Source organism: Melozone crissalis, unplaced genomic scaffold (genome assembly GCF_028551555.1).
Source record: "Melozone crissalis strain CALT ecotype California unplaced genomic scaffold, PUWL_Pcris_2 ptg000014l_1, whole genome shotgun sequence".
NCBI lineage: Eukaryota > Metazoa > Chordata > Aves > Passeriformes > Passerellidae > Melozone > Melozone crissalis.
Genome location: NW_026535792.1, coordinates 17,828,830 through 17,940,694, shown reverse-complemented (window position 1 = coordinate 17,940,694; position 111,865 = coordinate 17,828,830). Strand labels below are relative to the sequence as shown.

General features: G+C 46.6%; 3 protein-coding genes across 7 annotated transcripts; 2 read left to right on the top strand and 1 right to left on the bottom strand.

Moving 5' to 3' along the window:
• Nucleotides 1-8,321: 8,321 nt before the first annotated feature.
• Nucleotides 8,322-60,129, top strand: ARIH1 (ariadne RBR E3 ubiquitin protein ligase 1). Its single transcript, XM_054272723.1, has 14 exons — nt 8,322-8,740; nt 30,081-30,148; nt 35,435-35,579; nt 40,106-40,198; nt 40,522-40,577; nt 43,470-43,536; nt 44,230-44,336; nt 45,219-45,261; nt 46,347-46,418; nt 52,798-52,928; nt 53,028-53,085; nt 53,832-54,092; nt 54,534-54,646; nt 58,503-60,129. The coding sequence occupies exons 1-14, from the start codon at nt 8,378-8,380 to the stop codon at nt 58,585-58,587; spliced, it is 1,662 nt and encodes a 553-aa protein (XP_054128698.1). The 5' UTR covers nt 8,322-8,377; the 3' UTR covers nt 58,588-60,129.
• A 994-nt stretch (nt 60,130-61,123) lies between these two features.
• On the top strand, nt 61,124-96,888 carry BBS4 (Bardet-Biedl syndrome 4). 2 transcript variants are annotated; one of them, XM_054272523.1, is made up of 16 exons: nt 61,124-61,197; nt 63,002-63,053; nt 77,649-77,728; nt 80,302-80,365; nt 81,132-81,243; nt 81,798-81,870; nt 83,350-83,403; nt 84,784-84,911; nt 86,378-86,432; nt 87,822-87,890; nt 89,220-89,372; nt 90,129-90,300; nt 90,910-90,979; nt 94,258-94,399; nt 94,769-94,976; nt 96,501-96,888. In XM_054272523.1, the coding sequence occupies exons 1-16, from the start codon at nt 61,174-61,176 to the stop codon at nt 96,656-96,658; spliced, it is 1,614 nt and encodes a 537-aa protein (XP_054128498.1). In that variant the 5' UTR covers nt 61,124-61,173; the 3' UTR covers nt 96,659-96,888. The 2 variants fall into 2 exon arrangements, with proteins under 2 accessions (XP_054128498.1, XP_054128497.1); XM_054272522.1 differs by lacking the exon at nt 61,124-61,197 and having other exon boundaries at nt 62,894-63,053.
• A 5,141-nt stretch (nt 96,889-102,029) lies between these two features.
• On the bottom strand, nt 102,030-110,155 carry ADPGK (ADP dependent glucokinase). Of its 4 annotated transcripts, none has more exons than XM_054272520.1 (7): nt 109,941-110,155; nt 107,126-107,351; nt 105,786-105,848; nt 105,414-105,534; nt 104,895-105,091; nt 104,039-104,137; nt 102,030-103,610 (listed from the first exon to the last, which is right to left on the bottom strand). In XM_054272520.1, the coding sequence occupies exons 1-7, from the start codon at nt 110,153-110,155 to the stop codon at nt 103,059-103,061; spliced, it is 1,473 nt and encodes a 490-aa protein (XP_054128495.1). In that variant the 3' UTR covers nt 102,030-103,058. The 4 variants fall into 4 exon arrangements, with proteins under 4 accessions (XP_054128495.1, XP_054128496.1, XP_054128493.1 ...); XM_054272521.1 differs by having other exon boundaries at nt 102,030-103,607; XM_054272518.1 differs by lacking the exon at nt 109,941-110,155 and having other exon boundaries at nt 107,126-107,993.
• Between the last annotated feature and the right edge of the window lie 1,710 nt (nt 110,156-111,865).

Sequence of the window (111,865 nt, the reverse complement as noted above, 5' to 3'; positions counted from 1 at the left end):
CAGGCTTTACAGCTCCCCCACCCCAGCCATGATTTCTGCCGTCAGGGAGCCTCAGCAGCCTGCCTCGGGGTTTGAGGAGATTGAGGGTTTAAATCACGTATTTCACCCGTGCTGCTTTTGTGGAATCATGTAGTGTTTGGGCTGAAAGGGATCTTAAAGACTATTTAATTCCAGCCCCAGCCATGAGCAGGGACATCTTCCTCTGTCCCACCTTGCTCCAATCCCTGTGTCCAACCTGGCTTTGGACATTTCCAGGGATGGAGCAGCCACAGCTTTTCTGGGCAACCTACACCAGGGCCTCACCACCCTCATTGTAAATAAATTCTTCCTTGTATCTAACCTAACTAGACCTGTCTCAGTTTAAAACCAGCACCCCTTGCCCATGCTTTGGACCCACCTTTGGTTTAAGCATCTTCTGTTGGTGCTGTGTATTTTCATGAGCAATATATAAATCATCCTTTGCACAGATTTCCAAGGATATTTTATATGTGGCCAGTCAAATATTGATTGGGTTGTACAAATAAAAGGGGCTTTATCCCATGGTGGATCCTCACAGTGAAGTGGTGCAGGGATGCTTTCTATGCAGGGCTTGGCTTTTCCAAGGAAAGCCTTAACCTCAGATGAACTCTATTTAATTTTGCTTCTTCCCTCCAGCTCTGCTTGCCTTAGCAATCCCCAACTCAAATAAGGGCCTTAAGTCCAGATCTTACCCATCTAATTGCCATCATAAACCTACAAGGGAACTCACTCCATCAAATTATTAAAAACCTGTTGTTCCAGAAATCTCCAAGGTTTCAGGTGTGCTGGGAGACAAGCCAGAGCAAGCAGGGAGCAAGCAGGAAATGAAACAAATGGCACAGGAGAAAGTGTGACAAGGGAGATGGCCCCATCACACAAGAGGAAAAACCCTTCTGTGTGAGCAGGATAGAACTATGGAAAGGTCTGGTGGGGAATGTAAGGGATTGTCCCTCATGGGAGCAGTGTAGAGAGAACAGGATCAACAGGAAAAAAGCTTTTTTGTAGAAAAAAAAACCCACAAGAAACTTGTTGGCAAAGGTTAGAATAGCACCAGCACAAAGCTGGGGACTGATGGAGAAAGAAAAAGAGCTAGGAAGACATGGAAGGGTTTCAGTGGGGCTGGGGAGAGATGGAGGGAGGTGCTCTCCAGTGCTGAAGGAGGCTGTGAGGTTCCAGTGAAGTTCTTGGGGGTGAAACAGTTGTGAGGAGATGAGGCACCAGGAGGAGATCACAGTCAGGTTTGGGTCTAAATGGGATTGTGGGAATTTAATGAGATTAGTGAAAATTTATAGGGAGCTCATGGGGAGATCCTATCTCTAGGACTAAGGGTCACCTAGAGATAGAGAAGGTAGGCTTCATCAGGAAGGGGGTCAAAGAGAGCCAAATGGTGTTGCCATGAGCTCAACACCTACACAGCACTGCATCTTTCTTTTCCAGCTGTGTAAAACAGCAAAGTTTTGGGAAGGTGAGCCAGGAGCCAAGGACAAGCACAGCCTTGCCAGGTGGGTATACCTTCACATCCAGGCTAACAGAGCACAGGGCTGGACCAACAGCCCAGGTATCAACTAGAGAATTAAAGGCACCAAGGGAAGTCCAACATCAATTTAGGAATACCTAGGAGCACTCATAGCAGAGATCAGAAGAATTGGTTGCCTGGATCTCAGATTGAATGGAGTTTATGGGGTTCATGGGTGGAGATCCTAGGAGAGGGACCAATTGAAGGGGCAATTAAAACCTGTTGGTTCCCTCAGGCTCCTGACAATCATCCCTTTTTTTCCCTACAGAGGTGGCAGGACCCAAATTCAACACAATGGCTCATGCCAGGCTTCTTCCTCACTATTCTTCCAGGATTTTGTGGCCCTTCTCTATCTCTGTCCTCATCACACAGCAGGAAAAGAGAACACCTATATTCCAGCTTGTGTCAGACCTCTGGGAAAGTGGTCCCTGTCATTCCTTATGTTCAAGTTTCCTGCTGCCAGTCTGCATAAAACCTCTGTGGTCTTGATCTGGATTTGTTGCTTTTCTCTGTGCAAACTTCTGGAGCACCAGCTGTTACCACCATTTTCTGACTGTATTTGGTTGATTTCAGTATCTCTGGACTTGTCCTCAAGTAGTTTCACTGAATTAAAATTTCAGTGGAAGGAAAACCACCCAAAACAAGCCAGTTTGTTGCTGTCTTGCATCAGGCAATGTCAGGACTGTGCTTCCCAGCACATGAGACAGAACTGTGGGAGTGCCCTGGCTTGAGGCGAATTCTCATTTCAGCCTGGGGAGGGTGGCATGTTTGCCAGCTTATGTAAAGCATTGTGATCAGAGCTTTCAGTCCAAATATTCCAGCCTTTCTACAGATTCAGTTGCTGATGCTATTTTAGGGGACCTGATGTCTCTGGGGGATGACTCATTGAAGTTCATCTGTAGCTGGCCAGCATTAATCCAGACTAACAGTCTGATTTTCGAGTGTTTCTTTACATAAAAAACCTGCTTAAGTGTGTCTCTAACTGTGGAGCTTGGCTGGAAGAACCTGGTTTGCACTCTGTCCTGTGGCAGGCTCTTCAGTAGCCCATCAATACCCAGGTCCTGGGCTCAGAGCAGATCTGCAGGCTGATATAACCTCCTGGGAGGCCTTTTCCAAGGTATTTCAGCAAGGAACATGCAGGGAGTGAACCCCAGGCAGGGTTGTACTGGCTTAGGTAACACTCTACAAACCTCTCTGATGCAAAAGTTGGGACTTGCTAGGGGACTGCAAAAAACTGCTGTGCCAGGACATTGCTGGATTACCTGCTTGCTACCAACAATGAATTTGGTAACAATCCAAATTAATTATTCTGATATAAATCATTATAAAACCTGGCTGGCGTCACATTTGAGTCTTTCTGGTTTGTTTGACTTCAGGGCATGAAGGTGGCCTTTGGGCTGTCAGTGCAGTTGCACCACAGCTTTTTAAAATATATAATTCCATTTATTATGCTGCCTAACTCCCCATAATGTTGGCTGCTTCTGCATTTAACCAGGAGGGTGTTTTGCACACTGATTCTTCCTCTGATGAGAAGCCATTTATGAACACCTTCACAGGGCATGAGTTTTCTATTTGCTTTCCTCTTTGAGCCAACACTGTCCAGGAAAATTGCTCCTGAATGAAACAACTCCCAGCTCAAGGGACCTGTTGATGGTGTGGCTGGAAGAGAGCTTTGGAAAACACAGATCATCTCCTGGAAATACCTCTAACTTGGATTTTGGCATCTCTTTCTGGGCAAAACTACTGTCTCCATTTGCTTGTTCACCTTCACTTTAATCCTTGGTAAAATTATGATGGGTTTTGGACTGGAAGCACAAGGGTTGCAGGGTTGAAGGGTCCTTACTTGTGGTGGTGATCTGGAGGGAGTGTGGTCAGCATGTGCCAGGTCTTTTCAGGTGTGGACCCTCCTGTTACACATCTTTGTATTTCAGGGATGATGTTGCTCGTCATCAAGCAGAGGGGTGCTCACATTTAAACACCCAGCAGGAGCCCCCAGAGACATTTGGTGGAGCTTTAGCATGTGCACAAAGAGGATCCTAAACATGAGATGCTAAATCCACATCCAGGGGGTTTTCATCCAGCTGTAACAACTCAGCCCATGTTTTGGGGGCCCAAAGCAGGCTGGTGTATGGCAGGATGCTTTTGGAGGCACAGGGATGCATCGCAGCACTTTTCAAGGCACAGGATAACTCATTTCCACATCCCTACCTTCCCAGCTAGACCACTACTTATCAATTCTGCTATTTCAACAGTTAGGAGCTTGAGAGTGGAGTTTAAATCAAAAAGTTTGAAGTGAGATGTGTTCATCAGTGTGGAGGATTTGGGGTCCTGACTCAAGCTCAGCCTGGTGGTGTTTCCCCTGTTGATGTTATCACAGAACTTCTTATCTTCTGGGTTATCTCCAGCTTGCACAGCTTTGGAGTGGTGATGTGAGGGGCTGCTCAACCCATGCTTATGGTTGAGGTTGTTAAGGAGTGTGCAGACACCCAAAATCAAACCCTAGGCATTGAGAAATCTTCTGGATTTCCTTTCTCCCACTGTGCGAGCCCTATGTGTCTCTGGTGATGGAGAAGAAAGGCTTTTTCCAGAGATCCTGTCTGCCTCAAGGAATGAGGCAGCAGGAAGAGGCTGGGTGGGATGGGAGGCTCACCCTGAATCTGCAGGCGGTTTGTGGTGTGGGGCACCAGCACTTTCACAGCATTTTGGCATCACGAATCAGGGCTTGTCACGAGGAGATGCTGCAAGTTCTTGTGGAGGCTGAGTACATGTGGCTGCTGTCCCTGGCTGCTCCCAGTCACGGCTGTGGGGCTGAGCTGGAATCAATCAGAGCCTGTGGATGCGCCGTGACAAACTCCCTGTGCCCAGAGGCGACGCTCCCATAAATCCTGTAAGCACGTGCTGAACTTTGGGGAGCAAGGTGATTGCAAGGCAATATTTTATTCTTGTCAGCTTCAGTGTTAACAGTTATTAGAATCACTTGGGTAATTAAACTCTTGCAAGAATAAAGTGAAAAAGCACCAGGTGTCTATGGAGATCTAAATCATTTTTCAGAGTGGGCAGAAGAGCAGTTTTTGGCTTTCCTCAAGTAGCTGGAGTCCTAAAATCCCCAGAGACAGTGCAGATCCCCTCCAAATGAGCTAAAGGCAGCAGCCCTGCTTTTCTCAGGTACCTTTTGCCAACCACCTACAAGGAAGTGGTGGGTGACCAGGGCTTCATACATGACTGTTGGTTGGAAATTTCAAAATAAAGAAAGGCCTTTTGCAAAAGGCACGGCTAAAACTTCATTCCAAAGAGTATTTTTGAGATGTGTTATTGTAACTGTTGCTGGAGTAACCAGCTGCAAAATGCTGATGCCTGTCTTGCAGTTGGAAAAGATAAGGCTGGAACTGTAGAAGGAGAACTGGTTTCTTTTATCTGTGGGATGTCATTGGGATGATCCCATCACTGTTTATAAATATTTAGTACTGGGATCATAAAACCATCATGGTTTGGGAAGGAAGGTAGGTCCCTACCCCTAAAGATCATTTTGTTTCACTCCCTGCCATGGACAGAGACACCTTCCTCTATCCCAGGGTGCTCCAAGCCCTGTCCAAACTGGCCTTGGACACTTCCACAGGCAGCCACAGCTGCTCTGGGCAACCTGTGCCAGGGCCTCCCCACCCTCAGAGGGAAGAATTTCTCCCCTATCTATCCCTGCCCTCTGGCAGTGGAAGCCATTCCCTGTGTCCTGTCCCTCCATCCCTTGTCCCCAGTCCCTCTCCAGCTCTCCTGGAGCCCCTTCAGGCCCTGGCAGGGGCTCTGAGCTCTCTCTGGAGCCTTCTCTTGTCCAAATGAACACCCCCAGCTCTCTCAGTCTGGCTCCAGAACCTCCTCTCTCTGGGCTCCGTGCAAGCTCTGGGCTGAGCTCTGCAGCCTTGGCCAGGGCTGTGGGGAGGTTCTTGGAGCACCCAGAGATGGCCAGTCCCTGCTCCCAGGAACAGCTCCTTCCCAAACACTCTCCTGGGTCTGTCCCTGAGGGGAAGGTCACCTCGGCCAAAGATTTTTGTGTCCAAAGCTGCCAAAATCCAATAAAGCCAAACCCCATTGTTTGGTTAGTGCCTTTCTTGGGGTCCCGTGGGCAGATGAGCAGCCCCAAAAAGGCTTGTGCCTTGTCATTGTTGGCCAGGAGCTGGACATGCCACCAGCTGGGCAGGACTAGCTCAGAGTCCCAGGGGGTGACACACAGTCCCCCTTGGGGATGAAGCATGGGGTGAGGACCTGGAGCAACCACCTGAGCCCACACATGACGTGGGACCAGCCTGGCAGATGTCCAGATGGTGCATCTGGAGCTGAACCAAGTCAGGGCTACTTACATTTATGTAGGGCAGGATGATTAAAGCTCTGGCCTTTGCAATTCCACATAAGTTGGGTAATTAGAGAACTGGCTTTATTGACTGGGTGGCATGGCATGAGGCAATGTGCATGCCCAGTCCACACCCCCTGTGTGTTCTTGACCTGAGCAGAGCAGAGCTCAGGGAGCTGCCTGTGTGTCTGAGGATGCAGCTGGGTACCCAGTGAGGGTTCTAGAGACATCTACCAGGCCATAGGACACTTAATCTGCCTGGATCCCTGAGGGCACCTGCATGTGTAAACCCCTGTCACTGCAGCCATCATTATGCTGTGTTCCAGCAGGAAATAAACACCCTTTGGGATGTGGCTTTTAATTTTCTTCCTGTTTCACAAGGGATTTGTATGTGACAGAAGCAGGAAGCAGGATCCTGCTGCAGCAGATGACTCCTGTCCCAAAGAGCTGATGAAATTTGTCACACCTACACCACATACTGCCCTGATGAATCTCATCTTCATCCGGGCAGAGTGGGTGAATAACATCACCACATCCGCATGGCCCCACTTCACCCCGGCAAGAAATGATTCCCCAGGGCATGAGGAAGTGGAAGGTGAGCACCAGCGGGAGAAGGTAACCCTGGAACCCTCCTGGGGCTGTGCCAGGCTCTCACATCCATGCTGAGCAGTGGTGGAGAGGGGGGAGCAGCTGGTTCTCCTCTGGGCCAGACTGCAGCCTTGTTTCCAAGCCAACCGGAGTTCTGTGAGCTCCCGAACGGCTGCAGACAATGAGCCCAGCAGCCTCCTCCATGTCAGGCTGAGCACAGCTGATGCTGGAGGCAGGGAAGGCTGAGACAAAGGGTGCTCAGCCCCTGCAGCACCTCAGTGTTCATCCTGCCCTTTGTAGCAGCTCAGTGTTCAGGTGAGAGGCTCTGGCAGGGATGAGACCACCTGGGAACGGCATTGCTGAACTGCCCAGGGCACTTGTCAACTCCAGGAGGTAAAAAGAGTCTATCCCTGGTCTGGGGATGAAACAACTCGTGTATTCTTCTCTCTGCAAAATGCCAAATTAACAGAGAATAAAGGGAATCAAGCCTGGCACCAGTGAAAACCCAGTAGTACCATCTTCATGGACTAGAAGGCAACAGTGGAGCTTGGAGATGCCACCTGGCACAGTAAGGTTCCCGCAGGGGCAGTGGGCTCATGCTTATCCCATGGAATGATTAGGAACTTCTGCTTGGAGGGTCTCAGTACAATTTTATTCTGATTTTGAGGCAGTCAGTGCAACCTATTTTCCTATACCATTTCCTCACATTCCCCTCACATTTGCATCACATTGTCCTCACAAGCTGCTTGCCAGAGACCACACAATTTAATGGTGGCACTGGGAGTTTTCTTCATGCTTGGCCCACAGCACACTTCATGAGGGCTCCATGCCCCAGCTCCACCTCATGTCCTATCACTGGGTGGGCAGAAGGAGAAGCTGGTGAGCCCCCAAAACTTCTGCTCCCCCACTGCCCCAGCTTCATCAGGAACTGTAGGGATAGGGCAGAGTAATGGGTACAAACTGAAAAAGGGAAAATTTAAGTTACATATTGGGGAGAAATTCCTCCCTGTGAGGCGGGTGAGGCCCTGGCACAGGGTGCCCAGAGCAGCTATGGCTGCCCCTGCATCCCTGGAAGTGCTCAAGGCCAGGTTGGATGGGGCTTCTAGCACCCTGGACTAGTGGAAAGTGTCTCTGCCCATGGCAGGGGGTGGAATGAGATGCGCTTTAAGGTCCTTTCCAGCCACTTAATATTGTGTAGCACCAGGAGCAGCTGAGGGAGCTTGGGGGGCTCAGTTTGGAGAAAAGGGGGCTCAGGAGGGACCTTCTGGCTCTGCACAACTCCCTGACAGGAGGGGACAGCTGGGGAGGTCGGGTTCTGCTTCCTGGGGGCAGGAAACGGGACAAGAGGAGATGTCCTCAAGCTGTGTCAGGGGAGGCTCAGCTTGGACATCAGGAGAAATCTCTCCATGGAACGGGTTGTCAGGCATTGGATGGGGACATAGTGGAGTCCCCATCCGTGGAGGTGTCAAAGAAGGACTGGACGTGGCACTCAGTGCCGGGGCCTGGCTGACAACATGGTGTTGGGTCTCAGGTTGGAGTCGATGCTTTCGGAGGTCTTTTCCACCCCGGTGGGTGCGGTGATTCCGCGCTGGTTCCCTGCCGCACCCACCCTGGCGCCGCGCCACACTCAACATGGCGGCGCGGGCATGAGGCGGGCGGGGGCTGGCTGGGGGCGTGTCGCGCACCCAAGATGGCGGCGGCGGCGGGCGGGGTGAGATGGCGGCGGGCGCGCAGGCGCGGGCGGGCGGCGGTGACGCGCGGGGCGCGCGGTGACGGAGCGCGGCGGCCGCGGCCCTTTGTTGGCGGCGGTTGAGGCGCGGCGGGGCCGGGCCGGGCCGGGGCCAACGGCGGCGGCGGCGGGGCCGGGCGCGGGGAGGCCGCGGGAGCCGCCGCCGCTCCCTCAGCGCCTCGCCATGGACTCGGACGAGGGGTACAACTACGAGTTCGACGAGGACGAGGAGTGCAGCGAGGACAGCGGCGCGGAGGAGGACGAGGAGGACGAGGAGGAAGACGAGCCCGACGATAATCTGGACCTGGGCGAAGTAGAGCTGGTGGAGCCCGGGCTGCGCGTCGGCGGGGAGCGCGACGGGCTGTTGGGCAGCGAGACGGGCGGGCTGGGCCCCGGCGGCGGCGGCGGCGGTGGCGGCCTGGGCGGCGGACCGGGCCCCGGCGGCGGCCCCGAGCAGGAGGAGGATTATCGCTACGAGGTGCTGACGGCCGAGCAGATCCTGCAGCACATGGTGGAGTGCATCCGCGAGGTCAACGAGGTTATCCAGGTGCGGCCCCCCGGCGCCGGGACTGGGGGGGACGCACCGGGGAAGGGGCGTGGGGGGTGGCGGGACGGGCCAGCGGCCTCCTGCGGGCACCGGGCCCGGCGCGTCCGCGGGCCGGGGCCTCACACACACTTATCGGTAACCCCGGGGCTGGAGGGGCTCCTGAGTACCCCCCGGGGCTGAAGGGGCTCAACTCGGTATCTCCGACGCTGGAGGGGCGGGGGGAGCGACTCCTCTCGGTGCACCCCGGGGGTGGAGAGGGCTCCTCGTCCCCCCGTGCTCCCGGGAGGCCCCTCGGGCCCGGCCAGGATCTCGCTTCCTGCTGTGGAAGCGTCGGGAACGAGGCCTTTGGCACTGAAAGGGCTCCTCTTTCTTTGTGTGGTTGCCAGCTGGGGGCCGTAATCTGTGTTTTTTTCTTGATTCCCCTCCGTCCTCACGGTGTTTGGCGGGGTGTAGTTCCTGCAGCTCCTTCGCTAACCCGCGGAGTCCATGGCCAGCCCTGGAATTCCAGGAGAGGCACCGCTCTGGTTTTGTTGCTGTCTCCCTTCCCTTCCCCCCGCCACACACAGAGGTTGAACCTTGTGTTTATTTCCAGCCCAGACCAGGAGGGGTACGAGCAATCCCTTCACAACCGTAACTTTTTTTGCCCTCAGTTTTTAAGCGTGTCTCTTAAAAATTGAAATAGAGTTTGAAATAACATCTACCTTTGACTCAAAGTATCTACGTCTTATCTCTTGGCTCCTGAGTTTTTGGGGGAAAAAAAATCAAGCCATTGAAGCGGTTTAGCATCCTTTTCTAAATGTTCGTGGCAGGGTTTGGCTCCAGCTCACCATCAAGTTCCCGATGCAGTTCACTTTTCTTCAGGTGATGGGATTTCTTTAGTTCCCGTTTATTTTACTATTACTTAGAGTCACTAGGAAGTTGCTACCATTTGTCCAGTATGCCATGGAGAATAACATGAGAAATCTGTGGATATTAAATATTGAGGGATCCAGTGCCCAGAAAGCACTGGATCCCTCAGAGTTTTTTGGCTGCTTGTGTGTGTGTTGGTAAATCTCTTTAAACACGAGATACCTTAGTGAATGTTTTTTCTCCAACTGTCCTGTGCTCTGCAGTGGCTGTAACAGCAACTTTAAAATGTTCCTTTATGTGCTATAAATCCCCTGTAGTTTATATGCAGCTTGATGCAAACAGCTGTAAAAATATTTGCGTGCTAAATTAGTAAATGGCATTCCTTGAGTCAAATTAAACTTTATAACTTTAATGATAGCATTGCCCATGTAAAGCTGAATAAAGGAGTCTGCCCGGATTAGCTGATTACCCTGCAGTTAAAGAAGATCTCATGGTTAAACAGGGATGTTTCTTTGCTCCCAGTTATTGATCCTGATGTAGGCAGGGAAACAGTTGGCAGGCAGACATGCAAACAATTGGGACCTTCAGCTTTTTACTCTTTCAAAGAGCCATTAAAATAGTGAGTCTGTGTTTAATGATTAAGATTGCAAAAGCCATGTCCCATTTTGTTTGTATTGAACAGACTCTGACATATTCCTTATTTTTGCATAAGACAAGTGGTGGAAAAGTTGCTGCCAGTGAGGAGCTGAGTGCTCCTGCATTTTCCAGACCTGGCTGGTGGACTCACCTGCATGTTCTTCATGAACTAATTTGTTAGAGAAGGTCCTGATTGCTGGTCTGAGTGGATTTGCCCCCCCCCCCTTACACCGCCCTGAAGCTGCTTGACTTGTGTGCTCCACCTGTGAGTTGCAAAATAGTGGAGAAGAATGGGTTGAGGTGACGAGCCCCTTGTTCTGCCCCATCCCCGGCCTGACCCTGTGCTGGGCTCTGCAGAACCACCCCCGACCTTCCGTGTCTGCTCTCCTGCTCCAGTGACTGCCTGGCTTTGCAGTGGTTCCTCCTGCTTTAAGTACAGCAGGGTGCACCAAGTCTGTCTGTTGAGAATATCGTGGGTAAACTCGGGGCCCAAAACCAGCTTAGGGCCTGGAATGCCTCAGGAGAGGGTAGGAAAGCTCTTAGGATGGCTGTTAAATGCCATTTCCTGCCATCACATTTCTGGGCTCTTCTGAGGTAAAGGGCCCGACTTTGGCTGATGCTTCAGGATTTGCTCATCCTCACTCCTGTGGCTGCTGCTGAAATCTTCCAGGGCTCTGTTCTGTTTATTTCCTTGTGTTTGGCACCCAACCAGGATTGCTGCTGCTGCTTTTCTGGTTCAGTAAACCTTTTCTGGAGTCACATTGGCTCGGGATCCTGCTGCGGATCCTCCTCGGTTGCTGAGCTGTGATTCACTTGTTCCAGTCAAGTACTGGTGGCTTTGGTCCCTGTGTGTCTGGGAGCAAACAGTGATGGTTGTGGTTACATTTTTGAGTGCTTTGAACTTATTTGTTCAAGGGAGATGTAATGTGCAGCCTGAAAACTTCAGCTGTGGGTCTTTTGCTCTCTAATGAGTGATTTTTTTTTTTGATGATCCAGTGTAAGGTATAAATGGGGTTTTGTTTTGCAGCTGTAGTGAAAGGAAAATGAAACAGGGAGCCACAGAGTATTTGCAAGGAGGTATCTGAGCCATGGCAGGTGTAACTCTGTATTAAAACACTCCATTTGAGCAGTTTTTAGCTGACAGGGCTATAGTTGAATGGTCTAAATTAAATTTTTTCTCCCATCCATGTGGTCATTTCCAAATAAAAGCTGTGTGAAAAAAACCCATGAACTTTTCAGGGTAGGGATTTGATCTGATGGAGACTTTGCAGAAGTGGGAGCTAACTTGTGGCTAAGCTGCTGCTCACAGAGCCTGTGATTCACCCCTTAGTGTGGAATGGACTTTAGGAGATATCTGCTCAGTGCCAAACTCTTATCACTTGGCCTCCCTAAGGCCACTGAACCTGCAGTGAACCAGCCAGGACTCAGAATGTCTCAGATATTCAGAATATTTTACACTTCTTTTTCTTGTCTGAGCAGAAGCAGGATTTCAGGTGTTTCATGGTGGTTTTGTACAGTATTTGGCACTTATGCTCATAATCTGATTTGTCTCCATGTGTCGCACAACAAGAATTCCCCTTGCTCTCCAAATGCAAAAATAGGGGTATGAATAACCCCTTAACCTTGTGCTGTGGGTTGGCTGAGACTTGAGTATCCCTCCCATCCTCTCCCTGTGGCTAGGTGGAGCAGAGAGCCATTTGCCATGGTATTTGGAATTTTAGTTGTCTGAATAAACAGGCGGGTTTCTGGTGGTTTTCCAGCTGCTGGCAGAATTGTTAGCAAGGGACTGTAAAAACCTAGACAGAGAGGTGCAGTGGAACAAAAGGCTTCTCCTCCCAAAGGTATTTTCCCACAGTTAAATGTCTTCTCCGTATTCTTCCTCTCTGAACTTTTGTCCAAATAATCCACTGCCACTTCTTTTTGTATTTTTTTTTATATCAGATTGCTATTTCCATTTTTGCTCTAGTTTTTTTTCTGAAAATAAACTTGAAAAATGTTTAGAATGGCACATTTATTTCTGCTCTGAGTAGAGCACATGATGTTTCTCTGTAGCCTGGCTTGGCCCAGTATTCTCCTTGCTTTGTTGTAACCTTGTGCAATTCCAGTATTACCAGGTGGGATTAATTTCCCCTTTTTGCCTGCCTTTTTCTGGAGCATTCCAATGACATTGTTGTGATGTCACTGACCATATTCATTCTTCCTGGACTTTGTAGTGTTGAGGTATTGAAAATACTGGGATGAAGCTGTGAGGTGGCAGAAAAAGGAGTTGAGCCTTTTGTTTTCTTTCCCCACCCCACAGCAGGGATCAGGATCCTGGATATAGCTGGGTGTTGTGCCTGGCCTGCATGATTGTGAGCATGTTGAGCTTCAGACCTGAGCTTTTTCTGGAAGGATGTGGCATTCTCAGATCCAACAAGGCTTAGTCTAGCTCAAAAATACCATTTCTTTTGATTAAAGGCTTAAAATTAGATTTTTTTTAGAGCAGACCAGGTCAGATGTAACGTCAGAGCATTTGTATCAAGTACAGGTTTCTCATATACACAGTGGAGCTGGATGACTTCTTTGGAAGCAAGGTGAGCTCCTTGCTGGTAGAAGCTTTGCCATTAAAATATGCCCAAACCCCAGACCACTCAGGAGTTAAAAACCCATCTTTTGTTGAGGAATGGCTTTTCCCAGAGGCCCCTGGAGTTCACAGCCCTGGTTAAACAGAGCTCTGTGATGACAAGTGCAAACCCATTGTTACAGGAGGGGTCTTGTTTAACAGTGGCTTCACTTGCTTGGACAAACTATCCTGATTTTCAGGCAGAACTTAGGAAATCTTCCCAACACTGGTGTAATTCAGCCTACTGTGGGCAGCACATTCCAAAGGTATTGCCCAAAACAAGGATGACTTGCCAGTGAGCAACAGGAATTGCTGCTTGTAGTACAGGGTCGTGCTCAAAGCTGTGTTTAATGCTACAGATGACATCTTGGAAATTGGGAGTGCTTGGAGCTGCCTGACAAGCATTAGGTGGGAGTCTGTGGGTGGAAGCACTGGAGGCTGGAGCTGCTTCCATCCGGGTCCTCCTCTCACAGCCCGAGGTGCTCCTTGTGTAGTTACTTATTTGATAATAGAATTCATGTCAGGGGCCTGAATGTTATGATGCTGGGAGGAAATGCTTTGTGAAACCCCATGTTTCTGTCACGTGGTGTTTATAAGGTGTTTCATTATGGTAGGAATGCATTTAATATTTCCAAGGAATGGAATAAACTGGATTGTGACAAAGCATTCCTGGAATCTTGTATAAGTAATCACTCCAAAGCTTTTGGAAATGACATGGTGTCTGTTCCTGACTGCCAAGACATGTAATTCTGAGCATAAGAGAAATTTTTTTTAATATTACTTTAAATTTCAGCATTACCACGTAGGAAAGTCTTGTAAAGTCTCCAGAGGAATTTCAGCTTAGTACTTAAATATGACCCATTTGCTTTGTGCTTTATGCTTCTGTTAGGCCAAATGCAAATCTTGTGGTTGGCCATGTGTGAAAACATTTGATGCTGGTTGCTTTTGTCTCAATGTAGTTTTCCCAAAATCACAGCAATGAGCCTTTTCCTTAGAGGCCTTGGGGTGTAGATGGGAATCAGTGTGCTCTGGGATGTTTCAAAGTGAAACTGAAAACACTAATTTTTTTTAACTACTTTTAAATGTTTATTTCCAGAAAGGTAAAACTAAATAGTAAATACAGTTGTTGCTATTCCCTGTGGGTTTAATTTCAGTGAGCAGGACCATCCCTGCTGTGCAAAGTAGAAGGGTTGTTTCTGCTATAAAGTGGAAGCTGTGAGACTGCAGTTGATGCAAAATGAGATATTTCTGGGTGTTAAAGCATCATTGAAAACAAAAACATGGATTCCCCTTTTATACTTTTCCCAAGCTCTGACCCCTTAGCTCTGACCTTGCACGAGTTCAAGTTTCTAACAGCAAATAAACCCCAAAGCTCCAGTGCCCTTTGGAAATGTAGGGCAGTCCTGTGTCTTTGGCACCTGTTGAATGGTTTTCAGTTTTCTATTTCTAAGCTAATTTCTCTTCCCCTTTACTCCATTAATGAAACAAATGAGAATGTGGTTCTGCTGTTGTTGTCAGGTGTGGTAGTTGAAGGAAGTGATGGTTGATCTCCACATTGTGCTTGTTTTAACAGCAAGTCAGTGTTTTCATCCACAATTTCTTTGCAGGAGCCTTTTTTTTTTCCTGGAGAAGGTAGCAACTCATTCCTCTGCTTAGGAAATCTGGTTAACTGGGAAAAGTACCTGAAATTTGTCTGTAACTGAGAAAGCTGGAAGTTCTTTCCACATATCTCCATCCCAAACTCCAGGGTCCTCCAGATTTCTGGTCCTTCTGTAATTATCAGGCTCTGAGTGTTGTAAGTGATGTTTTCTCTTTGTGGCTGGCTGTGCTGGATCCCTGACAGCCACAAAGGATGTTTGGAGGCTGTTGGGTGCACACAAGTGCTTAATGCTGCTGAATTCATCAAGTCATTTAGGAGCTGCAGCAACTGCAAGGAAATTGCAGCCTGGTTTATTGTAAAACACCTTCGGAGGGTTTGTAGCTGCTCAGTAATGCCAAATGGTGCATTTGAGCACAGCCCAGAATGCAGATGCCTCAGGTTTGGGAGAGGGCTGCTGGCTTTTCCTGGGGGGGATGTTGGTGCAGGAGGCTCTGAGGGGAGGAGGCATTCAGGTGGGGAAAAATCATTAGTAGTTTGATAATGGAAATGCTGATAATATTTAAGTATCTTCACCATCCCGAGTGTTTGGTGTTGGGAGTGTTGGAAACCCTGAGCTTGGCCTGTATGGAATTCCTTGCCTTGCTCTTAGCTTTTGATGTTGAGCTGTGATGGAAGCATTGTTTAAATAAAGCTTTGAAAACTGCCATCCAGGCCTTCCCTCAGTAGTTGTTTCAGGTGTAACTGAGTTTATACTTCACAGGTGTGTTCCTTTCCTGATTTTGGAATGCCCATGTAGGTGCAGAGGCTCTTGCAGGGGTGACCCCTTGTTTAGGGGGTGTAGCAGTGCCAGGTCACTATCTCTGCTACTCAGAGCAGCTCACTCTGGTGAGGGTTTGAACCACTGTACATACACAGCACTCAAACAGAACCATTGGCATTGAGTCTTTTCCTTGTTTTTAAAGACTGAGAACTTCTTCCAGATGTTGGGAATCATTTCAGATCCAAAACCTGACAGAGATAGCTTCTGACAGCAGCAAGGTCACTTGGAAGAAGTGAGTAAGCCCTTGTGAAAGCCTCTTGGGTGGTTGTGGTGCATTTTGGCATTGCCAGCAGTCTTGCCTTGAGTTTTGGGCAACTTTTGGCAGCTGGTGGAGCACAGAGCTGATAGGCATTGCCACTGCCCAGGAAAAAGGGAGAAACAAAGATTTGGCTTTGGAGGGGAGTGTTCCCCCTTGGTGTCCTCCCTCTGGAGAAGCATGGGGAGGAGAGCACAGCTTCTCCATGGCTGTGGTGTGGTGCCTGCCCTTATTGCCAGGCTTGTGGTTCTGTGTGGATGTGTTTGGGAGAGGAGGCAGATACAGCTGCTGGGGACAGGGAGCTGAGAGCCCTGACAGCAGGAGGCTTTTGGCTGTAATCTGGTAATAATTGAGTGTACAACCTACCTAAAGCTGGGCTTCTTGGTCTTCTCCTGGTGGTTTCCACTGGTGCCCACTTACTGGCACATGAAGGTGCTTCTGCCCAGTGTTTCTAAAACATTCCTGGTTTTGTGTGTTCCTTGGTTAAAAACTGATATGTTAGAGCACCATGTGGCACCTCTTGTTTCCAGGGACAAGCAGTGCAAGGGTGATGTCTTGGCCATCTGCTTCACAATTAGGTCTTGTGGGACAGTGCTTGTGTCTCAAGCATGGAGGTGTGAGAGGCTTCCTGGTCTGAGGGGAGGGACTCTCCATGTACTGTGACACCACAAATAGGCCTTGTTGTGCATTTTAATTCACAACAGATGAAGCTTTCATTGCTTTGTGATTTGAGGAATTTGAGAGCTGAAGGAAGATAATCCCAATGTTTGAAATTAAGAGCTTGGATATTTGCTTATTGCCTTCAGAAAAATTGTCTGCGATTGTTGCAGTGGTTTCACCAGATGAGGGATGCAGACTCTAAACTCTCTTTCCCAGCAGGAAATCAGGGTAGGATAGGAGTTCCTGCTTAAAAGGATTCTACTTATTCTAGTTGGGCACAGTTAAAGTCCTCTCAAAGTGGAGGAGACACAGTAAAAACTTAGTAGAACCAGAAGAATCTGTATAATTGGACCTAAAAGTAGTCAAATGCCAAAATAACTGACTTCTTTGAGTGTTAGTTCAAAGGTTTTCTTTTTAAACTAATATTTGCAATTCTTATTAAGGAGGCAGCCTGACAAGAGTTTCTTCCAAGGTAAAGAAATGAAAATTTGAAGTGGTTCTGAAGGTTTCCATTTCCTGCCTGCTGTTCGTGACTGGGTCAGCCTCTGAAGGAGTGTGTTGGGTGCTGCCCTGCACAGGGTGGTTTTTTTTGCTGTTTTCTTCAGCAAAACCCTTCCAGAGCCACAGAGGAAGGAGCTGGTATCTGAATCTGACAGTAAAAACAGCAGGACATGGCTGTTTTACTGTCCTGTGCTTGCTTTGATGGATGTGTGGACCTGCTGTGGTAGTGACAGTGCAGTGCTTCACTCCAGGTCACTTCTTTGGGGTTTGCCTTTGGGTTTTGGAGTTGGGGCACTTGGGATGGGTTTGGTTGGCTTGAAACACCAACTCACTGGAACCATTCTTGTGTTTGAGTGTCTGACACCCATCCCCAGTGGTGCTTTTGGGGATGTACAGACAGGTGCACCCACAGCAGAGCTGTGGTTACATGGATATTGGTCTTGGGCAGTTCCCATTCCCTGGCTGCCTGGGTGCAGCTCTTTGCAGGGCTGTAGAATGCAGGGGATCAGGGAACTGTGCAGTTAAAAGTGTCTCCTCTCTGCTCTTCTTGCACAGCCCTCTGACCCCATGCTTTGTTCCAGGTGTGATTGTGTTTGAATTGTTCAACTCTGTCAGCACAACAAATGGATGTGCATCCACACCTCCACGTTTCTGTGGTCTGTTTTGTGTGCACATCTAGTTAGAAGGGCATATTTAACTTTGGAAAGAGCTCTGGAGAGTTTTTCAAAATTTTGATGCCCTCTGCAGCTGGTAACTGTGGGCTTGGTGTGTTCTTGTGCAACAAAACACAAATGCAATCAGCATTCCTTTGTCTGGCAGACAGAAATGTGGAGAGGGATTAAGGGAAACCAGGAGGACTCACATGAATAAACAGTCTCCCTTGCAATGAGCTTTCCTGTGTGGGAAGAAAAACTTAAGACTGAGTTAACTCCTAGTTATCTTTATCCTACTCATGTAGCATTTGAGAAATAGGGAGTAAAAAGAATGGTGTGAAAAGAAGAGTGTGGGAGAGCCATGTCTTGAGGTTGGATTCCAGAGCAGGAGCTTGGAAGTGACAGAGCTTTGTTAAACAATGTGTATTAAAACCAGGCTGAACTGCAGCTTTTTAATAAAAAGGGAGGAAGAGCAGCATTCCAGCTCTTATTTAGCTGTGTAATTTTTCCTCTGGGAGCAACAATGTAAACTGGAAGGTCCTCAGAGTAAAATCTCACCTAGTGTGCATAGATGAAAATAACTATAATATAAAATAACAATTCAATAAAAAAAATTAACAATTTTTGTACAGTGTGAAGATCTGATGAAATAATGTGTCTAATGTCTTTGTTTTGATAGTTTGTAATACTTCTGCAGTGACTGAAAGGCCATCTGAGCAAATTAAGGTGATTTTAGATATGCATTAGGTTGTTCTGTAATAACCAGTCTCTTTATTTTACTTGATAATATGACATGCTTGAAATATCCTTATTTGTATTGTTAATAGAGCTGAAATTGATGCTTCAAAATGTGCACAAAACCATGTCTGGCTGGGATGATAACTTCTAGAAGGGGAGCAGTGCAAGACTTGCAGTTCTCTGCAGGGATGGTGGATACTGAAGCTCTTTGGAGGGAGAGTTTGGGCTCTGTGTCACTCTCGTGTGCCTGCTGTAATTCCCTCCTGTCCTTTGCCAGGGTGTTTGTGCAGGCAGCACTGGGATTTGGAGGAGGCTGGGTGCCAGCCTGTTCAGTGCACTCAATTATTCACCAGTCATTAGTGTAATTATTCCTCTTGCTGCCCTGCACAGCAGTTACAAGGCACGGCTGATTAGGTGGGGTTTTCCTCTTGCAGAAGCCCAGTGTCTTGATGACAGTAATATTTTAATGGGAGAGGAACAAGGGATATCCTTATCAGCTGGTGTGGAGTCCATCAAATACAAAATTGCATGTCCAGGTTTGTTCCCATTCCCTACCAAAAGAGAACCGGGAATCTGCACCTCCTTGCTGGTTTGACTCCACAGCTGTAGAAACACTTCTGATTAAATGAGTGCAAGTCTGTGTAGAGGCAAGTTTTTAAAGCCCTTAAACAAGAAAATGATGAAAACACTGGAGGTTTCCCATTCTCCCCCACTGCTGTATGACTTGTGTTCTGCTATTTCTGTATCAGATCCCACCAGACTATTTTCTCTGAACTCGAGGGAGCTCAGGTAGCTGGTTAAAAATACCTGCAGCAATTAGAGACTGCAGTTAGACTTCGAGGTATATCTTGTTGGGAGCAAGAGTGAACAAGTGATTACCAAACTCCTCATGCCTCCAGACTGTCTTCTCTTCAAAGGTAGCTTCTGCAGAACCCTTGGAGGAAAACATTTTGGGGTACAAAGAGGCAAAATTACTTCTTGTAGCGGAAATCCCGGCTTAGAAAGTAACGTGTTGCCAGGGCTGTGTTTTGTTGGCTGTAAAACTAAGTAAGAATAAATGAGCAGAGTGTGGTACATAAACTGCAAAGTCATCATTAAAAAATGATCCCAGCTAGAAGAGGCTTGTTGGGAAAAGGATGCTGGCAGGTTTTCCAAGTGCAGATGCAGGTTGTGCCAGCAGAACAAAGTGCTTTTGCAGGTAAAGCTGCTTTTTGCAGGGAAGTGGTACAAGCCACAACCACATCTGCGCTGGGGCTGCTGCCAGCGTCAAGATGCTGCCAAAGATTACATCCCCAAGCCACTGCTGCATTGGCAGTGGTTTCCTGGGCCTAAAGAGTTTCTTAAGATGGCTAAATTTTCTTTTTTTCTTGATTGAGAGTTGTAGACTAAGGCATAGGCATCACCAGAATGGATTTCCTGCCTGTTTGTCAGGGTGACATTGGGTGTTTAAAACATATTTTGCCTGTGATGGGCAGAGGAAATCATCCTGAGGAATGTGTTTTTTTCCTTTCCTAAAATACTGTGGTGATGCTTCTGTGCAATGGGAAGACTTCCTCTTTGCCCCAGTGAAGAGGGAATGGGCCATAAAAATGGGTGTTCCTTTGAAGAAGGGACAAAATCAGAAGCAATGAAGGACAGAGAACTGAAGGAAAGTACCAAGTGCTCACCTCACTAGGATCTGGAGGGGAAAGAGAAGCTAGAAAAATGTTAAGGATTTTTTTTGTGCTCCAAAAATACTCATGTAAATCGTCCCTGGCTAAAAATTCTTGTGCCAAGCCTATTTTTCTCAGTAGTCATGCTGTTGATGAAGGGGTTAACACTTGCATGCCACCAGTGACTATGTATCCAAATATTTTTGAGGTAGCCTGGCCATTGCCATGAGAGAAGTTATTCATTGGGATGGCTTTTGTTTACTTCCATTGGTAGATCTTTAACTTGCAGGAGTTTGTGGGTGCCACCTCATTGTGCTCGTGGAAGAAGTTATCATCCCTCACCATTTTCTTTTTCCTGTCTGTATATTTGTTGGAAAATGTTAATTATAATGTTCTGAACTGAAGTCAGGACTCAGGACAGGCTGCACAGGCATGTCACTGTGAGAGTTTTGCATGGTGAGTTATTTCCCCCAAATAGCTGTGAGTCTGGGGATACCTGGGGATTTCTCTGTTATCCTGTGATTTTTAGGAGTCACCAGTGGCTGTCTTGAGCTGATACAGAGTTTGGCTGCATTATACCTTCTGTGCTAAACAACTCATGTGTCTTTGTGCCCAAGCACCTGTGCTAGGTGTTCTCCAGCAGGGCCCAGTAACAAAAGCAGGTCAGATCACCCAAAACCTGAGACATAACCAGCAGTGTTTGAGAGACACATTGATGCTGGACATCCTTGGAGGCTGATCCTCTGCTTGCTCACTGTCTGAGCAGGGGACACCCTTAAATCATCATCTGGAAGGACAATTTGGGAGCCCTTTGCTGAGAACTTACAGAAGTTAACTGAGAAAATCAATTAGTTGTTTTCACGGCACACATTTGAGCCTACGGACAGATCAGCCATGGAAATAGGCTGTGGAAAAAAATCCACAAGTTTTTGGGAATTTACCCTTCCCAGTACAGCTGTGATCGGAAAAATACCTTCATCCTCCTAGAGTTTGTCTCAGTATTAGAAAAATACCTTCATCCTCCTAGAATTTGTCTGATTTCTTCTAAGCATTTCAAGTATACCATGGTATCATTATTTCTTCAAGTTGCTTCTAATACTTCCTCCACTCATCTGCTCATAGCAGCCTCTTAACACGGCCCTGGTCTGGGTGATGCCTCTGAATGTGCTTAAAGCAGCAAGAGCAAAGTTGTGTTGTGCTAAAGGTGTGCAGAATCCATGAAATGCTGGGTGCTGTGAACTGGGAAATCATTCACTGGCCAGAGCTGAGGTGCCTGTTCCTTGCTGGAGGCAGGAGCCAGCAGTTTTCCTCGCTGGTGTGGAGGAGCAGTGCCACTCTTGTACAGATTTATAAATCCAGGATGTGGGTTCAGCCCTTTGGGTGCCTCTGGCTCTGGGCCAGGCCCTGGCAGTGCACATGGTGGTGAAAGAGCTGAGTCAATGTACCAGTACATACTGGAGTGAGGGGAAAGAGCAGGGAAAGCTTTTCTGAGACTCCACAAGACTTGTACAAAATGATGCAAAGGAAGAAAGCAGATGTGCAGTTCATCTTTCAGCTTTATTCCTTTAACACCCATTTCTGCCTGCAAACAGGACAGTTTCTGGAGCTCACATCAGCAAACCTGTGCCTTCCCAGAAATGCACAGTTCATTCAGGAGTTGAGTCACTGAAGACAGCACATGAAAAATGTGCTTTGGGTTGTTTCCTTTTATCAGCTTGATGGGTAGCTGGCCTGACATATCCCACTTTCAGTCTTTCCAACATTGACTAATAAAGGACCTTTATAAAAAAGTGTATTTCTGTCAGGCTCACGTGGCTACATTGAGGACACTTGGTAGTAGATACAGGCAGTAATCCCACAGTTTACTATCAGGATCTGCTGTTTGGTAGGCCAGGTGAATACAGCCCCCAGACATTGGGGTGAAGAGGGTGAGGGCCTGCTCTTTATAGCTGGTGAGATAATGGAGAAAAAAATGGGACCTTTGACTGTACCTGGCATCAAAGTGTACCCCAATATGCTTTACAGTCTTTGGGACACGAAGATTTGGGGGTCTGTTGATATGGGAATACCCACCTTTAATGTGCCTGACACATGGCTTTTGGCAGACTGAGACAAACAGATTTCTTGGAAGCAAGTCCCTGTTGTCCAGGTTGTTCCAGCTCAGCTGTCTGGTGACACAGTGATCCTGTCTGTGTTAAAATAAACCTGCCACCCCCTTTAGCCAGTCAGTTCCTGTGTCTGGTCACTCTGCTTCCATCACTGACTCCAGTGGTGAGTCCAGGAGCCAGTGCTTGTGTGAGCTTGTGTTACTGCTGAATAAATATTTTCTGAACTGGTCTGGTCTTGCCCAGTTACTGCCCTATTTCAGATTAAAATCGTAATCCAAGTTGCTGTCACTTCATCTCCCAGGCAGAAATAGAGCTGGTGCATAGCTAAGCTGTTCTGGGTGTCCAGAGTCTTCCTTGGCCTCTCTGGAATCTTGTGCAGGGGGAGAGATTCCTGAACTGTGCTCTTAGTCCAAGCCTTGGTGTTTTGGTACTTAGTGTCAGTCACTGCCTTCATTCAGTAGAGTTCTTTTTCTGTGGCAAAATGTGCTTTTGCTTTCCACTTGAAGCAACACAGTGTGTTTTATTCAAGCCAGGCATTAGTGAGTTGTTATATTGGTCTGAGAGAAGAACTGAAACTGTCCCTGTGTGTAGCCTAGAGACTGTATAGAACTGAAAGTATCTAATGATGTTCTTTCTGCCTTAGGGATGCTTGTGATCTGGAGAAAACCCAAGTTTTGTGTCTGATAGTGCTGGAAACATTTGTGACCCATATATGAGATGAGTGCAGTAGCTATGTGGTGGGGTGAGAATTTCAGTAGGATTAGGATCATGTTGGATAGAGGAGGAAAAATGGAACCTGGAGGTCCGGAAGAGCAGTGGTGTCAGGAGGGAAGCAGGCTCAGATATGCTTTGTGGACTCTGGTTAGAATTTCAATAGGTTGGGCTCATGTTGGATAGAAGAGGAAAAATGGAACCTAGAGGTCTGGAAGAGCAGTGGTGTCAGGAGGGAAGTGGGCTCAGCTGTGTTTTGTGGTCCCTGGTTGTGGGAGTGGTGTTCTGTTGACCAGCAGGGAAGGTGACCGTGCACCATTCATCATTTGTGATGGGGACACAGAGGTCTGGTATTGATTCCTGAGTATCCATTTCTGTTCCGTGGGGTCTCATCCTGTCAGAGCAGCTCTGTGGCGCTGGATGCTGACTAAAGGTTTGACTTGAGGGGGAAGTTGGTGATTACCAGGGACTTGGAATGTACCTGGATGAACATAAAAGCTCTTTACATCCATGGTAGCCAAAACTTTGAGGGTTTTTGCTCTCCCCTCGTGCCCAGCCTGGCTGCAGCACTGGGGGCTGTTTGCTTCCTCCTCAGCGGATGGGGAGATATTACAGGGCTGCTGAAATAGTAAACTGGGAGAATTATCTGGAAATGATGCCATCACCTTCTCCTACTCTTTTAAGGCAAGTCTTTGCAAATCCTTGAGTGGGAGGCTCAGGATTGAATAAAGCCGTTGTGCAGCGTACGCTGACACCCATGTGCTCCCACCCGGCGCTCAGCACAGACTGCAGAAACCAGAGCTGGGGCTTGTGTTGTGTATCCAGCTCTGCTGAGCTTTTGTTCATATGTTGGGATTTCTTGTGCTGGGAGACACCAGTAAGAAAGCAATCCTTTGCGTGTTACTGCTGTTGTGGGCAGTAGAACATCAGCTCAGGATTTGTGGGTCCTTCCTCTTTAAGGATGGACTTTATTCTCCAGAACTGTAGCAAAAGGAAGTAGAAACCAAAGTGTTCTTCAGATTAAATGTATAGAATAAGGGTTAATCTCTGTGTCCTGTCATCAACCCTAGCTCTCCTGCTATGGAAGTGAGCATAGCTGAAATGCTGGAAGAAACCTTCCCTGGTCGTTTTTGTGTTGAGTTGGTCGTGGAGCTTCTGCAGTCGTCTGAGACCATCAGGGTGAATCCATGCCATCTTCTTTTATTTAGAAGTATTACAGTGCAAATTCAGTTTTTGCATTTCCAAATTTGCTAATTCATCCTGGAATTGTTGCTTTAGTATTTTTTTCTGCTTTTAAAAGCTCTATTAGACAATGGCTCTTCATTGCAGCTCCTAATCATTAACCTGAAAGCTTTCCAAAAGGCTCTGAGAAAATGTAAAGCAGCTGACTGCTTCATTTCTGTCTCTTGAACCAATTAACTGAAGTAATAGAGTTTTCGCTGAAGTTGCTTTTTATTATCTTCCCCTGCTAGAGGAATGTATGTTCATCAGAGCTGGAAACAGTCAGTAAAGTGCACCTAAGTTACTACAAACTGATCAAGCTTGATCAGTTTGTAGTAACTTAGGTGCACTTTACTGACTGTTTGGTACCATCAGGTAATGGTACTAATTCAGTAACATTTGGTACCATCAGGTAATGGTACTAATTCAGTAACTCTGTAAAACTTAATTTTCAGAATTAGGAGATGATGTGTGAAGGGAGGTTAAGGAGATGAAGAAAGATGTAGGGAGCTGAGATGATCGGTGTCCAAGTTGAAGGCTCTGTGTGAGTTAATGGGAAGTTGTAGTGAGGTGGCAAATGCCAGATGGAGGACAGCAGATGACAGCAGTCACAGGGAGTAGCCTGGCTTCGTGTAGAGTTGTGTGGAAATGGCAGGAAACTGGTACATTTTCAGGTGGTTTAGAGTTCTAACTCCAGTCTTCTGATATGGCTTCAGTAAGATGCAAAGACCACTCCCTCAGTGGGGTACAGAGAATGAGCAGTTCTGATGCTGTTATTATCTCTGAGGGGAAGGTGAGAACTACCTGAGACCCACCAGCATGTTCCACTGCTGTCCCTGTGAACCCTGCTATGGCCAATGGCAGCAATGTCCTTGGTGTGATTCTGTCCCCCACCCCAGGGGATGGCACAGGGAGAGAGCACGGGTGGCTTGGCAGATGGAGCCCTTCAGCTCTGTCCTCCTCTCACAGCAGCCCTCTCATGTTCTGCCTGTAATCGAGCCAGGGAATATTCGATTACACTGAAGTTTTCCAGCAGCTTCTCAGAGTGCTCAGTTGGTGGTGTTTAAAAACTAGCAAGTTTGAGATCATGTCCTGGAAATACTCAGCACTTGGATCTCATCTTCTGTGCTGGCTTCCTGGGAATTTTATTAAGCTGCTAGAAATGAGGTTTTGTGCTTGTAAGATTTCCTGTAATTGTCTCCTGGAAGAATGGATGTGAATGGATCTCCACAAATGAAGATCACTCAGTCCACTTGCAGAGTAGTGCAAACCTTTTGCTGACGGTTGTACTGTGATCTGTTTTAGCAGGTTAAAAGCTGATTTAAGAGAATTCTAGCTGTATCTTTATATCTGTGATTATCTGTGTGGGGCTGGGAGAGGTGCAGGTGAAGAGCAGAGGGCCCAAGTGGAGCAGACATCAGGTTATTGCAGGATTTTGGGCTAGTACCCCTTGGTTAATGTGTGATGAAGCAGCTCTTTGGTGCCTGGTGTTGGTCACAGTCTCATGGTGGGGTTCCTTCTCTCCCACTGCCATTAAATGTGACCTCTGGTTTATTTATCAGTGCTTCTCCCATGGCACAGTGTGCATGTGACAAGCCTTGGAGATGCTGGGCAGCAGGAGTTTCCACTTGGTGCTCTGCTGTTGCAAGCACTGGGGGTTTGGCTGGTTAAATATTGACAGTGGTGGTGTGTCCCCAGGTGCCACCTCACTGGAGCAGATGTTTGTGCTGCTTGGCTTCAGACCAGCAATAGCTTGTGGTGGCTCTTTGCTCCTCCACCGAGCCAAGCCCTCAGTCTTGTCAGCTGATGTGAAACCATGGGTTTCCTTGTGCTGGGAAATGTAAACCCAGCCTTGTGTCCCCATGGGATACAGCAGTGGACATTGCTGAGGTTTGAACACTCTACAGACTTCCGAGGCTTAGCAAAGTCAGGGTTTCTGAATCTGCTTGGATTCGCAAGTGCAAAGCAATTGTGTATAAACCCAACTGGAAGTGGCATCAATTCCTTATTGCTGTGAAAGACCCTGATACTGGGATGGAGGTGCTGCAGTTGGGATGAAAACTTTTGGGATGCAGAAGCTGCCATGGGTAGAAAACAAAACCATCCCTGACATGGAAAGAAACAAAACAAAGAATTTATCAATATCATGTCTCCAGGAGAAAGGATTTTGCTGGAGAACTGAGCTTAAGTTGTTCTTAAATGGTTTTTATTTGCAGTAAATGCTGAAACTGAACCAGGAACTGATTCCCAGCATGTGAGGAGAAGCTGAACTGTAGAATGTGCTTTTCTTTGAAATAACATCAAGAATTAACCATGCAGCTCGTCTTGATGGATGGAAACATGAATGGATCAAGTGTTCCCAACTGTCATTCAGCAAATTGTGCTGCTTGGAAATTCTGATTCAAGCTAATGTTCTAATAGTATTTAATTTATAATTCATTTATGCGTTTAAGTGCATCCAGATTCTTCCTTCCGATTCATACTTTCTTATTTTGACAGCAAAAAGAATTCTAACCCTTATCACTGATGAAGCTTCCAGTTGAATTAAATTCTATTAAATTAAGGAGTTTTATTTGAATTAATAATGCTTCTTTGGTGAAGTCCAGACCTTTGTAGGGCTTTCTATTGCTGTATCTCCTGCTTGCATTGGTGTGCTGGAGCATGGCAACCTAGATAAGGACAGTAAATGCAGATACCTCCAGTGAAAAGCTGTGCTGGAGTGCAGTTTGTTTGAAGCATATGTGGGACTTGCTTGCTTTGTTAGCTCCCAAAAAAAAAAAAAATCCCTGCTGAAAGACTGAGGGTGTTTCTCTCTGGGCAGAGCTTTATTTGAAATGTTTTGTTAGGAAATCTTTTGAAGTGCCCAGAGAATTTCAACAAAATGGCTGCTTTCCTCGGGTTTGTTCCTATCTGGATATCAACAGGCTTGCTGCCCTCGGCTCCAGGCAATCCAACATGTAAAATTTAATAGGAGGCTGCTGTAAGTGAGATCTGCTGTTTCAGCTTTCATCAGACCACGTTTGGAGGAGAGCATGTTGGCTGTTCCCTTTGCTCTCTGTCCTCCCTGGCTGCTTTCTGTAGGAAAATTCATCTCTGTAAACAGAAAATAGCTTTAGTAGGAGCGTGCTCTCGCAGCCTCGGGAGTAATCCCGTCTGAGCAGCAGCAGAGCCTGTTCATAACTAATCTGTGTGTGTGGTGGTAGGAAATAATCCTGTGTGCCAAACCAGGAGGCAGACTGAGCCCCTGACTTCCCAGTGCTGTGCAACCCAGGATTTGGACATTCCATGAATTTTTACAGAGTGAGTGTGCAGAGTGATGGCTGAGGGTTGGTGCAAAGCTGGAGTGGAGCTGATGTTGAAATAGCAAATTATTTTGGTGGTGTTTTATCCCTGTGTGCCTGAGGTACAGGGCACAGCTCTCACTGGGGTGGGTGCTGTGGTTGGCTCCTCCAGCTCTGCTCTGCAATAACTGTGAGGGAAATCTGTGCATTCCATGATGGTGTGCCTGGTCTTGGACTGGAACAATCCTTCATATCAGAACTTTGGGCATTTGTATTTTCCTCTGATTTGCCCTTTAGTTGCCTCCCTCCCAGTCTTCTGTGCACCTCCAGCCCAGATTGTATGCCTGTTCAGGGATGAGCAAGGGCAGGGCTGTGTTAATTCCTGCCTTCTGTGTCTGGGAAACAGCCAGGGGAGGTTTGAATGCTACATCTGGGATGTGGCAGGCACTGCAAGCAGGCAGCCCAGCTATTTCTGGTGGGAGCTCGTCATGCTGCTGGCGTTTCCTTTCTTTTCTAAAATGTTCAACCAACAGTGCTGGAGGAAGCTGGAGCCCAGCAAGCCGGGAGAAGGTGATAGTGCACAAAGACAACAGTAAAATCCTAAATAATGTCCAGTTTTGTACCCTGACCTCTCAGTGCTGGGATACCTGGGGGCTCTGACCTAGGGAAGCTTTTGGAAAGCTGCAGTGCCTGTGTGTTGGGAAAATGGAGAAGCCACAGGTGAAATCCTCTTGTCCCTTCCAGCCACATCTCCTTTGGGGAGTAGTATTTGCTGGATCAGACTTAATAATCACTGCAGACCATTGGAGTTCATGGGTAAGAAACCCCAATTTTTCCTTCAGTGCAGGGGAAACCTTCTGTCTTTTTAAAGTCAGCCAGAGACCACTACCTCAGCTGCCCCTTAGCCTATTAACTGATCAACAGGTATTCCCAGAAGCCTTAATAAGTGGCCAAGTGGGCTGCTGTGGTAGAAGATAGGACAAGACTTTGGGCTGATTTTAATTAAAGCTCTCTCAGTGCCTTTGCTTGAGAAATGGGGAAAATTGTGTTTCTCTGTACAACTGGCAGATTTGTGGGCTGAGTGAAGACTCCTTATGTTGAAGGGCTGTGTGCTTTGCTATGTGAAATTAATAACTGGAGAACTACAGGGGCTGGTATCATAACCAAGATAATCTAGATATAAGATTGGTTTATTTATTAAAGTATATTTTTATCTTTGATTAAATTTCTCCAGGAATTGTATCTAAGTGAGCTTTTAAGAACTCCTTTAAAATACTCCTACACAGTACAGCCAGAGTTACAGAAAAGGTTGTTGTGGAAATCCAAACACAAAATAACCTGGAAAGATCAGAAACTAAACCCCACAAGAGACTGCTGGATGGAGACCCTTAAATTCCCATAGAGCTTTTTATTGGCAGGACTGAGTTGAAAGGGTTGAGCTGCTTGCTCCCCTTGCAGGGCTGGATGAGGGAGGGATGCTCTTGGAGGGCTGGTGCCATGTGGTTGTGACCCAGGCACCTGGTGTTGCTGCAGGGGACAGCTTGGATCCCTGTCACCTGGGGGACAACTTCAGACCCACACTGTCACCATGCAAGACCCATTTCTGGTATCTCCTGCCCACACTGTGTGGATCTGCTGTCCCAGCTGTTCCATCAGGGATCTGCTCAAACCTTTCTGTAGCTGTTTTGCTTCACATGGACTTTTGAAGCTGGAAAAAAATTCTTAGTTTGGCCTTAAACAATCTCTGCTGGCATTAATAAGAGTCAGAACACACTGTAGAAGGAGAGGAGTGTCACTTTTTATAGTATAAACCACAAGACTTGTTCTTTGTGCTTATTACACTGTCACCCGAGGGCTTTATTTTGGTGAAGGTTTTGTTGGTGCTGTCCTGCTTTCCCCTTGTGCTAATGCAGCTGTTTGTGTGGTCAGGCAATCAAATAGATTGGAGAACTGATTCCATGAAAAAAAACCAACCTAAAGGAAAAGAGAAGATGAGTTTCTGAGTCATTATTTGCAGCATAAAATGGCTGTAGTGATATGGGCTGATGTGGGCAGGAGATGCGGGGATGGGGTGGGATCTCTGCTGTGGGTGACAGCATTGGCTTTTGGCAGCATCAGGTTGTGGCTGTGCCTGCAGGGCTCAGGAAATCACATTGCTGGTTTATGTCCTACTTTTCAACAGCTCCAGAGCGTCCATTGAACGTTGGCCCTGAGGCAAACTTCCATTTTGGTGTCAAATGGCAAAGTACACGCAGCCGCTCTCAGGGCCCTGCTTGTCTCCTTTGCATGTAAATGGTCCTAAAGCTGAGCCCCGAGAGTGGATTTGGAGAGCTAAAATACGGTTCTGGGGTGTAACAGAAGCCATATGGTCTGGTGTGTTTCTCATATAATCAAACTCTTGGCTGATGGTTCAGATTTAGTTGAAATAAAAACTTGTACATGAGTGAAAATCAGCTCTTATGTTCCACCTTCCTTCTGACCTTTCTAGACTGTATTTCTTTCCTTAGCTTTCTTTCCTTAACTGCCCTGAGGTTTTTTCTGGATTTGATGGTGCTTCAGGAACTTCTGAGGTATTCCAAGGATTTCTTACACTGGCAGCCAGTTGTGTTCTAGGACAGTTTTCAGCCCAAGTGTTCTGATGGCCAGGACTGGATTATTCTTGCTCTGCAAGTAGTGTGGAGATTGTGGCAAAAATGGATAGGATGGGTAGAAATCAGCCCTTCCTGCATTTTACAGCCATCCTGGAATTGCATTGTGTGGGCATGTTGGATGTGGAGATGTTGGCACTGTGGTAGTAATTAGTCTGGTCCTTAAATCTTCAACCAAATTCTCATTTTATTCAGGTGCTTGGATTTATAGAGTTGGGGTTTTTTTTCCTTTAAAATTTGTCAAGTCCAGCTATTTCCCAGTCCATGCCAGTAAACCTGTATTGTCTGAACAGATGATGTTATCAAACACCCTGATTTTCCCTTTGCCTATTCAAAGCTCTGCCTGATGTTCTCACCCTGGCTTGGTCACTCAATTATTGATTGTTTTTCTCTTCTTTCTCCAGAACCCGGCGACTATCACTCGAATACTGCTTAGCCATTTCAACTGGGATAAGGAGAAGCTGATGGAGAGGTAAGCAGCTGCAGAGCTGGAAAAAATGTTTGTTCCTGGATCAAGTGAGGATGGATGAATGCATGGTGTGTGGCAGGAGAATCTTTTGTGTAAGCTCTAAATGTTCCCCCTTTCCCAGCTGAGGGTGACTGGTGACTCATTGTTTTAATATTATTGATGCCTGGTTAGAGTTAAAGTTGTGGAAGTTATGTTGCCCATTGGAAAGAAGGATTTCCAGTTTGAACATGTACAGGCTTTGGGCAGGCTTTGGAAAAAAGCAAGCAGGAACAGGTTCTTGTTATCTAGCAACTGTTTTGGATTTGGGTTTAGCTGCTCATGCCTGTCATGCTGGCATGTGTATTCCTGACATGTTGATTTGCTGCTCTGGCCAAGGCTAAATTGTTCCTGGCTGATAATGGTCCTGCCTTGTCTTCATCTCCACAGCTCCAGGTTTTCTTTAGGGTGTGTAAATAAAGGCTTGAATTTTGCCTCTCCCTCCCTCCCCCTCAGAGCAGAGTGTTTTGTTGTTATTTCCCATCTTTGATTCCCAGCTCTTGGAATGTTGCTTGATAAAGGTACTTCTCAGTTTGTTGTTATACAGTGGAGCCCAAATCCAGCTGCATTTGCTTCATTCCAATGCCAGTGTTGGTGTTGAAGAAAGTTGAGGGAGCTGGAGAATTTAAATTCATTTAGAAACTGGGAGGAGAATTAATCTGGACCAAAAGGAGCAGTAAAAGCTGTACAGGGACTTGCTGGTTGTGCTGGTCTTACTTGGTGTGAAGTGACCAGTGGGTGTGGAGGGCCTGGTAGGATCATTAGTTTGACTTTTCCCTTAATTACCATTTCCTTTGCCTGATAATCAGGGTGAGGGAAGATGAGATGTGCTTGGTAAACCAGAGCAGTTGTTGGTGCTCCTGTGAATTGATAAATGTCCCTTCACTGACCCTGGGGTAGTTTGGTACTCTCTCACCCAGGGCAAGAGGAGCAAAGGTTTTCACACTGTCAGTAATTATTTTGGAGTATAAATATTTGTGCTATCCTTGCCTAATGGATTTAGGACATCTTTAGTGCCCTTTGTGTAATATTTTTGGTTAGTGATGGTGCTCAGGTATATGCTATGTTTTGTTTAACCTAGATTTTTTTTTTTCTAAAGTGATTGTATTTTTTACAGCTTTCTAGTCCTTATTTTCCTGAGATTGACCTCTTTTAGCAAATGTTGGAAGTCTGAAAGCTTTGTGTTACAAATATATCCACTATTTAACTCTAACTACAACTGTTAAGAATTCTAATTTAATACCTGCTTTGCAACACTTGATATTTGAGTTTCTTGGGCTGGTTCTTTTGGTTGGGGTAAAGTTCACTCTCCTTGCCTGTGAGATACCTCTACACAAGTGCACTGAAAACCCATCCCTTTGTACAGTAGATTTATCCCTTGTTGTTGAAAGCTTGTTTAGGGCTGCCATCAATTTAAAAATAAAAAATTGGGCTGTGTTTTGTTTTTGTTTTTTTTTCTCAAGGGAGGTGCCAGTCAGGTCAATGTGAGGTATTATTGTTAAGGCTTTTCCAGTTTAAGTACATGTTATATTTACAAGTGCACAGGTAAACATATTCATGAAAATACTTAACCTCAGCAGGATTACCCCTGTGAGTAATAGAATACATGACTTGCTTAGGCACACCTGTTGCACACTGCTCCCAGTTTTGGTGCTTATTGATGTCCTGTTTTATTAGAAAAACACCAAAACAGGATCTCTCCAGTGCCTGGTGCTGCCTTCTGCACCAAAAAACTTCCATGAAATCTTCTGGAGTGCTGAGCTGTGTTAGAGCAGGAGAAGGAAGCTGGGTAGGAGGCTGAGAACAGGCTCTTGCTGTTCAAGAGGGTTTGGTCATTGCTGTGGTGATAGGTGGGGATTATGGGGAAAACACCACCCCAAAATACACATTTTGCTTGGAAGTTCCTGTTGTTTGAGGGTGTATTTGCAGTTCCTAATTAGTGCCTGTTTTCTCTTAGCTCATGGTGAGTCAGCACCAGCTCCCAGCAGCCTTATCAGCCCTGGCCTGGAGGAAAGCACTTCAACCAAGTGGCTCCTCTTTTTTTTTTTTTGATAAGTGGGGAGGTCTGAGCTTGTGACATGAAAATTTCTGGTTTCCCACTTTTTTTTAGCCTTGTTATGCCTGTTTTTAATGAGCAGGTTGTTGCTGTCTGTGCCAGCTTTGTCATGGAGTAATTACACAGTGGTGTTCAGAGGGCAGATGTGTTACAGATATTTATTCCACTTACAGTAAAGTAATAACAGCCACAATTAAAAAACTGCCCTGTCCCACTGGTAAAACTCTAATTGTTTGTGTGCGAAAGCAAAATTGGGGGTTTGGGGTGGATTTATTTGTAGGATGGAAGTGATGAGTGGAGGAGATACTAGTTCAGCCTCTGATATGCTGCATTAAGGAGAATAAAGATGTCAAATATTGTTTTCCTGTGTCTTGCAAGCTGGATTCATAGGGATAGGAGAGCACCAGGTGCACAATGACCACATCACCTCAGAACCAAGTGAAGAAAGTGCTTTAATTATTATTACCTTCCAGTTTTGCTATGGTGTCCTCTCCTGAGGGGAGTTTGGGGAGGCACCTCTGTGTGATGAAGAGGTTAAAATGCAGCTTTCCTGCTTTATGTGCCTTCCCCTGGTCATTTTGTTAAGAGAAAAGTGTCTCAGCATGTCCCCAAGGCCTGATTTAATCCCTGGAGGCACAGCCAGAGATAGAGCAGTGCCTTGTAGCTGCTTATCTTGGTGGCCACATGTCCCTGTTTTCTCTGAGTGGAGGAGGGATGTCACGAATGCCCAGATTGCCTCTTCTCCAGAACCTGCTGCCTGCTTTCCTTGGAACAAATAAATACTTTCCACTCTTCAGCAGAGGCTGGACAGGTGAAAGATGGTGCATGGCAGGAGTTTTGATGTGGAGATATCTTTTACTGGGAGTGTTTTGATGCACTGACACTCACAAATGCTCTTCCATGGAAGTAAATATCCCAAAGTGTGTACTAGAAGCAATTTTTTTTCAGTGAAAAGGCTTTTTATCTTTGCTACTCCCATGGGTAGGATTTGATTATGTCTGGAAAATGGCGATTAGGCAGTTACAAACAGCGGGAGGGAATTTTGAGGAGATAAAGGGGCTGACAGCCTGATCCCTCTGCCAAAAAGCCTTGGTGTTGTTATAGGTTTGGTCTTGGTAAGTAGAAATACTTGAAAATAATGGATAAACACTGGTTTGTCCATTCATTTTAAAACAGCAGAAAAAACCCCAACTTTCTGATGAAGCAGGTGAACTTCAGAGAATTAATAGAGGAAATTCTTGTGCACCAGAAGAGCTGTAATTACTCAATATCTGCATTGTGAAGGGAAAGGAGGGCACAGGATTTAAAGGGCTGTTGGAAATGCTGTGCTCCTCCCTAGGATGAAAATAAGGATGGAGGTACCCAGAACCAACCCTTTAATAGAGAGTATTTGAGGAAAAATCAGAATTCTTGGAGTTGTAACAGCAGTTAGAGAGCTGTTGGACTTTGGCGTATCCATTGGAGCTGTGTTTTCTGGGAGATTCACTCTCTAAAAATGCAGTTTTCCTCTGCATTTTCTGGAGTTCTTACAGCCCAGTAGCTGCATGAGTATGAGTCTGAGAGACATACCTAAAAATAAATGTGGAAATTACTTACTCAGAAAGAAAATGCACAAAAAGAAAACAGCATGGAGAAGCAGGAATACTATCCATAGGTATTTAAAGGGGATAAGAAATTCCAGGTGAAGAAATTCAAGTTCCTGACATGGATATTCACCCTTAAAACAAGCCCACCACTACAAAAAGCTCTGGTATTTCCATAAGCATTTAGCTGGTCATGAGTATCAGGGTTCAAGTTGCATCATAGCATTTGTATACAAAACTATTTTCCTTGCAAGCTTCTCACCCAGCTGTGTGTCTGCTCTCCTCAGAGCATGTCCTGTGCTGCTCCTGCTGCCTCTAAGAGCAGTTGGAAGGCTGGAAAACTTTTGTGGACTTCATATTTATCCATGATTCTTAATAAACAAATACTGCCTGTAATGGGAGTGCACTGAATTCACTTGATAAAATTTTCTAAATATATAATTTTATATATTTAGATTTTTAAATTTAAATTTTTATATATTTAGATCTAAAGATATATATTTAGATTTTATATTTACATTTAAATATAACATGCAAATTTCTAAATATAATCCTCTAAGCAAACAAAAGAACTTGGTTGAGTAAAATCCTGAGCTAACATTGAAAAACAGTGGCAAAGCCTCGTGGATACTGTGATGCCAGAATTAATTCACCACTTCCTTCCAGATTCTCAGTGTCTTGAAATTTAAGATCTAAAATACATGAACTACATTGAGAAATATATGAAAAAGCAGGAAAATTAATATTTTTTTGAATTATAAATCAAGCCTTGTTGGTAGGTAGAGCAGTAATGGAGCTGGGGAATGACTTACTGGGTTTGGCTGGGGATGTGTGCATGTGATGGGGCTGGTTAATTGGCTGGTTTAATTAGTTCTTTGCAGCTGCTGCAGGCTGGAGAAAGGTGTGTGAAGGATTCTGGGAAGAGGCTGAGCTTTCTGATAATGATTCTCTTCAGTTTGGTCCTCCTCTCCAAGAAAGAGCTTTTTATAAGCCTTTAAAGCAAACCAATATTGTTTCCCTTGAGGGAATAGGAAATAAAAAGGAAGTGATCTTTTTTCGCCTCCCAAAAGCAATTTTGCATCCTCCTTTCCAACAGGTACCTGATCTTTAGAAGCATTGTAAACCTGAACTGTATTTTTTATGAGGTTGTTAAATTATCTCAGGTTGATTGAAGAGAAAAGATGCTCAAACAGCTGATGATAAGAATATTAGGAAAAATGGAAGGCTTCAGTTGAAAAGAATTGAGCTTGAAGGCATCAAACCTGTGTTTTAGGAAGGTGTTCCAATGCCTGAACTGTGAACTCATGTTCTTGCTCTAGTTTGCTGTCCTGGAATTCTAATGCCACGCAATGGGGAGAGTCACAAATTACTTGAAATGCAGCTGAAGAATTGAAGGTGCCTGAATTTCAGGAGTGTTTAATTCAAGGGAGAGTCTCTGAAATTCTGCAGTTGTCTAATATCCACCTCTGTGTTGTGCTAGAGAAGGGTTTGTTGGAAGTAGTGGGTGTATGAGTTTTGAAATACAAAAAGCATCTTTGTACACTTAACTGCTACACAGAATAGAAATATGATTTAGAAGGTGGTTAAATTTTCCTTCTGTCCTGTGTTGTGCAGGTACTTTGATGGCAACTTGGAGAAGCTCTTTGCAGAGTGTCACGTAATTAATCCAAGTAAAAAGTCGCGAACGCGCCAGATGAACACCAGATCATCAGCCCAGGACATGTCCTGTCAGATCTGCTATCTGAACTACCCAAACTCCGTGAGTACCCCGGGGCCCTGCTGCTGCCTATCAACTTCTGGAGGTTGGGATTGAAGTTTGATGGTAGATTGAGATGGCAGTTCATGTTTGGACTCAGGTGTTTGTTATTTCTTATCAGTGAAACAGCCTCACAGCCATGAGTTCAGCAGCGTTTCATTAGCAAGGCACAAAATGGCCAACAGTCTCTTGGTACAAGGTCTTTTAAGACTAAACTATCCAATTCAGAACTGACACCTAGATTATTTTCCCTTTTAACCCAATAACTGATCCCTGGAAACCCTCAATGCAGACTTTTCTGTCCAATTACAAAACATCACCCAAACCCATGAAGAAGGTAAAGAAGAACAACCTGTGTGTTCCCTAAACCCTCCATCTTTATTTATTTAATATATATTTATATGAAATAAACATTTCATATAAATTCATACTTATTCATATAAATTTCATGTTTATTTCTATATTCTAAAACCCCAAACTCCAAGTTTTTCACCCTGTGATATTACACACTTCTAACCAACTACACACCTGTAATCCCAGTGCTATCAGTCAATTTTGGAAGTGTTCTCCACAGCCTCAGGTCAAATGCAGTCCTCTCTTGAGAGTCTGTACCTTTTAAGCACAGAAAGTTTAAAATTCTCAGCATCCAGGCTTCCAACACTACCTGAGCAGCAACTCCCCAAATTTCCAACCTGAAACTTCACATTTTCCTGCACAGCCCCTCTGAGGGTGCTGGGGCCTGGGCCAGTGGTGTGGTAAAGTTCAGGAAAAAGCAAGCAGGTGATGTTTGCAAAGGTCTGATACCAAGTGAGGTGTACAGATAAAGGATATATGAAATTCAAACCTGTGAAAAGCATGATGGGCAGAGGGATTTACTTAAATAGAAAGACAAGGTAGGAAACAGCTTTTAAAAGCAAAATAGTCAAACTAGAAAGTCTAGAAAAAAGTAGTAGAAGTAAAATGTGGATATCTCTGGATCTTTATTATATTGGACAATACCCTCTTGGTCTGACATGAGGGTGTGTTACCCAGTGCTTGCTGGGGCTCTGCATCAATGCTCTGGGTCATAGTGTTATTTTTTTTGGTCACTGTTGACCAAACTGAGGCATTCCCATACACTGCTAAGAGGTCCAGGCTCTGCAGGGGCTCCCAGGGGCAGGACATGGTGTTCAGAGACCTGGGAGAAAAGGAGGTGAGTGGAAAAGCTCAGATTGGAGAGTTCATCAAAAGGCAAAGTGCTGATAGTAAGGAATTCTTTTATTGGAACCTGTTCTTTGGGGGGAGCTGCCCCTCCAGAACACCCTAATACAAGTGCTGGGCCTTTCCAGGCCTGACATAAGGCTTTGCTCTTGCTCTGGGTGTGTTTTCAGCAAGGAACCATGATGAGCTTTGGGGTTCAGGAGTACTGGGGTGAAGTTCCCTGGCTGTGGCCTCTGCCTTGCTCTGGGTATTCTTCCCTGGAGTGGACATAGCTGAGCCAAGCCCAGCTTCAGCCTCTCATTCTCAGCATTGAGGTCCCTGTTGCTCTTCAGCCAGGAACCACAAGGCTTCATGTGTCTCATCTTCAGCCTTGTGTGCCCTGACTTCTTCTTGTGAGGAGTAGCTGGACAGGCAAATCCCTGCTCTGTATGATGAAGTGCTTTGAAAAAAAAAAAAGACAATATATCCTAATATATTATTCTCTTCATTTTAATGTAGTTTCTGTGCTGGGTGGGGGTACAGCTCACAAGTGACAGCCCTGTCCTCTGGCTGTGCTACCTGAGAAGCAGAATCACACAATCATGGGACAGGCCCACAAGGATCATGGAGTCCTATCCTGCACAGGATAACCTCTAAAACCACACCCCACATTGTCTAGAGTTTTCAAAGTGGGAAGAACAGCACAAAACATGCTAACACTTCTTGATTTTGTAGCTCAAATAGCAGTGGCCCAGTTGTTAGAAGAGCAGATTTTTAGCTGGAGCAGAGAGATGTTGCAGGTGAGCAGGGCTCTCTCTGTTGCTGGTGTTAAAAGACATCAGAGGGGACTCTTGTTTCTTTGCACTACAGAAAAGCTGGAGCCAATAGGAAAACTAGTATTTATTATTTATTCTGTAAAAGGCTGTAATGCTGTGTCTAAGGTGACTGAAATCTGTTTTGAAGCTGTTTTAGTCAATGTGAATTATAAATTCTGGGATTATTTTTATGTTCAATGCCCAACCTAAAATCTCAGCTTTGAAAATCCTCTTGCAATAATTAGCTAATTATTTTTCCACATGAAAGCTGGGAGGTTTTTGCACTGACAGCCCCTTTCAGCCTATGGAAAGCTGAGAGTTTGGAGGTATTAAGAAGTTTTACAGTGCACAGTTGTTGCAGGAATGTTAGTCTTGAAATTCCCTCTCTCCCATCTACAAAGTCTCTGTAGCTCTTCATTAACCTCCACAGAGCTGTGGTTTGAGGTTTTGGGAAGCACCTGCTCAACAAGGCATTTGAAGCTCTCACCCTGCAAGTTGGAGGATTAAAGGGAGATGTTTCACCTGCTCTGTGTCCCTGTCAAGCACTGTCAGGCCCCAACACTTCTTTTGGGTGACACCTTTATTGGGAAGACAGGAATTGGGAGGGTCATGGCTTTGCCTTCCTCCTCTCCTGCCCCTCACCCTCAGGAGAGTGGGCTGGGGGTGTTTTTGGGAACATCCTGCTTTGTCCAGACTGCAGATGCTGAGCACAGATGTGGTGACAGCAGAGCTGTCCCCTGGGCTAATGAGGAATCACTGCTCCCCCCATCCTTGGTGCTTTTATGTTGGCCTTTTTATTTGCTCCCTTGACATCTGCTGTCAGCTGAGCCAAAAATAATTGGGAACTCCCTCAAAGTAAAGAAAAGAGCTGAGAGATTCTCTGCATTCCTTGCAGCCTGGGAGGAAGTGTGGTGGTGGTGGCTGCCTTTCTGTGGGCATTCAGCATTTCCCTGCCTGAAATAACCAAAGCAGGTCTCACATGAAGATGTGTTCTGTGCTGGTTCCTCATTTGTGCCTGCTGCAGGAGTGTTGAATTCAGTTTGGGATGATTCCCTTGTCTGTCCCTGCTTCCCATCACGTGTGGAGAAGCCAGTGCAGTCTTTGGGATGGTTTCATGCCTTGGCATCCCAAACCTTCCAGATGTTGAAGTGGTTTTACTCTTAACTCTGCATCTCCAGGAGATGCCACTTGGCCACAGCAGCATCTGTGGAGCATCATGCACCTTGTTAGCTGGCTCAGTGAGGGTTCAGAAATGGGAAGGTGTCTTTTTGCACTCTTGCAGCCAGTGTACCTGGCACCACATAGGTGTCAGCCTCCTCTCTGATATTTGTTGTTTTTTTTAGGGTGAATATTTCTATTTTTACCTGGAAGCAAGTCAGAACCAAGTTTCCCTGACCCAGTCAGGTCAGACTGAGCCGTGTTGTTGCTCACAGCTGCAGCCTGTGCTGGTGGCAGGAGTGTCAGAGCAGTGCCAGCCCTGGCAAAGGGGCAATGCTAGAGCATCCAGAGATGGCACAGCACAGCTGCTGCACCTCTGTGGGATGGACAGAATGATCTGTGGTGTCTGAGAATGCTTGGAAAGAGCATTTGCCTCAAGTGGATTCTCCTTTCCTCAATCACCACCATCCTGCTGTTGTTTTGGGCTGTTCCACAGAGCACTTCAGGTTCTTTCCTCTGTGGAGTTTTCATGGTTTGATGGTGTCTGAGGGTGGAGTTCTGGTTTTATCTCACTAGCTGAGAAGTTGGTGTGAAAAGCTGAGCCAGCAGATATTACCTCAATAGTGGTACAAATGAAGTGTTTTAAATACAGTTTTCCTTGGTGCTGACTTTGAGTATAAAATAACTTTCAGCTGACCAGAGCAAAGTACTTCCACTCTTTCCTCAGCAGTGTTTGCTTCTCCACCCCTTGTGTAACCACTCAGTCCCAGATGATATCTTACCAGCTCTGTGCAGATGATGCAGACAAGGATGGAGTTGTCCCTGTTGCTGTCTGTGACAGCAGGTCATTATTGAATTCTGTTTATCAATTTACACCTGCCAATTGGGATCTTGAGTGTCCTCATCCAATGAGCATCTGAGTTTCAGGGAGAACTTCCCTGGGGAAGTCTGGGACTTTTGGGCAGCACCCACATGTGCCAAGGGGAAAAAATAGGAGGAATGAAGACTCTGTATCCTCGTCACTGTCACCTGTTTGGTGTTGCATTTATTTGACTGATTTCCAAAGCAAAATGGGAGTGTGCTCCATATACACACCAAAAACAAGGATAAATGGAAATGGGCAGGATGGAAACATGGGCCACACCTGTCCTTGCTGCTGGGCCTGGGGATTAAAGTCTGGCTTTGGAAGAGTGACTAAGGCTGCCTTGGCAGTGTTCTGTAGGGGTGATGATGCAAAGAGAATAGCAGTGTCTCAGCTTTGGTGTGAGGAATGAGGGATGGCATGGATGAACTGCACAGCACCAAGAAGGGTGAAATTATTATTTATCAATCCATGTGATAAAATGAGGCCATGTCTTGTGTTCTTTGTCATTGCAGTATTTCACTGGCCTAGAGTGTGGACACAAATTCTGTATGCAGTGCTGGAGTGAATATTTAACTACCAAAATAATGGAGGAAGGCATGGGACAGGTAAAATCTCAACTCACCTAATGGCTTATTTCTGGAAATCCTCTGTATTGGAGAGGGGGGGAGAGTCTCTCTGCTAAAGTTTAAAAAAACCCAAAAGAACAACAGAGAAAACCCAAACCCCAGAGGTTTGGGGGCTGCAGGCTCTGCTAAGGTGAATCTGGAGAGAATTCAGTGGGGTTGGTGCAGGTTTCTGGGCCGGGGAAGGAGGAACCAGTGGCACTCCTTTCCCTGTGCATTGTAGTGAAGTCTGGTGCCTTGGAATTCCTTGTGATGCTGAACCAGGATAACCACTGTTCCTCCTCTGACCTTTTTGTGTTTTTCAGACCATTTCATGCCCTGCCCATGGCTGTGATATCTTAGTGGACGACAATACAGTTATGTAAGTAATTCTCATGGCTTTGCTCTCTCTCTCCATTGTGTTACTCATGTGCTATTCAGATCTATTCAAATGCTTCTAACAAACTGCACAGAGGCTTGCAGGCAGCAGAGGAACTGTCTTGAACTGTCTGCTTTGATTCCAGAATGTCTCTGAACTTCCTGTTGAGGTGTGAAAGCCCCATGTGATGACACTGGGAGGAAACACTCCCTGACCAGTTTGGTCAGTGTGACACCAGGCTTTCCAAACCCTGTTTTACTGCTTTGTGCACTTTGTTTCCTTTGATTTAGGTAGGAATTTAGGACTTCTACCCAGGTCAACCCACTGGTTGCCCAAGCCCTATAGCTGTGGTTAATAGGTGAGTCAGAGGACAGGAGTCCTAAGGGCTGATGCAGGATGTGTTTTTTGCCCTCTGATAGGAGGCAGTTGACCCTCAAACACAAGATTTGATTAAGGTGGTGTGTCATCCTGTATCCTTGGAATTATTGAGTTGTCCAGCTGCAGAATGACCGATACAGTTCATGGTGGAGCAGTGAACTCCATGAGCTTCCTCCTCTTTTATACTGAGGGAAGTTGTTGCGTGAGCAATATCCTTCATAATGTTGAGCTTTGTTCAAGTTCATTTTAATTCTTCTTGCTAAAACATCTCAGTAGAGGCTTATTCTGTTACCTTATTCTTTCCTTCCTGAATCCTGACTCACTCATTGATATTAATTTGGTGTTTTTTATTATCAGCTGCTTTCAGAGTAACGATTTTCCCAATTTTGGCTCTTGGTTACTCATGGAGTGTAGGCTGGATGGAAGTGGAAGTAGCTGAAATGCTTTCCTGCCCTGTTGAGGGGTGGTTTGTAGAGCCTAGTGGGTGGAAACTGAGCTGAAGTTGGCATGTCTTGAGTAACTTGATTGAGATTTTTGTTTACCAGAGGTTGAACTCCCAATTTGTGGAGTCAAACGCTCTCAGCAGGACTTTTTGGAGTGTTTTCCTGATTGCAGCAGTTGGAATGAGCTGTTCAAACAGTGCATATGAAATGGAGTAGCTGAAAGCATTGGAGGTGGCAGTGGCAGCAGCAAGGAAAGGATGGAAGAAAAGGAGGGCAATGCTTGAGATTCCCCTTGGCTGGGGAGGGCAGGGATGAGGCCTGGGGTAGGGCAGTGGTCCCATTTGTCTGAGTAAAACTAGAAACTGTTCCTAGAGGTAAAAATCCACCTTTCCCTGGTCTTACATGCATTTCTGTGGGGAGGAAGGTGCATTTTTTGAAAAAACACTTTCCTTTAAAAGCCACCAAAGCCAACTGTGGCAATCTTAGGATATGTCAGTATATATGGCAAAAAATGTAAATGATCTCAACTGGAACCTGTACTCACTCCTGTGTTGTTAATTATTACTTTTTAGGTCCTTTCCTGTTTGCAAAGTCTCCAGATCTCAGTTTCCAAGGGATATGAACACAAAATTAATATGATTTATGGGCTCTGGGCATGAGTTTCACCTCTTAATTTGTCTAGTTTTATTTATGATTTGCCAAAAGACAGTAACATTCAAAGCAAAATTCTTGAAATCTTGACCTGGTGATGTTGATTGGGGCAATCAAAGCAGATTGATAAGCAAAACCCAGTGGATTATGTGCTCTGGTTAGTCATGGCATGACTATTAATTTAAATATATCAGAACCTGATATATTGTTATAATACAGTACATTTTTAAGGTGAAATTTAGTATGTCTTGAAGCCCAGGTATGGGGTAAAAAAAGAGATTTCTAATTAATACCAAATTCAAGTGGTTTTCTCATTCTTCAGTAAGTTTGACTCCAGAATTGCAGGAGATGCTTTGTCAGCTGATTTGTTTTATTTTAGCCCTGGGAATTGAGCTGCCACGTGCTGTGATTTATGTAATACCCAGCATGTGCTTGGGAGAGGAGCTCCCCAGCTGCCCAGAGCTGGGATTTGTGCACATCCCATGGGCACACACTGCTCCTCAGGGAGTGTTGTAAGGATAACATGCAGGAATACCCTTAGTTTTGGCTGCAGCTGGAAAGGAAAATCCATTAATTCCAATATTTACCCATGGTATGGCCTGTATAAAGCTGTATCCCACGGTAGGATTTGAACCAGGAATGCCACAAAGGGTGTGTCAGTGCAGCTTTATATTTAGATCTATTGGGAAGACACTTCAGTCATAGCTAAAAGACATTTTTAGAAGTGCCCAGCAATCCATAATTAAGTTATTTTGGATGCATTTAGGCTGGGCAGTGTGCAAATGCCAGCTGGAATGGTGTGCCCAGGAGAAAAGTGGTCACCATGCTTGTCAAGGGTTCCCATCAGTGAGTTTTCCTCTGCTCTCCCAGTCCCAAGCAGACTGGAATTAGTTTAAAGTCCATGTTGTGTACACCCCTAGTGATACTGAATTCAAGTCAACTTTGTTTTTATGGTAGATAGATTAAAACACCATTAATTTTTAAGCTGAAGCTGTAGCATTCCACTGAAACCCAGCTAACATGAAGCTTCCCAAAGTTATTAGCCACACAAGGGTTGTTCTGGAGCTTTTTAAAGGGATTTGCCACAAAATGTGCTTGTTTTATGTAAATGAGCTGATTAAATTACTTGCTTTGTTTCTTGGGCTCTTCAGAAAAGTGTTTTTAAATAAAAATCCTCACACCAAGAGGTTCAGTTCTTTTGAACTGCATGAGCTTTCTGTTTCTGAAGCTAATATATTTATATATTGAATAGAATGAATGTAGTTTTCACAATGATCTAACAAATAAATAGGGAACAGGTAAGTACAAAAAGTACCTGAAAGCGTAGAAGGATGAATCAAACCTATTTGTCTTATCTTACTGTTCAGTGTATGGAAAAAACAAGATTTCTGCTACAATTTTTCTGTTTCTTCCCTTCCCACAGGCGTCTGATCACAGATTCCAAGGTTAAATTAAAGTACCAGCATTTAATAACCAATAGTTTTGTAGAGGTGAGTTTTTATTTGATTTTTTTTGCTGGCTTTTAGGGTTTGTCTCACACGTGTAGCCAGCCAGAGGATGGAGGCTTGTTTAGAACTGCAGAGCAGGTTTTTTGCATAGTCTCTAATCAGGTGTGAAAGCAGGGGTTGTTTTATTGTCCTTTGCATTACCGGGATAATTGTAGGAAAATACTAAAAAAACTTTAGGACAAAAGACCTAAAGAGAATGTAAGAGCTGTTGCTTAATATTGGAGTTCTGAGAAGCAGAATTACGTAGTTATAGTAGTTACATAATACTTATGTAATATTTATGGCTCTTGAGTGTTACCTGAGATACTTCACATTGAAAAGCAGGAAATGCTGTAAACAACATCATGCCTTAAACATTTTGCCAGTTGAAGTAAAACTGCAGAACTGCTTTAGCAAAGCACTGATAGTTTTCTAGGCTCCAAATAAACTTGGAGAAAGGTGCTTTGCAGGATGTTTGCACTGTCCCAGTTTCCAGCTGTGTGCCTTCAGCTGTCCTGTAGAGCCCGGGGCAGAAGTTGTTACGGGATCAAGCTTTCAGTCCCTGCCAGAAGTGATGGGTGCAGTGGGTTTGGTTTTAATCTCTTGGCTGTTTGCAGCCACAACAAAGGCATGCAGGGCAGGAGCTGTCCTTGAGCACAGCTTCCCCTGTGATGTGGGATGTGTGCTTTGTTTCAGTGTAATCGACTGTTAAAGTGGTGTCCTGCCCCCGACTGCCACCACGTCGTTAAAGTCCAGTACCCGGATGCGAAACCCGTGCGCTGCAAATGTGGCCGTCAGTTCTGGTAAGAGCCAGCCAGGAAAAGCTGCTGATTCTGCCTGTACTCACTGCCTGAAGTGTGTTACTGTGTGTTCATGGAGGCTGCTTTGGCTTGGGAGGGACCTCGGAGGTGTCCAGTTCCACCCCCTGCCATGGGCAGGTGTTGCCACATTTCTCCTCACAGAGAAAAGCAAGGCACAATTCTTCCCAAGGATTTCTGAGATTCTCTGAACCTCAGAGAAAGGGAAAACACAATTCTTATCACTTGCTGTGCCTGTGTTGTGCCAAAGTAGAATGCAATATGGAGATTGTTTATCCAGAGTGAGGATGTTTTGTTTCCTTGGTCTATCAGAGCCAAGTGTGTGTGTGTGGACTGTCTGGTGACAGTCACAAGATTCAGTGCAGAGTGAGCAGTTGTGTGCAGAGTGAGTGCTGGGCACATTCAGTTTAGATGAAATGTATATAGTATAGTATAATAAAGTAATTAATTACCCTTCTGATATCAGTGGAGTCAGATGCATCATTCTCTCTCCCCTTTGTCGGAGTCACCTTTGATTTACACTAGGCAGGGACATCTTCCACTGTCCCAGGCTGCTCCAAGCCCTGTCCAGCCTGGCCTGGAACACTCCAGGGATGGGGTGACTTCTCTAGAGACCAGTTTCAGTGTCTCACAACTCTCACAGTAAAGAATTTCTCCCTAATAATCCCATCTAACTCTGTTCTTTGGCAGTGGGGAGCCATTCCCCTTTGTTCTGTCACTGTTTTGAAGTGGCCCTTGAGGGATTTCAGGATTGAAGTGGGGGGTGCGTTGAGTTTCCTTAGGACTGGCTTTGAACAACCCAGAAGAAAACTTACACTGTTTAATTACAAGTACAGTCTGCTTATTTTTCCTTTCTTTCCCTTGCAGCTTTAACTGTGGTGAAAACTGGCATGATCCTGTTAAATGCAAGGTGAGCATGTCAACATTCTTATACAAATCTGTGTTTTGAAAAAGTTTAAAATAAATTTGTGTGCAAGACTTAGCAATGAAGCCCAAGTTTTTGTGGCTGTCCATAGAATCACAGATGATCCTGAGCTGGAAGGGACCCCCAGGGATTACTGAGCCCAGTTTTTGTTCCCACCAGGGAGCAGAATAGCTCAGCTGTTCAAATCACAGGGTGAGAACCAGCAGTGAAATCCTATAGGGTGCCTTTACTGCTGCCTCCCAGTTGGACCTTGTGAGGGAGCAGTGCCTCATCCAGGTGGGAATTGCCTGGAAGAGGAGGCTGTTAGACCTGTGACCCCCTGCAGAGGAGCGAAGGTGCTTTTTGGACAAGGAGCATTCCTGTAGGGGAGTTGTTCCTGTAGGTGTTTGATGCTTTGTCAGGCATTATCCATTGTACTGGAGCAACTAATTTGGTTTTGCTGGTTTGGGTTGGACCCTTCCAAACCCTTCCCTTTAAAGATTATCTACTCCCACAGCCTGCCATGGGCTGGGATACCTTCCACTAGCCCAGAGTGCTCCAAACCCCATCCTTGAACACTTGCAGGGATGGGGCAGGCACAGCTGCTCTGGGCAGCCTGTACCAGGGCCTCCCCACCCTCACAGGGATCAATCCCTTCCCAATATCCCATCTATCCCTGCCCTCTGGCAGTGGGAGCCATTCCCTGTGTCCTGTCCCTCCAGGCCCTTGTAAACAGTCTCTCTCCATCTTTCTTGTAGGCCCCTTTCAGGTACTGGAAGGCCACAATTAGTCACCCCAAAGCCAAAATGTCCTTATTATTTAAGAGTCCAACATCAAGTTTGTGTTGATGAAGAGCTGCAAACTCATTGCAGGAGTGTTTGTGCTGGGTGCTTGTGCTTGCTGGATCAGGATGGAGCAGAATGAACTGTCTGCCACTAAATTAATGGCTGTTTGCACAGTTTTCCAGCACCAACACTCCCCATTTCCCATGTGGCTGGCTGTACCTTTCCTTAATGTGAGCAGGTGTCCTGGGAACATTTACAGTTCCTCCAGCTACATTGAACACTCTTCTTCCATCATTTTTCTGACAGTGGTTAAAGAAATGGATTAAGAAGTGTGATGATGACAGTGAAACCTCCAATTGGATTGCAGCCAACACAAAGGTGAGAGGTTTTCTCCATTTTATATAGAGATTTTATACAGTCAGGTGAAAAGGACATCAATCTAATTCCTTGCACTAGGATTGCTTTTTCTGTTCCCTGTTAAGAGCAAGCCTTAAAATCCACAGTACACTGAAGTGCTCTTGTTTGAAGAGTGAACAGGTGTTAATGCCTGGAACCAGGTGAGTTTCTTCAAGTTCAGTGAAGGAAAGTGTGTGGAAGAAACAGTTAATTGGAGACTCAACGGAAGCTCAAGATTTAAGTCTTTGGGCTCCTGTCTGGCACCAATGGCTTCCCTGAGCAGATCCATGGCTCATTCCATGTGTGGAACATGTTACCACCACCCGTGGCTCAGTTTGGCTGGCATCATTTACATCTGCCTTCAAATGCCTGGGATTGGCCTCCGGAGGAGCCTTCATTTCTGCTGGGCAGCATTCCAGGTGGAGACTGGCACAACAGCTGTCTGGGATTTCATTATATAAAGCTCTTCCTTCTACTTAGCCCAACTTTGCCTGAAACTTTACCATTTGATCATTTTGGGACAAACTAAAACCAAGATTGTCATGGTGACATGGACACAAAAGCAGCAGATCCCATGGGGGTGAGGAGCAGGCCTGGGGCTCCCAGCTGAAGGAGGAGGGTGGGGAGGGAGTGAGGAAATGGCTGCTTTGTTTTCTTAGCTCTGTTGTGTAAGTGGTTAATGGCATTGTTTGCAGGCTGCCTGGTTTCCATCGAGCTGAAATGTTGTGTTATGGTGGCAGGGAAACCCCTGCTGGGCAGCTCCCATCAGCCTGGAGTGGGCCCTGCTTGGAGCTCACAGAGTCACCAGAGGGACTTTGCCTTTGTCTCACTGTGTTCCAAAGTGGCTCTGGGGCTGAACCAGCTTTGTCTGGAGTTTGCTGGGTCTTCAGGGACTGCTCCTGTTAAACCTGAGGAAGAGCAGCCAGTAGCTTGGAAAAGGCAGAGTGTAAAGCACTGCTGGCCTTGTGTCCCAAATATGTGAGACCCTGGAACAGCAACAGCCCTGCTCAGCCTGTTAAAGCCCTCAGGAGGCTGATCTTGGGCTTCCCCATCTTCTACCTGCCCCTGCCTTGGGAATAAGAAGTTTTTTGGGGATGGGAAACACCCATGTGGAGGGGAGCATCTGGCACCAGCCCTGCTTCTTCACTGGTACCTTTGGTCTGGTGTGAGCAGCAGAGCTGCTGCTCTGGGACATCACTGTCTAAACTGCTTCCTCTAATACTGTCCCAGACATTCCTACATGGGAATACTTAGGAGCCCAGGCTGCAGCAGGGAGAAAAATTGCCATCAGGGTAATGACTCCAGACATTTGAGCAGGCCAACGGTGCTGGAGTCTTACAGCATCCATATCCATTGAATTAGCTGAAGGACAATATGGCATTCTTCTCTCTGGGCTGATGCTGGATTCAATTGAGGGGAAAGTTGGCAGGAAGAGTGCCACCCTCATGCTGATCCCTGCCTTGGGGAAGGTGGGAATCTCCAGCTTTGGCCTCTGGGATGTGTGTTCTGGGAGTGTGCAGCCTCTGGAGAGCCAGGTCAGCCCTGGATCGTGGGGCTGCATCCAGCTCCTGCCTCAGTTCCCTGCTGATCCCTGACCAGAGGCATGGAGAAGCCCAGGTGCTGTCTGGGTGTGGGGCTGTAGCAGTACACTGGGGTGGGAATTGTGCAGCTGGAGTGTGGATCCATCCCTCCTTTCTCTCTGTACTGTTCCTAACAGGAAAGCAGGGCAGCCGTGTTTGGTGAGGCACAACTTGTGCCTGCACTGTTGGCTTCACAGCTTAAATTCTGTGTTGAGCTTCATTTTGAAGAACCTAGAAAGGAATCAGGTGCCATCAGATGCAGAAATCTCCATTATCACTGGGAACAGCTCTCCAAGGAACTCGGTTGTGACGGCGCGCTCCGTTGCTGTTTCTGGCTTTTGGAAAGCGCTTTCTGGAGCCATCCAGGCATGAATCCTGTCCCATGTGGGCTCCTCTCAGGGAAGGAGACTTCCTGTCAGAACCAAGATGAAGGTGTAAAAGAGAAATACCAATCCTCTGGAATGTGGGCTTGAAATCTGGATAATCCTTTGCAACGGGAGAATGTGAGATACATTTGTTCCGGCTTGTCCTGGGAGATGGAGTTGGAAAGGAAGATTAGGCAATTGTGTGAGAGAACAGAAGAGTGAAACCCAGCTGAATTGGCTTCTGTTCCCAAACTGGAATGATGTGATGTGTTTTTTGATGAATTATGTAGAGTGGTGTGAATGAAAAACGAGGAGATTCGAGTAGTGAGTTCTGTGGTTTCTGATATGATTTTTTTATTCTTTTGCATTCATTTACTTGCACTTAGGAGACCTAAATTCCTTCTACTTCTACAAAAGATACAGCCCTTGCAGCAGAGTGTGCCGGAGTAGATGGCTTTTTTCTTAAAATAAGCTACTTTCACATGAGTTCAGCTTAACTAGATTAATTTAAAGTTGAGATAAGGCAATACAAGTTCTTTATCAAGCCAGTAATTCTCAGTCTTCTTGAGGAATGGTGTTGAATAGTCCAAGGATTTGCACATTTCTTCCCTTTTCAGTTTATTTGACAAACTTGGTTCTTCCTTTCTTGAGTTAAACTCTGCAAGTTTCAGGTATTTGGGAATAAAGGAACCACAGAGATCCATTACTTTCATCAAGTGGACATCCAAAGGAGTGAAAAATAGAGAAAAACTGGATTTGTGCATTTATTTTGGGCTCTTAAGGTGTATCTGGAAATGGTCTAAAATGAGGAGGGGAAACCTGTGTGGAACCTGAGTGTGATTTTAATCTCTGCTTCTTGGAATACCAAAGGGAAAAGAACAAAGCCAGTGAGGTACTGGCCTTCACACAAAGCACTGCTTTTTATTGTGGAACTTAAATTGGTGTTAATGAAAGTTGTTCATTTGGTACTAAAAAAGGCCCAGCCTTGCTTCTTTGGCTCCTGGCACATCCCCATCCTTCCCTTGCAGGTCAGACAGAGCATGAAGGGACGATGGATAAACCAGGCACATTTTCTTCTCCAAAAAACCATTGGCTGTTTTTCTCTTGTGCATGAGATAAAATGGCATGAGCCCACATCTCTGCCTTTTCAGGTCCCTTTTTAATGGCTTAAAGTGCTCCCTCTGTACTTTCTGGAGATCCTGCATTTGTTCTAATGTGTGGAAAATCTGTCAGGACACAGAATCCTCCTGGGCACCAGCACCAAACTGTGCTCCTTCATTTCCCATTGCATTGGAGCCGTGATCTGTTTTTGTTTTTCTAAAAGTGCCCAAGTGCCATCTCCCTTCCTCAGATGAACTGGTGTTTCAAATCTGTTTTAAAAAGTTTTGCTCTAGGACTCTAGGTGTTAGAATGGTGTACTGTTTGTGCTAGCCATAATTAAGTTTTTGGGTTTTGTTGAAATTCATTAAGAAATCCCTGTGGTTTTTGATGAGTCTTTATAGGATGGGTTAGGGGTGAAGGTGTTGCTGTGAATGTGGCTGTGGGAGGCTGATGTCCACCAGGTCCTCTGGGAGTTCTGGAAAGGACTAACCTCTTTCACTTGCCCTGAAATAAGAAACATGTTTCTGTTTAGCTTCCTGTTCATAAAAGAGCTGCTGAGGTTTATGGTGCTTTATGTGTGCATGGACTTTTACAACAAAATCAGGATTGTTCTCCTTTGCCAGGTTTGCCCAGGCTTTTGTTTCCAAGCGCAGTATGGAATTGTTTGAAGTGGAACAATGTTAATGAGGTCACTTCTGTGCTGTGCTGTGGCTGATAATGTGCACAATAATCTGCAGGTTTAGTAACTTGATTTGCTGCCTGTTGGGTTGTTGCATGGCTGTAATTCTCAGGGAGATCTTCCTTCCCTATCCTCATTAATCTGTAAATCTCTCCCACTTGTTCTGTTGGTGACTTGAGTAGTTACTTATTTTTCTGCTGGTGTCTTTAGTATGTGCTTTTCATGGCTTTAATTTTTATTAATACTCAACTTTTCACTTTTACACAGCTTTAGGGATCTGCACAGTGTCACCTCTTCCTTGTGCTTTGCTAGACAGGAGCATAAAGGTGTTGAAAGGATGGCATTCCCTGTGAGGAAAGGGCTGGAATGAGATCCTAGAATCATGGAATGGTTTGAGTTGGAAGGACCTCAAATCAAGTTCCACCTCTGCCACCTTCCACTGTCCCAGGGTGCTCCAAGCCTGGTCCAGCCTGGCCTTGGACACTGCCAGGGATGGGGCAGCCACAGCTGCTCTGGACAACCTGTGCCAGGGGCTCCCAACCTCACAGGGAAGAATTTCTTCCCAATATCCCATCTAACCCTGCCCTCTGGCAGTGGGAAGCCATTCCCTCTTGTCCAAAGTCCCTCTCCATGCTCTCCTGGAGCCCTTTCAGGCACTGGAAGGGTCTTTTTATTCTAGTTTGCATTCCAGAGCTCAAAACCCTGAACACTGTGGACACATTGGAAAGCTTGGTCCCCCCTCAAAGGCAGGAGGGCAGAATTTCCCTGCTCCTGATGGAGTCTCACTGGGGGTGAGATGGCCCCACATCCCTGTGCTGTGGTTGTGCTTGTGGCAGCTTGGTAGGTCACCTGGTGCCTGTTCTCCCTCTCTCACTGTAGGATTTTGCTCAGCAGGAGGGATCACAGCAGCTGTTCCTCCCAGGAGTGAGGTCTGCCCCTGGTGGGAGGAGATGTGTCTGGAAGAACTGCACAGCTCCGCAGCCTCCTCTGGCTGTGCAGCCCAGGGTCATGGTGGGACAGGGACAGGGCCACTGTCTGTACTTAGAGCCACCCTGGCTGATGAGCAGACTGAGCAGGGATCTGCACAGCTGGGCAGGACATTGCTGACATAAACCTACATTTGAGTCTTGGCTTGTTGGTGCAGGATTAGAAGAGGGAGGAGTGCTGCCTGGAAAAGGGAAATAGATGCTGCATTGAGTGCTCTGCTCGAAGGAGGGACCATTTTTGACTTCGAAGTTCACAGAACTGCTCTGACTAACTGGGAACAAGCTTTCCTGGCTGAGTATCCATCCTGTGGACAGTCCTAGGGAACATGTTGGTGTTGTGCCCTTGAGGGGACCAGCACAGGAGCTGCTGTGCTTCACTTACTCTGTTTGTAGTGCAGTTGCTGAGTCTGAAGAACACACACAGGTGACTGGGAAAAAGGCAGGTCTGGAAAATCCCTCTTTTGTGCTTGGTTGCTGCTTGATCCCATTGTGGTTTGATGTGCAAATTCTCTTGTCTGTGACAATCCAAACTGGCAAACTCATATAAAATGCAGTAATAGTTGGGACACTCAGAATGGGTGTGCAAGAACCCATTGGATTGTGTCTTATATAGAAGTAGCAGTTCTGGAGTGATTGTGCATGTTGGTTTCTTCCTTTGCTGAGAGTTTATCTGAATGCCATGGTAGGAGCTGCTTGCTTTGGTTAGCAAAGACATGCTCCAGACTGGGGAGGGGATTTCACATGCTTATGACCCAAAAGCTGCAGCTGGTTTTACAGGTGTGTGTATCACTGGTTTGGATATGTTTGTTATTGTGTTATAGATAAAAACTGGTTCGTGCAGAAACTTCGTGAAGGCTGGTGTGGTTGTGGGATGAGCTGGATAAGGAGCTGATTTAGCCTAAAATGGTTTTGGTTTTCTTTATGCAGTTTTTTTCTTCTTGTATTTGCTGCTTTGTTGATTTGTTAATTTCCAAGCTCATGGAGATATTGGTGTTATATTCCCCAGATATTTCCCTGTGCAGAGCTGCCCTTTGAGATACTCACATTTGTCAAAAGCCTTACCCCTGAAAGGGAAACCCCATGTGAGCTTTTATGGAAAAGTCTTCAGTGAGGGAAAAAGGGACCTGATGGGAAACATGGAAACACCTCAGGAAGAGAAGTGTCTTTTTAGCTGACAGCAGCTTCTTTGAAGCACACTAGAGTCTCGCTGCATGTTTTCAGCTCTTTTCTGGATGGCGTGTTACGGCTGCAGGATTGGTAACAGCGTGATTCCGGCTTGGTCTCAGTCCCAGAGTGGAGCAGACACTTGGTGGTGAGGAAAGCCAAGTTCCTCATGCTTCCCAGGCTCTTAGAGACCACCCCTCTGCTGGGATTTTGGGGAAGGTCATGAAATGACTCGCCCAGTGTCCCTCTGTGACAGCAGCATAGATAAAATATGTTATTCCTTAAGTTTTTTTCTCTCTAACTGCTCCGGGTTTGGAAGTATTTTAAGGCCTGACTGAAGAGGATCTCGATGTCCAAAGGGAAGAATTAAATCGTGTATTTCTCTTGACGTGCTCTGTCTGCCTGCTGTGGGAACCCTTCCAAGTTCCCCAGGCTGTTGGGGTTCCGTGCTTGCCCTGCTAACGGTGCTCTCTGTCCTGTGGACAGGAATGCCCGAAATGCCACGTCACCATCGAGAAGGACGGGGGCTGCAACCACATGGTCTGTCGGAACCAGAACTGCAAGGCGGAGTTCTGCTGGGTGTGTCTGGGCCCCTGGGAGCCCCACGGATCTGCCTGGTGAGTTCGGGAGCGTGCCTTGCTGGAAGGGCGAGGAGGTCGCGGTGCGAACGGCACGGATTTGGACTGAAATCTGTGGGATCGGTGTCCCTGTTACAGGTACAACTGTAATCGCTACAATGAGGATGATGCAAAGGCAGCAAGGGATGCACAGGAGGTGAGTCCATAACCTTTGGTGATGAGGGAGATCATCGGCCCTGTGCTGTGCTTTCTCTAAACCTACACGTCTGCTCTGAAGGAGTTCACGGATTCGGGCACAAATCCAAAGGACAGTTAAGTCTTTTGACTTTTAAGATAGGGATGGCTTTGCCTGCTATGTGCTTGCTACCTTTTGTACATCCAGAGCACACAAGTTGAACCATGCCCGTGGTGTTAGTTTTTTACAGCTGGTCTGTCAGTGTGAGGAAAATAAGATTAATGACTGTGTATTGAGTCATCTTGGTTCTCTTGTTTAGCACACGGTGCCTTTCCCCTGCTTTATAATCAACCTGAGATTGCCCTCTCAGCCCAAGCCCAGTAATTAGAATTCCTTATTAACAAAAAACCCCCCAACAAAACATCATCTTCTTACTTTTGTCATGACACTGGAAACATTTGAGTGCTGTACCTTGAGTCGAGAGGCTGAAATACAGAAGTGATGAGGCTGGAGCAGTGTGATTGTAATTGCTTCCAAGGCTGGGAGTGAGGATGTCAGAGCTGTGCTGGGAAGTGCCCGGGGCGCTTCCCAGGGTTAGCGGGGCCGCGCGGAGCTGTCTGCCCAACACGACAGGAGAGAGGAGCCTCCTTTGGAAAGGAAGCTCATTCTCTGGATCAGGAAGAGCCTTGTGAAGGGTTTACTTGTCTTGCAGCCATTACTTTATTTTAACTATTTGTTTTCTTTCTCCCTAATGGGAATTAACGCAGCGATCCCGAGCAGCCCTGCAGAGGTACCTGTTCTACTGCAACCGCTACATGAACCACATGCAGAGCCTGCGCTTCGAGCACAAGCTCTACGCTCAGGTGAAGCAGAAGATGGAGGAGATGCAGCAGCACAACATGTCATGGATCGAGGTGCAGTTCCTGAAGAAAGCAGTCGACGTCCTCTGCCAGTGTCGTGCCACACTCATGTACACTTACGTCTTTGCCTTCTACCTCAAAAAGAATAATCAGTCCATTATCTTTGAGGTAGGAGAAAATGGGGCTGTGAGGAATTCAGATTGTAAAACTGAGGAAATAAGATTTAATGCTTGGAGGGCTCTAGTCTCCACTTTTACCCAAGTTAGTCTGGTTTAATATTCTCTTGTGTAAAAGTTAGAGGTTCTCTGGGTATTGTGTAGGATGGTGTGCTAGAGGAGTCACAGAATCACAAAGCTATGGCTGCCCCATCCCTGGAAGTGTTCCAGGTTATGTTGAATGGGGGTTGGAGCAGCCTGGTCTAGTGAAAGGTGGCCCATGGCAGTGATGGAACTGGATGAGTTTCAATGTCCATTTCCACCCAAAATCAATCTGGGATTCCATGATATCTAATCCTTTTTTATTTTGATACTGATTCCAATTGCGCTGAAATAAAAATCTCCCCCTTTCCTTTATCTCCCCTCAAACACTTTTTTTCTTTTATCTTTACAGAATAACCAAGCAGACTTAGAGAATGCTACAGAGGTGCTTTCTGGGTACCTGGAGCGAGATATATCCCAAGATTCGCTGCAAGACATAAAGCAGAAAGTACAGGATAAGTACAGGTTTGTGTTGGAATACTCCTTTCTCTCAAAGCAGCCCAGAGTGTTGCCATGCCCTGTGTCAGGTAGTGACCTGAGCACTTGCCAAGATACAGTTTCTCCAGAGCCACATCCTTGGGAAGCTGTTTGCTCTTGGCTTTGTGCCACCCATTGTGATCAGCCATTCCCTGGATCTCTGAGAGCAGCAGCGCTGTCCTGAGCCAGCCCCGAATCCTCCAGGTGAAGCCCTCACGCAGATGCTGGCAGTGTGGTTTTGTGTCCCAGCTCTCAGGGGAGGTGACAGCCTGTGGGGAGAGGCTCCCAGCTCTGCCTTCCATCTGCTCTGCAGAGCAGGAGCTGGAAAATTCAACCCCAGAATGGAAAAAATCCCGTGTCCAGAAGCAATGGCTCTCAGTACACTGCTCTTCCTGCACAGAAGGAGCGTGTGGGAATGGCCAGCACCAGGATGGGATCCACAGAGCCAGGGCCAAAGAACAAGGAGTGACTTTGTTATTCCAAGCTGCCAGCTTTGGCCTAGGATGAGCTGCCAGCAGAGAGCAATTGGCTCTTTTAATTGTCTGCTGGGTCCATTTGTGCAAAACGTGGGTGTAGGAAAGCTGTCCCTGAGGAAGAGGGATAGAGCAGCCTGCCCAGCTGGGAAGGGGAGCAGGGGACTGGGGTCCAGGTGACACAGATGCCAGTGCTTTGTTCAGTCCCAGGGGAATCATTTCTGCACAGTGGAAAAGTACAAAGCTGAAAATGTGGATGAGTCACAGGATTAGGGCTTGCATTTCTGAGGCATTTTGCCAAAATCACTGAATTTGTTATGCCTGGCTTAGGGGGAAGAAAATATCCAAAGTAGGGTGAGCTGTAGGACTCAATGGACTTTGGGGCGTGGCAGGAGCTGTTAAGATTTGGTGGCTCATCCTGTCCAACTTTGGCAGCACAGCTGGGGCTGGACAAGACTTTCCTGACCTTCTTTTTGGAGACATTTTGTAATTTACCCTTTAAGGCCACCATTAATCTGGTATTTCCGATGAAGCTGCTTGTTTACTTCAGTCCTCTGAACCTGAATGCTTTTGTAGGGGTGAAATTACAACCTAATATAGCCTGAATTGCGTGGAAACAGTATCCCAAACCTGCCTTCACATTTCTGGGAAGAAAATACATCTGTCAAGCCCGTGCAGGTCCCTGATTAACCAGTTCAGTCATGTCTTAATCATGTCCTGCACGGTGCCCTTTGATGCAAGACTGGGAGCAGGATGTCATCAAGGTGGGTTTAAAGAGCTCTGGGAAGCTGCAGGAACTGCCCTCCAGGCTGGTTTAGTTTCAGCTGTTTGGATCTCTTTGCTTGCAAAGACATATCTAGAAAACAGGATTAAGCCCCCCACACCCATCCAGCAGAAAAATAACTAAAGTTTGGAAAGCAGAGACCACGTGTTTGCCATCACATGCTCCTGAAAATCAATGGGACTTTGTGTACAGGGGTTTCTCTTGACCAGCTGACAGCAGTGAGGGGAACCACAGCTGCTCTGATGGATAAATCAGTCACTCTGATCAGGTCCTGAGCATTAGGTGAGGAATTGCTGCCAGGTGTTAGTGTGTGTTGTGGTCAGGGACAGCTTCCCACTGGGAGGTTTCTCCTGAGGGATGTGTGACCCCTGCCAAACAAGCCAGGTTCCCAGCAGCCAGAACCTCTCAGATGCTTATTTAGAGTTTGCTCTTGGAACCTGAATTTGTTCAATGTTTCTGTCCTTTTGTCTTCTAACACACCCAAAATAACATCCTTTTGCCCTTTTCCTCAGGATCCTGGGAGGGCTCTTGGATCAGTTTTATGTGCAGCATTTTTCAGTCAGCGTAGGTGGGCATACTCCATGGGTGTAGTGTCCCTCTGAGAGCCACATGTTGGGATGTGAGGTGAAGCCTGCTCTCCAGCCAGACCAGTAACCCTTTGGACTGCTTCCATCTCCATCTGAAACTGTGTCAGTGCTCCTTAGGTTTTCATCCTGGACTGGTTTGGGTTGGAAGGGATCTTAAATATTGTTCTACCTCCTGCAATGGGTAGGGACACTTTCCACTAGACCAGGCCCCATCCCACCTGGCCTTGAACACCTGCAGCTAGTTTTTCCCAGCTAACACTGGCTTTTTGTTGTCCTGATGGGGCTTAGAGCAGACAGCGGGCCATGTTTGGGGAGAGCTCATTCCATTCCATGTGTCTCCACTAACCTGTGCTCAGATTTTTTCAAACCACAGCTGCTGCTTCCTCCTCCTCCAGTTATTCCTGAAGGTTTCTCAGCTGTAGAGGTTCTGGGGATATTTTGGCCTGAAAAGCTCTGAATTTGCACACTGGTTTCCAGCTAGGGACCTGGAGCTGAGTGACTGGAGCAACCAAAGTCTTAATTAGCACTGTTAGCAGGCTGTAAATACAAACTCCCTTCTTGGGGGATCACCTCTTTTGGAAGTGTCTTGGTTTGGAAAGCTAGGAGTCTGCTAAGGAAGACAGGAGCCTCCCCTGAAATGAAGAATGTAAACCCTCCCCCCCCCCCCCGAATTGCTATAAATTTTAAATTAAGGGGCTCTCAGGCAAAAAATATGGGAGCAAGAAATAAAGTTCTTTAATAGGGAAGAAAATAAAAGGATAAAATAAACAATGCAGTGAAGTAGAGTCAGATCACAACCTGACACCCTGTGGGTGAGGGTGTTGGCAGCAGTCCCATTGGAATTGTGGCTCAGCCCTCCTGCAGTGCCAGGGCTGGTTCTGTTGGAGCAGGGATCCTGTAGGAAGGTGCAGTCTCTTCCTCTGAAGATCCAGTAGAAGAGGCAGCTGCTGTTCCTCTGGGGAATCCAGTGGAGAAGCCGTGCTGGTGCTCCAGAATCTCCAGATTATATCTGGGTAGCAATGCTTGGCTCCTCCCTCTGGGCTCACATCTCCCAGTGGGATGCTGGAGTTCTTATCAGCCATGCAGTGACATTCCATAGCTGTTATCAGCAGGTGTCTCCCCGGAGGGAGGGGTGATAGTGGAAGAGATAAGGAAGACTGCCCACTGAGCAGAAGCCAACTGCCATCCAGATGGCAAATAGAATACAAATTGCCTTGCAGTCTGGGACGGGAAGTGAGGCATGCTGTAGGTTTGGATAACTTGGTGCCAGGGCTATTGGAATAATACCAGGATAGCTGGATGGGACGTGCCTGAACTTGTCTGGCCCTTGCTGCTTGTCCAAAAAGGGGCAACTGTGGTGTTTTCACCTCAGAGACACTGCAGGTGAGCACGTGGACGCAAGTCAAGGCATGGAGGGGCTCTGGTGGCTCTGGGATGGAGCTTCCTCCCATGGAGGGGCTGCTCCTTAGGTTTCCCTGTGCTGGAGAAGCTTTAAGACAAAGGTGAAGGAAAGGAGTTGGTTCTGATGGAGGAGGGTTTTTTGGATCCAGAGCTTTATTCTGGCCCAGCAACAGCTTCAACAGAACTCTCCAAACTGCATGGTTGCTGTTCCTTTTAACCCCAGGGAGAGGAGGAGGGAAGGAACACGGGGACCATCAACCAGGTACAGCAGGGGAGGTCTCAAGGGACAAAGGACACCTGGATCGCCCAATGTCCCCCAAGGGTAGAGAGCATCCTTTGACTCTGCCAATCACTCCATGCCCTTCTGGAATGCCAGGACTGACTGACAGTGCTGGGCAGGGGTTAGGGAGGGAGAGGTGACTGACACACTCAGCAGGGAATCACCATGGGAGGAACCGGGTTTCTGAGGTAAATCCTGGAATCACAACGCAGCAAAGGCTGCTCCATGATTCCTGATGTGCCTTCTCCATGCTGTCCCTGTCCCCTGCTGCTCCATGATTGCTGACGTGCATTCTCCACGCTGTCCCTGTCCCCTGCAGATACTGCGAGAGCCGGCGGAGGGTTTTGTTGCAGCACGTGCATGAAGGCTACGAGAAGGACCTGTGGGAGTACATCGAGGACTGAGCCCGGCCCCGCAGCAATGAACTCTGAACCCTTTCCCATCCTAGAGTGCTCATGCAATTCCAATAAAACCCACCCAGGGCGCTGCTCCGCCTCTTACACCGCTGGTCTGTAGTACCGGGATTCTGTTTTGTTAACAGAAAAATTAAGTAAATTATATTGTAATAAAAAAAAAAAGGTAGATAAACCATTGTACAACAGTATTCTAGGCGGCCAAGAGTGTGACAGACGCACTAAAAAACCCTCCAACTTTAACTTGTAACGTAGCTTCATCCTCCAAGCCGACTCCTTTTTCTTTTTCTCTTTCTTTTCCTGTGTGTAGTACAGATGAAACTTAAACCAGTTTCTTGACACTGCTTTTCATGTCCAAACCAGCCATTTTGATGGACTTTGGTAAGGGGGGTGGCTCTCCCGCCCCCCCTCCTCCTCTCTGCCACCCAAATACATGGATGAATGTGGATTGGCTCATTGTAAAGAGGATTTTTGGGGAGGGAAGGAGGGGGGTACACAGCAAGGAAAAAAAAACCCCAACCTTTGTATATGACTTTTAAAACAAAAAGAGGACAACACAGTATTTTTCAAAGTTGTATATAGCGCATATGCATGGACAAAGAGCAAGCGTGGCACGTGTTTGCATAATGTTTAATTACAAAAAAATATTTATTCTTTAAAAATCTTCAAGATTATGTCTATTTGCTGTGCATTTCCTTTCAGTTTGATTCTTTTGTTTGGTTTTGTTTTTGGTTTTTTTTTTCCCTGGGCTGGGGTGGGGGAAGCGTGTGCTGGTGTAGTGAATATATCTATATATATATATATTTTTTTTTTTCTTTTTGGAAGGCTTTTTCCAGAGCAGTTGGGTTTCTCCTCTTCCTGCAGTTCATTTCTGTCCAGGGCCTCCCCCAGGTCTGTGTGTGTATCCATTGCTGGCGACGGACGCGGCCCCTCGCAGCTCCTGGAGCTCTGGTTCAGGATGCCTTGCCTTTTTCTTGGTTTATTTTTGGCCCCAGATCTATCTTTACCTGCCCAAATCCAGCTCTCTGTTCCCACTGGTGCACGCAGGACACGTGCTGTGATCCCAGAGGAGGCGTGTGAGTGCGTGTGTGTGTGTGTGTTTGTGTGTGTTTAGAGGTTTGTTTTGGATCCCGAGGCAGGACAAGGAGGGGTGTTTTAAACCACTTCTCCAAAGGCTTCCTGCGAGATTTCGGCTGTGGATCTCCTCTCCCTCCACCTTTCATCTGTCAAATGGACCCTTTCTTGCTGTTTTAATTTTCACTTCATTATAACGAGTCGTAACATGGAAAAGGAAAGCTGATGGAATTGTCTTTGTGTTTGTTTTGGGCTCAATCACTGGGCGTCCTGTCCTGGCAACTATTTAACACTCCATCTAGTGCAGTAGAAGCTGAAATCAGCGGAGTATTTTTCAATTAAAAGGGGAAAGAACTAATGAGTTTAGCTACTGAGTCCATTTTTATGATTTCTGTAACAAGAGCTATGTTAAAGTAAACAATTGGTGGTGGTTTTATTAAATTTACTCCTGTATAGGAATTCCTTCTGTGGTATTTTTCGCCAGGCAAGTGTCCTTCAAGCCTCCTGCCGCTCTGCCAGCTTCCAGGGGATGGAAGTTGTGAAGGGATCAGATGAAAAAGGCAGATCCCAGGCAGGGCTGTAACACGGGATGCTGTTTCCAGCTGGCAGCGGGCTCACTTCGCCTCCCTCACCGCTCCTACCGCTATTCCATGGATGTGGTTTTGTCCCTCTATCCCTGCTTTTCCCTTTATTTGCCCTGGAAATCAAACCTGGTTTGGTTTTATCCCGTTTTTCCCTTTATTTGCCCTGGAGATCAGAGGCGAGGGAGTGCAGCCGCTTTCCCCGTGCTGTTCTGGTGCTGCTGGAGGGGTGGGATGGCGCAGGGCTGCGTGGAGCGGCCGTGCCCGTGTCCGTCCCTGCCATTCCCGCTGGGAATTCTCTGTCCATGCAGTGAAACACTTGGAAGCTGGGCTGGGCAGGGCAGGTACAAGCACAAAGGCCTTGGGTTTTCACTCCGCGCTCCCCGAAAGGAAAACGCCAGGAATGAGGGCACTCCCCCCAAAGGGGAACCCGCTCTGAGGCGTCCTCAGTCCCCGTGGCTGTGGGCAAATATAGAGACAGTGACAAAGCCCTGTTCTGTGGGAGAACCTGCTGCAGCTCCTTTCCCCCAGGTTTCAGGCGCTCGCAGTGAACTACCATCCCCACAGACACTATGGGAATATAAACGAAAATAAACAAAATCCGCCATGCCAACCTCCCTCCCCGCTGCTACTGTGGGGCGGGGAGGGAGCGGGACCGCGGCCACTCAGCGCTTCCCGGACTATCCCTTCTCACTGGCGGTCTCATTTCCCTCTACATCGTGGAGTTCCCAATAAAACCTTCCAAAACCCGGACATTTTTATTATTTCTGTGGTTTTTCGGGTGTTTAAAGGGAGGTTGGGATTGATTGGGGGGGGGGGGGGGGGGGAGTCCTCCCGCCGCCATTTTCCCGCCGTGCCCCGCGCGCCATGGCCGCGCCGGAAGTGGCGGCGGTCGCCATGGCAACCCCGGCCCGCCGCGGCCATGGCGGAGCCTCAGGACGCCACGGTGAGGGGAGAGGGGAGAGAGGCACCAGGGCTGAGGGGGAGAGAGGGACAGGAGGGGAGGGGAGAGGGATGGAGGGGACGTGAAGGGAAGTGCCAGCGGCGGCGGGAAGTTCTTTTGAAGAGCGAGTTTTTAATCCGCACACTTGGTATGGAAAACGTGAGGGAACTTCAGCCTGTGCTGAGGTAATCAACGTTAATTATCGATTATTAGGTGCTGGAACAGGGGAAAAGTTAGGGAGATGGGGAAGAGGCTGCAGCACAAGGAGCGGCTGAGGAAGTTGGGGGTGTGTGCAGAGAAAAGGAGGCTCGGAGAGACCTCAGAGCCCCTGCCAGGGCCTGAAGGGGCGCCAGGAGAGCTGGGGAGGGACTGGGGTCAAGGAATGGAGGGACAGGACACAGGGAATGGCTAAAAAGTGGAAAAGGGTAGGGTTAGATGGGATATTGGGAAGGAATTGTTCCCTCTGAGGGTGGGGAGGCCCTGGCACAGCTGTGGCTGCCCCTGGATCCCTGACAGTGCCCAAGGCCAGGCTGGATGGAGCTTGGAGCAGCCTGGGATGTGGAAGGTATCCCTGCCCATGCTAGAGGACTGAACAAAATGATCTTTAAGATCCTTCCAACCCAAGCCATTCCATAATTCTTTCGTTTTTTGGGGTGGAGAGTGGTTGCTGTGGAGCCCCTCACAGTCAGTACCAGGCCTGGGTTGTTCAGTGTTCTTAGAAATTACCTGGACAAAAGGACGGGTAGAAAGTTACTCAGGTGAGGAGGAAATAGGGGAAACTCCAGGAAAGTCTTAGCAGAGAGAGAGGATTCAGAATGATGGGTGTGCAGATTAAAAAAAAAATTGCAATATGTAAAAAAATGAAGTGTTTGTGCTAGTTATTCCTGCTGAGGATGGAGTGCTCAGAGTAGGGTAAATCTGTGAAAATCCAGTTCAGTTTTTCACGAAAGGAATCTGAAAAGTCATTAAAATTTTAGAAACTGTTAAGAAACAAAAAAGTAAACAGTAAAAGAAAAAAAAAACAAAGGAAGAGCCTTTCTTGGGTTATTTTTCATGTCTCAGCCTCTCTGATCTGCCCCATCTCCAGTAAAGAAAAAGATGCAACTAGAAAGTGTTCCCAAAACATTGCAAGGAACAAAGATTGCCTGAATCTCTGATTTTAAAAATTATTTATTAAGGAGAGGGAAGATGACACAGGTGTATAAAATCCCGCGTTGTGTCTTCCCAAAAATCAGAAGGAAAAATAAAAATACTTTCCTGTGTAAGCCCATTTCTCTTCCATGAAGGTTTGATGGCTGATGTAAAGTAAGAAAATCATGTAAAATTAATGTATTTTCCACAGACTGGGAGCTCTGGGCAGTGTTTGCTGGGGGAGGTTCCCTGCCCTCCATGTGATGGGACATCCCTGTGCTCACATCCTGTGCACTCAGATGATTCCCAGGAACAGCTTTGCCCTAATTAACATCATAAATGTTTGATGATAAATGGCTTTGACTTATTTTCTCTGTGATCTCTAATTAGGTCCTTAAATGCTCTAGTATTTTTTTTTTTTTGCAAGGTAAAGATCACTTTGGGATGCGGGTGATCAGAAGTGACCCCACAACAGGGATGTGCTGCACAGTGGGGGTGTTTATTTAATCAGAAATCTCTGCCTTGCTTGGCAGGGCAGAGTTTGTCCAGCAGCAATGCTGCTATTTTTATGCCCTCCTTTGGGATTTGCCAGTTGTCCTTTCTGATTATTTTCTGGAACAGAGCTTCAAGAACCCTTGCCTGGTCTATTTACTACTCCTGGTTTCTGTCTTTTCAGGTTTCTCCATCGCCAGCGGCTACAGAACCAACAAAACCCCGTCCTAAAAAAGGTTTGTTTGAAGATGTGATTGTGTTTCTTGGGCAGGTTAGTTTAAAGGTTTCTTCTGTAGTGTTTGCAGCTGTCTAGGAGGAAATAAATGTCCTCTGGGAAAAGGGGAGACTGTCTAGACTGTAATTTGCTGAGTACCAGTATTTTTCCAGGGTCTCTGTGAGCTCAGTGCTGTTCCTGGCTGACTTGCCATAGCCACAGCCTGTATCATGTTTGCTTATAATCTGAGAGAGTGTTTATTTTATTGTGTACTCACTTGTGGGGCTGTTAATGGGTTTGATGCTCATTTATCCTCTCAAATAGTAACAGGTTTGTTTTGGGTCTTCAGAATGATGTCTTGCTCTGGAAATAATCTTGGGAAGCAAACATTCCATCTTGTGGGGTTTTTTTATGTCACATGTTCCAATTTTTGAAGTAAAAGTGGTATCTAATCAGGCAGGTTGTGAGTTTAATTATAGTTTATTTGCTTTTGTTTGTTTCTTTTTAATAATGAAAATGTGTTAATTCACTCAGTGCAAATTGTTGGTTTTGAAGTCTTGGTTGAATCTGAACTGGAACAGGTGCAATTTCTGTTGTTGGTTCCAAATGTTTGACCAAATCCTGCTGCTTTTTGAGGGATCTGGTAAATTCTTGAGCCTCTCCTTTTCTGTTTCCCTCATTCTTGAGGGAGGACTTGTCCTGACACACACAAAGTGTTCCCTTCTCTGTGCACTGCTCCCCTTCCAGCCCAGCTGTGCTCACTGCAGAGCTTCTGTGCCTACCTGAGCTGAGCTTTTGGGGTGGTTTTTGATAGATTCTCCTTTCCTGAGTGCACAATTCAGATTTTAATTAGGAATATTTCCTCCCAGTGCCAGAAGCAGTCCTCCTTTTGCCTTGCCTTTGCATTCAGGGACTCTCAGCTGGTGAGCAAAGCCCTTTGGCCATTTTCTGCTCTGTCAGAGTATTCCTGATGGGGAATGGGATGGAGCCTGCCTTGGGATGATGCTGGCAGTAAAGAGGAGTTTGACTGGCAGCTGGGCACTGCAGTGACACTCTGCAATGACAAACTGGGTTCTTTGTCCTGCATGAAGGCCTTGAAAAGCTGGAAAAGCCCCTTTGCCTGTGGGGAGCTCAGCCCAACCTTGCATAATCCCAATTCCTGTAGAATTGCAGCCCTTGAGCAGAGTGTGGCTGTCCTGGAGATGGGGCTTGGCTCAGCACAAGCCCAGAACTCTTTGGGAGCTTGCCCAGAGCTGAGGAGAAGATTGCTGCTGCTTCAGGCTTGCAGGAAAGTAAAAATAACTCCCAAATTTACTTTTATCTTGACCCTCAACTCTTTCAGAGCAATGATTGCTCTAAAATGACTCTAAATTGGTTACTTTGAGGCAATTAGTGTGACTTCCATGGAGGCACTGATGGGCTCCCTGGTGAGCTATTTCATCTCTATCCTTTCCTATAAAGGTTATGACTCCCATCTCCTCCTCCATAACCCCCACCCTGCTCTGCCTCCTTGTGCAAGTCCCATTTATTTGTGCCTCTGGATCTCCCCTTTATACTGATATAACCCTTGACTCCAAGTAAACCAGGATGATTTTTTAAAAAATCCTCTAGCCCGTGACTTTTGTAATTCTCTTTTCTGTCCTTTAAGGTAAATTGAGGCATCTCCAGGCCTGGCACACCTCGGGTTGCTCTGACTGAAATGCCTTCAAAGCCTTTGGGCTTTGCCGTTTAATATTTGACTTCAGTGCAGCTGGGAAAGCTGATTTGAGCTGCCTGATCGTTAATCTCTGGGAAATGAGGGCAGCAAAAAGATTTGCACTTGGAGTGATGTAACAGTGTCCTCTGTGTGTGGGTGGGGGACTGGGGGCATGAAAAAGAGGAGGAGGGAGAACGAAAGGATGTTGGATATTTTTTGGTGGAATTTGGCAGGAAAGAGCAGCATCTATTTCCCATGACAGCTGTGTTTTTTTAATAGAATATTCGTAGAACATCTTAATTAAATATTTCATCCCATTTTAGTTTGGCTGAGGAGAATTACGATGAACTTTAGGAGCCAGGCTACATCAGTGTTGTTTGAACAGAAAAGTGCTGCTAAACTTATTTTAAACTGGCATTTTAAACATGGAATGGCCACTTTCTGTTGCAGCAAATTGCCATTTTATATTTGCATTGTGTTTTCAAGCAGCATAAAGCTTTAGTGTCAGTGTTTTCTGTGAAATGCAGAGACCATATGAACAGTTTGGTGTGGGTAAAATTCCTGCCCAGATAGAGCAATAATGGATGATGTGGTTTCACACAGATGTAGCAGAGTGGGACCAAGCCATTAACCATCAGAGTGCTGCATTCAGCCTGTCCAGCTTGTCTGTCTTTGTACTGGGCAGGAGTGAGACATTAAATGTGTGTTTCTGAGAATGGAGTCTCAAATTTGCCAAAAATCATTGGAATGACAAAATACACACCTGAGGTTTGTAACTTTAACAGAAGGCCACGTTTTCAGCAATGCAGGTTTGATACATTGAACCTGAATTTTGCAGCTTTCCCCTCACTGTTCCTTGCTTTCCATTGGATATATTGAACCTGAATTGAGGAGCTTCCCCTCACTGTTCCTTGTTTTCCATTGGATATATTGAACCTGAATTGAGGAGCTTCCCCTCACTGTTTCCTGCTTTCCATTGAATATATTGAACCTGAATTTTGTAGATTCCCCTCACTGTTCTTTGCTTTCCATGGGATATATTGAACGTGAATTGAGGAGCTTCCCCTTTCTCTTCTTGCTTTCCACTGGATATACTGAACCTGAATTTTGTACCTTTCCCCTCACTGCTCCTTCCTTTCCACTGGATGTATTAAACCTGAATTTTGTAGCTTTCCCTCACTGTTTCTTGCTTTCCATTGGATATATTGAACCTGAATTTTGTAGGTTCCCCTCTCTCTTCTTCCTTTCCTCCCATGATCTTCCCTGTGAGCCAAGAAAAGGTGGAACCTACAAGCAGAGTTTAGCAGCTGCATTGTTTGGCTCTTTGAAGGATAATGTTGAGTTTGGAGGTGGGATTTGTTCATGGAGTAGCTGATCCATCATGTGTGCTGCCAAAGCCCTAAAGCTGGGATTTGGGAGGGTCTGGCTTGTGGGCAGGCCAGCCCTGAGGGAACAGGATGAGTGTTCAGCAAGGTTCTGGAGCAGATGGTGTTGGTTGAATCAGGTCTGAAATCTCTCCATGCAATGATCTGAATTAACAGCACGGATGGAGGTGACTGTGGCCACCCTTGGTGACAATTGTCCCTCAGCAGCTGACACAGGAGCAGCATTCATTATTTTGTCCTTTTTCCCCTGTTGGGAGAGCTGCTCCCCAAATCAGTTCCCTTTGTTGCTCCATCCATAACTCTCCCTCTGTTGATCCCCAAGCAACTGAGGGTGGAATAAATAAATTCAAACTCTGCTCCTTGAAGGGATAAGGAGTTAATGTCAGTGTGCTGAGGTGGGGTTTTAATCTCCCTCCTGCATTCTAAATTAATCAGATATTTTCCTAAATGCTGTGCTGGTTTGGAATTGAGATAGGCTGTCTCCCATCTTCTCACTTTCTTTTTCCCACACAGGCAAATCAAATAATTTTATAGGATCTGATGGTACTGGAGTGGGGAATTGCTTTTACCAGCTTGTATTGTTGATTTTTATGGAACAGAACTCAAATTTATTTCCCTTTATTGTGGGAAAAACGTTTAGAAAGAAAGTTCTGAGCTCGTGTTTATCCAATAACAGTTCAGAGGTTAATGGGACAATTTTAAATGCATTTGGATTTCTACATGAATATGAGACCTCAGACTTTCTGAGATGCACTGATGGTGTTTTAATGACAAGGTAGAATCCTAAATATGTACACAGTATAATAAACTCACTGAAGCAAAATTGATTTTGCTTGAATCACTGGGAAGAACTTGTCCTAAAAATCCATTAATCTGTCAAGAATGAGAATTCTGAATTGTCATCAACCACCTCTACACTTACCACAGGAAGGGTCAGGTAAATAATTTTCAAAATGAAAAACCTGTAAAACTATTAGCAGACATCAAGTGTTCTCCTGGGCCTGGGCATTGGGGTATTTTTTGTTTTTTTTTTTTTTTTTAGGGTTTGAAGGAAGGATTTGTCTGTGACCTTTGGCAAAGTGCTCTGGCTTTTGTTGCTTTCCATTTATCAACCACAAGCTTGGCCTAATATCCAGTGACAGGTTTTGGATGCTGCAGGCGTTTGGTTAACAAAACATTTGGAGACATGAAATGAAAAGTATCATATAAATGGATATATTGCAATGCACTGCTTGGCCCGTTGGGTGGTGGCTCTGGTTAGGAGGTGCCAATAAACAATCTCAAAATGTGGCTGTTAATAGTGCTAATAAATAAAAATGCAATAAATAATAATAAATAATGCTCAGATTATGCAGAAATAGGTAAGTGGCTTTTGATGAGCTGGCCTGTCTCTCTCTGGGAGGCTTTTGCTTGTGCAGATGAACCTGTGGGGATCCCTCCTGCTCCTGCAGATGTTTTGAGGGATTCTGTGAGTATTTAATCTGAAGAGCAGGAACTCTCCACCCCGTGGAGTCGATTCCATGCACTTGCAGTGCTGATCATTTCTGAATTTCTGGTACAGTTTCTTAAATCAATATAAATCCATTCTTCGAGCTGGCTTCAAAGCTGCCTTTGAACTTGTAAGAGTGAAGCTGCCTGAGAAATCCAGATAAAAACAACCCCCTTGAGTTAAATTAATTAATACTTCTAAGTGTGTCAGAAAGAAAAGGCCTTAGTGGGAATGTCATGGTCGGAGGGAGCCAATCCAGCCCTTATCTGTCCATACCCATTCCCTTCCATTTGGCCACATGCAGGCCAAGATCTTTTAGTCCATTTGAACCTCCAACCTTGTGGGAAGAAATTGGTTCCTAAATAAGCTAGATTAGTTGGTAATTACATCATTGTTTTATGTAAGAGACTTGGGTATTTCCATCTCGCCGATAAGTGGGGAGCAGTGAGTGCTGTGTGTGATGCTCAGGATCTGATGCAGCTGCTAGTTTTGAGTAGTGAGATTAAAAAATGGATTATCATTTCTGGGTAATTAAATTCTATAATATCCTTCACTTCATCCTCTTCTCCCCAGAATAACAGCCCAGTAATCCCTGCACTGCAAAGAACTGGTAATATTTAAATTGGAATGTGCTAGCACAGCTCTGCCCTCTTGTGTGTGTATATTAATATCTGTGCTGAGAGGAGCAGGGAATCCTTTGCAGGCAGCACAGCAGGGAACATTTTAGAGGCAGTTTTTAGAACAGGTAAATTAATTTTTTGAAGCTTCTTTGAAAGTCCTTGGTGCCAGGCAAGTGTCTTCTGATTTTGAAGCCAGCTGCCGCCTATTGCTTCACACCACAACAGAAGCCTTCAGCTGCAGTTTGTTGGCGTGCTGCATACAGATAAAATAGCATCTCCTGGTGGGAATTTAAAAATAATTCTGTAAAAATAGCAAGTGACAAATTTAGGAAGGGTGGGATTCATCTCTCTGCACTGAGATGTCTCTGATGCAGAGCAAGTCTCAGCAGATCACCCGTGTTCCATGTGTGGGCAGTGCAAAGGGCATCTGTGCCATTCCCTGACCTCTCCCAGCCACCTGTGCTGGGATCCATCCCTTCCTAAGGATGCCTCTTCCTCTCCTTTACCTTGGACACAGCCCAAGGCAACTCACTCATATCTTCATGTTCAGAGACTGGAAGGAGATGCAGCTCACTCAAGAGTCAGAATTCCCAATGTCTGTGCAGCTGGAATTTGGGCATCTGAGTCTTTAGTGACAGAATCACCTGTTACACTTAGCCCAGCTCTCCAACAGCATCTGTGGCGCAGGAATGACAGGACATGTTGAGCAAGGAGCAGCTCACTGAGGGTTTTTTGAATAAAAAATATCTCCATTCACTCCTTGCAGGGCTTGTCCCCTTTGCTGCCAACGCTTCCAGCTGCATTACACACACTGCAAGTCCTAGGATTTTGTCACTGGTTTATTCATAATTCTCAATAATTTCATCCCCTGCCTGTGATTCATTTTTATGCTTCTAATTAGAAGGAGGCAGGGTGTGCTTCTGTGGCTGTGTAATTAAAGACTGTATCATTAACACATTTGAGCAGTAGGGAAGAGTGAAGGTGCACAGGCAAATGTTCATCCTGGGGTAGGCTGGGATTTCCCTCCTGGAAAACTTCATCCTGAGGTAATGAGACTGGAAGAACTCAAACTATAGGGTCTTGTGTAGGGAGTATTGAAATGTTTGCAAGACCAGCTTCTATATATTTTTTTGTGTAAATATATTTATGTTCTTATAATATTCCTTTAATGTAACATTCTTTGGCAGTGGATGAACTGAGGACAGGTTCTAGGTGCTATTCCTTATGGAATGGGAAATTTCAAAGTCTGTCATGGGTGGATTCTGGTTCTCTCCATGCTGGAATTTTATTTTGCTTTCTAAAGGAAAAGCTTTTCTTCCAAATGCCTTACAACTATTTTAGTTTCAATTTTCATGTAAAATACCTCATGCTGTAGACAGAAAAAGACTAAGCATAGGAATTAAAGCCAGAGGAGGGATTAGAACTGGAAATCCCCAAACTACTTTGCTCCTGATGCTGGAATTAATGAGAAGCTGGTTATTTTGGGAATGCCTGCAGCCACTTTGTGGGGGAAATATCTCCCATGCCAGTGTTGCTGTGGGAGGAGGCAGTGAGGAGCCAGCAGTATCTCAGACCACCTGTGCTGTTCACCAGGGATTTTATTGCCATGCCTTTGCCAGGGTGTGCTCAGCTCCCCAAATGTGGGAGCAGACACCCAGAGAGGGCTCAGACCCCTCCTTGCCTACAAGAGCACAAGGCAGCAAGCAGAGCATGATTTAAACAGAGAAGAGTTGGGATGTCATGCCAGGACTTGGATCCTTGAGTATCTCCAGGTGTGGTGTCTGCATCCTCAGGGACTTGAGAACTGCCATATAAAGTAGCCTGGGTTTTGGTTTTTCCCCTGTTTTTTGGTTTTCCTCTGTTCTGAGCACATCTCTGCTCAGCAGTCAGCGCTGATGGTCAGAATTGGCGCATGAAGAGCAAACAGATTTTCGGTTCTCATTTTTCAGAAAAACCATACTTTTTCAAATTTCTTTTTAAAGGTATTTGTTACTAAACCTCTCTCCAGTGCTATTTGTTTGAATCAAATTTTAGAGTTGAATTGAGCATGATCAGGCTTGATATAAACTTTTTATGCAGTAATGATCAGGATCATGTACTTGTGTTAAAGATGTGTGCAAATCTCATCCCCCCCAGATGGACTCAGGACTGCCCAGTGATACCTCAGCAGCTCCTGCTGCTATCAGAGATTCCCCAGTGACCAAACTGGTTTTGCCCTGGGAGCCTCACTGTCACTGGGAGGTCCAGGGGGATGACAAGTGTGTGTTTATTTACAGATCACCCCACTTCACCTTTGGTTTGAACTTGAGCAGCATGTAGTAGAACACAAATAAATAAATCAATTCTGTTTACATGGCAAGTTAATTGAATAATCAGGGTATTAATTTCATAAAGGAAACCATCTTTCTTTGGAGTAACTCAGAACTGTAAATGTCTTAAATCAGAAAAAACCCACAAATCTTGAGTGAGCAACTCAATGAGATTTATGCAGTGCATAGTAGCAAGAGAGAATGCCCCTTCTTCCCCATGCCCTGGAGCATAAATCAGATTTAAGATACAATGTTGAAGTCTTTCATCTATCCCTGGCTAATTTTCCTGCAGGGGGAGGTGGAGAGTCAGAAATGTTGCTTTTTTTTTGTTGTTTAAACCTCTGTTTTGCAGGCTCCTTCCAGCTTTCCCTGCGCCTCGTGGAGCTATTAAACCGTGGGAGGCAGCTCTGGGGATGAGTTACAGCTCCAGCCAGCACCGGGCTCTGTGTGATGAGTTTTATTAACCCCAGCTGACTGTAAATAACCTGCAACCACACAGCTCTAGGGCTTGATTTAAAGGTGCTCCAGCAACAATTTGCAAACAGGAAAACACAGGGAAAAGGGATTAAACAGAGAATTGCTGCAGTGTAAAGCTGGTCCTTTTTTTCTTGTTGTTTATATCAATTTTAGAGGGATTTGTGCATACAAACACCTCTATTCTCACATATATTCCCTCACACATGGTGAGTGAAATACAGCTCGTAGAGCCTCTTCTGAGTGCTGGGATTTGGGGTTATTTTTCATTATTACTGAGTTTTGAATACATTAACAGCTCCATTTTCAAACTCCAAGGATGGATCTGGGCGTAGGAAGAGCAATGTTCCTGTGCTAGTTTTCTTTCAGAGCTCTAATGTATTTATACTGCCACAGTCTCAGTAAAAGAGTCTGAGGAAGGAAGAGGATTTCTTGTCAAATTTGGCTCTGCTAGAAATTTGTAGGATGTTCTTCTCACACCGAGGCAGTGTGTTAGTTTTAAATCTTGATAAGAAGATTGATATTAGAGCTTACAAATGCTTTCTCTCCATTATCATACCTTGTTTCAGAAAATGCAATTCCCTGCAGGGCTGTGTTGTTCTGTGGAAGCTCTTGGAGTGTGTGCCCTTTATTTTAATGTAATTTTTGCCCAGAAGATGCTCATTCCCTCCCTGACACTGGATTTCCAAACGGGAGTGGAATTCCTGGCATTGGCAGCTTGTGAAGCTCAAGGCAAAAAGGAGACAGCACAGATGGGCTCATCCTCCCTGTCCATGTTTATTTAAATGGATAGGAGAGCACAGAGCTGTGTCTGGGCTCTAACCACAGCTATGGCTGCACCTTCCCCAGGCTCTGGGAGTGGCAGTGATGGTGATCCTGGCAGGAATGTCAGCACACACCACTGGAGGCTGGGCTGGGAGTGAGGATGGGGCTGGTGCTGCTCCCACACAATTCCATGTGCTGCCTCTCAGATGTGGAAGCTCTCCTGCAGGGACAGCTGGGTTGTCTTTGTGCCATTGGGAGTTTGCCATTAAGGCAATGACCAGAATGACTTGGGAGTGGGGATTGAATGTCCAAACCCATCCAGTCCTGCTGCTGTGTGTCCCTGGCCTGGTGATGGGAGCTGAAAACCTGCATCTCTCTTTGCCACAGCCCTGCTGCTGCTCTGACTTCTACAGAGCAAGGTGCTGTGGTTTGAAACTGCCAGAGGGCAGGGATGGATGGGATATTGGGAAGGAATTCCTGACTGTGAGGGTGGGCAGGCCCTGGCACAGGGTGCCCAGAGCAGCTGTGGCTGCCCCTGCATCCCTGGAAGTGCCCAAGGCCAGGCTGGACAGGGCTTGGAGGTTAAGATGGTTGTGGCTCTGGAGAGGTGTGTAAATAATTTCCATTAATTCTTTCTGCATCTGAATAGAGCACAGAGCCTGGTAATAATCCTTTACTTCCAACAGCCATTTTTGGGGAGATCAGATATGTTCTTGTGTCAAATTTAATCATAAATGTAGGCATAGATATTGGGAAAGAATTCTTGACTGTGAGGGTGGGCAGGCCCTGGCACAGGGTGCCCAGAGCAGCTGTGGCTGCCCTGGATCCCTGGCAGTGCCCAAGGCCAGGCTGGACAGGGCTTGGAGCAGCCTGGGATAATGGAAGGTGTCTCTGCCCATGGCAGGGGAGTAGGACTTGATTATCTTTAAGGTCCTTCCAACCCAAACCATCCTGGGATTCTGATTCACTTTATGATGTTCTTTTGTGCTTTTCCTGCCTCAATATCAAAATGTCACAATAGAGAATTGAGGCACTGCCTGGGTATTTGCTAGTTTTGAAAATATCTCTGTTCTTGGATGATGCTGTTTTGCACCATGGAATTTTGAATTAGAACTTGGAAAGGGACAGCTGAATCCTGTTGGAAAACCTATCCCACATATGTGGTACCTTCCACAATGGATCCAGGCTGTGGCTCAGGAAGCTACTGCAGAATAAAAAAAATAAAATACTTCTATTTAACTGCCTTTGCAAAGCTCTTCTGTTCTCTCTTTGTGCTGTGTGTTATGTGTGCTTTAGGTTATTGGGGATTTTGGGCCATAACAAGTTCTTCTTGTGTCTCCTTGAGTCTTTTGCCCCTTTGCTGCTCTTGCTCAGGTTGGGTTCAGAGCTGGAAGGGGTGAACTGGGGCTTGGACCCTTTCCAATGATCTGGATTGGAAGGAGGGCTGGACTCTGAACTGGTTTTTTCTCTCAGAGATGACTAAAACTTTTTCTTGAGCCACTTCTTCCTGCTGGTGCTTTAGCAATCATTTCCCCCATGAAATCTCATAGGAGCTGCTGGGGCCTTTTTCCCCCTCTTATTTTTACAGCAATTTAAAGCCCTTTTATTAAATCTAAACCTCACTGTTTGATAGTTCATCCCTAAGCTATAATTACCCAATATGAAGATGCAAGCACAAAATAATTACCTAGGGAGGTTTACACAAAAGGGAATAACTCATTATTATTTTTTTCCAGTCCTCTGAGAAAATCTATAAGAGGAGGAATAAAGGGAAGAGTGATGATAGAGCAGCACAGATACAAACCTGATGATCTTACTGTGATTCTGTCAGGGTTTCTGCTCCAGTGGCTTCCTTAAAGGAGCATTGTCAGAAAGAAAAATCACCTTGCTGGAAGTGGCTCGTGCAATCAATCACTGGCCAGCGAGGGGATCAGATGGATTCCCTTTTGAATTAAATCAAAACACACTTCAAAGGCATTTAATCATATTTTTGGTGGCTGACTCCCTGGCACAGGACTTTTGTAGTCCTGCAAAAGAGAGGCTGAAAGACAATTATGCAAGTTATAAACTCTTTTTGATGTAGATACCAAGTTCTTTGATGATTGTGTTTTCCTGGGCTGGCCTTTGGGCAGATTGATTTACAGCAAATAATGGCTTTTTGTTTCTTCACTGCTAGAAGGATCTAAACCACACTTTTCCAACCTGTGCAGTGCCTGGGATTATTGCTAGAGGTGACAAAGAAAAGTGGTGTGTCTTCATCCAGCAGTGACACAGGAGAAAATCCTGAAGGTCTACATATTGAAGAAGGTGTTTTATTCCCTTTCTCTGGAGCTAGAGACCCAAATTAACAGGCATTTGTATTTTCATTTTCTTCAGGAGAATGCAGTGACCCATTGCACTGTGACAGCCCTTATCAGCAGGCTGAGGGAGCAAACCTGAGGGAGATAAATGCACCAGGAGCAGGTATCCACTGCTTTGTGGGAAAGCAGGAATGCACATTAAGTGGTTGAGGCTCTGGAGAGGTGTATAAATAATTTCCATTAATTCTTTCTGCATCTGAATAGAGCACAGAGCCTGGTAACAATCCTTTACTTCCCACAGCCATTTTTGGGGGGATCAGATATGTTCCTGTGTCAAATTTAACCATGAATTTTGTCATAGATTTTGAAAAACATCAGAATTGTTAATCTGCTTTCAATTTGCTTGTCTTAGGGAGAAAGAAGAAAAAAAGTGATTTGTGTCTCCTCAGTCAATTGTTGCTATTTCCAAATGACTTTTAGGAGCATAAAATCTCCCCGTGTTTCCCCAATCACAGAGTTTTCCTCAGCTCACAGGTGCATCCCTGGGGAAGCAGAGCTGGTTTATCTGCAGATGTCAGCAGTGCTCACTCCTGGGGCTCACAGTGCCTTTTCACTTCTCCATTTTCTTTCCATCCCAGCACTTTTAGGCAACTCCTTGGGTTTTCCCCTTCCCCTGTTGTTCTGCTCAGCCCTCAGTCTGATGTTCAGCATTTCTTCCTTCCCATCCCTGCTCCCAGCAGGCGTTTCCATGGTGTGGGAGTGGAGTACAACATCCTTCTTGTCTCATAAGTGTGAAAAAGCTCTTTCCTTCAGGAATTAAACAAGCAATCCTCCATCCCCTCTCTGGTGTGCTGGCATCTTATCTTAGCCCACAACTCTGGTGTATATTTTAACCTTTAATGGCACTTTTTACCTTCCCAGTAAGGCATGAACAGATGGTTGGAGACCTGTGGAGTGTGTCTGGAGTTCTTTTGACTATTCCCCATTTCAGACAGCTGCAGGATTTTCTGATTTGAGGCTGTATTAATAGGCACAAAATGGTGAAGGATACTTCAGTTAGTGGGATGTTGATGGGTACATAGAGTTTGCAGTGTCTGTCTTTAAATCCATACTTACAGAAGAAGGTGGGAAGTGGCCAGGTGTGTCAGGTTTGGTGTTTTATATCACATAGTGGCACCAGGAGATGCCAGGCAGGAAGGGCACATGACTCCAGCTGCTTTTACAGAATCCCAGGCTGGTTTGGGTTCGAAGGGACCTTAAACCCATCTGATCCCACCCCCTGCCATGGGCACAGACACCTTGCACTGGGCCAGGGTGCTCCAAGCCCCATCCAGGCTGGCCTTGGACACTTCAGGGATGGGACAGAGCATTTCCAGCATCCCCAGGGTGTCTGTCACACCCTGGCACTGGCAATAACCTGCACAGGGAAGTAATTACAGAGTGTCAGTGAATTTGGTAGCACCTGAATGGGCTTCAGGTGTGAAACATTGGAGTTTCAATCAGTTTGTGGCTATTTAGGCAGCCTCTTGACTCTTCCCTTCATCCTCTCACTCTAAGAAGGACAAATGGGAAACATAAAGCTATCAGAAATCAATTAATCTGATCTGGGAACACGCTTGTTAAAATGCTTTACTTACAAAGATCTGGATACTCCACAGCAGAGCAGAATTTGGGAATGTCTGGATCCCTGATCTGTGCATTTCTGTGAGCTTAGCCTGTTTGCATTACTCTTTTGTTTGGATTACTCTTTTGTGTGTTTAGATTACTTTTTTGTTTGGACTGCAAGCTTTCTATTTGTTTTAGGGTAGTTGAACCTTCTTTAGAAGCTATTTGACCTTAAATTGCTAGTGTGCACATTTAATTCTCAGCTCTAATATAAATCTAGATGGATATTCTGGAATTTAAGAAAGAAAAACCAAGAAAATGAGAATGGCTTTGTGAAATGTTTTCCCTAAAGGATGTTGGATTTAGGAGCTCTAAATGAAACTGAAGTTGATGTGGGTTACGGGGGAGAGCCTGGTGTGCTCTGGAAACCAAGAAAATGAGAACGGCTTTGTGAAATATTTTCCAAATTCAAAACCTAAAGGGTGTTGGATTTAGGAGCTCTAAGAGAAACTGGACTTGATGTGGATTATGAGGAAGAGCCTGGTGTGCTCTGGAAACCAAGAAAATGAGAATGGCTTTGTAAAATGTTTTCCCTAAAGGATGTTGGATTTAGGAGCTCTAAGAGAAACTGGACTTGATGTGGATTATGAGGAAGAGCCTGGTGTGCTCCAGAAGCAATTAAAGCTCAGCCATTCCAAAAGATAATTACACTTGGCACCAGCCCTTCCCCCTGCAGGGTTTCTTCTTCCTCACCTCTGATGGCAAAGGGCCCCTGGGCTCCCCAGTGTCACCTTCTGCTCTGTGCTGCTGGAGCTGGGCCAGCGTGTCCGGGGGTGCCTCTGCTCCCTCCAAAGGGCTGCAGGAGGTGTCCCTGTGCTGGGGAAGGTGTCCCTGTGCTGTGTCTGTGTGCTGTGTCCCTGTGCTGGGGAAGGTGTCCTTGGGCTGTGTCCCTGGGCTGTGTCCCTGTGCTGTGTCCCCCCAGCCCTGCCCCAGCCCTCGCCTGCCTTTGCCTCTGCGCTCGCTGGTGTCACAATATTGACTTGCAAACACGGAGCTTTTTGGCCAGTTGCTATGGTTACCCCTCAGAATGGAGACTCCAGTCCCAGGCAATACATTCTCAGCCTTAATGAAATGCACAGCAGTGTGTTCAACTTGTAAACCCGACGTGGATATCGCTAAGCAACATCCATCCGTGATTTGCCATAATTACTGCTGCCAGCTCTGCACCATTGAAATGCTGGAGCACAAGGCTCCCTCCTCCACTGCATCAAATGTTTTTCTGCAGTAGCTTCAGTCTCTCAGACCTGTGATGTTTCCTAGTCCCTTAACAGATTCAATGAACTCAGTTTGACCTTTTGAAATTATTCACACCTTCAGACCCCATCTCTCCAATCTCTTTTTGTGTTTATCTACTGTTTCCTGCTCATTCAGTCCCAGAAATTCATCTTAAAGACCTTTGATTCTTTTGCCCTAGATTCAAAATGTGAATCCAACTCATTTCCTCTTGTGTATTTGAAAAGATGCAATTCCTCCAACCAGTGTTGAATTAAAGTGTGTGTGTGGAGCTGTTTACTCCAGGATCTGCTCCAGGAGGAGCTGATGCCTTCAAGTCTTTTAGAATCCCAGACTGGTTTGAGTTGGAAGGGACCTTAAAACCCATCCTGTTCCAACCCTGTGCTGTGGGCAGGGACACCTTCCAGTAGACCATCTTCCAGTGGGTGGAAGTTTTCTGCTTAGAGCTTTCATTTAGTGTTTATCCTGAACAAGGTGTTTTATGCATGAATTTGAGAAGTAGAATAAAACCAGACCCTGTTCAGAAGTCCACACTCCAGCCTTCAAGTCAAATCATTAATTGCAATTGCAGTTCTTGAATTCCTTGCCTTGTGCAGGCACTTGGGGTGGTTGGGACTGTCTCTCCCAGATTCTCTGCTGCTCAGTCTGATTCCTTGTTCTGTGAATATTTTCCCCGTACAGCCCCAGAACTGCCAATCCTAGAGAGGAAGAACTGGTTGATTTATCTGCTCTATGTCCGCAGAGACTACGAGGAGTGTAAGGTAAGAGCTGCCTCCAGAATGTGGGGATTATTTCACTGATGTCATGACAAAACAGTTTTCTTGACAGTTTCCCAACCACCCTCTTTCCTGACTTCTTGTGGAATAAGGGGATCAAGAGAAAACATGAGCAAAATGACTTCAGTGCTCTCCAATCCTTGGCTGCCTTCAGGATCTGAGGGTGCAGCTCTCTGGAGCAGTCTGTGAGCTCAGGATGTCCCTGGGAGGCGAGAAGTGGAAAGAACTGCAGACCTCTGTTGTTCCCAGTGATGGATAGGGTTTTCCAAACTGATAATAACCCAGTTCCACAGTGCAGGTTTCTTGATGGTACTACAGGGACACTATGAAAACACTTCAGTTGAGGGAAACATTACTACCAAGTGTAAATAAAAAACATCCTGGTTACTCTTGAGCAAAATTCTTTCATTTTACACATGATCCATGGCATGCTCTAATTCATCTTGGGCTTGGTGAGCAGCTTAGAACTGGTTGTCTGGAATTATAATGGAAAGTGGACTAAGAAAATGGCAATTTTTATTTAACAGTGTGTTTTTCTGATAAAATGAGCACAAGAAGATGATGCACCCATGGGCAGGAGGAGGGGACAAGAGTTGCCATTCTGATTCTGGCATGTGCAGCAAAGATCTGAAAAGTCTTTTTGGCTTCTGAAACACCAGTTTGGTCAGGACTTGCCTCTGCTGGAGAGACCTTGGAGGTGCTTAGGAAATGGGCAGGCTGGAGGAATTTCATTTAGCTCTTAATTAACAGAGCCAGGCAGTTGTATCATTACAGTAATTTCCTCTCAGATCTTGGTTTGATAGATAGAAACACAAGCTGGACTAGCCCTCAGAACAGAAAATTGTTTCCCCTTTTTTGTGGTCTGACTGGAGTTTCTTGGTGTGATTCTGTGTGTTGATTGTTTCTGTGATGGGATGTGAAATCACAGAGTACAGAAAAGAAAAATATGTGCAGCTCAGGAAAGCAGAGAAAATAACAAATGGATGATATAAAGGCAACACTGATGTCTCCATGTCTTCATCAGTCATGGAAGCAAGGAAATAGCAGGGGAAAATCGAGAGAAGACAGCTAATAAATACTCTTCTGCTTGGCAGGCCAGCTTTCCTTTCCTCAGAGCTCACAAAACAGTGTTTTTGCAGTAAAACTGGAAGATTCCAGGATGGTTTGGGTGTTGTTAAAATCCATCAGTTTAGTCTCAGTAAGAAACAAATGACCTGTTGTGTTAATTAATTTTGCTCTTTCCCGCTCAGTGCTTTGAAATGCTCCCTCTCTAACAGAGTTTAAAATCTCCCATAGTTTTCAATGAACTAAAGGGCCATTAAAAACTGTTTATTTACTGACATCAACTCCCCAAAGTGGAGGCATTAAAGTGATTTTGACCCTTTCAGTGCTGCTTGAGCAAAGTGCCAGGCAGACATCCCTGGGAGTCTGCAGCTGCAGCATCCCCTGGGATGGCACAGAGACTGCTTGGTCCCCTGCCAGTTGTGTCTAAATTCCGTCATCAGCACCTTAAATAAACTTGGGGGAAGAAATCTGGGATTTGAGATCATATTCCTCAGCTGAGGGCCTTCTGCTGTGTGACTTTTTAGGGTTTATAGAATTAATCAGATTTCTCTAAAAGATAGCTCTCTATTGCCCTCTCTTGCTCTGAGAATCCAGGTTTATGTAGATGGAGCAATCCAGAGTATGTGAATTGAGGAGATGTTGGTTATTTCTGAGTAAAATGTTTTATAACCATGCACTTTGTAAAGAGTTACATAAATAAATTATTAGATACAGGTGAGGGAAGAGCAGCTCAGGCCTGTTCTTCCTTTTCCTTCAATAAGAACTTTCCTTCTTCTCAATGGTAACTTCTCAATTAGTATCTTCTCAAGAATAACTTTCTCAGTAACAGCTTTCCTCCCATGTGCTGTATTTGAGGTTCAATTTTCAGGTCCTTCACTTCTGTTCCTCTCAGAGGCTGGTGCTGGCCATACACATCTGAAATGCCAGATAAGCATCAGGTCACTCAGAAATTACTCTTACCCTCTGTGTTCTTCCACTTCTGCACAAAAGGGGAGTCTCAGAGCAGAAATTATGCTCTTGATTCCAAAGGATGTGACTGTGGAATATATCCAGACTGCAGCCACCCCACCCCAAACTGGGAGCTGTGTGGATGAAGCCAGCAAGAATTTACATTTTCATGAGTTTTTTTTCCCTGTTCACTCCTCATTTGTTCTTTTGGCTTTCATTCACTCAGCTGCAGTTGCTCCAGTTCAATTTATTTCTTCACAAAGGGCCTGGAGTAGATACCCTTATCAGCAGAGGATGCTTTCAGAGTTGCCTCCTGGTGTTTCCCCCAGGTAGTACCTAATTATCTTTGGGAATAGGACTGAACAGAGCAATACTGAAAGGGCTACAGTGTTCCTGGCACAGAGCTCTGTTGTGTGCACTGTGTGGTTGTCCCAGTCGAGGTCCAGTGCCCTTGTTAGACGTGGGGTTGTGGTTTTTGTGGCTGGAACCAAATCTCTGGAATCAACTTTGTAAAATGATGTGAGCTTACAATTTTGTCCTTCCAGGCTGTCATCAAAGAGCAGCTCCAGGAGTCCCAAGGGCTCTGTGAATATGCTGTCTATGTCCAAGGTATGTATGAAAATCTTTTTGCTAAAGCAGGTCACCCCTGATTTGAGATACAGAGAACAATGCAGGGGGTAGGTGAGGGAAACATAGAACTTCCCTCATCAATGAAATTTCCCCACCCTGTGTTCCCATAGAACATAAGGAAAAAATACAATTTTTCCCCTCTGCTTGCTCCATTTAGTATTGAAATTAGGGATTTTCACATGAAATGGGCAGATTAAATGTCCTGTTTTCTCTGTATTTGTCATCAGTTCTTCTTTGGGTTATGGTTCCCAAAGGTTCCTGGCCTTCAGTGTGTTGCTGTGTGTTTGATCCTGTTACAGAGGCATGTTTTCTGTTTGTGACCCACCCCAGGTGATCATTGTCTCACTCCTTGCTCTAAGGGTGGCATTCCTCTTCCTGCCCTGCCCTCTGGCCCCTAAAAAATGTCTCCCAAAATGTGACATTGCAATTCCAAATGCCATGGTTGGGGACAGTGAGATTTGCTGGCAGGGACATGCTGCATCCTGGAGAGGCTGGGAAGGGGAGAAATCCAGATTGCATCTGTACAAGCAATTCCCCATGATTTAAAGCTTAAAGCTTTTGTGTCTGAATTTCCCCAGGCACAGAGTCCTGCCCTCAGACACAAAACTGTGGGTGCTGCAGGAGGGACAAACACCAGAGGAGCACTGATGTGATAGATGTGTGCTCCCCCTTCTTTCCCTGCTGTCAGAGGCAAGTTTTTCCTGCTGAGAATGGATTCATTTGCCTGCTCTATGTTGTTTTACAGCTTTGATATTTCGCTTGGAGGGGAGAATTCAAGAATCTCTTGAACTTTTCCAGACATGTTCCATTCTGAACCCTCGAAGCGCTGACAACCTCAAGCAGGTGGCACGATCCCTGTGAGTGGGGTTTTATTTGTTGTTTCTCTTGGCTGTGCCACCCAGGACCTTCCATGCTTTGTTTTTCTCTTAGGCTGCTTAATTCCAGACATGTTTCCTCCTTATCAACACTTGGCTGGGCTTCCAGAAGCGTGGGCTGTTCTTTAAGCAGAATCTCTGTTATCTGCCTGGCTGCTCTTGTGTTTTCTCTTTCTCTGGGCTTCAGGCAGAAAGGTGATCCTGATTTCAAGGTCCAGAGCTGCAGGTGCTGACCTGAGCTGGGCAGACTTGCCCTACAGATCCTTTTCTGTTGCTGAAGGTTGTGTCAGGGCACCTGTCTCTTTCTTTGGAGACAAAAGCAGGTTGCAGAGCCTGGGCATTCATTCCTTACATCCCCACTAGTGTCAGGATGGATGACCTTGGTCCCCAGAGGGAGCAGTGCTGAGATTGTAAACTTCTCCTGGAGATTTCTGGAGATACAGCAAATAGGATAATTTCTCACTGGCAAAGGTGATAGTGGCTGCACAGCAGGGTCTGAAAACAGGAAAGACATAAGAATTGCAATCCTTTTGCAGGTTTCTCCTGGGGAAGCATAAGGCAGCCATTGAAGTGTACAATGAAGCAGCAAAACTCGATGAGAAGGACTGGGTGAGTGTTCAGGGGGTTGCAAATCTTTGTAATAGCTGCAAACTTGTCCCAAACCATGGTGAGCTCACACTGCCTGTGGTCTGAGCTTGGTTTGGATCACAGGAACCAAATCCCATGCCTTGGGGCAAATCCCTGGCTTGGGGCACAGAGAATTGAGCAGTGTGTTGGAACTTGGCCAGGGATCAATTTTAACATAACCACATCTGTGCTTTAAGGGAAATATGGGGAGAGTTTGGAAACCTCAGGTATTAAAACTTGCTTGAGTAATTGGGAAAGCTTTTGTAATGCAAAACATCGTTGAGAATACAGGAGCAGTAATTAAATGAGCTCTTCTGTATAAAAAGACAAAAAGAGAGGAAGAGCATTGCAAAGGGAAAGGTGTGACAGAGGGTGAGGGAGAGGCCATGTCTTGCAGCTTCTGCAGGTGCCTGTTTTGCCTGCAGAAGTGTTTCTAAAGTAGGCTTGCAATGTATGAGCTCATTCCTTTGTTTGTCAGTACATCCAAAATTCAGGATACAAGGATAGCTTTGGTGTTATTCAAATTCCCCTGTGCCAGACAACTCAGAAACCTTTTGTATCACAAGTCTTTCTTCCACCTGCATTTCCAGTGCTTGGCATGCTTGTAACCCTATTTACAACCCAGCAGGCAGATGCCAGTGGGTATTTTGATTAGTTATTCCCCATTCCTGGCTCAGCACTGGAAGCAGAATCAGACTCTGCTCTTCCCTCATTCTGCAATCTGCAGCAGCCTGGAGTCACTGATTCAGTTCTGCACAGCTGGAGAGGCTGCATGGAGGAAAACAGGTTGATGGGGAAGTCAGAGAGTTTCTAAAGGTCAAGGCTGTCTAAGCTGATGAATCAGTTAAATGCTCACCAGAATAAAATAAAAAATTGGGAGAACTTTGCTTTTCTCAAATTGGGAAGGTGCCTTGTGTGTTAAACTGTGGGTGAGGAGTTAAGAGCAGGGATGCTCCCTACAGTGTCACCAGAGTGTTTCAGATCTCTGAGGGATCTCCCTACCCTGTGCAAAATTGTTTAGGATACCTGAGGGATATCAGGTATTCCAGTGCTCAAGTTGTGTTTTGGAAAATGAGGCACATCTTCCAGTTTTGTCCAGCTGGGTTGGACACTGTGCATATCCTACTGAGGTACAGCCAAACTGAGTCACCCATGAGGGCAGCAAGTTTTACAGGGTGACACCACAATGAAGAAACCAGTCTGTGCTCCTCGTTCTCTGAAAACAAAATGTCTGATGTCTCAAAAGAGCTTTGTCATTTCTGTGGTTTTTGTCTCAGTGGACTGTAATGTTTTGTGTACAACCCCACTTAAGCTCTGTGGGTGCCTGAAATAACTGGAATTTGTAGGTTTACTTGCTCTAAAAAGCAAGAAAGGTGTGGGCAGTCAGGGCTCTCCTCCTCTGGGTCAGAGCTGTCAGATTTTATTTCAGTCCTTGTGCTGATTTGGCTTTTTTTCATGCAGGAGATCAGCCACAACCTGGGTGTGTGCTACATGTACCTGAAACACTTCAACAAGGTAATGTCAGTGGGAAGCAAGGAAGCATCCCAAAAATTTCACTCTCTTTGATAGCTTGAAATGGATCATTTGCAGCAAGAGGCTTCAAGAAAGTTTTTTGCCTCAGTGTTTTGTTTTTGGGAGCAAAGGTTTGTGAGCTGTCTCTGTTCCCATTTGTGTGTTGAATTTCTTTGAGTCAGCTGCAAGTCATTGAGGTTGTGTAAAGGGAGATCACCCTGTGGCAGGGCCAGAGGGCCAGAGGCTTTTTTTGAAATCTAAGATTTTTCAGAGAACATTTTTGGTTTTAAAGGGAATGTTTGAGAAACCTCAAACTAGACAGAAAATGGGCTGTGCTCCAATAAGAGCTGCTTCTGTGTCTGAGTCCTTTAAAGGCAGACCCAGGAACACTGCTGGCTTTGTAGGAGCAGCAATCCAGCTCCATCCTCTTGAAGCAAGAGAAGGGTGATGGTAAAACCCCAAACCATTTCCCCAGCTCAGACTGATGCATCTCATTTTCCTGCAGGAAACCTCAGCTCCCTGGGTCTGGCAGGACTCAGAGGGAAGGAGTTATGGGGTTGTTTGCTGGGGGTGCAGCAGATCCTTTTTTCCTCCAAGAGAAGGTTTTGCTCCTGTGTCTGAAGCTCCTTTTGAACTACACCTGCAGTTAGTACAGGAGTTTTGGAGGCTGAAATGCAGTTTTATTCCCAGGTCTGAGTGTGCCAGTCCCAGTTCCTCACTTAACCATCCCCTGAGTGCTGGTGGTGAGCACTGAGCTGTCTCTGATCCAGCTACTCTAAGGGAAAAACAGCATTTAGACCCTTTTTGTTCCAAATTTAGCCCAGCCCCTCTCTGCTGCTGTTGCTGGTGGGTGCTGTGGCCCTTGCAGCAAAGCCCAGCTGTGCTCCCTGTTTGAGGGATCCCTGTGCAAAAGCAGCCTCTGCAGTGTGGGTTCACACTTGGGAATTGTTGTCTGCACCAACACTTTCCAAACTGAGACCTGCTCACACCTCCCCTGAGATTTTCACTTCCCCACTGCTGGAATAAGCATTTTAAGGAAGAATAAGCTGCAGAGTATCAGTTCAGCCAGCAAATCCAGAGCGTCCCTCAGGCCGAACAAACTCAAATCCAGGAGCAGGCCTGTGCTCATCTCCTCCTTGGGAGGCAAATGCCTCCTGCTTGGCTTGAAGGTGTTGCCTTCTACTGCCCCTAACAGCAGGTGGCTGCTGGTGCAGGGCTTGTTCCAAGGATTAGCTGGGCTGGGGTTTGTGTTCTCCAGGTGCAGGGGATGTTTGTTGGCTGTTCTCCTTCCCTGGCTGTTGGGGATTACTCATGAGCTGTTGCTTTGCTGAGGGTTCTGGAATAATTTATTATTTTTTTTCTTCTCTGTGGTTGTGTTTTTAGGCACGAGACCAGCTCAACCATGCCCTGGAGCTCAACAGACACGACCTGACCTACATGATGCTGGGCAAAATTCACCTCTTGGAGGGGGAGATGGATAAAGCCATTGAAGTATATAAGAAAGCTGTAGAGTAAGAAATACTCGGTTTTTTTCCATCTGCCCATTCCCATCCTATGGCAGGAGAAAATTGATTGGTGTCCCAGATCTGAATTGAGGCCATGATTAAAAAGCTAATGGTAATTACAGGGGCTCTGAGCAAAGCTGGCACTTCCAAGCACTTCAGCTGTCTCTGCTCCTGCTGACAGTGTGGCAGGGAACAAGGGAGCTGTTGGAAGGGCTGCCAGAAAAAATTGGAATAACAAATGCATGGAGATGCCTGGGAGCAAAGTGATCCAAAACTGACTTCATCCATGCCAAAGGTTTATCTCCCAAAACAATGTAACCCTGACTGCCCCCCCAAAATCCCTGCCTGGGGTCACTTGCTGCTTTCCCTCAGAGCAGTTTGTGGCTGAGGGAGATGAGCTGGGCACAGGGAGCTTCTCCCACCCCATCACTGCTCCTCAGTGCCCACCTATCCCTGTTTTAGGGCATTCCCAAGCCTTTCCAGTGCTTTCAAAGGCAGCTTTGCCATGGAGGCCAGCTCTAGAAAGAAAATCAGGAGTGTGTTGGGAGGCAGGGGGTGTTGATGCAGTGTTTCCTTACATGTCTGCCCTCACTGCTGCCTGAGGGTAGGTGGGGCTGGGCAGGCTTTTGGACTAATCTAGAATGTTTATTACGTAAATAATCCTTGCTAAGCATCTTACCAGGTTTATATTCTTATCCTGGTGCTCCCCTGCCCTCCTTTCTTCTTCATTCCTGTTTATTCCTGGGGTTTTTTTGTTCTCATCTGCCTATGGCATTTTTCTTGCTGTTTCCAGCTCCAGGACAGTCTGTTATTCCTTGTCTGTATTCCACCAGGCACAGGTGGTTTTGTTGTGGTTGCAGTTTAGAGGTGCCAGTGTGAGTGTGCAGATCAGATATTTTTAAGTCTTGCTAGCAGGGAATTAAAAACTGACTCCTTTTGGGGTGAGTGAGACCACAAATTGTGTCTCTTTCTCAGCTTTGTCCTTTTTTGTTGTGGTTTCCATCCTATTTATTTGTAATCTTTTTATAAGGTGAATTAAAATTCTGATGAGGAGTGTGTAGAATCCATCAGGAATGCTGAGGATTGCCTGCCCTACATGGCCCAAGAGGCTTAGGATGGATGGATTTACAGGGTGGTTTATGAGAGACAATGGAAAATCTCATTTTGTATTTCCAGGTCACTGATTCAGACTCACTTTGAAGCTTAACAAAACCACATTATCTTATTATGTGTCCAGATGTATTTCACAGAGCCTTGTGCCTTCCCACCAATCCCCAGAAGGTATTTGGGTAGCTGAGGTGTGATGTTATTCAAAGGAAGTCCCCATGATGGCAGTTCTAATATTTGTTTTTAGTAATTAGAATTTAATTTCCTGGATTGATACAACAATAATGTAGCATCAGAATTCCGTATTCTATTTTTTACCCTGTTCTAGAAGGGCTGAAAAACAAACTCAGGCTTTTATATTCCAGGTTTTCTCCAGAAAACACAGATCTCCTCACAGCCCTGGGCCTGCTGTACCTGCAGGTACTGAATGCTGTTACTGTTACAAAAACTTAATTATTTTCAGTATAACCCTGTTGGATTTTTTATAGAGGTAATTTCTGTCCACCTTCCCATTGCTTGCACATGCTTCTCTACAGACTGAATTTAACAGGACAGAACTTGCTTTTCTGTATCTTGTCTTTGCTGCTAAAAGCAAGCTGATTCCCTGGAGCAGAGCCAGAGCAGGAATTCTGTTTGGCAACAGCCCTAACTCTGTTATAAATCCTCCAAGTATAACAAAACATGACTAGTCATTACCTTGCTGCTGCAGCAGGAGTTATCCTGAAAAAGCAGCCATGAAATTGTGAGTGTTAATGCACCATAAAGGAAAATCAGAATCAATTTAAATAACAAAGGTGTGCTTATCCTTGTGTCTGTGCAATGGATGGGAAGGGTTGGATTATTCCAGAAGCTGCTTCCCAAAGAGTGAACAAGCAAAGGAGAATAGGCAGTAGTGCCTGAGAGGAGGAGGAGGCCCCCAAGCTGCTCTGAGGGTGCTCTGGAGTCAGCCTGGGAGAGCTGGGGGTGCTCACCTGGACAAGAGAAGGCTCCAGGAGAGCTCAGAGCCCCTGGCAGGGCCTGAAGGGGCTCCAGGAGAGCTGGGGAGGGACTGGGGACAAGGCATGGAGGGACAGCACACAGGGAATGGCTCCCACTGCCATGGGGCAGGGATGGATGGGATATTAGGGAGAAATTCCTCCCTGTGAGGGTGGGTAGGCCCTGGCACAGGGTGCCCAGAGCAGCTGTGGCTGCCCCTGCATCCCTGGCAGTGTTCAAGGATGAGGTTGGACAGGGCTTGGAGCAGCCTGGGACAGTGGAAGGTGTCCCTGCCATGGCAGAGAATGAGATGAGCTTTAGGTGAATTCAGTTGAAACCACAGAATCACAGGATGGCTTGGAAGGACCTTAGAGCTTATCTGGTTCCAATCTATAGGATTTAAGTGTTTCCAAGCTCTCACATGCTCATATATGCCACAGTGGTGCCCTGTAACACCTTCAGGCCATGAGAAGACAAGGGAAGGGAAGGGAAGTGCCCTGAGCAGGAGAGCCCTGGGCAGTGAGGAGTTTGTGGTGAGGGAATTGGGGATGTGCAGAGTACAGTTTGTAGCCTGTGTTCTGGGACAGAGAAAGGAGCACAGACCTGTGAACCCAGAGCTCATTTGTGGTTGGGTCAGAACAGTGAATCCAGCCAAGTGAAATTCTTACAATCTGTTCTGTGAATTATCAAACAGGAACATGTGTGTGTAATGGGAGCACTGTAAAACTCACTTTTCTGACTGAACTAGAAATTCTGGTGCCCACAAACCCTGTATTCTCCTTCTTAACTCCTCTTATTCCTGAATTTCTGATGCTTATGTACTTCTTTTCCCAGGCTGGGGAGTACCAGAAGGCTTTTGAACACCTTGGAAATGTGCTTACCTACGACCCAGGCAACTACAAGGTATGGTGAGGAGTGGACATGACCCAGCTGAGCCATGAGGGGACACCTCCTAAAGCCAATTCCACTGTCAGAGCTCTGCCATCTGCATCTGGGGCCTGGAGAGGCTGAAAGGATCCTGCCCAGAGAGCTTTCTGTGAAATCCATTTCTGGGATGTTTCCCTGGTAGGGAGTTGGGTGTGTGTGGAGATAGGGAAAGGGAAGGAGGCAGAATATGGGATATTAAATTGATCCCTTTGGTTTTTAATCTGAAGTTGCACCAAAGCCAGGTGGAATTTACTTTGGAAGGAAGATCTTCTGGATTTTAAAAATCCCTGAAGAGCTGTGCCAGGTCCCTTGTGATATTGCATTTTATTATTCTCCCATCTGCTGATAGCCTGTGCTTCCAGCTGCTCTGGGTATTTCCTTGGCTGTGGTCTGGAGAGCTGAGCTTGGTGTCTGAGTTCCATTCCTCATTGTGGAGCTGCTTCCCTTTTTAGGGCTGTTACCTAATTTCTCTCCTTTTTTTCCCTGTTGGCGATGCAGAGCATTGAAATGTGTGGTTGACAAACATGAGTTGTTGTGAAAACACCTTTACACTTAGGAATTTTACTTGTCACTGTGAAATCTTAAAAAGGACTTAACTAGTGTGGTTTAAATATAGTGTGTTGTACTCACTTCCTTTTTTTTCCCCATGCATATTCCCATTAATTTGCAGTATCAGCCAGTCACTGTGAATTAGGAGAGCTTTGCTGCATGTCTTGCTTGAGTACATTTCACTCTCCACTTAACTTGCACAAGAACTATTTCTATCTGTGCTTGGTTGTAAAAGGAATCTATTAGTGCACAGATCTTTTCAGAGCCTCAGACTCTAAGGAGTATTTCTGTCAGCCCAAAAAATACCCTAAACATTTGTAGTGTCATGTTGCAGTACTAATGGAATCACAGACTCACAGAATGCTTTGATTTGAAAGGGACCTTAAATAAGCCCATCGTGTTCCACCCCTGCCATGGGCTGGGACACCTCCCGCTGTCCCAGGGTGCTCCATCAGCATGGCCTGGACACTTCAGGGATGGAGCAGCCACAGCTCCTCTGGGCAGACTCATTTCTGAGACAGTTATGATTCAAACAGTGCAGGGAGAAGCAGCCTCAGGTTTGTTCCTCACCCTGTGTTCTTCCCTTCGGTGGGAGATTCCAGAATCCCCATCTGCTCCCACTGTGGATCTTGGCAGTCCTTAGAAGTGAAATGGTTGTTGCTGGGATGGTTTTAGTTTAATCATTTTGTCCTCTCCTGTTCTTGCTGTGTGTGAGCAGATGGGGCTGTGAGTGGGTCACTGTTGTGTTGTCCCCAGGCCACCCTGGCTGCTGGCAGCATGATGCAGGCCCACGGGGATTTCGATGTCGCCCTCTCCAAGTACAAGGTGGTGGCCAGCAGTGTTCCTGAGAGCCCCCCACTCTGGAACAACATTGGCATGTGCTTCTTTGGCAAGAAGAAATACGTGGCAGTAAGTATCCAGTTCCCATTTTCACTCCCATCTGCATCCAGTTTCATGCAAGCACAAGATTCCTGTCATGTGGTGTGGGGACCCAGGACATCGCTCTGGCTGCCCTGGGTGATCCCAGACCCTGTCAGGGGCTCAGAGACCTTGGCACAGAGTCAAACACACCTGTGCCTTGGATTTTAGCCCATGGAAACAATTACCAACTTTGTGTGAGGATTTACAAGCCACAAGAGTTTGAGTAGAATGATAGTGAATTTGTCACAGGGTGAAAAAGGAAAATTTGTCACAGGGTGAAAAAGGTTCAAGAAGCAAGATGGAGGAATCTGGGCATGTCCTGTCCTTCTTCTTGTCCTCCATCTTCTGCTGGGATGGTGACACTTTTGGATCGGTTTAATAAAGACAGACTGTCTAACATAGGTGATGGGTATTGGAAAATTATTGTAAATAAAGTACAGGTAATTCTTAGTATAAAAAGTTAACACCACCTGTGTTAACCTTTTATACTAAGAACTACCTGTACTTAGTACCACACCTGTGTCACAACCTGCCCTGCCACAACCTGACCTGCTGGACAGATCTCAGCAGATTCTTTCTTTCTCAGAGAAAATAAACAACCGTGAAAAGCAGAACAGACAAATCTTGACTTCTTTGGTCACAGGGCTGGGAAAAAAAGACTTTCTAATACCTTGTTGTCATCTCAACCACAGAAACCTGGGAATGTGGGGGCTGTTCTAGCACATTTATCCCTTTTTTCCCAAGGCTGTCAGCTGCCTGAAGAGGGCAAACTACCTGGCTCCCTTTGACTGGAAGATCCTGTACAACCTGGGCTTGGTGCACCTCACAATGCAGCAATATGCCTCAGCCTTCCACTTCCTCAGTGCTGCCATCAACTTCCAGCCCAAGATGGCAGAGCTCTACATGCTCCTGGCAGGTATGGGATGCTCCCTGTGCATCCCTCTTGGGAACACCACAGCACAGACAGGAGGTGTGGGGTGAAGTAAAGAAACATGCCATAAAGGCTTTACTGAGGAGCTGATGCCCAGTCTCTTCTCTCTGGGGAAATAGAAGGGAAAAGTGCAGTCAGATCCAGATTAAACATTGGAAAAGACTTGACACATGTGAGACTGGGGTTGGGATGCCTGAGGAGTGGGTGTGGGTTTCCAGCACTGTATATTCTTGGGATGAAATGAGATAAACATGTCAGAAGTGACATTGTGTGGTTAGATGGGATATTGGGAAGAAATCCTTCCCTGGCACAGGGTGCCCAGGGCACCTGGGGCTGCCCCTGGATCCCTGGAAGTGTCCAAGACAGGTTGGGCAGGACTTGAAACAACCTGGGCTAGTGAGAGGTGTCCCTGTCCATAGCAGGGTTGAGACTGGATGAGCTTTAAGGTCCCTTCCAACCCATCCAGTAGGGCTAATCCTGGCAGCAGTCCTGACAACCCTGCTGTGACACCCATTTTATGACATTCACAATTGTCCTAAAAACCAGCTGCTTGTGAAACATCTCCTCCTGTGTGTATGTTTTGCTTTGGTGCAGTTGCTCTGACCAACCTTGAAGACATTGAGAATGCCAAATGTTCCTATGAGCAGGCTGTGGCCTTGGACAAGTAAGTTTTGTCAGAGCTGTCACTGGTTTGGGTTTCCTTTGCCTCCCTGCACCCCATTTCCTTTGCCTCTCACTCTATCTCAACCCTAAATGGTTTGTAGTTGGGAAATACCTTTATTCTTGTAGCTGTGACAGTGTTATAAATTTTTTTTTCTTTTTAATTTAAGTCAGCTGTGAAAAATGAGAGAGGATTTAATTTCAGAGCAACCCAGAGCTGTTTTTTGTTTTGCTGTTTGGGCAGTGAATCAGTGGTGGTGACTTTGGATGCCAGTCCTCCTTTTGGTATATTTATACACAGTGGAGCAGATTGAATAGAAGAAAACATATTTTTTTAACCCAAAGTTTGAGCACGGTGCAGAGCAGTGAGATGTCTGGGGTAAGGCCTGATCTGAATTGGGCAGAGGGAAGATTTTAGCTGGGAAAATGTGCAAGAAGTTTGTATAAAGCAAGTTAAATGACAGCTCCTTCATTAAGAACATCTGTGTTTGCAGTCTAAGTCTTAAAATCAGAGCACTTGATTTCAGACATGTTAAGCTGAACCTCAGAGTATGTCATCATTTCAGGCACAAAACCAAAATTACCTCATATTTATTAATAGTTTTGTTTCTCTCCCCAGTTTACTGTGAATATTTGCACACTTAGACCTACCAGCACTCCAGAGTCTGTCTGCAGGGGCCACACATGGTGGGAGATGGGACACCAGGGATAAATTCCTCCCTGTGAGGGTGGGCAGGCCCTGGCACAGGGTGCCCAGCGCAGCTGGGGCTGCCCCTGCATCCCTGGCAATACCCAAGGCCAGGCTGGACAGGGCTTGGAGCAGCCTGGGACAGTGGGAGGTGCCCCTGCCCATGGCACAGGGTGGCACTGGATGGGCTTTAAGGTCCTTTCCCACCCAAACCATTCCATGATTCTGTTCCTAATAATCTTTCCATGCAAAGCAAGGCAGGACAGGACCTTAAAGGCAGCTCAGACTCCTTAGTCAGGGCCTTGTGAGCAGTAAATGGGCTCTGCAGCTTTGCCCAGGTATTTGGCACTTGGGTGATGCTCCAGCTCTATGGTCTGACCAGGAAAATAAACCCTCATCAAAGCAAAAATGAATTCCCACTGCCAGGGCCTGCTGGGGGGAACATCCAGACTGTGAGGCTGAATCTGTGTCCCCACAAGTTTCCCTTGCTGGTGTGTTCTGAGCTGATGGGGATGAATGAAGGTGGTTGGTTTCCATCACCAGGAATGCTTTTGTAGTGGCCTAGGTGCCATGCTTGGGTCTGGAGTGGAACTAACTTGGAAAACTCTTTAGAAAAATGTGTTCCACTCCTGGTTCTGGCTGGTAACTGTCCTTTCTGTGGGTATTCAGCTATTGATTTTTCTCTGACTGTCATATTGCTTCTCAGCTCTTGAAGGTGGTGAAATAGCTCCATCAGGTTCAATTAATTTTAAAACTGGCTGTTCTCAGGACTGTCTGATCTCCTCAGTGTTTTGGCAGAGACAGGGAGGAGGGCTTATTCTGTGGTGGGCTCAGCATTCCAGTTTCCTGGTTAAAGGAGAAGCCATGGTTGTAAATGCAGTGAGGTTTCTTCCTTGCACTGGGATGGAGAATCACCAGGACTGGAGAGTCAGGGCCTGCAGGTTACACTTCATTTATTGCCCAGGATGGGCAGGATCCTTCCCTTCTGCATTGCTCCAGAATGGGGACCAAAAAGTGAAACAGCAAACATGCATTCACAAAACTCACTGCCAGTCCTGGTGGTATTTCAAAGTGCAAATCTACAAGACAGTGCCCACTGATTAACAACAGCTTTTAATGAACAGACATCCTGTCTGGTCAAGCAGGAGCTCTAGTGAATAAAGACACCATTAATCCATTAACACCAGCAAAAATTAATGGCAAAATAGAATTAAAACATATTTAAACCAAGGATATTCTTTATAAAACTTTTGCTGTATATGATTTATTTATTTATTTATTTATTTATTTTTGCCTCTGCCTTGGCCATGGATAGTTCCAGTTATCCCAGCCATGCTCCAGGAGAGGGCACCAGTATCTCACTCACATTTCTTGTCAACCCAGGGAGCATCAGAGCATCCCTGCCTGGCCTGGGTGCAGGGATGCTCCTGTGGGGTTCTCACAGGGAGCTGTGAGCAGGCAGAGCTGCTCCACCCACCCTGGCTGCTGAGTTTGCTGGGTCCCCAGGACGAGGTGAGAGATGAGGAATCTGACTCCATATTCTCAGAAAGCTGCTATTCTATTCTATTCTATTCTATTCTATTCTATTCTATTCTATTCTATTCTATTCTATTCTATTCTATTCTATTCTATTCTATTCTGCTATACTAAAACTATACTAAAGAAAGAGAGAGGATACATCAGAAGGTTTAACAAGAATGATAATGAAAAACTCGTGACTGACTCCTCAGAGGCCAACACAGCTGATTGGTCATTAAATTAAAACAATTCACATGAAACCAATCAAACACCCACCTGTAAACAATCTCCAGACCACATTCCAAAGCAGCAAAACAGGGAAAAGCAATCAGATAATTATTGTTTTCATTCTTTTCTGAGCCTTTTCAGCTTCCCAGGAGAATAAATCCTGGTGAAGGGATTTTTCAGAAAACATGACAGTGACACCTGGCTCTCCTGGGCAGCCCAGATGGAGAGGGTTAATGTATCCCAGTGAAGGAGATGGATTGTTTGGGAAGTGAGAGTGTGTGAGCAGTTCTGCCTTGTGAAATCTTCATTCAGGAAGGGGGCAGGAGTGTGCAGGTACCTGTGTTCACCTGTAGCAGTACCTGCAGCTGTGTGTGGTTTTGCTGGGGTAGGAGAGAGATGGGGTGAGGAAATGCAATGTAACCAGCACATTCTGTGCTCTGTCAGGGTATAAAACCCAGGAGCAGGGCTCTGTTGTGCTGCCTGCCCCACGATGAGCTGCTCTCCTGCAGACTGGGAGAGTCTGAGGTAAATCAGGGAAACATCATCTGTCTCAGTATGAAAAAGCCCCATCACTGGTGGGGCTGGGAGACAGAGAGTGCCAGGATTGCCCCCAGAGCTGGCTGTTGCAGAGGGGGAGGCAGTGATGGGGGGTTTCTGTTGGCACTGACACCTGGGGCCTTTGCAGAGCCCAGCACTGGGTCTGTCATTGGGCAGGAGGGTTCAGCCATGCTCCCAAAGCACTTTGCCAGACAGGTGTGTCCAGCTTTGCTCAGGCACACCTCAGCATTACTGCAGCCAGGATAAATATTCCCTCAGGAAATGTGATGCATCCCATGTGTCTGCTGCAGGTGCAACCCCCTCATCAACCTGAACTACGCTGTCCTGCTCTACAACCAGGGCGACAAGGAGGGGGCCCTGAGCCAGTTCCAGGAGATGGAGAGGAAGGTCACCGTGGCCAGGGAGAGCAGCACACCTGACTTCGACCCTGAGGTTTGTGCCTGGGCTCAGGAGCCACCCCAGGGCTGGCAGCAGATGAGGAGGAGGAGGTTTGACTTTGAGTCCAGTTATTAGGAGGAAATTGTGCTTGTGAGATTTCCCAGGCAGAGCGAGCGCCTGCTGAGAGCTGCTCGCTTCCTTTCTGCTCTTTGAAGCCCAGTTCTTCAATCAATACACAGCAAGACAAGATTCCCTCTTAATTAAGGCGCTGAATTAGTGGAGATGTTTCCCCCAAGCACCAAACTGTAGCCAGCTCTCCACAGATCTTTTCTTGTAGGTTTTTTTTTTGATGGAGTTGTTGAGCTTATTGTTCTCTGAAGTGTCCCTGCTTACAGTGCTCTTCTCTTTCTGTTTCTTGAGAAGATGGTGGAGATGGCCCAGAAGATGGGAGCTGCCCTGCAGGTTGGGGAGAGCCTGGTGTGGACCAAGCCTTCTAAAGAGTCCAAATCCAAGCAGAAAGCTGCTGGGTCAGGCAAGTCCAGCTCTCAGCAGCCTTTGGGCTCCAACCAGGCCCTGGGTCAAGCCATGTCCTCTGCTGCAGGGTATGGGAAAACCATGCAGCTCCCCCCAGGTATGTCTGCTCTGCTGTTCTTTCAAGTTTAGATGTGGGAGAGAAGAAAATAAATCTCTCTTCCCTTTGGAAGAGTTACAGCACCTGTGTGGGAGGGGATTGAGTGCTCACACAGCAGTGAGGGCAATATTTGGTGATAACTTTCCCAGATTTCTGAGTTCAGGAAGATGCTCTGTGTAGTGTATTTCACTCTCCTGCTTTTGCAGGGATGTGGGAGGCTGGGAAAGTTTCCCTTCCTGTCTGAGCCACAATGGGCAAGATTCCATTAGCATGAGGTTGTGATCTTGCTCTGGGAAGGAAGCAGTTTCAGCAGCCAGACCTCTTGCCTTTCTTTGCAAGAGCCCAGGAGCTGCTATGCACAGACTACTGCAGAGAAGGGAGAAGATGGATTTTTACAATTTTCCAAAGTACTTTCATCCTTTCTCTGACAATGATACTTGCAGCTGGATTGCTCCAGAGCTGCCCATCCTTGCAGGTGTTGCTGAATTTAGTGGGACTGAGGGTTCTCAGGAGGTGCTGTGAGCCTTTGGAAGCTCAGCCCATCACTGCCTGTGCTGGAACTGGGTGGGAGCATCTCCTGAGCCATTCCAAGGCTCACCTCCTCTCACCCCTCAGCTTCCAAGGAGGAATGCACTGGGGATGTTGCTCATTGTGCTGATTTTCTGTCACTCTCAGTCTTGTTGCCTGTGGGCTGAACCAGGAGAGTGGTTGTGTAATCCAGGCCTCTTTCTTTGGCATCCCCAAGGACCTGTCCCATTTCTCACACATGGAATAAACTTTCCATGCAGGGAAGACTTAGCCAGAAAATCTGAAAAATAAAACACACCAAGGGTTTAGGGTGTACCTGAAGGACTTCATCATCCAGATCAGAGAAGGGAGCTGGTTCATAACATCAGTTGGCACCCTAAATGTAAATGTAGAAACAATTTGTGTCCTGTTGTGATTTAATTCTGTAAGTAGCTGCTTTAGCTGCCTGGAAAGTCTCCCCATATTTGCTAAAGCTGTGAAGTGAAAACAACACTTTGCAGCTTGAGCATAAACCAGCTTCAGTGGAAATGGAAGTGGCACTTCCCTGTGAGGGGGTGAGGCCCTGGCACAGGGTGCCCACAGCAGCTGGAGCTGCCCCTGGATCCCTGGCAGTGCCCAAGGCCAGGCTGGACAGGGCTGGGAGCAATCTGGGATAGTTGGAGCTGTCCCTGCCCATGGCAGGAGGTGGAATGAGATGATCTTGAAGGTCCTTCTCAACCCAAACCATTCTGAGATTCATTATTCTAGAAAATGTTTTTCCTTCCAGGGCATGAGTTAATTCCTACATTTGTACTGAATTCTGACTGTACCTGAGCTTCCTTTCAGCAGGATTTCAGGCACTGTCAAGTCTGGATAACTCAGTGTCAATAAACCACTGGTAGGCAGAAGGAATCTGAGGGTAAATAAAAGCTGTGATTGTTTTGCACCTCTGCTGCTGAGAAGGACATAAAGAGCAGACATAGGCACAGAGTAACTTTAACTGTGTTTTCTCCCCAGGTGCTGCAACACCAGCTCTGCCAAAGAAGCCTCCCTCCCTGCCTCTGGAGCCAGAACAGGAGCAGCACTCAGAAACGAGCCCTGAGGAGAACCCAGCTCCCACAGGGGACGAGGAGCAGGGCAAGGAGAAGCACCAGAGCCAGGAGGCAGCAGAGTAGGGCAGCTCTGGGCAGCACAGGCAGTGCAGGAGCCTCTCCAGGGCTGCCTGGGACTGGGGAAAGGGCCCTGCCCCACCCTGCCCCATGGTGGCTTCTCCCCACTGCCTGTCAGTCTGGATGGAGCTGTTTCCTGTCAGTGATTTCAGCTTGTGGCTCTGCCTTGTTCCAAGGAGTCACTGCAGTGACCAGAGGTGTGTGTAGCTACTCTTAGTGCAGTCACCACTCACCACCCAGCTCTCCCCAGGCTGGGTGTGAGTCCTCCAGAAGGACCCTTAGCAAAGCCAGCAGTAGTGATTTAGGATCCTGGGTGGTGAGGAGAATCAAACCCTCCCAGTGGCTGAGCTGGTGAGCAGCTTTGCATAAAGAACCAGTAAACTGAAGCTTCAGGGCTCTGTGTTTGCTGGTGAAGCTCCCCAGCTGTTTGACACTTTATTTCCTGCTGTTAGTTCTGCACTCTTGGACTGTGTCCCTCCCTAATTGTCAGCCCAGGAGAGGAAGGTTACTCATGGGAACATCCTGGAGGCAGCAGTGTCCAGGCAGCATGAGCAGGGCTCTGGGTACATCCCAGCCTTCAGCTGGGCTTGGTGGTTTGTTGCTCTTATCCAAAAGGCATTGATGCATCTTCAGAGCCCAGCCAGGAGCTGGAGTGCTCCCCTGTTCCCTGGAGAACACTGAAAGAGTAGAACCCCTCACTTTCCCCTGGGTTCTGATAGCCCAAACTGACTGCTTATCTTAAATGTGGCTTTTTGTTCCTCTCAGGTGCCCTTTCTGCTGGGTTTTGTGTCAGTTCAGCCCCAGGGCAGCACTTCTGTAAGGATTCCCTCCTGCCAGGAGTTAAACAGAATTTTTTTGCAGAGCATTGGCAATTTGAAACAAACCAGACAAGACACAGTGTCAGGCAGGTACAGTGCAGAGATTTTTATTCACATTTAACTTCTTACACTGAAAGTCCCTGCAGCCTAACAGAGTGCCTGGGAAGAAGAGGTGAGGATTGAAGAACAGGGGTGGGCAGGGGCTCCGAATTCTTCATTTCAGCCCCAAAACTTGAATTCAAGGCAGATTTTTGTCCTATGATGCTTTGATGGGATAAGTGTCACACAGGGAGCACATACTGCACTTGGAGGTACTGTGAAGGGATTTATTTTAAATATATATTTTGTGAAAAGCTTATGGAACAGTGAACCAATTCTTCTATGAAATGAAGCAGTAACACCTTCTTTTTTCCTGGGAACTTCATGTCTAGGGGAGCATTTTTAAATATGTAATTCCAGTTGGATAATAAATAGAGCTGCAGTTGCTGTCCTGTCCCCTCTCCTCCCCTGGGCATGGTGATGGTGGCATTTGCATGCAGTGAATTTCTGGGATCATTCTGGAGAGCATTTTTGTGCTAATGGTAATGAGGCTGGACTGCCCTTTCAGCTGGAATTGGGCAAGGGACTCTTCAGCAGGACTGCACTGAGGCATTTAGGGATTTTGGAAATCACACCTTATGTTCCAAAACCTGTTTCTGGCATCAGCCATAATTCTAATCCCCTATTTTCTCCCCCTTAACTGGAAAGAATCATGAGCTTAATTTCGAGGGAAGCAGAAACCATCTGCTTTAGGACTTTTCTTCCCCTTTTTAGGGAAAGGTCTGTGATGAACAGGGTAAAGCAGAGCTCACAAGGTATTTTGCATCTTGGCTTCTGCACAGGAAACAAAAGTCATTCAAACATCAATGCCTGAGTGGCAAGACCTTTTTCCAGCCAAAAGTAATGATCTGTCTATCCAGCAACATGTGTTCAACCCAAAAAAATGTGGTGTTGAGGTCCCTGAGGCAACTGGATGCTGATTTATGCTACAGGCAGTATTAGTGGCTACATGCTGTGCTCCTGTGCTTAGTTGTGACTGAGCAAGGTGGATGTGGGGGCCTTAAAGCTGTTGAGAATTTAGATTTCCCAGCTGGGGAGTGGGTTTCAGTTGGCAAAGCCTCTTCTGCAGAGACAGACTCGGTGCTGAATGAGGGAAAGCTTTGCTAAAATAATAAGCTCCACACAGAAATGCATTCAAAAAGAGCCCATGTTGTAACAAGTACTCCATCTGCCAAGACTTTTCTAGAAGAGAAAACCCAGTTCTGCTACAAGGAAAGCTTTACCACTCCCTCAAACCACACTGCTCCAAAAAATCTGTGTTTTTAATGGAAGACACAGGTGGGATTTGAGCCCAGTTTTACCCAGTCTGGACCAAGGGGAAGCTTTCCTGAGAAATTCACAGGGGAGGTTTCCAGGTTTTGTTTTCCATTGCCTCCCCTTGCATTTAAATGGGATAATTGCTGCCATCATTTGTGTTCCTCGGCTGCTGGGAGCTCTGCTGAGCACAGGCTGATGCCAGGCTGTTGGAACAGAGCTCCTGGCACAGCAGGGAATGGCCATGTGCTGCTTGCAACCTGCACCTCTCCTTTCCTGAGGGAACATCCTCCCACCAGAGCCTGGATCAGTGACTCCCTGAGAACCCTGCCTGGATCCAGCTGAGATACCAGAGTGAAAGAGGAGAACTTCATCCAACATCTCCAAGAGGTAAAACCAGCATTCCTGCCTCTGAAATCCAAGTTTTATTGCCAAGGTTACTCAGACCCAGTATTTTCCTCTGCTTTTCTCCTGTTCTGCCCAACACACTGATTTCCTTAGCCCAGGAATAGCAAGGCAGCAATTGTGTGACACAAATCTGTGCCAGGGCTGCTCTGGACAGATGGCACAGAGACAATAATGGCACAGAGACACTTGAGCTGTTCACTCACTCACAACCCTCAGCTTTCACCTAAGCTGCAAGCTCCAAAAGAACTCCCAACCAACAGTTTAGGATAACTGGAAATTGAGTTCTGTTGTACCATTTCACAGAACTGCCCCATTATTTAACTCTTTGCTCAGGACATGGTTGGAAAAGTCACCCTGTGGCACAAAACCCCTGATAATTCAGTGTATCATTACAGAATAAATAGTGAAAAAAGAACCCAAGCACAACTGCTGATGGTTTTCCACTGGGTTTTGGGATGGATTTAGTGCTCTGCTGCATCCCAGGCTTTGGATTCCAGTGGCTAATGAGTTGAGCTGAGCTCTAAAACATCCAGCACAAAGCAGTTAATGAGGTCTTTGCTAAAGGCTGAGGAAGAACATTTCAGCACCAGTTCTGTAAATGAACTTGGGAAGGGAGGTCAGACTTGACTGGATCTCACACATCCCAACAGGAGATACCCAGGAAACAAAAGAAAATCAAGTAATTCTGAGTAATGCTGAGAAACTCCCCTGGAGAGGAACAGAGGTAAAGAGCCTTTAAAGTGGCCAGAGTTGGGTTTGGGATTGGCTCTTCCATGGCACAGCCCCAAGGGCACAGGGAGAAGGAACGTGTCCTTTGAGATCTGCCAGGCCCCTGGGATTCACACCTCCAAATAATCCAGCACTTGACCCTCAGCAAGTGCCATACACAGAAAACATGGAAGAATGCTAATTTTGGATCATGGATAAGGCAAATAAACCCAAGCCAAGGTGGCTGCAGGAACACACAAGTGAAAATACCATGGAGAGCTGTCACAGTGCTGAGCTCTGCTGCTGCATCTCCAGCAGAATCTGTGTGAATAAATATTTCCATTGCAAACCCTGCTCCAGGAGTGAGGCTGGCTGAGGTTTGAGCCATCCATCACTGAGGATTTCAAGGTACAAGTAACACAGGAGAACAAACAGAATTTGTAGAGACAGAGGATGAGGGGGAACAAGGTCAGCTCAAGCCTGGTTTTGAAGCTTTGGTATTTCTGCAGCTGTTGAAGCAGCTTTTCTTTGTTGTCACTACTGTAGCTGTGCAGAGGTGTGAGACTGCAAGTCCAGGGGAAGCATTTCAGCAGCTCTGTCATTAATTTGGGAAGGCAGAAGGAAGTTAAGCACATCATGTTCACAGCATGTGAAACAAAGCAAAGGCTGCTGGGCCCCTCCATTCAATTCAGATTTATTACCATATAGATTGTTCCACAACTTAATCAGGGATCCCACTGGCACAGCTGATGAACAGGTCATGGTGGTTAAGGATTCTCTTTGGGAAGTGACTTTGGGTGCAGATGAGCTCCATGTGCCTGATAAAACAGATTTGGGTAGAGCAGCAGCCTGGCCATCCCCAGCTGCTGAGACTCCCCATGCCAGGTGTTCCCAGCACTCCCAGAATGGGCTGCAGCAGAAATGTTTACCTGTGAGGAGCAGCAGGAAGAAGGAGCTAACAATAACGATATTAATTGAGCTTTTTGGCCCAGATGATTCCTAAGGAGTAAGCTCCTTTTTAATGATTCTTTGCAGCAGTTACTGACTCAGATTATAAAAGCTAATTTTAGCCTCTCATGTTCCTGATCAGTGCAAGCACAGCTGACCCTGGCACAAGGTCTGTATGAGCAGTCACACGTTTTTAGGTGGCCCTAAGGAATGTCAGTCCCATCAGCCTCACATCCCTGGAAGTGTTTTAGCAAGAAAGAAGTGAAATCCAGCAGCAGGGCCATTGCTGGTGACAGCTTGTGTGTATTTAGTTTAGTTTTGTTTCCAGGTCCAGAATGCACAGTACAAGCCAAGGATCAGTTTCCAGCTGGCACATCCATGGCCTTTGGTGGCCCTAGGAGTGAGTGGAGTGCCAAAAGGCCCACCATCCCACCATTAGCAAAACTGCCTTGCTAATGGCCTTAGACCTCCAAGTGAGCCAAAAAGAGAGGATCTTTGCATTTATTTTCAGTTTTGGAAGACTAAAGCAGAACTCCTGTGCTACAGTTTATAAATTATAATAATAATAATAGTAGTAATAATCATCTTCATAAAAAAATCATCTGGGCAGAAATGCCTCAAGTCTTAGGAAGATCCTGCACCTGGATAAAATGCTGACACTGAAGGGAAGCTCAAGGTGGGCTGAGCTGCAGGAAAACACAGCACTGACTGTACTTGAGAACACTGCTCAGGGGGAAAGCTGAATGCACATGACAGACAGCATTGTGTGCTGAGTCAGTGCAAGTACAGCAGCTGCCAATTTGCATCCTTGCAGAGCAGCCAGGATGGCTTTTCCCAACAGAGAACACCACTGACAGCAGCCTGACAGTGTTATTGCAACAGATCACTCCACCCTGAGTGACACAGACTCTCCTCCCTCCATTCAGGTGCAAAGACTGACCTGGAACAACCTCTGCAAGCTCTGCTAAGGCACAGGCTTGCCCAGACAGGCTGATTGCACTTAACCCAGTTCTACTGAGAACTGGCTTGAGAGCTGTGCAAACACACTCCAGGTTCCTCAAGTGGCCAGAGACAAAACCATGCTGGTGCTCTGCAATTCTTAGTGTGTGACTGTGAAAAGGTAAAAAAATAGAAGCAAAGTATTTAACAAGGACACATGATTCTGCTTTTTTAATTTCACAGGCCAGAGCAAAGAAACTATCAGTGACCTAGTCAAAAAAATCCCAACATCAAACCCTAAAAAGGCCACCTCACTTCAGTCTTACCTGGAAAATGCTGTTGCAGCTTTTGAGCTTCCAGAGGGACCCTCCCTGATACATTAACCTTTCCTAATAGAGGGCAGGGAGACTGAAGAATTTGGCACAACCATTCTCAAACACCCAAAAATGAGTCTCCAGCACTCAAGAGCTTTTCTGTAACACACCATTAGCAGAGTACAGCAAACACAGGGAATGGTTTGGGGTTCCCTGGCAGGGAAACAGAGCTGTCCCCCAAACAGAAAACCTGATTATCTTCGCTCCTTGTTTCCTAAAAACTAAGCACAGGCTGCTCATGTGGAACACCCTTAGTCACAGATGTCCAGGATCACCTGTGCAGCCTGGAGTAGGTTCAGTCTGTGTCATTTGGGACCGTGGCTCCCTCTGGGGCTGGGCACACAGAGAGGTGATTGCACCAGGCAGTAACTCCATCCTCACCCCAAGGAAGGTTTGCAAAGTGCTGGGAGGAGATAACCCACAAGCCTTTTATTTTGAATTTACCAGAGAGGCAGGGCTGGGCACTGCTGTGCTCCCCCTGGGATCCAGGGGCAGGAAATTCTCCTGCTGCTGCACTTTGCAGCACTACCAGAAAAGATCCACACTGAGCTACGAGCAGCAAACTTTGCCAGCCAGGGATTTTGGTCTTTGTGTCCCTCCTCCTTAAGACAAAGCCAGTTTTCACATTAAATATTAAAACCTTTGCACCTGACCTGCACGTGAAGCGCTCGAGTCACTGCTGAGTGACTGGAATGTAGCTGACAGTTTATACCTGGAATTATTCTTTGGCTCTTTGACAGTTATACCCAGAAAACACACCACACCCTGCTTCTGTTCCTATACCACCACTGCTTCAAATGCCAATCCACGGCTCTCAGACACCGTGCAGTGCTGGAGAAGAAGGAGGCTCCTGGTTTGCTACTGAGGATACGCTTCAGAGTAGAGCAGTCCCTCGGCTGAGATGGCGTCCCCCAGCCCCACGGTCCGCACGGGATCCTTGCACACCAGCACAGGGGTGAAGTGGAAGGAGATGCCTTCCCTGTGCCACTGCACCACGGGCTCGTCTGGATTGAGGGAGATTTTGGATGGTGCCTCCGTGTGGGAGGTGACGAACTCTAGGGGAGCTTTGAGGAAGACCTTGGTGGTGTCGATGGTGTCGGTGGCACAGGCCTGGGTGCCCGCAGCCCTGGCCCCAGCTGCCACTGCTGCTGCCTGGTTGCCCCAGTGGCCGTCCACGGTGACCAGGATGTGGTAGGCCAGCGTGTGGAAGTGGATGCGGGTCAGGTCCGAGGCCCGTTCCGCCGTCTTGCCGTGCTCCTTCAGGATCCAGAAGAGGATGTCACTGACCACCCCCACGTCGGGAATGCCGCTCCAGGAGGCCAGCGAGGCGTGGGGACCAGAGGCAGACTGGGTGAGGAACAGCAGCTCCTGCTCGTTCAGCCCGATGGAGTTGACCAGGGGAAAGACCTGCTAACAGAAACAGGGCCAGCACGTTTGCCTTCAGGAACAGAGTCACACCTGGGACTCCTTGCAGTGCCCTGTTGCTGGCTCAGCAGAAGCAGCACCCAGCTTCCCAGTCACTGCACTTCCACGAGTTGGCAAGAATTACTTAGCCAAGAAAACATTCCATTTGGTGCAATTAATTTTCCAGAGAGTAAAGAATAACAACACATCAGCTCCACATAAAACATAACACTGAGATCAGAGCTGTGTCAAGCCAAACAAGGAACCACCAGGAAAGAAAGTCAATTTCTTTGCAGAATTTCAAATTATAAACTCAGCTCAAATTCATTCCTCGGTTCATCTTCCAATGTATAGTCCAAATGTTGAGTTTTGATTTCTATATTCATGCACTGTGATACTGAAGTGAAAAGAGCACATCCTTTCATTTTCCTTACCTGATGCACAATGTTGCTCATAAAATCCTGATCAGTCATACTGGCCAGCTCCAGGTGTATGGGAATGTCAGTTGGGATATCAGAGATGGAGGCCACAGCCTACAGGAAAAAGGAAAAAACAACCTTAGAAGACATATTTATTAAGAAGAAGAAAAAGGGTTGTGACTCAAGATACACATCCTTTAATCTCCCTGTGTGTGGATATAAACAATTCAATGGGATGTCTGACCTGTGTATGTACTGCTAAGGAGAGGAAATAAAACAACTTCTAGTTTGCAGAATCCCAGGGCAGGAAAACTATCTAGCCTTAATGTCTAGATAGTTTTCTAGATAAGTCTAGATATGCTGGAGCATATCTAGCCTTAATATGCTCCAGCTCAGAATCTTTCTAATGGATTAATTCCAAGAACCTCACAAATCTGAAGCAGCTGCAGAGGAGCTGATCCCAGAACGTGAAAAATGCCAAAGCCTTGCATCAGGACAAGCCCTCAGCTGTAAAACAGGTGGCACAACACAGGTGCTCTTTAAGGAATGCAGGTGTTGATTATAACCTGGACCATCTGTGTCCAGCACAGAAAAAGCCTGGTTTAGCTGCTAGATAAGCCCAGTAACCACATCAACACCCTCCAGCCAGGTAACCAGCCTTTCTTTTCCCTAGACGAGCCACAGAATCCAAGAAGAGACAGTGTTACATGGTTAGACTTCAGCCATTCCTGCAGCTCCCACTCTCCTTTTGGCAGTCAGTACTGGGATCTGTGGGAGCTCTGAAGGCACAGCCTTCCTACACCTTCAAACCTGGGGAAACAAAAAACACCCGCAGGGGAACTGACGGAAATCCAGGGATTCAGTATCTCACCTCCATGAGTCGCCTCTGTCTCATCTCCTTGCTCTGCCCTTCCATCATGTGAAGTCCTGAAAGCACCACCAGGTCAGGCTGGAACTCATCCAGGCTGGACACAAACACCTCCAGCATGTTCAGGGCGCCGTTGGACAGATCGTGCGAGAAGATGAAGCGGTTGGCAGCGGGTGCCCTCACCCGGCCCCACTGCTCACCTGGGGTGGGCAAACAGCACCAAGTGTGTGTGAACTGCTTTGTTCCTGGGCAAAATCACAAATTCAATGGGTTCCATCAGCAGCAAGAAAAGCCATTTTAGCTTTTAGAGCTGTTTTAACCTTCATTACGTGAAGGTTACCCTGAATTTCATCAGCAGTTACCAGCAATTCATTACCCTGAGTTTCATCAGATTTAACGTGGTTAAATCTCTGTTTTCAGGGAGCATTGTAGTGTTTATGAAGGTTCAGAATGACACCCCTCAGGCTGTGCACCAATCTTAGTGATGTTCAGGGGTACCACTGAACACCTGCTCCGTTGTACCTGCTTGATATTCCAAGATAAGATGGAATTCATCTCTTTCCTGCATGGATTCAGGTGGTACAACCACATTGTCATCAAGTAGTTCATGGAGTTTGGGACCAACTGGGCCACAAAGGAGGATCTAGAAAACAAGGAAAAACAGAGTTTCCCTTGCCATGTCCCTTGCCAAAATTTAAGCATCACCTACACAACTGATTTTAAAAAGTTAATAATTCAATTTTTAAAAATCAGCTTGGAAGTCCAACCATATATTCCACCAGCAGAACCTAAGAAATAACTGCAAAATCCCCAAAATCTACATAGAAGTAACATGAGACAAGCAAATTAAAGAACTCAAGCAAATGGCATGAGATGTCTGGAACATGTGTGTACCTTCAGGTCTGGGTTTGTTGCAAGCTTCTGCCCGATGAGAGCAGCATTTCCTCCCACGTAAAGCTGTAAAACAAACAGAGCTGGGTGTGGGCATCCCCTTGCTTTGGGACCTTTAAACACATTTAGGCCTCAGCACAGGCTGGAGATTTTGGCTTTTTAGAACAAGGTTCAGCAGTACCCAAGTACTAAAGGTTGTTGGGGCTGAAGGCAAAATGATCTTACAATTCTCTCCACAAGCTGAGCATTCTTTATTTTTAATCTAAATATTCACCTTCAGGTAATAGCCATGTAGAAATCAATTAATCCCCAACACTGACAGCACTGTAAAAACCGACTCATTCAGCACATAAACAGCCCTTGCTCCTGTGCAACCTCTCTGTGGCTAAAGCCCTGTGGGTTTTTAGCAAGGCTGACAAGGAATCATTTAAATCTGCAGCAATTCCTCCTCCAGTTTGAGGCTCAGTTTAAACCTGGTGCCTGTGCCCATGTGAAAGGAACTGTGGAAGTTTCTTCAGTAGTAAAGGTCAAACTTTCCAGTTAAACTCTGATTTGAGCTTGAAAAGCAGTGAATATGGGTTGTCCTGAGGGTCACAGGTGCTCAGAGGAAGCCATGGAGAAGATCCAAGGGCTGCTCTGGAGCCAGGCTGGGAGAGCTGGGGGTGCTCACCTGGACAAGAGAAGGCTCCAGGGAGAGCTCAGAGCCCCTGCCAGGGCCTGAAAGGGCTCCAGGAGAGCTGGAGAGGGACTGGGGACACGGGATGGAGGGACAGGACACAGGGAGTGGCTCCCACTGCCAGAGGGCAGGGATGGATGGGATATTGGGAAGGAATTCTTTCCTGTGAGGGTGGGTAGGCCCTGGCACAGGGTGCCCAGAGCAGCTGTGGCTGCCCCTGGATCCCAAGGTGAGGTTGGACAGGGCTTGGAGCACCCTGGGCTCTAGTGGAAGGTGTCCCTGCCCATGTGTGGCACTGGATGGGCTTTGAGTTCCCTTCCAACCCAAACCACTCCTGGCTTCTCTCACAGAAAACAGGCCATACAGCTAAAAATCAGGCAACTCCTCACACTCCCAGCCTCTTTTACATTCTCAGCCCCATGTGGCTCCCAAGAGACATCTCTGACATTTCAGTTTGGGAATGTCAGCAGGGGAGAAACCATTGAACCCCCCCCTCATTTACAGCGGGGACAGAATCCCAGGAAAAACCATGAACACAACTCCAGCTACACCACAAGCTTCTTCCTCAATGATTTGCTCTCCAGAGGGAGAATGAAGGCCAGCAGTGCCAAGGCAGTCAGGAAGAGGATTCCCAAGGATCCCCAGGATTCCCTGGCTGCAGACCCACCTGAGCTGCGGGGTGCTCCGAGGCTGCGCGCGCAATGTCCTGGAAGGCCTCGGCGTCGCTGAAGAAGCGCTCGGCAGCCGCCCCTCTCTCCATGAAATGGGCAAAAGCCTCCTTCAGGTCCTGCCCAGAGTTCAGCACTGCATGGTCCTTCCCATCACTGGGCTCCAGCCCCAGAGCCTCCAGCAGCTTCACCCCAGACAGAACCACGTCCACGCAGGCGTTGACGCTGGGAGAGAGAAAGAAAGAACAGGCGTCCTGGGAAAAGCAGCCAGACCTCAGGGCACCTGGCAGGGCAGGGAGGTCACATCCCTGACTCTGCAGGGGGAGAAGAACCAGCCAAAGGGAAAAAAGGCACAGCAATTTCCTGAAATTCTCTCCTAAAGCTTTTCCTGCCTGACTGGCTTTTACTGTGCTCAGGGAGGGATTTCTAACTTTCTGCTCCATGAAAACAAGGAAAGCTGTGTGCTCCAAAGGTGGTTGAGTATGTTACAACACAGGTTCTACTTCATTTCCTGCCTTGGGCTTGCTTAAAAACAACAGGAATAGTAACAGTGGCATTTTAAATTCTTAAAAGCTTCTAATACCCATGTATTTTGGGTTTAAAATGTGCATGTGATTCACAACTGCATGTTAGAAACAAAACTGAAAGCGTTTAAGTCAGCTAGATCTGCCTCTGGAGTTTCAACTACTGCTAATAACAGCCAACCCACACACAACTCCCCACACAGGCTGGCTCTGTTTAGAGAAAGTCAAGAGAGCAATTTGTCAGTTGAAATATTTGAAAATGAGTTTCCAAAGGATCATCCCAACCTTACAGAAACAGCATGCTGTGGAAACAGGGGAAAAATCCTGCAATTGTAAGGGAGGGATAAGAACTGTTTCAGTAGATGCAGTTTTTTTTGGAAAGTCTAACTTCCAGTCCCCATGTCTCATTGATTCAATCACAGTCTAATTCAGACTACAGGACAGGAAGGAGACTTAGTGGCAGGAACCAGAACCCCAGAAGACAATTTAGAAACACTTGCCCTTGTCTCACTCTGTGGTTTCAGAGCAATAACAACAAATAGGAAATACTTCCTGAGATAACCCCAGCAACTGCACAGAGATGCAATTGAAACACCTTCTGTAGCTGCTGTGAAGTGCCATTTCTGTTCCTGTGGCCCACATTTCCCTGACAGGGAGCCAAAACATCAATCAAACTAGTGCAGGATGCCCAAGTTTCTCCACATGTCCCCCCAGGACACTCCAAGGGCCAGTTCCTGCTCCCTGGCAGTGAGGAGTGCTCAGCACTCAGCATTCCCTGGCAGTGACCTCCCAGGAGTCACATTAGGGCTGCATCACACAAAATAAAGGACATGAAAAACCCTGAGGCTTTCCATTCCACAAGGTAACCAACCCAGAAATCCTCTGGATGTGCATCACCTGCTACACCAAGGACACAGAAATTCCCAAGCATCGCAGAGAAAAGAAACCCTAAATTCAAGCAGCATTTTAGCCCCAAATTTATGTTTTAATGAATCACTACAGATCCAAGGGGATAACACTAAGTCATATTCCTCTGCTAACACAGAGCCACACAGCCATGGACATGGATAACTCCTTCCAGCATCCAAAGAATGATTCTTCCAGTCACAGTCAAGTTACCTGCCATGTCCATATATTTAAAAGAAAGTGAGTCAAGCGCTAAATATAAGATCAATGTGACATTCCTGAACTTTCCCCTTGTTCTCTTCCTACTTTAAAAAGAGAAAGGGTGTTGAATTTCCCTGAGCTCAACATCCATTGCCTTCCCTGTCCCTTCCCTCCTTATCTCTCTCCAGCTGTGTCTGGACTCAGTTACCTCTCTCCAAAGAAAGGAGTAAAGCCTTTCTCCACTTTATAACTTGTCTCTGGTACCTATTTATTGCCAGCCTGTGCTGGCTGGACCAGCAGCTCCAACTGACCTGAACCTCAGACTGTACACAAAGTTGTTTTAGAGACAATCAAGCTAGGAATAGGGCTCCAAGAGGGCCAGAGCCCAGCTTAAATCCCCACTACAGGAGTGTTCAGCATCATTGATCCCCTCAGCCAACATCCAACTCCGACTGAGCAGCACTGCCAGAGGTGCTGCACTCACATCCAGTTCTTTTTCATGGAATCACAGAATGGTTTGGGTGGGAAGGGACCTTCAAGGTCATCTGGCTCCATCCCCTGCCATGGGCAGGGACACCTTCCACTATCCCAGGCTGCTCCAAGCCCCCTTCACCTTGGGCACTGCCAGGGATGCAGGGGCAGCCACAGCTGCTCTGGGCACCCTGTGCCAGGGCCTCACCACCTCACAGGGAAGAATTCCTTCCCAATATCCCATCCATCCCTGCCCAATGGCAGTGGGAAGCCATTCCCTGTGTGCTGTCCCTCCATCCCTTGTCCCCAGTCCCTCCCCAGCTCTCCTGGAGCCCTTTCAGGCCCTGCCAGGGGCTCTGAGGTTTCCCTGGAGCTTCTCCTGTCCAGGTGAGCACCCCCAACTTTCCCAGCCTGACTCCCCAGCAGAGGGGCTCCTCAGAGCATTTCCATGGTCTCCTCTAAATTTGCTCCAGCAACTCCATATCCTGATGTTGGGGAGCCCAGAGCTGGAAGCAGCTCTGCAGGTGCGGTGTCACCTGGGCGGCACAGACAGATCCCAGGTACGGGATCCATCCCCCTGCCCGCCGGGGCCGCAGCACATCCGTACCCGCACATTCCGTACCCGCACACGTGGGCACCGGGACGCGCATCCCGGCCCAGGCGCGCTCCCGCCCCGCCGCCAGGGGCGCTCCCCGCGCGCTCCCGCACCTACCCGACGGCGACGCGCGCCCAGCCGCGCGCGGGGCGGACAATGGCCGCCTGCCAGGCCGCCACCGTGCGCGCCTCCAGCGAGCGGGCGCGGCGCAGCGTCCCCAGCAGCGAGGCCGAGAGCTGCCGCAGGGCCGCGGGGGGCAGCTCGGGGCCCAGCACGCACAGGTAGCCCAACGCCAGGGCCAGCAGGCCCACGCACACCGACCGCTGCCACATCGCGCCGGGCGCGCTCCGCTGCTCCTCCTCCTCCCCCGCCGCCGCGGCTGAGGCGGGGCGCCGCCGGCGGGGGCCTCGTTACGCCGCCTCCGTAGCGCCCCGCCCCCGCCGGCCGGCGGATGGCGTAAATCTGTTCGGGAATCCCGGCGCGCTGTCCCTTCTACGCAATCTGCGTGCGACTCGGCCGTGCGGTTGCGCTACTTGCGTAAATTAGTATGGGAATAGTGCCCCTCTCTGCGAAACTTGCGTGCGGCCGGTAATGCCGCTACGTCACCTGCGTAACTCGGTACGAGAATAGCATAGGCGGCAGCGGGCGGCGCGTTGTGAGGGGAGATGGCGGGACAGAGGCTCCCTCACGGCACTGCCGGGCCGAGCCCTCCGGAAACGGGCCGAGCTCTCAGGTAGCCGGGATGAGGAGCCCGCGGTGAGCACTGCCCTGGTGCTGGGGCCTTCGGTAGCGCTGAGCTGATGCCTGCACTCTCCTATGTACGTGGTACTGCTGGCCACCCCCTCCCCAGGGTTCCTCCTCACGGTGCCGTTATTTCTTTGTTCCCCAACACCTTTGTGGGTCTTTTTTGTATTTCCACTCTGCCCCAACAGCGCAGTGCCTGTAGTCCCACACCTCCTCTGCCCTGTCTCACACCAAAGTTTCTCTAAAGGCTCGCATCCATCAACCCGGTCACTGTCTGATAAACAACTCTAATATAATTTTTTTTTTTTTTTTTTTTTTTTTTTTTTTTTTTTTTTTTTTTTTTGTGGAAAAGTTCCTGGTCTGTCTCGGTTTCGTGCCTTCCCCAGGGTGCGGTGGCCTCATTAGAGCTGCCCACAGCCCTGAGGGCGCCGGCGCTGGGAGCGGGACTGGGAACGCCCTTCGCTGCCTGGTGCGTCCCTCAGAGAGATGCCCTAGTGAGCAAGAAGGGAGGTTTCCCTTTCTAATGAAAGGGAGTTTTTCTGGGCTTCTTTAGAAATCGCAAGAGCGTTCACTCAGAGACTTCTGACAAAATTTGCAAGAGTTTGACAACTGTGTGCCACAGCGCGTTGGCTGAGGCAGCCGATAATTTCCTTATTCAGTTCTGTGTTGTGAGTGATTGTCATCTCCTCAGACTCTGACAAAGCAAGCAGTAAAGGAGATAGATTAGTGAAAGGCTTTTTTGCTGATTTTTCTTTCTTTTTAGGATGGTATTTAGTCAGCATCCATGCCATGGATTCATGTCTGGCCCTCATGGCTCATTGGCTGCCCATCAGGTTCCCTTTCTTCCTAGACATTGCCATAAAGGACATCCTCATTTATTTATGTATTCTCTCTCTCTGAAATTATTCCTCAGAGCTTTGGGGGTGCAAAGATGGGCAGGCCAGGTGGATGGTGCAGGCTGGAATTGCTGGTAAAGGAGAGAGTGAGAACCTCCTCACCTGACAGCTGATGGTGACCAGGGGCATGGCTGGGATTGTGAGCCTAAAGCGATAATATAATGATCTTAAAAAGCAGAATTGTGAAGACAAACTAGAGGCCTTTCTGCCTTCCCTATTTTTCAACAGATCCTTCATGCACTTCTTTATCCTCAAATACTTCCTGCCATAGCAGCCCTTCACAGAGTGATAAGCTTTTCTGCTCAGACCCTGTTCAGCTCACCAGAGTTGCTTGGTTAAGGTGTAACTCCCCTTTTCCTTTGCTCAGGTGCTCTTTGGTTTTTGTCAGCAGCATTTTCATTT

Bases quoted from the DNA above. Each gene is read 5' to 3' on its own strand.
- ADPGK (XM_054272518.1), bottom strand. From the start codon at position 107,569: ATGGAGCAGAAAGTTAGAAATCCCTCCCTGAGCACAGTAAAAGCCAGT. The intron at 105,849-107,125 runs GTGGGTCTGCAG...TTTGTTTTACAG, and splicing joins CGGAGCACCCCGCAGCTCAG to CTTTACGTGGGAGGAAATGC. The intron at 105,535-105,785 runs GTACACACATGT...CTTGTTTTCTAG, and splicing joins CAACAAACCCAGACCTGAAG to ATCCTCCTTTGTGGCCCAGT.
- ARIH1 (XM_054272723.1), top strand. From the start codon at position 8,378: ATGGACTCGGACGAGGGGTACAACTACGAGTTCGACGAGGACGAGGAG. The intron at 45,262-46,346 runs GTGAGCATGTCA...TTTTTCTGACAG, and splicing joins ATGATCCTGTTAAATGCAAG to TGGTTAAAGAAATGGATTAA. The intron at 54,093-54,533 runs GTAGGAGAAAAT...TTATCTTTACAG, and splicing joins ATCAGTCCATTATCTTTGAG to AATAACCAAGCAGACTTAGA.
- BBS4 (XM_054272522.1), top strand. From the start codon at position 62,894: ATGCCCTCCTTTGGGATTTGCCAGTTGTCCTTTCTGATTATTTTCTGG. The intron at 80,366-81,131 runs GTATGTATGAAA...GTTGTTTTACAG, and splicing joins ATATGCTGTCTATGTCCAAG to CTTTGATATTTCGCTTGGAG. The intron at 87,891-89,219 runs GTATGGTGAGGA...TGTTGTCCCCAG, and splicing joins ACGACCCAGGCAACTACAAG to GCCACCCTGGCTGCTGGCAG.